This window comes from Sceloporus occidentalis, unplaced genomic scaffold (assembly GCF_023333645.1).
Source record: "Sceloporus occidentalis isolate IW3139 unplaced genomic scaffold, rSceOcc1.0.p SCAF_20, whole genome shotgun sequence".
In the NCBI taxonomy this organism is placed as follows: Eukaryota; Metazoa; Chordata; class Lepidosauria; order Squamata; family Phrynosomatidae; genus Sceloporus; species Sceloporus occidentalis.
Window position 1 is genome coordinate 11,933,339 of NW_028317000.1, and position 141,572 is coordinate 12,074,910.

Below are 141,572 nucleotides of genomic sequence, written 5' to 3' on the forward strand. Positions count from 1 at the left end.
AGCATCGGAAGGAGCGGACCTGTTGAAGTCATCTTGCCCAAGGTAGACCCCACACCCCATATCTACAACTGACACTGGCTATAAGGGTTCTCTTCCAGTGATGTGCTTTAGGTCTATTTAACTCAGTGATGGACAGTGGATGGGCATCTGGCTGTCTTGGGATTGTATTTCCCATCAGGAATAGGTGGCATAACCAGGTGTGAGCAGCAAAGGGAATTAGAGACCAGCGACATCTGAAGCAGTGGTTCTCAACCTTTGGGCCCCCAGATGTTTTGGACTTCAATTCCCAGAAATCTCAGTCAGTATGCTCATTGTTCAGGAATTCTGGGAGTTGAAGTCTCAAAAGTCTAGAGGATCAAAGGTTGAGAACCACTGATCTAAAGGGATAGGGTGTCATAGTGATTTGAGTGTTGACTACAACTCGAGACCCAGATTTGGCCATGAAACCCACTGGGCAAGTCACACACTCTCAGCCTCAGGCGAAGGCAATGGGAAACCTCTAGACAATGTAAAGTCAAAGGCTTTAGTGAATGGTGATGTTTCCTGATTGTAGTGATATGTAATACTTTTTTTTTGTGAACTGGATTTGGGATTAAGGGGCACACAAACTGCATGGAGAGTCGTGGCACTGGAGAAGAGTTCGACGCAAGCTAGACCCAAAGGACTGCTTCAAAGACCATCAAATGGATTGTAGGCCAAATCAAGCCTGAATTCTCACTACAAGTGATGATGACTAAACCGAGGAGGCTGTTGGATTTTGGATCTACCATGAGATGATGTGACATGTTGGAAAAGATAAAAATGTTCTGCAGAGGCAGTAGAAGAAGTGGGCGATCCAACTACAGATGGATTGCTTCCAGCAAGCAAGCCATGGCCCTGACTTTGCAAGGCATCGTCCTTGATTATGGGTTTCTTGGAGGTCTCTCATTCATAGGGTCACCATAAGTCAAAGTCAACTTGATGTCAACAACAAATTTATCACATATTTAGTTGAATTATTTGTCTTGTGTCTTGAAGTTTCACACAACTAAGGACTTGGCAAACTAGCAACTGGGAAACAATTTCGGATGAGGTTTCAGTGAGGGTTGACTTTTTGGTAGCTTTAGTGGGATCTTAAGAGACAGAGTGGTTTAGTAGTTCGAGCGTCAGACTGGGATGCTGGAGACCGGCGTTGGGATCCCTGTTCAGCCATGGAAATCTGTAGACAAGTCAGTCTCTCAGCCTCAGAGGAAAGTAAAGGTAACCACCCTCTGAACAAATCTTGCCAAGAAAACCCCTTGATAGGTTCGCCTTAAGATATCTATAAGTCAGAAATGACATGAATACACAACAACGAAGTGGAATCTTGGGAGCACCTTCTTACGGCTTCTGTTAGAAGAGATGTCTTAATCCCTTTGAAACTATCACTCTCTGGCAAGCTTTGTTTTGAAGTCAACACCGTTTTTTGAGCTTATGGCTTATGCAATTTTGGATTCACCACCCAAATTTCAGACTTGGATCCAGCTGCAGTTTGACCCGTTGCCACACTGCCCTCCCACTATTGCTGGCCAAGATAGCAAAAAACAATTTTAGGAGGATAGCTATGTTTGCTTCTGTTTGCAAACACAACCTTGTGGCATATAAAAGACTAGCAAACAGGTTTATAGAGAATCCCTGATTCTAAAGTGACATGTTTTGGTCCAGTTTGGTTGCTCACGTGTCGCGTCCTAAAAATGCTGAGAAAAGTAGCGATGGGTGGAAGAGTCCTCCTAGAAAAAATCTCTGGGATTTGCAGTCGTTGGGCAAGGATTTCTACTCGAAACTGTGTCACAGGACTGTTGTCGTTGGAGAGAGACATTGCAGTGGTGCAATGGTCTGAGCCTTGCAATAGGCCTCAAAATTACACTTCTGAAATGGAGAAGGCTTGGGGTGTCCAGGTGTGTAGTTCAATGGCCCATTTAGGTCTGTTACTTAAAACAAATTGCTAGGCTCAGATTGTATATGTATACTGTATATACTCATGTATAAGTCTAGACATTTTAGTGAAAATACTGATCCCCAAAACCTGAGTATACTTATCCAGGCTCAATTTAAATACTGTATTTTAACGCTTATCAAAAAAGGAATCGTCCCCTGGTGAAAGTTAAGAGTATAATCTGTCTTGGAAGCACTGATTCGCTTTTATTCTTCCATCCATCTAGTCTTTAACTGTGGTGTAACCCGCCTTGAGACGTGAGGAGAGGTGGGAATAATAATAATAATAATAATAATAATAATAATAATAATAATAATTTGCACAAACAGTTATGCCTTCTGGAATCTTGTAAGGTTTTTTTGTATTGTTTTCTTTGGCTTCCTCTTTTACATCCTTTGCTACTTGCCCCTAAAAGTGTTACCTTCAGCTTCTCCATGGATCATCCCAAAATCCATAATTTTGGCCCCAAAACTTGCCTCGATTTACACATGAGGTTGACTTATAGTCAAGTATATCTGGTACATCTTTTGAATCCGGGGCTGCTTGATGGATCTTAAGATTGTACTAAAAAAAGAAGAAGCACAAAATACTAGAATTTGGAAAAGGTATCTTTCAAGCTCTGCACCAAGAGAGATTCTGCAAGCTTGACCTTTGTCCATCTCTTAAGACCAACCTGTTGTCTTTACCTGCCATTTTGTGAACCTTTTCAATTCTCTTTGATTGGGCAAATCCCTCTGCTGCCTTTATGCCTAGCTCTGCTTCGACTGCATTCCCAGCTAGTTTTTAAAAATTGTGAACAGCCTGGAAATTATCTCAAGGTCTGCAAATCAAAATGGACTTAAAAGAGGATTCTGGCCAGGATGGCCAACAGTGGCATGGTCTTAGTACTGCTTCGGATTTGCCAGATTATCATTATCTTTGAGTATACGGTTGGCCCTCCGTTTCCACAGGTTTTTTATTCATGGATCCAGGCTTTAAAATGTTAAATTCTATAAAGCAAACCTTGGCTTTGCCATTTTATATAAGGGACACCATTTTGCTATGCCATTGAATTTAGTGTGACTTGAGCATCCATGCATTTTGATATCCATGGAGGATCCTGGAACCAAACCCCAGTGGATACCAAAGGACCACTATATAAAGATATGGAGGGATCCCACAAAGGCAGAATCGCAGCCAGACCTGAAAAGGAGCTGGGTGCTGTAAGGCTTCATAGGGCCAGTGAGGTGGAAGCTTCTCCAGGCAAGGACTTATGACTAATAGGATCTCCGATGGTCCATTCTGAACAAGGAATGAGGAATCCCCCACCCAGTTGGAAATTTAGTATGCTTGAATGAGCATAAATAATTTGCATTGTAAATTATGGATGTCCGGCCTCCATTATCAACGTATTTGCAAACTGGAATTTGATCCAGGATAGCATTTTGCTCAAAAGAGCTGAAGGATCATTTGAGTGGCAATTCTGGACAGAAATGAAGAACTAGACGTAATACTTTTAAAGACTTAAATAGCCAAAAGGCTTGCATGGAGACCAATATAATTACCATATATATTCAACTATAAGTCAGCCTCATGTATAAGTAGAGGGCAGGTTTTGGGGGCAATATTATGGATTTTGATATGACCTTTGCATAAGTCGAGGGTAAAACTTAACGGCATGTAACAAAGGATCTAAATGATGAAGGAAAGGAAAATAATGCCAGAGAACCTACAAAATTATGGCAGGTATAACTATTTTGGCTCAGGCTGGATGGAAGAAAGAGTAGAGGGAGGTCAGTGTTTCTAGGACAAATTGCACTCCTGCCTTTCACCAGGGGATGGTCCCATTTTAATACGAGTTAAAGTATAGTATTTACAGTGACCTGTGGATAAGGCAACCTAGGTTTTGGGGGTCAATTTTTCGGCTAAACATTCTAGACTTATACATGAGGATACACAGTACTATTTCAGCTCCTAAAAATATTGTGAATAATGGGGCTATACAGACCGGCACTTTGTGCCGGCCTGTGCCCACGGTGAGGGCTGAGCATCTGCATGCTTCAAGCCCTACCGTCACCTGCAGGGTGCAATTTTGGCATGCGCCCTTTTACACGACACGTACCATGAAACTCTGGTGCAGCACCCAAATGGCACAGGTTTGCTTTATGGAAGGGGCATCCTCATGGCGTGCTGTGGTGCTTATGACCAGTGTTGCCAATTTCTGGGGAATTCCTAGGAATCTGAGGAATTTAATCACTTCCTATTAAATTTCTGTGTTTTCAAAATTTCCGGGAAGTTTCAGATGATTTTGAATAATTTAGGTATTCTAAATTCTCTAACTTTCCTGGGGATTTTGAAATTCCCACCCAAACTTACCTCCCCTATCCCAGAAGTCCTGCTCCTTTGAGGTCTTCCCATACTGCATTGTGGCCCCCCCATCCCGGAAGTCCTGCCCCCTTCCAGGTAATTTGGGGGAATTCCGGGGAATCTGGGGAACCAATCCAGGGATATATCTTCAAGGGTAATTGGCAACAGTGCTTATGAGGCCCCTTCCAGGGAGTCGTTTGGGACGGCTTCTGCAAGGAGTGGATTGGTGCCGTTGCGTGTGGTTGCAGCGGCACTGACCCGGGGCAAAAAGGGGCAGCTGCATGCCGCCCATCTGTATAACCACAATGTTACCAAGACCAGGCATTTAAGGCGGGGAAAAAATCACACAATTTTCAATAATTTTCAAATATTTTTTTTCTAAAAAAAGAAATAAAAGGAAACACAAACGCACACAACAACACAAAACGAATCCAAAGTAGTGCAGGCAACAGGACGTAGAGAGAAAGGGCACATGTTGGGCAACCAGACGGCAGGCGCGAGCAACCGGCAGGCACATTGTTGCCTGCGAAAGACGATGGGCAAGCGTGAACACAGAGTGACACAGCGACACACAAGACCTGACAGTTTGTGGGGAAGGGGACAGGGGCCGCCATGCAAACTGGGGACATGGGATGCACCAATGCCTCCCTTCTATGGGGAGGCCAGGAGAAAAGGGAGCACCGTGCACAGCGGCCACGGCATACGGAGAAAGGAAAGGGAGTCCACATTAAGGGACAGAAAAAAGGGCAGACAACTGAACCGGTGACAGAGTTTCGTGGGGCGGTTTCTCCCCCCCCCCCCCTTTTTAAATAAAAATAAAATAAAAATTTGTGTTCTTCTCGTAAGCAAAATAAATTCAACTAAATAGAGATCTGGGTTCTGTACAGAAAAAAGGGAACTGACCAAGGAGAAGGGAAAGGTCGGGAATGTGGCGGATTGTGCAGTGGGAAGGGAGGAAGACTAGCAGCTATCTTTTCTTTTATTGTTATTATATTCTTCTTTTTTTGCTCTTTCGGATCTTGTGCTGTTCTGGATTTTTGTTTTTGTTTTTCTAAGAGTGCAGATTTTTCGGAGAGGAAGTTGACTGTGCTTGGAACAGAAGAAACTGGCAGGTCAGGCTTCTCCGTCTTCTCACCCCATCTCAGTTTTTCTACCTCTCTCCTCCGGCTGTGATAACATTATTTGGCCAGGAGGAGAACAGGTAGTGCAAAGAACCTCGCCATTGGCACCTAAAAGTATAGGCATGTCACCGGTCCATAAGGGACACTCTTTAGGTGCCTAGCCTTCGGGGTGGAAAGAGCCCTCTGAGAACATGAGGCCAGGGCTGGATGGATATATGGACCTACTGTGACTGAATCAGTCCTGCCTTTGTAAGGATGGAAAGAGCTGCCTGGGATTCGGAGGGCGTCATTGTATTTCTCCCCATGGTCTCAGGCTTACTTGTCCACCCAGATCAACATGGGAAGAAGTAGTCTATGGCCAACTCCATTCTTCCTTGAATCTCTTGCGTTGGGCCCCATAGACCTAGATCTGGATACGACAGGTCCCTAAGAGGCTGATGTTCCTCAAACATGATGGTCTCCCAGGAAGCAAGGAGAGCCTTGTCGATTCGCCAGGAGGAGGCAAGAGACTGGGAGTAAGTCCATTTCTCAAAATGGAAGAGGAAGACTTTCTCCTTGGTCCATTGCAGAGCTAAGATGGACCCCAAGCCTTGAAGGATGAGCCCATTTTTGGTCACCACTGTTGTCAGTACTCAGCCGCGGGGCAGCATTGGGCAAAGTCTTCTCCTAGGAGCAGCAGGAGCGACGGTGCCCCCGTGTTGGAGAGGGACATGGGTTGAGGGGATATCTCCTTTCAAGTCATCCAAGGATGAGTCTCCCAATGTGTGAGCTGGCCTGGCCATGAAGCAGAAGAGCCTCAACTGGGCTCACCCCTTAGAAACCCTTGACGTGGCAGTAGGCCTCCAGCGCTGCCAGGAGGATGTAGATCAGCCAGAGACTAACAAAGAGAAGGGTGGTGAGGATTTTTGGGGTTCGGGGTCCTCCCAGTTCTCCGCCAATTGGAGGCCGGCGCCGGTACATTAGCACGGCAATGCTGACAAAGGCAAAGATGGTAAAGAGGGTGACCGAGAAGGCCAGCGTGCCTGGTTGGACTTTGAATGGCTTGCCCTGGCTGGCCCAGTAGCCGGCCGCAATAGTCCAAGCTACCCCGATGCCCAGGAAGACATTTACGGCATTGCTGCCCGTCACATTTCCAATGGAAGCGTCAGCGTACTGGTCTTGGATGGCAGCAACCTTGCTGGCAAAAGTATCTGTGGAGAAGAGAAGAGGAGATTTCACTGAAGAGGAAACATGGGTAGATTCAGATGATCATGCCTTGCCTTCTACCCTTTTAAAAGCACAGCTGGCCCTCCATATCAACCATAAATGGTTTGGAAATATTCCAGAAAATGCAAATTCCAAAAAGCAAACCTTGATTTTGACATTTTATATATGGGATACCAATTTACAATGCCACTGTAATTAATGGGACGTGAGCACCCACGGATTTGGTATCCACAGAATGAAATCCCAGGGCCCACTGTAGTTACTCTTACCCTCCCAAAGTAGGTACCCTTGTGGATGTGTTTTTAAAGACAACAAAGGTTTACTTTCTGGTCAATGACTTTGAAAACTATAAATTCTACAGTAACATGAAAGGTCCTGTCCTTCTTGTGGTCATCATGACACCCAAGCCAACAGAACAAGAGGTGCCGCATGCGCCAACGCCAGAACCATGTGATATCCCTCCTCCATTTTGATCAGGCCCACAACCTGGCATCTCTAAACGCAACAATACAGTGGCACCACAGGAGTGGATATTATCTCTTCTCAAATTACAAGCACAATGTAACATAACCATGCTTTGGTTATTGTAAAAAATAAAATCAATGGCAAGGAACCAGTTATTTACAACTCAAATCTTTGGAACAGAGGCAAAGTATACATATGCCAATATGCAAAGGGATCTTGCAGTACCTTTGAGACTGGCTGAGAGAAATTGGTAGCATGAGCTTTTGTAGACTTCAGTCTACTCCATCTGAGAAATTAGACTGAAGTCTATGAAAGATCATGCTGCCAACATCTTTCTTTCTTTCAAGTCTACGAGACCTCATGTTACCCAATTCTTTCTTTCGGTTAGCCTCAACGATGCTGCAAGATCCCTTTGCATCCTGATTTTCCAGACTAACACAACCATGATTTGAATGCTATATATGCCAGGTTTAGGATTCCTAGCAACCAAATGTTTACTGAAGATTGGTACAAAAAGGCCTAGCATCTTACTACAGCTCTTCCCACTTAGCTAATTTAGTCCATGTTCTTTACTTGTTGTATTTCTTTCATTGACTCAAGGTGTCCCATCTCCCCCTCACATTGTCCCCAACAACCCTGTGAGGGAGGTCAAGCAAAGGGGTGTGTGTGAATGAATGTCTAGGCCAACGTCATGCAGTGAATTTAGTGGAGTGACGTCTTGACCCTGGATCTCCCAAGTCCAGATCCAACACTGGCCTTCATGCTGAAATGAAAGCCACCAGAACAAAGGTACTTTAGGATGCTGTAATGAAAACAAGCCTCTTGGCCATGCGCACGCGGATGCTTTGTACAGCATCATCCCAAACCCACCAAACAGTGACACCTTTATTGAACCAACCAAAATGTGCATTTATACATGTTGCAAGATTTTAAAGCTTTGCCAGGTTCTTCAGTGTTCTCTGCCTAACAAAAAAAGGCTTATGGCCCAAAACAGATGGAGACAAATCTTTTTTATCTTGCTAGTAGAATTTAAAATGTATTGCCTGGATTGAATCTTCCATTTCTCACATGGAGGGGAAGCATTCCTTCTTTGTTGCACTTGGCTAAGTCACACTCTCTCAGCCTCAGGGAAAGGCAATGGCAAACCTCCTCTGAACAAATCTTGCCAAGGAGACCCCAGGATAGGTTTGCCTTGGGGTTGCCATAAGTCGGAAATGATTTGAAGGCACACAACAACCACAACTATATCTGAACAAGCATATAGAGAAGCTAATGGCATGGAAGAGACTGGGGTATACACACACACATACACACACACACACCACACTCTTCCATGCCAGCATTCTCTGAAGATGCCAGTCACAGATGCTGGCGGAACATCAGGAATAAACTCTTCCAGAACATGGCCACAGAGCCTGAAGAACCCACAAAACTCTATGGCCATGAAAGCCTCTGACTTCACATTTCAACCGACTGTTCCAGATAATGGTGCATGAGCATGTGAAATGTTCAAAGCAAGAAGCGAGAGAGATGAAATCAACATCCTAAGGCGCACATTGTTGGCAGCGCAAGGGTTTTTGAAAATGAACAGCTAGTCCTGCTGTGAAATAAATAAATAGATAAATCAATATTTCAAGGAGGAGGCTGCAACGTATCTGATTCCTCGTTGAGCTTCAGAAACAGTTGTCCCCCTGCCAAAGAGAAAAGAAAGTGTGCACTGCGCTATTGCGCAACCAGACTCCCAATCCTCACCGCAATCCTTTGTTCTGCCCATTGCTGCCCACTCACCCAGCCACCCACGTGGGCATTTATTTAAGCACTTTACAGGGATGGTGTCTTTCGCCCTCACCCTGAGATTTATCCTTATCACCATTTCCCCACCGGGCCATCGAGAAAGCTTTTCTCCGTTTTCTAATCCTCTTCTCCAGACGGTCTGTTAAATGCAGCCCCCTCACTTTCCTGCACAATCCTCCCCGCTACCATTCCCCCACCTGCTTCAACCACTGCCACCGTCTCTGGCTTTGGCAGCCACATATCCATGAAGTTAAATGCGCCGCTTTTTTCATCCGAGTCATTAATACGCACCCAAGGCTGGCCACCAGTGAGCGAATTGCACCTTAAACAGCAAGAGCTGACTTTGGATTTGTTTCAGCTCGAAACGGGGTGTGGGGCACATATAGGCACATAAGGTGTCTATGGGAACATCAATAATAAACATCAGGAATAAACTCTTCCAGTGGGGGTTTAAATCGGGAAAACCCTGCAAAAGTGGGTTGGTTTTCACATAACGTTGTTGTTAAAGTGGTGTTAACCTGATAGAGAAAGTAGACGGAAAGTGGACAAAAGCCCCAAAGTAAAAAGGAGTGGCTTTTGTCTACTTTCCATTCAGGTTAACACCACTTTAACAATGACATGTGCGAAAATCAACCCGTTTTTGCAGGGTTTCCCCAGCTTTTAAATCCCGTTTTTCCACCGTGTGATAAACTCCATGGCCACATAGTCCGAAAAACCCACAAAACACTATGTCTATAGGAGGGTTATTCAGATGGTGAGAATAATCCTAGTAGTATGAGGATTGAATCTTTGTTGTTCACTTGCATTTCAAATGTACCCGAGTAAGTTTTTTGGGGGGAGGACTGCTCAAACCCCCCCCCCCCGACTTAACCTGGGATAACTGATCTCAGTTTTCCCTCCAGAGTTTTTGTACAAGATTTGCATTGTCGGCTATGTGAATAACCAAAGCCAATAAACCCAGGATAAAACTCTGCATCTCTCAAATGTGTTCTGAATACATCTGCATCACTGACTCTATCTTTATTCACAGTGCCGAAACATGTGAGCAACAGAACTCACAGAGATGTGGTTTGGATTTTAAAAATAGTGTGAACAACAAAACCAGAAGGGTGAGATTATTCAGATAGTCGTGCAAAAAACATCTGAATAACCCCTAGGAAGAATAGGTCCCTAGGAGAACATGGAACATGGACACAGCTGGTATATTGACTCTGCTGCGTGGGACACAAGAACCAGAATCCTGTTGCTGATATATGTGCATTTAACTAAACATTATACACATATGAAAATGTGCCTCTTGCCACTACACTGGAAGTTAGCTTTCTGTTTTATGACTGTTGTGTGTCTTCAAGTTGTTTGCAATTTATGGCAACCCTAAGGTGAACCTATGATGGGGTTTTCTTGGCAAGATTTGTTCAGAGGAGGTTTGCCATTGCAGTCCCCGGAGGCTGAGAGAGTGTGACTTCCCCAGTGGAGTTCATGGCCAACCTCTGGTCTTCAAAGTCATGCTCCAACACTCAAACCATTACGCCACGCCTGACTGTTAGCTGATCTCAATAAATGTTGCATACTATGCTTGTGTGCATATGTGTCTGTGTGTATATACAGGTGCATGCATACACATATATAATAATCCCCCAATTTATAAGGGTCAATACAACTGTCTTACTCCTCATACTCTCTTTTGAGGTGTGTCTCTGGGGACTGTCACACCAAATGTTTGCACTTCAAACGTTTACTGCTACATCACTAGTAAAACTATAGGTGGGAAATATTTGGCCCTCAAGACGGTTTGGCTTGCAACTCTCATCAGCCTCACCCAACCTACTCTAGGAGTCCAAGTGGACCACAAGTTGAATATGAGTCAACAGTGCAGCTAACAAGGCCAATGAGATTTTAGGCTGCATCAATAGAAGTATAGTGTCTAGATCAAGGGAAGTAATAGTGCCACTCTATTCTGCTTTGGTCAGGCCGCACCTGGAATATTGTGTCCAGTTCTGGGCACCACAATTCAAAAAGGATGTTGAGAAACTGGAGTGTCTCCAAATGGCGAAAAGTCTGGAAACCATGAAGCCCTATGGGGAATGACTTAGGGAACTGGGGATGCTTAGCCTGGAAAAGAGAAGGTTAAGAGGTGATATGATAGCCCTGTTTAAATATTTGAAGTCATATTGAGGAGGGAGCAAGCTTGTTTTCTGATGCTCCAGAGAATAGGATCCAGAGCAATGGATGCAAGCTGCAGGAAAAGAGATTCCACTCAACATTAGGAGGAACTTCCTGACAGTAAGGGTTGTTCGACAGTGGAACACACTTCTTTGGAGGTTTTGGTGGAGGCTCCTTCCTTGGAGGTCTTTAAGTAGAGGCTGGATGGCCATCGGTCAGGGATGCTTTGATTGAGAGTTCCTGCATGGCAGAATGAGGTTGGATTGGATGACCCTTGTGGTCTCTTCCAACTCTAGAATTCTGATTCTATACTCAGTGATAAGGGATTGTGGGATTTGTCATCTGAAATATCTAGGGAACTGATTTCTGCTTTTGGGTTGCTTACTTCTGTTTTCTGTTTTGACTGGCTCTGATGGCATGATGCCACCTGGCATAAGGAAATTAAGCAGTTGTGTTATTTTTATATCTGGGGTGGCATGGGGGGACAATGGCAGGGAAGGCTTAATTCCTTCCAGCTACAGGAGCTTTGCAGCACATCCACCGACCCGCCTCGCAGTGAGTGCGCTTGATGATGCCCAGCCCCTGCCCTCACTGACCGGGCACGGAGGTACCCAGTGCCACAAAAACCACGGCTGTGACAGAGTCTTTGAGGCCGATGGTGCAGCCAAAGTGGGCAGCCAGGTCTCCGGTGAGGGCAGTGAGCACCCCGATGAGGCAGATGGAGACAAAGAAGCAGGCCCAGCCGCACCAGTACTCCGTGGGCGGCACGAAGGCGAAGAGGACTTTCCAAAAAACCGTCAGGAAGTGCATGATGTAGTCGAAGCAGGAAGGCAGGCGCTCCTCGCCAGAGTCATCATCCTCATCATCACCTGCGGAGGGTAGAAAGGAGGAGGTTCAGGTGTTAATGTAATCTATTTTTCAAATTACACCTCCATTCCATGAACATTTAAGGTGGTTCACAACCATCTTACAAAATGCTGCACTTGCAAATGTTGGGGGTTTTGGACTACGACTCTAACTAGCCACTCTTGGAGTTGTTGAGCAAAAAGTCGTATTTCGAAGCTCTGCCAATGTAATACTAAATAAAAATTTAAAATTTAAAAATTAAAAATTAAATTGTTGTTGTTGTTAATATCATGCCCTTTCCCTAAAACTTAACTCCGCAAAATTAAAAGCCCTGCATCATTAATCATTAACAAAGGAGCAAATTATTATTATTATTATTATTATTATTATTATTATTATATTTATTTGTATCCTGCTCTCAGAGCGGCTTCACAGCATTAAAAACAGTCCAATTAAAAACATAAATAATTAAATTAAAAATAAAATATTAATAATAAAAAGTATATTAAAAAGGAATTAAATTATTACAATATTAAAACAGATAGTTATTAAAAGAATAAAGCATATTTTAAAAAGATAAAACTATATACAGAGAAAATTTAACCTGCCTAGAAAGAGATTTCTACAGAAGGAAATTCCACAATCTCTTATAGAGAATGCTGATGTAGCCTGCATCTGCACTGCAGAAATAATCCAGTTTGACACCACTTGAACTGCCATGGCTATGGAATTCTGGGATTGGTAGTTTTGTGAGACATTTAGCCTTCTCTGTCAGAGTGGTCTGGTGCCACCACAAACTACAATTCCAAGGATGCTGCAGCATTGAGTCATGGCAGTTAAAGCGGTGTCAAATTGGATTACTTTTGCAGTGCCGATGCAGCCGTGGAGATGAGAACTAAGCCCTTCTCCAATATTACCAGGTGTATCCAATATTCTTCACACTTCCTAGCAAAGAAATAGACAAATCTGAATAACAACTCAGTTTTATATTTTGCAAAAAAGAGGGATTATTTCTTCCTTCCAACTGTTTTTGAGAACGGTCCTCCCTGGTGCAAATGTGGAACCATCCCAACACCTGCTAGAGCCAATTTTAAGTATGTCTAACCACTTTCCAAATTGTATCCTAAGTCTGCCTTAAATGCAAAAACTACATCATGACTCAAGCACCAGCCAACTTTTTTCTGCATCTCCCCTTGTTGCTTGGCTTCAGCATCTAGCACAGGAAAGAGGCTGCTGAAAACTTGCACATTTTTGGCTCTAAAAAACTTATATAATAAAATGTTGTGTGTATGTTTTTTCCCCCTTGGTGAAGGAAACACCATGCATAATGATCCACTCAGGCAGTTCCATGTCCTTTTTCACTCAGGCAGCTGCGAAGTCCCCAGGCCAACTAGGGAAGGAGGCAACACAGACCACAAAGAAGTCGCTGGTCTGAGCTGTGAAGGGAAAGGAAACAAGACCAGCTCCATCTTTGACATCTGAGCTGACTCCCTGCTCCCTCTGCTTGACAGCTGCTTGGGATGCGGCTTTGTACAAGAAACCAGCTCCTTGTCCATCTTCCAAAAGGAAAGCATATGCACACACCTAATTTAGAATAACACTGGTTGCCAGTGTCGTCCCACGCCAGGTGTAACCTGGCACAAGGGCGCTGCCAGGGGGAACAACAGCGGGCAAAAGGGTACCTAGTGGCATGCACTTCTCCTGCTCCTTCAGTCCTGGGCTTTCTCCCTTGGAGAGGGCAAGAGGGCTAACCAGGTTAGGGTTAGGTCACCTAGTACGTTCCACACCTCCCACACTTCCTATGACACCACTACCGCTTGGAGTGCTAGCTGTATCACTGGTTCCTAAATTTTGGTCCTCCTGATGTTTTGGACTTCAGCTCCCAGAATTCCTTACCGTTGGCCAAGCTGGCTGGGGCATCTGGGAACTGAAATAAAAAACACCTGGAGGACCAAAGTTTGGGAACCACAGCTTTAGGCGACTGACTACCGTATATACTCAACTATATAATGGATAAGTCGAAGGCAGGTTAAGTCGAGAGTAAAACAATTTAGGGACACGCAACAAAGGATCTGAATGATGAAGCAAAGGAAAACAATGCCAAAGATCCTACAATATTATGGCAGGCATAACTGTTTTCACTCACACGAAAATCTGGATGGAAGAGAGAGTAGAGGGAAATCAGTGCTTCCAGGACAGATTGCACTCTTGTCTTTCACCAGGGGATAGTTCCCTTTTTAATATGAGTTAAAGTATAGTATTTACATTGACCCGTGGATAAATTGACATAGGTTTTTGGGTTCCATTTTTTGACTAAAATTTCTAGACTTACACATGAGTATATACAGTACATAACCCCACCACTTATGCCCAGCAATTCCAATCTTACCGGCACTGACAGTAACAGCGCTGACAAACTGTTCCCTCCAACTGCTGCTGCCGACGACTAGGGCCAAGTTGGTTTTCTTGATCAGTTTGTCCACAGTGCTCTGGAAAAGAGGTGGGGAGAATGGGCCCAAGGAAGAGCTTAAATGGTGTGAGGTGGTAGAAGGCACAGCACCCATCCCAATATTCTCTCCAGATGGATGGACAGGCAGGCAGACATCACCCACTCACCCTGCGCTCACTAGTTGGTACCAGTGACACCATCTAAAGCTTGGCGCTCTTCCTCGTTGCCTGGGCCACTGGGCACCAGTGACCTAAGATGCCATGGAAAATGTCATTGCATCTTTTGGCACATTGCCCTCCACTCCTAACCAGCAACGACAAGAAGGGTACTGGAGCATAAGGTGGTCATAGAATCATAGAATCACAGAGTTGGAAGAGACCACAAGGGCCATTCAGTCCAACCCCATTCTGCCATGCAGGAAATCTCAATCAAAGCATCCCTGACAGATGGCCATCCAGCCTCTGTTTAAAGACCTTTTAAATGTGATCCGGTTTAAAAGGTAGTGGGAATCAGGCCCGAGAAAAGCCCATGCTTGGTATGCCTTAGAGTTGCCATAAGTCAGCAATGACTTGGGGTCATGCAACAATGACAAAGGAATTTTCAGGAGAGAAAAAAGATTGTCTTATTACCTTAAATTCATAAGATTCCTCAATAACAACTTCGAGTTTGGGGTACTCGCCCAGACTAGGGCACCCCATCCTGGCAACGGCCTCCTCTTCGCCTCCTTCGGGGAGCCGGTTCTCGTTGGAATCACCTAGGTCAGAATAGTAAGAAAAAGTTAGCATCCAACATCTCTTCTTGCCTCGGACACTGGATCCCTCTTCCAGACCTTGGAATAATTACTCTTCTGGACTACAACACCCGGGAAAGTCAGTAACTTTTCCAAGCTCTGCTCGTTGCCATTTCAAACCGTCCCGACACCTCCTCCAATTGCCTCTATTTTTTATCCTTCTTTCCTCTGAGCCGCCCTGCTTCAACTCTGCAGCGACTTCCACTTTTCTGCTTATTCAGATTCGGCATTTTTCCAACCACAGCTTGGCAGAAATTCAACAGGAAAAGCTTTTGCTATCACTTTCTCTTGCTGCCACAAAGAAGGACATTGCTGGCTGAATTCCCATATGCCAGTTTAAAAGTTACAGAAACATAGCCAGGGCCAGAGAAATATTGTTTCTCCATTCCCGCCTTATGCGCCATATTCGTTTAATAGGAATAATCATTTAATACACTGGTTCCCAAAGTTTGATACTCCAGATGTTTTGGAGTTCAGCTCCTAGAATTCTTGACTTCTAAGGGAACTGGAGTCCAAAACACCTGGAGGACCAAAGTTTGGGAATCACTGGTTTAATAGGAATAACTGGATAATGTTGCAGAAAGTCCCCCCCCCCCAATATTTGCATCTGGATACAAATATGGGATGGGGGACACTCAACATTTTCTCCTCATCTTAAATCTAAGTCCTCCTCACCTCCCTCTGCCATGTGTCAGGCTGTATCCGCACTGCAGAAATAATTCAAATGGGGATTTGTAGTTTTGTGAGATATTTAGCCTTCTCTGTCAGAGAGCTCTGGTGCCACAACAAATGACAAATCCTATCAATCCTTAGCACTGAGTCATGGTAGTTAAACTGATGCCAAACTGGATTATTTTTGCGGTGTAGCTGCAAGGCTGATCCCATTGCAGTCCTCAAATGTTGTAGACCTTAACTTTTGCAAACCATATTCTCTTGTTTCTTCTCCCTGATCAAACCTGCCTTGCCACTTCTTTGCACTGACCGTGCCGTGGGCCTGTGTCCAGAAGCTCTGGGGGTCCCAGCTCCAAATGGAAGTTCTTGTTTTTCTCGTACTCTTCATCATCAATGATTTTTATTTCAATGTATTTCCTGGGGATGAGAAAAAAAGAAAAGCCCATCTCCCCAGGAGACAGGCAACGAAAACGGTGGTCAGTCGCCCAAAACATTTCTAGTATGTGCTTAATAAAATATCAAACCACCTTCTCCAGATAGCGAACACCTTCTCGTTCCTCCTTTTCCCCTCTTCTGGCAATGCTCCGAGGCTTTAAGGGCAGCCAGGCCAATGGACAAGGAACAGCCAAGGCTTTGCTTGGCACAGAGAGGAAGCAATAGGAGAAGCACAGTCAGCAAGAACGCAATTGAGTCAAATTTTATTCCTGTTAAAGATGCAACATGAAATATACAATACAAGTTGAATCTCCCTTGTCCAGAATTCTGAAATCTGAAATACTCCAAAACACCCCAAACTTGTTTCATGGATATCTGAGCTAGTGACACCTTGGGTTTCTCATGGTTCCATGTACACAAAATTTCGCTTTGTTTCACATTCAGTCATTTTGTTTCATGCACAAAATAACTTAAAATATTGTATAAAACTGCCTTCAGCTTATAGGTATAAGAGCCAGCATGACGTAGTGGTTCGAGTGTTGGACTATGACTCTGGGGACCAGGGTCTGATTCCCAGCTCAGCCATGAAACCCATTCGGTAACCTTGGGCAAGTCACATCCTCTCAGCCTCAAAGGCAAAGGCTCCTCTGAACGAATCTTGCCAACAAAAACATCGTGTCATTGCAGTGCCATAAGTTGGAAAAATTGAAGGCACACAGCAACACATGTGCATAAGGTGTATCTGAATCATAAAACAATTTTGTGTCTATGTTTGGCTCCCATCTCCAAGATACCTTGTATGCAAATACAGGTACTGTATTCCAAAATAAAATAAAATAATCCAGCATCCAAAACGCTTCCGATTCCAAGCATTTCGGATAAAGGAGACTCAATCTGATATCACTACAACACAATGATACCATACTCAGCCTTGCGATTCATAAGCTGGAATCTTGTGGGTGACTTACACGATCATTAGAGCAAGTTACATTGGCACAAGTTGCTTTTTAAAAAAAAAAACAGGGTGCAGCAGCAACATGGCAGTGAAAGGCTCCTTCTTCTTATGCTAACATGGCACTGCTGGCACCACTGTTAGACTTGCAGACAGGAACGTGGCCAGTGGTTCCATTAGATCACCCAGTCGTAAATGCAACTACAGCAGGCATTAGTGGCTGCGCAAAACCTCGCCACTTTTTCCCCGCGACCCAACATTGTTGGGGTAATGTTTGCATCACAAAAATGTGACGGGTCCAAAGACGCGGGAGCAGGGCAGCAAAAAAGCTGGCAGCTCTTTACCCAACAGCACAGACAACACACACACACACAGATGCAGACGCACATTTCATCTCATCTCATAAACAACCTCGCAGCGTCTCCTCAGCCAAACTGGGTGCCCCTGCAGTCACGCTAAGCCAAGCATGGCAGTCTGGGTCTCCTTCGGTGCCATCTGTTTAGTTCCTTAATTATAAACACAAAGGGAGCGCTTTGGTACGAAGGAGATGATGAGAATATAAGGGGTTCGTGGAGGATTTATCTCCCATGGGGCTGGAAGGAGGGTGGGCCCACTGTCCTTTTTTTACTCACGGCTGGCACTGGGGCCTCATCCTTAGCCATGTGTGTCCTAGGCAGGCAGACATACGCCAGACTATGCATGTATTTATCCCAAAAGTGCTGAGGTAAGGCCATCATCTCTTTTTCTGGCGCAGTTCCTGGGCTCTCAGCAGCATCTCAGCACCCAAACAGAAGACAGACAAAGCTTTTCTTGGGAAGGGCAGAAGGCAAAGAAAAGGCAAGAAAAGCTTTCCCTGGTTCATTCCTTTGCGTCAGGCTGCTGCTAAAAGACGCAGGCACTTGCGCCATTTCGGGGGGAAAGGTAATCGAACGCATGACATGCGATTACTTATTTTTAATCTCTGTACATCAACAGCTCTGAAAAATCCCCCCCTCCCCCACTTCATTTCGCTCACAGACACCCTCATTTGTACAAATAGTATCGCACACATTTATACAAATTTGCAGATGAGGCCAAATTAGGAGGGACAGCTAATGCCCAAGAGGACAGGATCTGAATTCAAAATGACCTTCATAGGTTAGAAAGTGAGACCAAAACTAACAAAATGAATTTCGACAGGGAGGGATGTAGGATGCTACACTTGTGCAGTAAAAATGAAATGTACAGATATAGGATGGGGACACCTAGCTGGACAATAATACATGTGAAAGGGATCTAGGAGTTCTAGTAGACCACAAGTTGAATTTGACAGTGTGATACAGCAGCTAAAAAAGCCAATGCAATGCTAAGCTGCATCAATAGACGTATAGTGTCTAGATCAAGGGAAGAAATAGTGCCACTCTATTCTGCTATGGTCAGGCCTTATAATACTGTGTCCAGTTCTGGGCACCACAATTCAAAAGGGATGTGGACAAGCTGGAGCATATCCAGAAGAAGGAGATGGTGAAGGATTTGGAAACCATGCATTTATGAGGAGAGATTTAGGGAGCTGGATATGTTTAGCCTTAGAGAAGAGATGGTTAAGAGGTGATATGAGAGCCCTGTTTAAGTGTTTGAAGAGCTCTCATATTGAGGATGCAGCAAGCTTATTTTCTACTGCTCCAGAAACTAGGACCTACAGCAATGTATTCAAACTGCAGGAAAATAGATTTCATCTCAACATTAGGAGAAACTTCCTGACAGTAAGAGTTTTTTGCCAGTGAAACACGCTTCCTTGGAGAGTGGTGAAGTCTCCTTCTTTGGAGGTCTTTAAACAGAGACTGGATGGCCATCTGTCGGGGATGCTTTGATTGTGAGTACCTGCATGGCAGAATGGGGTTAGACTGCATGGCCCCTTGTGGTCTCTTCCAACTCTATGATTCAATGACACATTTATTCCGCCAGCTTACTGCAGTTCATACTTCTTACACCACACCACATCTCACTCCCGCGCACGCCTTCATGCACGGGCATTTGCCTCTGCTCACGTTGGCACCCTGCCCATTACGCATCTGCTCAGGCCCTGCCAGCCATTCGCTGCCGTGTATTCGCACTCTCTCGCCTGAACTGTTGGCCCAATATGCCACTCTTCTTCCCTCCCCATTCCCAGCACCATCACTGTCACCACCTTCCTCTCTCTTGTGCGATTTAGGTCAGAGCCCGTCACACTGGGAGATGGAGGTTGCCGCAGCACCGTTTCGGCGGGTGAAAGATTAAAATTTCCAAAATTAATTCCATGTGTCTGTTAGAGCCGGAGGGAGGGCAATTGTGGGTGCGTTGGGGGACGAGGATGAAGCGGCCAAGCAGAAAATGAAGAGAGGATTTCTGAGATGGACAGATATCTGAGTGTGTGCACACTCATGTGTCTGTGTCTATCTGTGTGTTTTCAGATTCTCCTGGAACCGAGTTGGCTATGAATTTTTATTGCAAAGAAAAGGTGCCTCTGAAAAGGTCCAGAGCAGTGGTCTAGTGGAACCAATGTTGACAGGGTTGGCGTTGGATAGGGCTGCATCTGCACTGCAGAAATAATGCAGCTTAACATCGCTTCAACTGCCACGGCTCAATGCGTTCCTGCATGGCAGAATGGGGTTGGACTGGATGGCCCTTGTGCTGTCTTCCAACTCTATGATTCTATGAATGCAATCAAATCCTGGGATTTGTAATTTTGTCACCTATTTGGCCTTCTCCATCAGAGAGCTCAGGTGCCACAATGAATTACAAATCCCAGGAATCCATTGCAGTTAAAGTGGTGTCAAACGACATTATTTCTACCGCCTAGGTCTATTCATTTTTTATTAGCAAGGCTGACATTATCTACCCCAACACACACCTCAGACTTCAATGCCAATCTGAATTTAGCAGTTATCCTCCTTATATTGGAAGCTTGTTGTTGTGTGTCTTCAAGTTGTTTCCAACTTATGGCAACCCTAAGGTGAACCTACAATGGGGTATTCTTGGTAAGTTTCTTCGGTGGGGGGCGGTTGATATCTCTTGAAGCTGAGAGAGTGTGACACAGTGGATTTATATGGCTGAGTCACCCAGTGGATTTATATGATCACCCAGTGGATTTATATGGCTGAACCAGGATTCACACCCTGGTCTCTATAGAGTCCAGCACTCAAACCACTCCATCACACTGGCTCTTTATTACTGGTGTGTGTGTGTGTGTGTGTGTGTGTGTATAGTCTTGCGACCCACTTTTATTATAATTCAAAGTATTTTGTACTGGTATTGTCTTAGTTGGGCAATCAAAACCTATTAGCTTTACAAAAGACCTGTTCCTTGCAGAGATAAAGCCTGGTACAACGTTTCTGGGTAGGGGTTATGAATTAATCCAGTCTATTTTCAGTCTCTTTGGTGGGTGGACAGAAGCATGCCCATGGAACCCTGTTTAAATATTTGAAGGGGTGCCATATTGAGGATGGAGCAAGCTTTTTTTCTGCTGCTCCAGAGAACAGGACCCGGAGCAATGGGTGCAAGCTAAAGGGAAAGAGATTCCAGCTCAACATTAGGAGGAATTTCCTGACAGTAAGAGCTGTTCTTCAATGGAATCCACTCCCTTGGAGAGTGGCAGAGTCTCCTTCTTTGGAGATTTTTAAACAGAAGCTGGATGGCTATCTGTCGCATGTGCTTTGATTCGGTGTTCCTGCATGTCAAGGGGTTGGACATGATGGCCTTTGTGGTCTCTCTCAACTTTATGATCCTATAATCCTATTATGAGACCCTGCATGTCAACATTTACCACTATTCCATGGGTACAGAGTGCCTAAAACTGGCATTATCACACCTACCTGCCACCTCCCCATGGACTTTCTCCCATACTTTTATCAGCAGATGTTTGGACACTGAGCACCTTATTCCCATATCAACTCCCCATCAGGTAGTGCTAGCCAGGAAAAACTACATTTCCACTCTTAGGCTAACATCTAAAGGCACAAGAAGACAGGAGACTCCAACTTAATGTGGAGCATCATTTTTAGCAGTAGCATCAGGGCAAGAATTGGGAACTCGTGTCCAGGATCCCACTCAGCAGACTGAACCATGTGCAAACTTTCCGTAAATTTCTCTCCTATTTCCATTTTGTATTTGTTGCTGAATTTTAAAGTTCTTCTGCCATTTGGGATCCTAGACATATATTTAGGTATATGGAATTGCGATGGCTCATAGCTTTTAGCAATAAACCAAGTAAACCCTTGTTTTCTCCAGCTCCTTTTTTGCATTTCTTTCTTTTGGCAATGTGTTAAGTAGTCTGCTATATGCAACACTACTTGTTGTTTATTCCAGGGCTGGGGAGTAGGAGTAAGGAGTAAGGAGTAAAGGAGTAAGAGTTTTTTGTAAGAGTAGGAATGAGGAGTAACAATATATATTTGTTACTCCTTATTCCTGTTATTATATTGTACATGCAAACACCAAAAAACAATTTTATGATACTGCACTGAGGAAGGGACTGGGAGGCAAAGAAAGACAGACATATGAATGCCGGCCTTGCAAAGCAACCAAGGCTTTTCCTCGGGGCTGGGAGTAGGAGTCGGAGTAAGGAGTAAGATGTTTTTCACAGGAGTAGGAGTAATGTTAAGGAAAAAAAAACTTACTCCAGAGTAGGACAAAGAGTAACCCCAAAATCACCACTACTCCCAAACTCTGTTTTATCCATCAATAGTTGGGTAGAATTCTATGATTCTATTTCTATTTAGAATTCTATGATTCTATTATTCTATTTACACAATGTGTACATTGCCTTTTAAATAAGTTTGTTGCAAAACCCAATTATCTTTGCTCCAGCTCTCATTAAATTTCCTTCATTAGCCTGTCTTATTATATACACTGTGGTTTAGGTGGACCATTATACCAGGAACTGAATTACATATAGGATGCTACATGGCTGTGAGTCTCAGACTATCTCCAGTCCTGGATGGGTATTGTTAGTAGAGTCAGCCCTCCATATCCACAGATTCAGGCGTCCGCAGTTTGGAAATATTCCAAAAAGATATACATAAACCTTGGTTTTGCCATTTTATAGAAGGGACACAATTTTGGTATGTCGTTGTATATAATGGGACTTGAGCATCCACCAATTTTGGTATCTACAAAGAGTCCAGGAACCAAACCCCAATGGATACCAAGGACCCATTGTACTATTATTGTCAGGTTACCATGTTGTTGCTTAGCATTATCTATTAAATGTGTAAGGAGCCGCAATAGAGCAAATGCATTCCCCAAACCCCATCCCTCTGAAACCTGCAAACTTTGGTCTTCAACCCTATTTTATTGGTTTGCTTGCTTATTACAGACATTGCTCACCCAGCCGGCGAGCAAATTCCCAGCTTACTACCCTCTTCCCTAATAATCGAAATCAATAAAAAGCAGTTAAAAACCCTACAAACAGCATATTAAGCCAGTAAATTTCCTATGGAACGATAGCCCAATGCCCTAAGCAGAGATAAAAATTTAAATTAAGCAATCGTTAATGCAAGAGAAGGAGGACTATAAAGGCTGTGTCGGGTGCCAAGCTGGTATCAGATGAACAGGTAAACCTCTCCGACAAAATAGTCTGGGTGCCACCTGGGTGTCACCAATTGGCATCCACCAAAGAGGCATGTCTCAGCAAAGATGTTTTGTTGTGCAAAGTCTGTTTACAGACAGACAGCACCCTTCTTTTCCTCCTCAACCCTTGCCTATCTGGAAGCTTTTAAAAGCAGCATTGGCACTGAGAAGATGGCAAAAGATTGCTGGGGAAACACAGATTTTTTTAGGCATTGGAGCATACATATATCAGCAATAATGTAATAAAGCTTACACCAGGAAAAAGCAGGTTTGTGGTCTAGCCAGTCCTACTGTAGCTATATCTGCCCACCTAGATAAGACAAGGTAAAGCAAATATCCTTCCACAATCCTTCATTGAGGTTGCTGGCACACTACACAAATAAAGTGATTTGACACTGCTCAAATTGCCATGGCTCACGGCTATGGAATCCTGGGATGTGTAGAATCATAGAACCATAGAGTTGGAAGAGACCCCAAGGCCCATCCAGTCCAACCCCATTCTGCCATGCAGGAACTCTCAATCAAACCACCTCCGACAGATGGCCATTCAGACTCTGTTTAAAGACCTCTCAGGAAGGAGACTCCACTTGTAGTTTGTTGTGGCACCAGGACAAACAAGGGAGGCTTAAATAGCTCACAAAACTATACATCCCAGAATCCCATCGCATGAGCCGCAGCAGTTAAAGTTGAGTCAAACTGATTTATTTCTGCAAGGTAGCAGCAGCCTTGTGGGCCTCAAAACAGAGAGAGAAATGGAGAGCAGGATCCGGGGCGTATTCTCTGGAACAGCAGAAAACAAGCTTGCTCCCTCCTCAACATAACATCCCTTCAAATACTTAAACAGGGATGTCATATCACCTTTTAACTGTCTCTTCTCCAGGCTAAACATACATACCCAGCTCCTTCCTCATAGGACATGACTTCCAGACCGTTCACCATTTTAGTCACCCTCCTTTGGACACACTCCAGTTTCTCAACATGCTTTTTGAACTGTGGTGCGCAGAACTGGACACAGTATTATTTTAGATGAGGCTTGAATAAAGCAGAATAGAGTGGGACTACTGCTTCCCTTGATCTAGATGCTACACTTCCATTCATGCAGCTTGGAATTGCATTGGCCTTTTTAGCTGCTGCATCACACTCTTGACTCATATTCAACTTGTGGTCTACTAGGACTCCTAGATCCCTTTCATATGCATTATTGTCTGTTGACTCATGTTCGACATGTGGTTTACTAGAGGACCCAAAAATGTAGTCTTGTTAAGCCAGGTGTCCCCCATCAATATCTGTGCATTTTATTTTTACTGCCCAAGTGTAGCATCCTGCATCTCTCTCTGTTGAATTTGATTTTGTTAGTTTTGGTCCCGCTTTCTGACTTATTAAACTCATGAAGGTCCTCAACATGACACCCCTTCAAATATTCAAACAGGTTGATCATACCATCTCTCAGCCTTCTCTTCTCCAGGCTAAATATACCTATACTACATTCAGTTTTGCTCCATACTGAAGGATGGAGACTGAGTCCCACTACCTTTTAAACCGGATCACAAATCGGTTTCAACAGTTTCAAATCACCTTGGTTCCCACTTGAAGCGAGCTAGACCCATTCAACCCATGTCTTTTTGACGCTGACGTTTTCCGCGCCTTTTTGGATAAATCAATTCTGCGCAAGTGTGAACCAGATGCGGATTGGAATCGATTTAAATTTTCCCTTTGGGTAGCTGGAGCGGGTCCATTTTGAATTGATTTGTTTGTGAATGTGAACCACAAGTGGGTTATTTCACAGGGGAAAAATGCGATCGGGGCAAACGTAGTGGGAACCAAGTTCCACTGTCGAATCAAAGCCAGAGATTTGGATCACAAACCTTTTTTTTTTTTTTGGTAAGTGGGAATGAGGCCCAAGATGCCTCCATATTGGGCACAACTCCTATTTTGCTGATATAGTTTGTGCCCATTTTAAGTGCCCTTTCCCTTTGAGCCCAATCCACGCTGCCCACTAGCATAAGAGGACAAAGGACTATACATAAGAAAAGAGCAGGGACACAGAGGTCTTGAGTGCAAGAGCCAAATGTCTATTCAGACCTTCCCTGGATGCCATCTTTACCTCTGCTATTTATGTTACTAATCAGGACTTGGTTCATCCTTGTTGTGTGCCTTCAAGTCATTTCCGACTTATGGCGACCCTAAGGTTCATCATGGAGTTTTCTCAGCAAGGTTCGCTCAGAGGGGCTTTGCCATTGCTTTCCCCTGAGGCTGAGACAGTGTGCCTTGTCCAAGGTTAACTTGGGCAGTGGGTTTCATGGCCAAGCTAGAAATCGAATCCGAGTCTCCAGAATCGTGGTCCAACATGCAAACCGCTATGCCACAAAACCTAATTAATTACCCCTGATTAAATTTGGAAGATGATTTTTTTAGATATGTGGTTTCAATAGCCAATTACTTTGGAGTAAAAATCCATGTTTTTCCAATCTGAAGTCATCTGAAGTTGTTTTTAAAAACTGAGCGAATTAATGGTTCAGCACATTAATTAACACATTAGTTTAATATTTGTTTCATCATATCTTAATACGATCATATAGTTGGCTCCCTGTCTGTTCTCTTTCCACCAGCAGACAGAGACCTTTTCGTTTCGCCTTTGGCTCCTAATGTTTTGTGGCAGAAGGAACTTTCAAAAGGATGTGTTATACTTTCTTTTTCTTTTTTCTTTCCTATTTTTAAGTCACACGTTCTCAGCCTCAGGGCAAAGCAATGACAAACCTCCTCTGAACAAATCTTGTCAAGAAAACCCCATTATAAAAACTTTTAAGGTCACCGTATGTTGGAAACGACTCGGAGGCACGCAACAACCACAATAACAACAAATTGTAATGTGTGAGGTCAAAGTCTTTCATGACCAGCATCCGTAGTTTGTTGTGGGTTTTTTGGGCTCTGTGGCCATATTCTAGAAGAGTTTATTCCTGACGTTTTGCCAGCATCTGTGGCTGGCATCTTCAGAGAATGCTGGCATGGAAGAGCGTGGGGGATATATACTTCCATGCCAGCATCCTCTGAAGATGCCAGGCACAGATGCTGGCGAAACGTCAGGAATAAACTCTTCTAGAACATGGCCACAGAGCCCAAAAAACCCACAACAAACTATAAATTGTAATGTGTTTGGAATTGTTCTAATTTACAGTTTTTAATAAGAGTATTTATGTTAATTATTATGTCAATGGCGCAGTTATTAAATGCCACTACTGCAGCCACAAGGTTGTGAGTTTGATCCCAGAGGGCACCAAGGTTGACTCAGCCCTCCATCCTTTCGTAGGTTGGTCAAATGAGCACCCATCTTGTTGACTGTAAATTGCTCAGTGTAGAAAATATAAATTCTAATGGTAATGCTAATAATAATGTTAATGATAATGTTGATTAATTATTACTTTTTGAAATTTGATGTGAGTTGCCTTGTGCCCCATTCCAGGAGAAAGATCTTGATTAAACCAGGATATTAAATCAACGATAGCAAACAGATCTTCTTTAACAATCTAATATTGCATTAAACTACAGTGGGGCCTTGGTATACGCTGGGGTTTGGTTCCAGGAACCCCCATGAATAACAAAATCCGTGGATGCTCAAGTACCATTAAATACAATGGCATAGCAAAATGGTGTCCCTTATATAAAATGGGAAAATCAAGGTTTGATACTTGGAATTTATACTTTTTAAAAAATATATTTTCAAGCCGTGGATGCTTGAATCAATGTATAAAAAATCTGTGGATAAGGAGGGCCAACTGTATCATCCTCCACAGGTTTCCACACATACCTTCCCCTTTAAACTCCCCAAATGAGCATCCCTCCTCATCCCCATTCTCCCGTCTCTTACATGGTTTCGTCATTCTGAAACTCCACTTTGCCGGCGACCTCCTCATAGTCCTCTCCAGCCTTAGCTGTGCCTTCGATGGTGTGGAAGGGGATGGCCACTCGCCCACGGGCCCCTGAGGTCCTCAGCACCTTGATGCGCACGGCACCAACGCTCTCGCTCACTCGCATGGAGGCGCCCTCAAAGGTGAAGATGCCAGCATGGTCATCGTCAAAGATGGTCACGGTCGCCATCTTGGAAGGCCCAAGGCAAGCTTTGGGGGGAGGCTCAGGTCCCGGTTCAGCCCAGGAAGCCCGCACATTGCTCAGGTGGACATAAAAATACTCATCCTCTTCAAAAATGTCATCGTCAATGATTCCAACTCGCACTTCCTTGTGGGTCTCCCCTGGCTTGAAGAGCAATGTGCCTTCTGCAAATTCATAGTCGGAACCGGCGTTGGCCGTCCCGTCCTCGGTGCGGAAGTCCACCCGCAGCGTGACACGGCCTGGGTCTCCTCCTCGGCGAGCCACGGTCAGCACCACAGAGCCACAGTTCTCAAAGCACTGGTAATGTGACGGCTCAAAGCCGACTTTGGTCACCGACTCGTCTTCTTCCACACGCACTTCTTGCATGCTTATTGCTTTGCGGGCCTGGTCAGCTGCATGTTTCTTGAGGATATTCCCTGCTCCGATCATCATGCGGGTAGCCTGAATGCGGTAGAAGGCTCTGCTCTTCTGCTGCTGAACCAACACATGATAGTTAGCCATCTCAATAAGTTGTTCCATGTCCTTTTCTGGGTGTTTCTGCTTGAGGTCTCTCAAGGTGCGGGCCATGTCTCGACGGGCTTCGTCATCTTGGTCCTTTCCCACATCCACGAGACCTTCAGACCCTTCCTTTAGTGAGTTGTCCATCTCCATATCCAATTTTGGGTAACCAGTATCTCCCTCAGTCTCGATTATGAGGCCTCGAGCCTTATCAGCTCGATATTTTTTCTGGACGTACTTGTAGAAGAGTAGTCTCCGATCCGCCACCCAAGCTTGAACCACGCAGATAGGAAAGAAGAGAAAAGTAAGGAGGCCTTCCCATAATTCGACTACACCAGGAGAGAACCAGGCCAAGATGAGATACAACCAGATGTAGGCAAAGATGCTCCAGGCAGCAGTAACAAAGAAGACCCGCAGGTGTTTGATGCGCCGGATCTCACCCTCGGGGACCACATGGACACAGACGGCAATAATGATGAACATGTTGAAGGCAGCGCTTCCGACGATGGTGCTGGGCCCCATATCTCCAGCGTGGAAGCCGTGGCCCACAATTTCAATGATGGAAAGAAGGATCTCAGGTGCAGAAGAACCCAAAGCCATCAGGGTCAGGTTGGAGACAGTCTCGTTCCAGATGCGGATGGTGGTGGTGGTCGTCTCCCCGTTGGGCTTTTTGATGGTGATCTCTTTTTCCTGGGAGGTGATGACTTCAATAGAGGCCATGAAGCGGTCAGCAATAATGGACATACCCAGGAACATATAGATCAACGCCACAAAGTAGACAATGGCTCTTGCTACTTTATCGCCCACGGAAGGGTTCTGGGGGAGCCACACTGGCAAGATCACCCCTTCCTGGCACTCAGTGGCCTCCAGGCACTTTTTTGTATGGTTGCCACCATCTGGAGAGGCCGCCCCAGTCCCAGGTGGACCCATGTTGCCATCTACTGTTGCCAGCGGTGAGGGCAGGAACAAAGCCAATAGCAATGCTGAAGCCTTCAGACGAGACAGGCGAGACATGGTGGCGAAGATGAAACCTGTAAGTGGGGAAGCATAGTGTTACTGAGGCAATGGCTCACGGCATGCATTCGGACTGTAAAGCACAATATGTGAAATGCCCAAGCAAGTAGCTTACTAAATATGAGCAGCTTTGGGTCTCTAGGTTTCTGGACTGTAGCTTCCATAATCACACATCCATGGCTAGTTTCACCTGTGAGGAGGTGGAGGGCCACATATCTCCATCTCTCTCTACAAGGAGGTTGTTGTGGTCTTGGGATATTCTGCACAGTCCAACACGGATCCTAAAATGAACCCCATTCTCATTTGAACAATGTCACATCACAACACAGTGGAAGGAGAGTGTTAGTCCCAGGGACGCTAAGCACAGATGGTTTTAAAGCCTCCATTCCTAGGTCCTTGTGAAATAGCGAGAGGGTGAGAGACTCAACCAAGAGTATGAATGGAGAATGAGTTCTTGGTCCAAAGGGGATGGTAAGAGGTGTTAATGGAGGTCAGGGGATTGCCATAAAGCACTTCTAATTTTGTGTTTCTCTTTTGTGGGCTAGAAGTGATTTCAAGAATAATGAGTCAGTGGATGGAATGAGCTTTGAAAGAGCCAAAGTAGAACCAAAAAGGGCATGAATAGGGTGAAACAACAGTGGCTGCCAGCCAAAAGTCCTCTTTTGAAGATGTTCAGAAGGACCCAGTTTTCTATTTGAAAAGCTTTCCAGTCAAATTTGGTTTGAAAATTAAGAACCCAAAAAAGTGCTTTTGACTCCCATCAGGAATAATCCAAGCAAGGTGGCCACATGTTCTTCTGTTTGGAGCCAAAGAAGGGCCATCTTCTCTGTACGGGTCCCATTTTTGAGTGGGTGGCCCAGTCTACATCTGGTTTAAAGATGGTTAAAACCCTATAAAGGGTGAGCCTGGGGGGCTTATGTTGCCCACCCAGAGCTAGCATCACCCAGACAGCACACTAAGCAAACAGGTACATGGGACACCTGACAAATCCCAGGATTCCATAGCATGGAGCAAACTGGGCAGTTAAAGTGGTGTCAAATTGCATTCATTCTGCAGTGTGGCAGCAGCCTGCGCCTGGACATTGCCTCCCCCCCCCCCCCATTTTTGAAATTTAATTTAATTACTATATTTTATTTCATTTTATTGATATTCTCTACCTTTGGTACCAAAGGATGGCCTGGGGCACTATGTTGTTTTAATGTATTTTAAGCATGCATTTTAATGTATTTAAACTGTATGGTGTTGTTTAATGTTGTAAGCTGCCCTGAGTCCCAGTCTTGGGAGAAGGATGGGATATAAATAATAATAATAATAATAATAATAATAATAATAATACTCATCATTGGGACTCAAAGGGATTTATTATTCAATGTGAAGTCGAAGGCTTTCATAGCCAGCATCCATAGTCTCTTGTGGGTTTTTTCAGTCTATGTGGCCATGCTCTAGAAGAGTTTATTCCTGGCATTTCACCAACAGAGATCTTCTCTGAAGATGCCAGATGCCACAGATGCTGGCAAAACGTCAGGAATAAACTCTTCTAGAACATGGCCACATAGCCTGAAAAAACCAGACAAACCTATGGATTTATTATTCATTTATGTATTTATCCGATCCCACCTTTCTCCTTGTTTAAAAATCCTAACATTCCTGTTGAATTATGAGCGAACAGCCTTGAAGTTCATGGTGAGCCCTAGGTATATTCTGGGCACATATGCAGCTGACAACCTTCTCCGGTTCCAGTACAAGTAACTGGCAAGCCTTTCTGAACCAGGCTTGGCTGGGTTTGCAGGGGCTACAGGTCCAACTCCTTCCCATCCTTGATATTTGCCTAACAGATACACCAGCTTCCCTCAACCTGGCATCCTCCAGGTATGTTACACTGTTGTTGTCGTGTGCCTTTGTTTCCAGTTTAAGGTGACCTATCATGGGGTTTTTTTTTGGCAAGATTGGTTCAGAGGAGTTTGCCATTGCCTTCCCCTGAAGCTGAGAGTGCCTAAGGTCACCCAGTGGGTTTTCACTGACTGCGCTAGGAATCGAACCCTGGTCTCCGAAGTTATAGTCCAACACTCAAACCACTACACCACACTCTCTCTCTCTCTCTCAACCTTAGAGGAATGTAATGGCCAGCCTCCCCTGAATTAATCTTGCAGAGAAGAACCCACAATGAGGTTGCCATGCGTCGGCAATGACTTGAAGGCATGCAGCAGCAGCGGATGAGAATCCATAACCTTTAAAACATCTTATTTTCTCTAATCGACCCTATATTCTGGTAGACAGCCAATGAAGGGTTTGCAAGCAGGCCAGGAAACCTCTGACTATCAAGAATAAATTCTTCCAGAACATTTATTTTATTTTATAGTCTGAAATACCCACAAAAAGTCTGGGAGGTGTACATCCAACACATCTGGAGGATGACAGGTTAAGAGAAGTTGCTGCTTCCACACACAGAGACACACACAGAAACACACAGCCATTTGCCTGTAAACCTGCTGGAGCCCCAAAGCAATTCTTGGGGTCCGTGCTTTGAGACTGTGTGAAAATCTGACACAGAAACATGTCCAAAAGGAGCTCTTTCTCATCCTGTCTCCCTCCCTCTTTCACGCCTTTTCTGCAAAGAGGAGAAGCTGAAGCATCCTCCCTTTCCCCCTCCTCTCCCACGCCTCTGCCATCAACCGAGGCCGATAAATATATCCCATTTCCCCATCCCTCCCAATCCCAGGAATAGAAAGAGCAGAAGGTATGAGTTGCATCTCCTACACATACACACACATGGTGACACAAAAGCAAGAGCAGACCCTTGTGTCCCCATTCATTAATCCAATATTAATTCAATATTTGCAATCCTTGAGTTGTTCCAAACCCCCATGTTTAGCCAACAACAGCCTTGGCATTTACAGCAGACCCACAGAAATGCACACTAAAAACAAGTTGGGTTTGTGGAAGAGAACCAATGTAGTAAAGCAGTTTGAGCATTAGATGAAGACTTTGAGACACCAGGGTTCAAATCTCAACTCATCCATGGAAACCCACTTGTGTAAATCCCATTTTCTCAACCTTGTGTGTCTTCAAATCTTTTCTGACTTATGGAGACCCTAAGGTGAATTTGCACAAATTCGACCCAGACAGTGAGGAAACAGAAATAGTAAAAGAATCCCCATATCGGGGATCAAACCTTGATCAGAGCAGGGACTGCAGGCAAGAAATCATAAGACGTTTAAGTATAGGGAGGGCGGCTATAAAAGAACTAGAAAATGCCCTATAATGTAAAGATATCCAACGGAGCATGAAAGTTAGAATCATACACCGTATTCCCTATCGCCGCGTACAGATGGGATAGTCGGACAGTTAAGAAAGCGGATAGGAAGAACATTAATTCATTTGAGATGTGGGGCTGGAGAAGAGGGCTGTGTATCCCATGGACAGCCAAGAAGTCAGACAAATGGGTCCTAGAGCAGATCAAACCAGAAATCTCTCTAGAAGCCAAGATGACGAAACTGAGGCTGTTGTACTTCAGCCACATCATGAGAAGGCAAGACTCATTGGAAAGACCAATAATGCTAGGAAAGATTGAGAGAAGCAGAAAGAGAGGAAGGCCGCATGCTAGACGGATGGACTCTATTCAGGAGGTTATTGGTATGGATTTGCAGGACTTGAGCAGACCAGTGGAGGATATGGGGTCTTGCAGATGTCTCATCTACACAACAACAAAGACAAAGATACACTCCTTCCTTAGATCTTTAAACAGAGGCTGGATGGCCATCTGTCGGGGATGCTTTGACTGAGAGTTCCTGCATGGCAAGGAGTTGGACTGGAATCTGGATAGCCCTTGGGATCGCTTCCAACTCTATGATTCTATGGTTTTATTATTCAAATTTATGAGATCTAGGGCAGATGCAAGAAAACCAGGTCTACACACACTGCATGTTGTGGTTTTCAAACATGCGCAAAGAACTCCTTGCAGACAACCTGCGTATAGCTTGGAGTTGTGCCAGGCTTCACAACACAAACATGCACACATACTTATATATAGATATAATTCAAAGCGCATGCATAACTTATATCAGGCTTCGCTCCAGATCAGTAAAGGATTAATAAAATAAAGGTTTTTATTTTTTTTTAAAGCTTTAATATTGAAAGGGAGTCCAGAAGGGCAAAGATCAAGAGGAAGGCTGTGGCTTTAGCTGTGGCTTTACAGAAACATCTGGTCAAGGAGGACCCAGAAGGAAAGAGGATTCTCGATTAGACAAACCTTTCTTTTGGTCCAACACAGCTTTTACCTACTCTGTTGCTTTACTCCATCCTCTTGGGAGAGGTTTGGGAGATTTTGTTTTAGTGAGCGTTGTATATCCAATAAGAAGCTTCTCTCTCAAGTCCGACAAAGTAAAGGGCAGGTCTGCGGTGCCTCTGATGTGCAGACCGTTCAGTGCGTAAGTACACACTGATGAAAAATGCCAGTGCGCTCATTGCCTTCTTCCGTGGGCCCTCCCCATGCTCTCCAAAACCGCAGATTGCAAATCCTGCTGAATGTAATAAATGCGACTTGATCTGCAGTAGGGTTAAGCATCCTATTAAACATTCTTAAAGTGTTGTATTGTTTGGAGTGTGGGTGTTTTTAATGGAAATGATGGCCAGTTTACTATTGCATTCCCTTTCAGAGACCAGCTCAAGAAGAAGAGGCTGCGCAAGGCTCACACTAATATTAGGCAGAGCGAAAGAGCTGAGTTGGGATGTCTCATGAAAGGGATGGTGTGTGTGTGTGTGTGTGTGTGTGTGCGCACGCGCGCGCACACACACACACACATCCCTTTCATGAGACACCCCAGCTCAGCTCTTACTTGGTCTGCCTTACGTTCCAAAACCAGTTTATATTTTAGCAATAGCAACAGTGGTCCCCAAACTCGGGTCCTCCAGGTGTTTTGGACTTCAGCTCCCAGTATTCCTGGCTGTCGGCCATGTTGGTTGGGGATTCTGAGAGCTGAAGTCCAAAACACCTGGAGGACCAAAGTTTGGGAACCATTGCTGGAGATCCTGCATTGAGCTGGGGCTGGATTTGAAGACCTAAAGGACCCCTTGATTCCACGATTCTAATATCTCACAAGTCCCAGTCCAACATTGTTAACCACTATGCCACATTAACATTTAGTTAACATTATTAACAATTAACAAAAATCAATGAACATTAAAAAGCGGCTGGTTTGAGGATACTGGGCACCTTGACTTGAATAGATGAGTGGGGTCAGATGGATGGATGGGTGGCTTTTTGCTGCTTTGCCTTCAGCAACAACATTTCTCAGGTCACAAAGTGAACAATCCCTGTTTCATCTGGAATACACAGTTTGTGAATGCTGCTCATTAGTTATGGAAAGCGGATGAGAGGAATCAAAGCGGCATCGTAAAAACCAAACGCTTCCCAAGTTGCCATAACTCGCCTCGTACTTCTTAAACACAGTTATTGCATAGTGCCAGGTGATAGCATTCTTGACGAATGCTAATATGATATAATATTATGTAATGATCTCAGGAGACCATTCGATGGCTTGGGAAAGGAGTGTGAGAACTCGAAGTAGGATTGGCAAAATAAAAAAGATTCTGAATGTTTTTCCTGGACCAAGGAGTGAGACCTATTCTGTACACTGTTTCTTTACCTTGTACTTTTATTTTCTATACTCTAAAACTCGAACCTTTTTAGAGGGGAGCAGGGAATCTTAGAGAAGGAGATTCCTGCAGTGTTTACAGAAAAATTGCAACCATCATTTTACCTGTCATCTTTATTTTGGTCACAAATTCTATAAGCTTGGTGGCTATATACCCAGCACCAAGGAGGATAGTCCTCTATTGTATAGAGACAATCCCAGTGTTCTAAATTTTGGCCCAGCTCTCTAATCTGTTAAGGTCATTTTGAATTCTGATCCTGTCCTCTGGGGTATTAGCTATTCCTCCAAATTTGATGTCATTTGCAAATTTGATAAACATGCCATCTATTCCTTCATCCAAGGGGCAGTACAGACCACCACGAAACAGCAGTCTGCATTCGCCAGTTTTAACTCCGGAGGGATGGTGCAGCCCCCAAACCGCCGCCGTCCCTCCAGAGTAAAAAGAACCTGGTGCTTCCAGGTTCTTTTTGCGGCGCCGGAGTGACGTTGCAAGTGCGGCACTGTCTCACTCGCGATGTAAGCGACATGCGGCAATGAGTGGATGCTGCGTGCCGCTTACATCAAAATGGCAGCGTCCATATGGACGGGACACCGCCACTACTCTGCCGCCATGCCGTGGTAGGGTTAGGCACCATGGGGTTGGTGTGTGGTCCCTAACCCTAGAATCGGTGGCAGCACGGCACTTAGGGACTGTCTGTTCTGCACCCAAGTCATCGATACATAAGTTGAAAAGCAAACTGGGCCTGGGATAAAACCCTGTGGAGCCCCATTGGTCACTTCTCTCCAGGATGAAGAGGAGCCATTGCTGAGCATCCTTTGGGTTCAGCCAGTCAACCAATTACAAATCCATTTAACAGTTGCATTGTCTAGCCTACATTTTACAACTTGTTTGCAAGACTATCGTGAGGGGACCTTGTCAAAGGCCTTACTGAAATCAAGATATACTATATCCACAGCAGTCCCTTCATCCACCAAGCTTGTAATTCTATTAAAAAAGAGAGAGATAAGATTAATCTGGCCTGACTTGTTTTTGAGAAACCCATCGTGACTTTTAGTGATCATGGCATTCCTTTCTATGTGCTTCCAGGGTGTCCATTTCGTGATCTTCTCTAGAATCTTTCCTGGTTTTCATGTCCAGCTGACTGAGCAGTAATAATTGGGGCCTCCTTTTATCCCTTTTTTTGAAGATGGGGACAACATTTGCCTTCCTCTATTCTGCTGGGACTCCTCCTGTTCTCCAAAGATTATTGCCCACATTTCTGAGATTACTTCTGTCAGTTCTTTTAATACCCTCGGATGCAGTTTATCTGACCCTAGAGACTTGAATTCATTTAGAGTAGCTAGGTGTTCCTGGATTACCTCTATGCTGCATTTCCGCTGCTGCATCATCTGCTCCATTTCCCCCAGGTTGAGCATTGTTTTCCTTTTGGGAGAAGACCGAGGCAAAGACGCTGTTGAATAGTTCTGCCTTTTGATGTCCCCTGTTATCATTTCTCCATCTTCTCCATGCAGCAGCCCTACCTCGTTCTTCCCTTTGCTAGTGACATAACTAAAAAAAGCCCTTTTTATTGTGGTTAACGTCTCTAGCAAGCCTGTGCTTTAGCTTACCTGGCTTAGGTACTGGCAATAAAAGGTTTGAGATAAAACATGCTGGCATATTTGGCCCCAGTCCTTTTTAGTCCCGTCCATTACCGAGATACGGCCTCCAAATCTTATCTGAAATTGAATTTGGCCCTCAAGTTCCCATCTTTCTAAGTTTGCAATTATAGGATATAAATTGGTAAATGCAAAGGGTTTTTTTAAGCAAAGCATCAGTGGCCATCTTTCTTACGCTGCAGGGAACCCTCTGTTCAGAGTCCTCATAGCAGACGGTCATGACATGAGAAGGGATATGAGGAACCCTCCAGATGTCAATAGACTATAACTCCCAATTGCTGTATAGGGGAGGGTCAAGGAAAGTTGCGGTTCAGCCGCACCTGCAGGACCACACACTCCTTCATGAAATGAGAGGGCTTCCATTCCAAGTCCTGCAGGCAGGTAGGACTTTCCCGACCCCTGTGAGTCCATGGCTGCATCTGCATTGCAGAAATAATCCGGTTTGACACCACTTGAACTGCCATGACTCAATAGTGTGGAATCATGAGAATTGCAGTTAGCCAGCCGTAGCACCAGAGAAATCCAAATATCTCACAAGACTACATATCCCAGAATGCCATGGCACTGAGCCACGGCAGTTGAAGAGGTGTCAAACTGGATTATTTCCGCAGTGAGGATGCAGCCTGTGTGTGTGTTGTGCGGAAGCTGCTTCACTGAACCAAAATTCTCCCCCCCCCCCTCCCCCAGAAAGGAATGTAATGTCATGGTTTTGTATTGACAGAGATTGCTTGAGCCTTTCTCTCTATATCTGTGGCTGTGCTGGGAAAATTAAAAATACAACGGGGCAGATTTTTAATAGTAATATATAATCAATAGCACCATGTTTCATCTGTTTCACATTTATTTATTTAGAGTGTTTATACCCGGCTCTTAAGCCACAGAGGCTCTCCGAGCGGCTTACAGATTGCAAATTTGACAATTCCCTGACCTCAGGTATATCAACTTTCTTCCAACACGATGTCCTTCCGATGGGTTGAACTATAAATCCCAGTCTCCTTCAACCAGTACAAAGTCAGGGTAGCCTACTGTATGCCATCACAGCCATCTAACAAGGTAGTCACATCCAATTGTCTCTATTCTCCAAACTATTGGAGGAGAAGTCGAAGGCTTTCATGGCCAGCCTCCATAGTTTTTTGTGGTTTTTTCAGACTATCTGGCCATGTTCTAGTAGTTTATTCCTGACGTTTTGCCAGCATCTGTGGCTGGCATCTTCAGAGAACGCTGGCATGGAATGTATTCACTCTCTTCCATGCCAGCCTTCTCTGAAGATGCCAGCCACAGATGCTGGCGAAACGTAAGGAATAAACGCTTCTAGAACATGGCCACATAGCTTGAAAAACCCACAAAAAACTATTGGAGGGGAGGCTGAAAGAATTCATTTAGTAAATTCATTTCTCTATTTAGAATAAATACATAATGAAACTTGAAGTGGGATCTCCTTGTCCCACAGTTCCCTTTCCCCCCCCATCAGTGGGTTTGGGAGATGGTTCAACGGGGGAAAAGAGAAGGCTACCATGCGGAAGAAAATAAATTTGGGGACATTTTTTAAGGCAGTGTACCAGACATAAGCCCAAAGCAGGCTGGAGAAGCCCTGGTCCCCTTTCTCCATGCCACCTTCTCCTGCCTCCTTCCTTCCTTCCCAACACGTCTCTGTCCTAAATCGGCCCTTGCGTCCATTTGTCCAGGCAATCTGGCGTATTGTAATCCCTGCTAGTAATCCCACGGCTGCTTGTCCTGGGCTGCGGAGGAAGAAGGAGTGATCCCCCTATTATTCTCCTTCTCTTTGCCTTCCTCCTGAGAGGTCACTTAGCTAGCCATTCCTCCTTCCCTGAAAAATAAAATAAAAATATTTGGCGATGTGAAAAGTGGCATGGATTTCTGCCCTGGCCCCGGAGGGTAGACACATACAACCCCATTAGTGCAGGAAGGCAGTTCCGAATCTGGATTTAATGGTTTTTAGGGTGAGGCTGGCAAGTTAGGGAGAATGCACTGGTATTGATTCTGTTCATTTGAAATGTGGGGAGAGATTTTCCTGCTTTGCTTTCTGTTGTCTAGGCCGGGCCCCTGATTTTTCCATCCATTCTCCTGGCTTGAGGTATTCTTGCAAAAAAAGGGGGGGGGAACCAAACCCCTCCACTTTTAAGGTAAAAAACAAAGATGCTGTTTGCCGCTCTCGCACAGGGTGGGCATGATGTTTTGGGGGGAACTTCGGTTTTGATTTCATGGCCTGCTCTTCCCTTGGAAGAAATAAGAACAGTGGAAATGCCTCCCCTGGGAACCTTCAAGAGCAGCGATTCGCCTCTAAAATAGGTTGCAATTTGCAAAGCATCCGTGCGCTGTTTAATATTAAACAGAAAAAGCAACCTAAACATCTTTCCCCCCCAAAAAACCCAGGAGTGTTGGCATCTCTTTGGAGGGCTCTTTGGCACCATCCGGGAACATCCCAGAGGCAGAAATGTGCCCCGTCCGTTCACTGCGTTGCCGCCGCCCTCCTTTGACATCTGGCTCGAAAACATCCTTCTTGTGCTTCCATCCATTTACCATGGTGGATCTGTTGCAAAAAGGCGCTCAGGGTTTCTCACCAAGCATGCAGCAAACACCCATGTGGCGCCTGTTTATTTGCAGTGGGTAGGCACAGCTAGTCAGATCTGTCTCAGCTACCCGGCTAGTGTGAAGTGGCCAACTCCAGGGAGAAAAGAGACACACTTCATTCATTGGGAGGATTTGTAGGTTCGCCATAGGGTCACCCTAAGTCTCGGAAAGGTCTTGAAGGTGCAGGACCGCAAAAGGAAGAAAGAAGTGCAGGTTTTAGGGAGCAAGTATGCAAAGGGAATGTCTTAAGGCAAGCAAAGCACACAGACAGCAGACCTAGGATTTGTGAGAGTGTCTTGACTAGGACTATTGAGGAAACATTTATGTGTTGGAAAGGCTCGCCCTTTCAGCCCTCATGAGCCTGCAATAAATTAGCTCTCCAAAGCCGGTGGTTCAGGATCCCATGGATAATGGGCATAGAAAAGGGAAAGGCAACCGAAACACAGCTAACAAGCTGACATATCAAATGCGTGGCTGGGAAAGGCCAACCGTGTGCATCCATGCACAAGTAACCCTCGGCCACAGCGAGGATGTTTTTCTGTCTATAAAAATGCATGGACGTGAGAGATCTGAGCAGGAGCAAGATGCAGCAACTGACCCAGGAGGACCACAGGCTTTGTTTCTTGAATGGAAAAGCGTGCCATTCAATTCAATAACTAGTCAACAACAACAACAACAACCCTGGTATAGCAATAGTCTGAAACTCGCAGTTAGGTAGCAAGTTAAGGCTATTCTGTAATCATATTACTAGTAGGATAGTCAGTATGAACTACAGTGGGACCTTGTTATCCGCTGGGGTTTGGTTCCAGGATCCTCCGTGGATAACAAAATCCGTGGATGCTCAAGTCCCATTAAATATAATGGCAGAGCCAAATGTTGTCCCTTATATAAAATGGAAAATCAAGGTTTGCTATTTGGAATTTATACTTTTTTAAAAATATTTTCAAGCTGTAGATGCTTGAATCCATGGATAAGCAGGGCTGACTGTACAATTCTTTATAATAAGACATCCCAGTAATAGAGATGTAATAAGACATGTGGAAAAGATATAAGTTTTATAATCGTGCTGGCCAATTGGCCGTAATAAAGTTATTATAAGTTTTATAACAAACCTATGTACAAATAGCGTTAGCACCCAACTGACAATTAATATGAAATGTGCATAATACAGTCTAATACGTTCCTCACTTAAGCTTGTAATAGAATATGCTCCTCTTCTATTCAAATAAAGCCTATCTAAAAGCCACACTTTGGGATCTGAAAGCACTTTCCTCCCCGTCCAACAAATAAAAGGCCTTCTGGGACAATGCTGGGCAAGAACTTTGCACATGCTCCAGAGCACTCTTTTGTAATGCACTTGCAGTGAGCCCTAATGTTGAAAACACAAGATATGGTCCTGTGGAATAAGGGACCAAAGGGGTACATGTGGCAACCAATTGAGACATTGTTATTGTGAAGATGGCTTGTGCTGCATCTATACACACATAAACACACAACAAAACATGCCTGCAACATATCAAACTGAGTAGCCTTTTGATCGCTTCTAGTTGTACCCTTCTGTTTGCATAATATGTGTGTGTTGTATACCTTCAAGTCATTTCCAACTTATGGCAACCCTAAGATGAACCTATTGTGGGGTTTTCTTGACAGGTTTCTTCAGACGGGTGTTGCCCTTGCCATTCTCTGAGAGAATGTGACTTGCCTGGGATCACCCAACGGGTTTCCATGGCTGAGCCGAGGTTCAAATCCTGGTCACCAGAATCCTAGTCCTCAAAGCACTGCATTCTGCTGGCTCTCTTAATACGTGTATAATTGTCCTCTTCACCCAAAATGGACTGAAGCCGTACTGGTTCTTGTCCAAGAATGGAGCCACTGGCTGTGTCAGCAGCCTCTGCCAAGGGGGCTTGAGCAGAAAATCCCATGCCAGGCTCTGGCGTTCTGAGAAGTCTTCCGGACAGGGGTGAAGGAAGTGACATATGCCCAGGACCCTTGGCAGCACAGGGATGCCTTGGCAAGGAAGCGACTGGCTGGGACACGGCCAGTAATGTTGCATCCATCCAGCCCCAGGCCACGTGGGGCCAGCCGGCCCTGAAGCACCAGGCACAGGCAAGATCACTGGCACCATTCTTTCCATGCCCTGGTAAACCGTTCCAGCCTTCTGGATAGAGGGATTTTTTTGCATGCAGCCCTTTAAGAATTCAGACGATGATGGGGTCTCTCCCATCCCCTTTGCCTTCTTGTCTGAAGCTATGTCTCCCCAAGACATTATGCATAGTTTGGGCCTAACTCATTACCCCACAACACATGGGGTTCAGATCAGAAAGCCAACATGAGCATGTCTTGAGGAGGGCAACCAAAATGGCGAAGAGTATGGAAACCATAAAGCCCTCTGAAGAGAGACATAGGGAGCTGGGTATGTTTATCTGGAGAAGAGAAGGTTAGGAGGTGATAGGATAGCTCTGTTTAAGCATTTGAAGGGATGCCATATTGAGGATGGAGCAAGCTTGTTTTCTGCAGCACCAGAGACTAAGATACGGAGCACTGGATTCAGGTTACAGGAAAAGAGATTCAACCTCAACAGTAGGAGGAACTCCCTGACAGTAAGAGATGTTTGACAGTGGAAGATGCTACCTTGGAGAGTGGTAGAGTCCCCTTTTTAGTGGTTTTTAAACAGAGGCTGGATGGCCACCTCTCAGGGATGCTTTGACTGTGAATTCCTGCATGGCAGAATGGATTGGACTGGATGACCCTTGGGGTTTCTTCCAACGACTCTGTTTTTCACACTGGGGCTGATTTCAACATTAAAGAGAGATTAAAGTGTATTTAAAGCATCCCGCAAATGAAGCGAAAATGGCGAGTAATTGCATGAGTGATTATCACACGCTATTGCATAAATAAAGTGATATCAGAAATGCATTGTTGCTGAAATCTTGAAAGGAAAAAAGATGTGCATTAATGCTTCTTTGTGACCGCTTTGCTGGCAGGTTTTGTGCGACGTTGTGTGGAATCGTTACGCACCATTACGTGATTTCCCCGGGATATTCATGGGATAGATTCCCGATCTCCTTCGAGTGATAAACTCCTGTGAGCGGCCATGCCTGTGTGTGTGGATGCACAAATGCCAACGTGCCATGCTTAGTATGCTGCCAGCACCACGTCGGCACTCGCAACCGATCCGCAGTGCCAGGGGCACATGCTGGAAAGCAAAAAAAGAAGCTGCTTACAAAAACAAGCAAGCCTTCACACAAGCAGGGTGTCCGTGTTGTGTGAACAAGCCTCTGTCTTCGAGTGTGCCCCCCGCATAGTCCAGTGCCAGGCTCTTTGGGCAGCCATGGCACAAGGCAGTGCGAGCGTGTCCTGTCTGGCTCCTGGCTCCCCTTGTGTGCCAGGCAGTGTGCCCACGTGCCCCATCTTCCCTCCTCACCCCTCCTGCCATGGTGCAGTTTCCCTAAACACTATGGCTTTCATCCTAGAGGTTGGGGGGGCAGAAGAGGAACCTTCCAGAGATGGGGGAAAGAGAATCCCCCAGATGCACAAACCTTGGTACCCAAAGATCCAGCCAAGGTGTCAAGGTCCCATTACCTTTGGTTGTCATGTTCCTAGACAGCGGAGGGGGGCTTTGTAGGGGGAACTAGGAAGAGGGCAATGCTAAGAGACCTGCAATGTATGAATGAGAGAGGAATCAATGGATGAATGAGAGAGACATAAATAAAGTGACTGGATCCTCAGCTCTCTTCCAAAGAAATCTCTTCCAAAAATAATCTCAAGAGGGGGACCAAATCTGAGAGAGCATCTTGCCTCTTGCTCAAAATGATTCCCCATTGCCCCCCATCTTTGGGTCCCTGCATTTCTTCCCATGCCTCCTCTGCCCATCCTAGTGATCCCTGCAGCCACCTTGCCTTCAAAACCAGACCCTCTCTCTGGTTTTCTTTTTTTTGGGGAGGGGATCCTTTTCCCCAGCCTCTTCCTCCCCCTCTAAGATCCCCATTCCTGGACCCTCATCTGATCTGAGAACTTTGTTCTCCAGATCCCTAGAGGAAAGAAAAGCCATCTCTGTGCCAACCTAAGGCACCCCAAACCACCCCATTGCCTCTCCTTACCTGGTGGCCAGAAGATCGTTGGTGGTGATGGTGGTGGTGGGTGTCCAGGGGATGCTTTGGGGTCTTCCCCCCTTCAGGCCCTGGCAGAGAAGGGGGGCCACCAGCTGCCCCTTGGCATCACAACTTCCAGAGCCCCCCTTGCCCCCTCCCCAGCCTTGAGCTTGCCCAGCATGAAGGGGGTCTATGGGATCAAGAGGCAGGGGGGCAGAGAAGGGGTCCTGGGGGGGTCCAGGGAAAGAGATCTCATCCCCCCAGCCAAGGCAGAGGCACCGCGGAGAAGATGCTCAGCAGCTCCTGCTCCCCTCCGCTTGCCTTGCTCCACCCTGGAGGGAAGGAGGGAAGGAGGAAAGGAGGGAGGGAAGGAGAGCTTCTGCAATGGAGCTCGGGGGGGGGGAGGAGAGAGACGAGGCTGCTCTTCCAACTCCCTCCTTCCAAGATCATCCTCCTCTTCCTCGCCCCAGGAAAGGCATCCCTCATCCCCCCCCCCCCCATAAACTCATTTCTATGCCCCACAAGCAGGGCATCCTGGCACCTTCATCCCTGCCACATCCCTCTTCTAGGAGGGGCACTGGGGATGCCCACCCCAAGGCTTGCTTTCCTCTTGGGACAGTGATGCCCAGTGGGGCAGGGGGCCAATGAAAGACCCCAAGGAAGGCAAGCCCTGGGGTGTTTCTGCCAGCTGGCAACCCAAGGTCTTCCTTGCAGGGGATGGAGAGGACTGGAGACCCCCCTCTTCCCTCCATGATCTCTCTCCCACCCTTCTGATGGCCACCCAGCATCCCCAGCCAACTCTCCCGATTCAGGCAGCAGGCTCCAGACAGTGTGCCAAATGGCTTGTGATGGAGCTGGTGACTGCTCTCTGTTTTGGGTGCCTTTCTGCCTGGCTTTCCAGGCAAACTTCAGCTGCTTGGGGAAGGGAAGGAAGGGCCCGTAAAGCAAAGGGAAGAAGGGTCAGGGGAACTCCCTGCCACTGCCACGCTTCGCTGCCACCGCCAGGCGGCGCCCCTCCTCCTCTCCCGGCCACAGCAGCCTGGAGCTGGGCTGGGGTTTTCCCTCCCCTTCGAGGGAGAGAGAGGGGCTCTGTATGCCAGGCACGCAACCTCAGCTCCCCCGGTGCCAGGCCTGGCTCCTCTGCCTTTCCAGGCCAAGCAGAACGGGGGGGGGGGGGCATGGCTCTCTGGGCTGATTCCTTCTGTCCCCCTCCCTCCCTCTCTTCCTTCCTTCCTTCCTTCCTTCCTTCCTTCCTCCCTTCTTCCTTCCCTCCTTCCTTTCTTCCTCCTTTCCTCTCCCTCCCTCCCTCCTGTCCTGCCTTACCCTCCCCCTCCCTCTCTCTATCCTTCCTTCCTTCCTTCCCTTCCTTTGCTCCCACCTTCCTTCCTTTCATCTGTTCTTCCTTCCCTCACTTCCTCCCTCCCCTCCCTCCCTATTCTTCCTTCCTTCCCTTCTTCCCATCTTCATTCCTTTCATCTATTCTTTCTTCCCTCCCTCCCTTCTGTCCTTCCTTCTCTCTCTTCCTCCATCCATCCATTCTTCCTTCCATCTTTCCCTCTGTTCTTCCTTCCTTCACTCCCTCTCTCCTTCTTTTCATCCATTCTTCCTTTTCCCTCTCTCCTTCCTTCCTTCCTTCCTTCCTTTCTTTTTCTCCTTCTCTCCCTCCCTCCTTCACCCCCCTCCCTCCTTCTTTTCATCTATTCTTCCTCCCTTCCTTCTGTCCTTCCTTCTCTCCCTCCCTCCCTCCTTCTATTCTTCCATCCATCCATCTTCTTTGGAGAGTCGGGATATAAATAAAAAATATTATTATTATTATTATTATTATTATTATCTTCCCTTCCTTCCTTCTTCACCCCTTTGGCCTGTTTTGCCAAGCTGTAAACCAAGGCGCACTATGCGGTTTTCTCTTTCTGTATCAGTGGATGGATGGTACAGAGAGACCATAAACTATCTTGGCTTTAATAAGACAAAGCCAGGAGGTTCTGTAGCAGAGCCCAGTGTTTGTGGGTAGCAAGCCATTGCCCGGCTTCATGCACTGAATTTTTGCAAAGGGTGCTGGGGGCATCCAGACCACCTTCCACTTATGACCCAACATATCCAGGACTAGCCATGTTGGCCATGTAGCAATGTACAATAACATCCCAAATCCACAAAACAGGGTTACCTTTATGGGACCAATCCAAACACACAAAATCCATGTTGCAAGCTTTCGGAGCTCCACTGGCTTCTTCCTTGGGCAAAGCCACCTCTTGACAAAATGCAGGCTTGTGACCAACATCGTATTTTGTTTCCTCTCCTGTATGCTTTCTAACCCCTTTGCCTGACGAAGAAGCCAGTGGAGCTTCGAAAGCTCACAACATACATTCTGCGCATTTTGCAAAACCCACAAAACAGGGATGCCTTTCTTGGGCCAGCCAAAGAGGGAGAAATGCTGCAGGCTTTCAAAGCTTCACTGGCTTCTTCCTCAGTAAAGCTTGGAAAGCGTGTCTTTTATTTTTGCATGTGGGACCGATAAAGGTATCCTGTTTTGTGGATTTTGGAGGTTATTGTACTTTGCTATATGGCCGACACAGCTATCTTCCTCCCCATAACCAAGTTTTTTAAGCCTGAAAAGTGGATTGTGGTGCACTCTGCTGGCTATTTATCGACACTGTTGGCAACCTGGCTCTTCGATTTGGTGCCCTTCCCTCACCAGCATCCCTAGCAATCTTCTTTCTTGGCAGAAAAGGGAAATAATAATATAATAATAATAAAAAAGGAAGCCTTGCCAAAAGTATTCAACTTATGCAATCTCGCCCGGTACCTGTCAAATCCATATCAGATGGTGTTTTATTGGAAGGACAACTTCGCTTGACGGTGCCAAGTCCTTCGGCTGGAACGGTAATTTTGTTAAAGCGAAATAATGGGAAGAATTACATTAGAAGGAACAGAGGAGACAACTGGCGAAGAGCTTTCAATGAGCCTGGGCTGGTATTCTAAGAAAGATCTCGAAGGAATATATGGATTTGGGCAAAAGTCTTATCTAGTTTCCAAAGAGGAGGCGATTCTCACCCACAGATTTCCCTGCCAGCGTTGAGAGTTCCTGCATGGCAGAATGGGGTTGGACTGGATGGCCCTTGCGGTCTCTTCCAACTCTATGGTTCTATGATTCTATCCCTCCCTTTCATCTCAACAGTGGGATTAAAGTGCCAATGGAAGTGTATCTGAAACAGGCCCACCCCAAAATAAAAAAGGTACCGTATACTGGGCCCTTGGTATCTGCTGAAGTTTGGTTCCAGGACCCCCATGGATACCAAAAATCCAAGGATGCTCAAGTCCCATTAAATATAAAAGCATGGTAAAATGGTGTCCCTTATATAAAATGGGTTTGCTTTTCGGATTTTATATATAGTTCTGGGAATATTCTCAAGACGTGGGTGCTTGAATCTGTGGGAAAAGAATCCGTGGGTACGGAAGACCGACTGTATTTCCATGCTTGGGAGAGGGCTAGAATATTGAGATTTGCAGAATTGGGGGGGGGGGGGGCTTTAAAAGAATATTTTAAGGGGTATAGCAATAGCAAATACATTTCTATATGCTGAAGATGCCAGATGCCACAGATGCTGGTGAAACGTCAGGAAGAAACTCTTCTAGAACATGGCCACATAGTCCGAAAAACCCACAAAAACCTATGGATGCCAGCCATGAAAGCCTTCGACTTCACATTTCTATACTGCTCATCAGTGTACTTAAACACTTGCAGTGTACTTACTACTAAACACTTAGTGTAAAAACACTAAGTGGTTTTACAATGTGTAAGCCAATTGCCCTCCAACAAGCCTAGTATGTACAGCGCTGTGTAAATCTACAGCACTATATAAATAAATAAATAAATAAATAAATAATACTCATTTTAGCAACCTATGGAAGGATGCAATGCTGAGTTGACCCTGAGCCCCTGGCTGGAACTGAATTCACAACCTTGTGGCTTGCGAGTGAATGGCTGCAATACAGGCATTGAACCACTGTGTTGTTGTGTGCCTTCAAGTCATTTTGGACATAGGGCAACCCTAAGGCTACCTATCACAGAGTTTTCTTGGTAAGATTTGTTCAGAGGAGGTTTGCCTTTGCCTTCCTTTGAGGTTACAAGAGTGTGACTGAAGGTCACCAATGGGTTTCCATGACTGAGCAGTGATTTGAACCGTGGTCCCCAGAATCTGAGGCCAATGCTCAAGCCAGCATAACATAACTGCCATAAGCCATTCAGTACTGACTCTGGAGACCAGGCAGACTTCATAGACATAGCCGTGTTAGTCTGTGGAAACAGTGGAATCAGTATGAAGAGAGATCTTGTAGCACCTTTGAGACTCACTGAAAGGAAGAAGTTGGCAGCATGAGCTTTCGTAGACTTAGGTCTACTTCCTCAAATAATATTTAATATACTGTGTATACAGTAGTATAATGTAATATACTGTATTATATTTAGATATAGCCGTGTTAGTCTGTAGAATCAGTATATAGAGAGATCTTGTAGCACCTTTCAGACTCACTGAAAGAAAGACGTTGGCAGCATGAGCTTTCCAAGACTTCAGTCTACTTCCTCAGATGCATTTAGTGGAGGGGGACCCAGGGACAGACATATATATGCCATTGGTATGTCAATTCAGATTAAAAATCCGTTGTGTATGGAAATGAAGTAGCAATTCCTGACTCGGCCATGTAAACCCACTGGGTGACTTTGGGGAAGTCACACTCTCTCAGCCTTTGAGGATGGCAATGGCAACCCTGCCTCTGAAGGAACTTGCCAAGAAAAACCCATAACGCCTTAGGATCGCCATAAGTCCAAAATGACTTGAAGGTACACAACAACAACTGAACATGCTCAGCATTGGCAGAATGTTGGTTGTCACTTGAAAAAGAATAACAGTGGGAAGGGAATGGAGTGGGATGTCTTCTATGGTATGGACTCCTGGGACCTATAGTTTGTTGTGGCACCAGAGTTTTCTGACAGAGAAGCCTAAGCATCTCACAAGACTATGAATCCCAGAACTCCAGAGTATCGGGTCACAACAGTTAAAGCAGTGCCAAACGGCATGATTTCTGCAGTGCAGATGCAGCCTCAGGCCCAGCCAGGAATTCATCTAAGAATCGAGGCTCAACTCAAAGAGTTGCTGCCATGCTCCACTGTTCAGTAACTGAGCATGGAATGTAATCACAGAATGTTGTGCCCCAGTGTGCCAGGACTGAACGCAAGCCAGGGGATTTTATTTGTCGGTTCCACCAGCCAACAAATAGGAGAATTTACAGAAATATTACACAAGGTGATGGCGTTAAGAGACATCTGTCTTCCAGGCAGGTAGAAGGCCTCTTTCTGTAAAAGAATGGTGTATACAGAGAGAGGCAGTGTGGTGCAGTGGTTAGAGTGTTAAACTCTAGGGATGTCATATCGAGGATGGAGCAAGCTTGTTTGCTGCTGCTCCAGAGAATAGGAGCCGGAGCAATGGATGCAAGCTACAGGAAAAGAGATTCCAGCTCAACATTAGGAAGAACTTGAAAGTAAGAGCTGTTCGACAATGGAAAATGCTTCCTCAAAGGATGGTGAAATCTCCCTCTTTGGAGGTTTTTAAACAGACGCTGGATGCCCATCTGTTGGAGGTGCTTAGATTGTGATTCCTGGATGACCCTTGGGGATCTCTTCCAACTCTATGATGCTATGATTATAGACAGAGACTTTCATAAAACTCATTGTTTTGGCAGAAGCTGGCAGGAAATTCCCTTCTCCATCTTTTCCAGGTCTGAGACACCTCGATCCCAAAAGGAGTTACGTTACTCCTGCTATTGATGTTTCAACCTAGATAATGAGGAAATTGAAATAAATAAATAAATAAATAAATAAATAATGTTTATCCCACTTCTACAAACAGATCAAAGCAGCTAACAATAAAAGCATCAGTAAAATATAATATCATCATTGTATCCCAGACCCTCCCAAACCCTCGCATACCTTGGATCAAACACTGATCAGAATGGAGTCTGCAAAGAAATCGGAAGAAGACTAAAAGTGTGAAAGGCAGTTATGAAGGAACTAGAGAAGATATATAACTAGAGTAAAGATATATAATTAAAGTTAGAATTGTTCAGTCCGTTGTATTCTCCATCACCATCTATGGGTTTTTCAGGCTGGACATGAAGAAAACAGACAGGACGAAAAAAAGAACATACAGTAATATCAAGAAACTTATCATATTAAATTATATCATTTATTTAAATCATATTGATTTGTGTTGCAGTTTCACATAAAGATACTATAAAGAATGAATCTAAAAAGAAAGAAATTTATGTTAAAAAGAAGGATTATATGGTCCACTGTAGAGCACTGTATATACATATAAATTACTGTATAAGCAACTCGTTTTATAACGTACTCTGTAAGAAATACTAATGAATATATGAGGACTCCGGTTTATTGAGTTTGAATAAGATTAAATTTTATTTCACACACAGTTACATTTAATAAGAAAGCGAATGTTAAAATAGGAGGTGGAAGGCAATTAGAACGAATAAAAGGGGAATATATTAATAATGCACATTATCACATTCATCAATGAAGAATTCAGAAGAAGAGTTGGGTGGAGGGATGAAATGAATGAATGAATGAATGAATTTATTACGGCACATGGCCAGCACCAGAAATTAATTTATATGTTTTCAGATATTTATCGATGTTATAATTATGTTTGTACTGTTTTAATCTATGTATATTATAAAAAGTGTCAATTAAAAAAAGAATAGCAATTAATATGAGATGCGGTGCTGGAGAAGCATGCTGAGAATACTATAGATGGCCAAAAAGACAAACAATTGGGTCCTAGAGCCGAATGAGCCTGAAATCTCCTTGGAAGCCAAATGACAAAACGGAGGCTGTCATACTTGGGCCACATCCTGAAAAGGCACAGAAAAGACATTGGAAAAGACAATATTGATAGGAAACGTAGAAAGTAGCAGAAAGAGCAGAAGACTAAGTGGATGGACCTCTCTTAGGGAGGTCTTGGGTCTGAATCTCCAAGACTTAGGCAAAACAGTGGAGGACAGAAGGTCTTGGAGATGTTTCATAGAATCATAGAATCACAGAGTTGGAAGAGACCGCAAGGGCCATCCAGTCCAACCCCATTCTGCCATGCAGGAAATCCAAATCAAAGCATCCCCAACAGATGGCCATCCAGCCTCTGCTTGAAGACCTCCAAGGAAGGAGACTCCACCACACTCCAAGGGAGTTTGTTCCACTGTCGAACAGACCTTACTGTCAGGAAGTTCCTCCTAATGTTGAGGTGGAATCTCTTTTCCTGTAGCTTGCATCCATTGTTCCGGGTCCTGTTCTCTGGAGCAGCAGAAAACAAGCTTGCTCCCTCTTCAATATGACATCCTTTCAAATATTTAAACAGGGCTATCATATCACCTCTTAACCTTCTCTTCTCCAGGCTAAACATCCCCAGCTCCCTAAGTCGTTCCTCATAAGGCAAGGTTTCCAGACCTTTCACCATTTTAGTCGCCCTCCTCTGGACATGCTCCAGTTTCTCAATGTCCTTTTTGAATTGTGGTGCCCAGAACTGGACACAATATTCCAGGTGGGGCCTGTCCAAAGCAGGGTAAAATGGCACAATTACTTCTCTTGATCTAGACACTATACTTTTATTGATGCAGCCTAAAATTGCATTGGCCTTTTTAGCTGCCGCATCGCACCATGTGTCTCCCATCCTATATCTGTGTATTTCATTTTTCCGCCCTAAGTGCAGTACCTTTCATTTCTCTGTGTTGGATTTCATTTTGTTAGCTTTGGCCCAGCTTTCTAGTCTATTCAGATCATTTTGTATCTTGATCCTGTCCTCTGGAGTATTAGCTATTCCTCCTAATTTGGTGTCATCTGCAAATTTGATACGTATGCTCTTAATGCTGTCATCCAGGTCATTGATAAAGATGTTGAATAGCACTGGGCCCAGAACAGAGCCCTGTGGGACCCCACTGGTCACTTCTCTCCAGGCTGAAAAAGAGCCATTGTTGAGCACCCTTTGGGTTCGGCCGATCAACCAATTACAGATCCATTTAACAGTTACTTTGTTTCATCCACATGGTCACCTTGAATTGGGTTCGAATCAAGGGCAGTTGGCAACAATTTGGGAGTTTAAAATCTCACTATGTCTTGATGCCCTCTGCGTATATTGGGAGTGCCTCCAAACCAACTAAAGGAGGAAGTGCCCTCTCTGCCTATATTGAGATGCCTCCAAACCAACTAAACAACAGAAAGAGCATCTAATACAAAATGTAGGGGTCTAACATTATCACTTTTCTTCTCCTGTATGGAGTTTATCATATGAAGGAGATTGGGAGTTTATCCCGTGAATATCCCAGAAAAATCACATAATTACGCGAAACGATTTCACATGATGTCACACAAATCCCACCATTAAAGTGGTCCCAAAGAAGCATTAATGTGCATAGTTTTCTGTGGGTTTTTTGGGCTATGTGGCCATGTTCTATAAGAGTTTATTTCTGATGTTTCGCCAGCATTTGAGCCACAGATGTTTGCGAAACATCAGGAATAAACTCTTCTACAACATGGCCACATAGCCCGAAAAATGTGCATCTTTTTACTTTCAGCATTTCAGCAACAATGCATTTCCAATATCATTTGTGCAATTGCGTGCGATAACCATTTGCACAATTACTCGCCATTTTTGCTTTATTTGCGGGATGCTTTAAATGCGCTTTAATCTATCTTTGATACCCCAGTCAGCCCCAGTGTATTTTAAAATCAATATTTTTTGCCTGAGGCTTTGAAAGCCTGTACGATGCATTTGATTGACCAATAAATGTACATGCTCTAATAAAGGTGTTGCTTGTTTGTGGATTTTAAAGTTTATTTTCCCTTGATCTGAATTAGAGATATAATTTAGGTCTAGAGGGGAAATACAGAGGGGAAATACAAGGGTTAATGGAAAATTTGGGGGAAAGTGGGTTATAGAATATTTTCTTCTCCAATTGATATATTCTAACTGTAATTCTAAAATGTTTAAGACAGTGTGTTCATATATTTAGTCCCTCACACATACATTATTCTCAGAACTATATAGCTGGTAGACTTATGTAACACTGCATACATAATTGTAAGTCTGGGTCTTAGTTTTTCCCTTTTTCAGTTGATTTTAATGGGAAGGAGTGTTTCAAACAACAGAGGACTAGAGGAGGCAAAATAAATGTCTTTGTTTTATTCATGTTAATAGCCTTATCCCATTTTTTATTGATGACTTTTCCGCCGGCTCCTCGCAAAATTTGCAAAAGCAAGGCGATTCAAATGTTCCTTACACTTCAGCCCTTGTAGCTCCATTTAAATAAATTCAATCTGTAATTAACTTCTCAGTTAAGTTGTACCTTTAATATATATCAAACATGACAGACACCTTTATGCCAAGCCAAGTTATCCAAGATGCATCTCATGTTCCTAAAACTAACAAAATAAGTCAAAGGCTTTCGTGGCCAGAATCCATAGTATCTTTAGAGAAATTTATCTGAAGATGCCAAATGCCACAGATGCTGGCGAAATGTCAGGAATAGACTCTTCTAGAACATGGCCACAGAGCCCAAAAAACCCACAAAAAGGTTATGGATGCCGGCCATGAAAGCCTTCGACTTATTCTGTTAGTTTTAGGAACCTGAGATGCATCATGTAAAGGTGTCTGTCATGTTTGATATATTAAAGGTGCAACTTAATTCAGAAATTGATCACACTCTTGAGAGGGACAGGCACCTGAAATGACTACAGAAAGATTGGGCAGTTTAATGATTACAGCATAGCATGGCCATGCAATCTAAACTAGAGATAGAGAGGAACAATGGGGATTGTGAAAGATTAACCAGAACTGTGGAAACTTGCCAGGAAGGCAGGAAGACAGGAATGAACCAATGAACTGGTTCTGGGGAATTATTAAGAAATGTTAAAAGGTAACTTGAAGAAGATGTTGCTTAAGCTATGCTTGCATTTTTGAAAGGTTTGAAGAAAGACAAATGGGTGTGACAGTCTTGGAATTGCCATCTAGGTGGCTGTCACCCCGTACGGAAAATAAAGGTGTGCTTATTTTGGATCACCGTTCGGACTCTTGACTCTCTTTCTTGCTGGGTGCTCCAAGGACCCTTCCGGCAAAGGTTGGGAGGGCTTGCTACCCTCCCCCTTCACTTTGAATTTAACTTTCAACTTGTGAAGGGGGCTAATATTGCATATCCTCCGCACCAATTTCCCCCCTTATTTTTCTTTTGGGACATAGAAAGCAAATTTATTATCTTGAGGCTGATTTTCTTATGCAATATTCAAAAATGTCTGAGTCCTACGGCTCTTTTCTTGGCAAGTTTCTTCAAAGCTGTGTGTTTGTGTGTGTGTGTGTGTGTGTCTCCCGTACATGACACTAAACGGGAGTCCTTTCCCACTCCCAGAACTCCAACTCCCAGCAAGAAAAGCGGGAAAAGAGCCCCCACGTGACACCAAAGGGAGTCCTTTCCCACTCCCAGAACTCCAACTCCCAGCAAGAAAAGCGGGAAAAGCGCCCCCACGTGACACCAAAGGGAGTCCTTTCCCACTCCCAGAACTGCAACTCCCAGCATGCAAAGCGGGAAAAGCGCCCCCACGTGACACCAAAGGGAGTCCTTTCCCACTCCCAGAACTGCAACTCCCAGCATGCAAAGCGGGAAAAGCGCCCCCACGTGACACCAAAGGGAGTCCTTTCCCACTCCCAGAACTGCAACTCCCAGCATGCAAAGCGGGAAAAGCGCCCCCACGTGACACTAAACGGGAGTCCTTTCCCACTCCCAGAACTGCAACTCCCAGCATGCAAAGCGGGAAAAGCGCCCCCACGTGACACTAAACGGGAGTCCTTTCCCACTCCCAGAACTCCAACTCCCAGCATGCAAAGCGGGAAAAGCGCCCCCACGTGACACTAAACGGGAGTCCTTTCCCACTCCCAGAACTCCAACTCCCAGCATGCAAAGCGGGAAAAGCGCCCCCACGTGACACTAAACGGGAGTCCTTTCCCACTCCCAGAACTCCAACTCCCAGCATGCAAAGCGGGAAAAGCGCCCCCACGTGACACCAAAGGGAGTCCTTTCCCACTCCCAGAACTCCAACTCCAAGCATGCAAAGCGGGAAAAGCGCCTCCCACGTGACACCAAAGGGAGTCCTTTCCCACTCCCAGAACTCCAACTCCCAGCATGCAAAGCGGGAAAAGAGCCCCCAAGTGACACCAAAGGGAGTCCTTTCCCACTCCCAGAACTCCAACTCCCAGCATGCAAAGCGGTAAAAGCGCCCCACGTGACACTAAACGGGAGTCCTGTCCCACTCCCAGAACTGCAACTCCCAGCATGCAAAGCGGGAAAAGCGCCCCCCACGTGACACCAAAGGGAGTCCTTTCCCACTCCCAGAACTCCAACTCCCAGCATGCAAAGCGGGAAAAGAGCCCCCCACGTGACACCAAACAGGAGTCCTGTCCCACTCCCAGAACTGCAACTCCCAGCATGCAAAGCGGGAAAAGCGCCCCCACGTGACACCAAAGGGAGTCCTTTCCCACTCCCAGAACTCCAACTCCCAGCATGCAAAGCGCGAAAAGCGCCCCCACGTGACACTAAATGGGAGTCCTTTCCCACTCCCAGAACGGCAACTCCCAGCATGCAAAGCGGGAAAAGCGCCCCCACGTGACACCAAAAGGAGTCCTTTCCCATTCCCAGAACTCCAACTCCCAGCATGTAATGCGGGAAAAGATCCCCCAAGTGACACCAAAGGGAGTCCTTTCCCATTCCCAGAACTCCAACTCCCAGCATGTAATGCGGGAAAAGATCCCCCAAGTGACACCAAAGGGAGTCCTTTCCCACTCCCAGAACTCCAACTCCCAGAATGCAAAGCGGGAAAAGAGCCCCCAAGTGACACCAAAGGGAGTCCTTTCCCACTCCCAGAACTCCAACTCCCAGCATGCAAAGCGGGAAAAGCGCCACACGTGACACTAAACGGGAGTCCTTTCCCCACTCCCAGAACTCCAACTCCCAGCATGCAAAGCGGAAAAAGCGCCCCCCACGTGACACCAAAGGGAGTCCTTTCCCACTCCCAGAACTCCAACTCCCAGCATGCAAAGCGGGAAAAGAGCCCCCAAGTGACACCAAAGGGAGTCCTTTCCCACTCCCAGAACTCCAACTCCCAGCATGCAAAGCGGAAAAAGCGCCCCCACGTGACACCAAAGGGAGTCCTTTCCCACTCCCAGAACTCCAACTCCCAGCATGCAAAGCGGGAAAAGAGCCCCCAAGTGACACCAAAGGGAGTCCTTTCCCATTCCCAGAACTCCAACTCCCAGCATGCAAAGCGGGAAAAGCGCCCCCCACGTGACACCAAAGGGAGTCCTTTCCCACTCCCAGAACTCCAACTCCCAGCATGCAAAGCGGGAAAAGAGCCCCCAAGTGACACCAAAGGGAGTCCTTTCCCATTCCCAGAACTCCAACTCCCAGCATGCAAAGCGGGAAAAGCGCCCCCCACGTGACACCAAAGGGACTCCTTTCCCACTCCCAGAACTCCAACTCCCAGCATGCAAAGCGGGAAAAGCGCCCCCAAGTGACACCAAAGGGAGTCCTGTCCCACTCCAAGAACTGCAACTCCCAGCATGCAAAGCGGGAAAAGCGCCCCCACGTGACACTAAACAGAAGTGCTTTAACACTCCCAGAACTCCAATTCCCAGCATGCAAAGCGGGAAAAGTGCCCCACGTGACAATAAACGGGAGTCCTGTCGCACTCCCAGAACTCCAATTCCCAGCATGCAAAGCAGGAAAAGCGCCCCACGTGACTCTAAACGGGCGTCCTGTCGCACTCCAAGAACTGCAACTCCCAGGATGCAAAGCGGAAAAAGCGCCCCCACGTGACACCAAAGGGAGTCCTTTCCCACTCCCAGAACTCCAACTCCCAGCATGCAAAGCGGGAAAAGAGCCCCCAAGTGACACCAAAGGGAGTCCTTTCCCACTCCCAGAACTCCAACTCCCAGCATGCAAAGCGGGAAAAGCGCCCCCACGTGACACCAAAGGGAGTCCTTTCCCACTCCGAGAACTGCAACTCCCAGCAAGAAAAGCGGGAAAAGAGCCCCCACGTGACACCAAAGGGAGTCCTTTCCCACTCCCAGAACTCCAACTCCCAGCAAGAAAAGCGGGAAAAGAGCCCCCACGTGACACCAAAGGGAGTCCTTTCCCACTCCGAGAACTGCAACTCCCAGCATGCAAAGCGGGAAAAGCGCCCCCCACGTGACACCAAAGGGAGTCCTTTCCCACTCCCAGAACTCCAACTCCCAGCATGCAAAGCGGGAAAAGCGCCCCACGTGACACTAAACGGGAGTCCTTTCCCACTCCCAGAACTGCAACTCCCAGTATGCAAAGCGGGAAAAGCGCCCCCACGTGACACCAAAGGGAGTCCTTTCCCACTCCCAGAACTCCAACTCCCAGCATGTAATGCGGGAAAAGATCCCCCACGTGACACCAAAGGGAGTTCTTTCCCACTCCCAGAACTCCAACTCCCAGCATGCAAAGCGGGAAAAGCGCCCCCCACGTGACACCAAAGGGAGTCCTTTCCCACTCCCAGAACTCCAACTCCCAGCATGCAAAGCGGGAAAAGCGCCCCACGTGACACTAAACGGGAGTCCTTTCCCACTCCCAGAACTGCAACTCCCAGTATGCAAAGCGGGAAAAGCGCCCCCACGTGACACCAAAAGGAGTCCTTTCCCATTCCCAGAACTCCAACTCCCAGCATGTAATGCGGGAAAAGATCCCCCAAGTGACACCAAAGGGAGTCCTTTCCCATTCCCAGAACTCCAACTCCCAGCATGTAATGCGGGAAAAGATCCCCCAAGTGACACCAAAGGGAGTCCTTTCCCACTCCCAGAACTCCAACTCCCAGAATGCAAAGCGGGAAAAGAGCCCCCAAGTGACACCAAAGGGAGTCCTTTCCCACTCCCAGAACTCCAACTCCCAGCATGTAATGCGGGAAAAGATCCCCCACGTGACACCAAAGGGAGTTCTTTCCCACTCCCAGAACTCCAACTCCCAGCATGCAAAGCGGGAAAAGCGCCCCACGTGACACCAAAGGGAGTCCTGTCCCACTCCCAGAACTCCAACTCCCAGCATGCAAAGCGGGAAAAGCGCCCCCACGTGACACTAAACGGGAGTCCTTTCCCACTCCCAGAACTCCAACTCCCAGCATGCAAAGCGGGAAAAGCGCCCCCACGTGACACTAAACGGGAGTCCTTTCCCACTCCCAGAACTCCAACTCCCAGCATGCAAAGCGGGAAAAGCGCCCCCACGTGACACCAAAGGGAGTCCTTTCCCACTCCCAGAACTCCAACTCCCAGCATGCAAAGCGGGAAAAGCGCCCCCACGTGACACCAAAGGGAGTCCTTTCCCACTCCCAGAACTCCAACTCCCAGCATGTAATGCGGGAAAAGATCCCCCACGTGACACCAAAGGGAGTTCTTTCCCACTCCCAGAACTGCAATTCCCAGCATGCAAAGCGGGAAAAGAGCCCCCACGTGACACTAAACGGGAGTCCTTTCCCACTCCCAGAACTCCAACTCCCAGCATGCAAAGCGGGAAAAGCGCCCCACGTGACACTAAACGGGAGTGCTTTAATACTCCCAGAACTCCAACTCCCAGCATGCAAAGCGGGAAAAGCACCCCCACATGACACTAAAAGGTAGTCCACTCCCACTCCCAGAACTCCAACTCCCAGCATGCAAAGCGGGAAAAGCGCCCCATGTGACACCAAAGGGAGTCCTTTCCCACTCCCAGAACTCCAACTCCAAGCATGCAAAGCGGGAAAAGCGCCTCCCACGTGACACCAAAGGGAGTCCTTTCCCACTCCCAGAACTCCAACTCCCAGCATGCAAAGCGGGAAAAGAGCCCCCAAGTGACACCAAAGGGAGTCCTTTCCCACTCCCAGAACTCCAACTCCCAGCATGCAAAGCGGTAAAAGCGCCCCACGTGACACTAAACGGGAGTTCTTTCCCACTCCCAGAACTGCAACTCCCAGCATGCAAAGCGGGAAAAGCGCCCCCCACGTGACACCAAAGGGAGTCCTTTCCCACTCCCAGAACTCCAACTCCCAGCATGCAAAGCGGGAAAAGAGCCCCCCACGTGACACCAAACAGGAGTCCTGTCCCACTCCCAGAACTGCAACTCCCAGCATGCAAAGCGGGAAAAGCGCCCCCCACGTGACACCAAAGGGAGTCCTTTCCCACTCCCAGAACTCCAACTCCCAGCATGCAAAGCGCGAAAAGCGCCCCCACGTGACACTAAATGGGAGTCCTTTCCCACTCCCAGAACGGCAACTCCCAGCATGCAAAGCGGGAAAAGCGCCCCCACGTGACACCAAAAGGAGTCCTTTCCCATTCCCAGAACTCCAACTCCCAGCATGTAATGCGGGAAAAGATCCCCCAAGTGACACCAAAGGGAGTCCTTTCCCACTCCCAGAACTCCAACTCCCAGCATGCAAAGCGGGAAAAGCGCCCCCCCACGTGACACCAAAGGGAGTCCTTTCCCACTCCCAGAACTCCAACTCCCAGCATGCAAAGCGGGAAAAGCGCCCCCAAGTGACACCAAAGGGAGTCCTGTCCCACTCCAAGAACTGCAACTCCCAGCATGCAAAGCGGGAAAAGCGCCCCCACGTGACACTAAACAGAAGTGCTTTAACACTCCCAGAACTCCAATTCCCAGCATGCAAAGCGGGAAAAGTGCCCCACGTGACAATAAACGGGAGTCCTGTCGCACTCCCAGAACTCCAATTCCCAGCATGCAAAGCAGGAAAAGCGCCCCACGTGACTCTAAACGGGCGTCCTGTCGCACTCCAAGAACTGCAACTCCCAGGATGCAAAGCGGAAAAAGCGCCCCCACGTGACACCAAAGGGAGTCCTTTCCCACTCCCAGAACTCCAACTCCCAGCATGCAAAGCGGGAAAAGAGCCCCCAAGTGACACCAAAGGGAGTCCTTTCCCACTCCCAGAACTCCAACTCCCAGCATGCAAAGCGGGAAAAGAGCCCCCAAGTGACACCAAAGGGAGTCCTTTCCCACTCCCAGAACTGCAACTCCCAGCATGCAAAGCGGAAAAAGCGCCCCCATGTGACACCAAAGGGAGTCCTTTCCCACTCCCAGAACTCCAACTCCCAGCATGCAAAGCGGGAAAAGCGCCCCCACGTGACACGAAAGGGAGTCCTTTCCCACTCCCAGAACTCCAACTCCCAGCAAGAAAAGCGGGAAAAGAGCCCCCACGTGACACCAAAGGGAGTCCTTTCCCACTCCGAGAACTGCAACTCCCAGCATGCAAAGCGGGAAAAGCGCCCCCCACGTGACACCAAAGGGAGTCCTTTCCCACTCCCAGAACTCCAACTCCCAGCATGCAAAGCGGGAAAAGCGCCCCACGTGACACTAAACGGGAGTCCTTTCCCACTCCCAGAACTCCAACTCCCAGCATGCAAAGCGGGAAAAGCGCCCCCCACGTGACACCAAAGGGAGTCCTTTCCCACTCCCAGAACTCCAACTCCCAGCATGCAAAGCGAGAAAAGCGCCCCCACGTGACACCAAAGGGAGTCCTTTCCCACTCCCAGAACTCCAACTCCCAGCATGTAATGCGGGAAAAGATCCCCCACGTGACACCAAAGGGAGTTCTTTCCCACTCCCAGAACTGCAATTCCCAGCATGCAAAGCGGGAAAAGAGCCCCCACGTGACACTAAACGGGAGTCCTTTCCCACTCCCAGAACTCCAACTCCCAGCATGCAAAGCGGGAAAAGCGCCCCACGTGACACTAAACGGGAGTGCTTTAATACTCCCAGAACTCCAACTCCCAGCATGCAAAGCGGGAAAAGCACCCCCACATGACACTAAAAGGTAGTCCACTCCCACTCCCAGAACTCCAACTCCCAGCATGCAAAGCGGGAAAAGCGCCCCATGTGACACCAAAGGAAGTCCTTTCCCACTCCCAGAACTGCAACTCCCAGCATGCAAAGCGGGAACAGCGCCCCCCACGTGACACCAAAGGGAGTCCTTTCCCACTCCCAGAACTCCAACTCCCAGCATGCAAAGCGGGAAAAGAGACCCCACGTGACACCAAAGGGAGTCCTTTTCCACTCCCAGAACTGCAACTCCCAGCATGCAAAGCGGGAAATGCGCCCCCACGTGACACTAAACGGGAGTTCTTTCCCACTCCCAGAACTCCAACTCCCAGCATGCAAAGCGGAAACAGCGCCCCCCACCTGACACCAAAGGGAGTTCTTTCCCACTCCCAGAACTGCAACTCCCAGCATGCAAAGCGGAAAAAACTCCCCCCACGTGACACTAAACGGGAGTCCTTTCCCACTCCCAGAACTCCAACTCCCAGCATGCCAAGCGGGAAATGCGCCCCCCACGTGACACCAAAGGGAGTCCTTACCCACTCCCAGAACTGCAACTCCCAGCATGCAAAGCGGGAAAAGCGCCCCCATGTGACACTAAATGGGAGTCCTTTCCCACTCCCAGAACGCCAACTCCCAGCATGCAAAGCGGGAAAAGAGCCCCCACGTGACACCAAAAGGGAGTCCTTTCCCACTCCCAGAACTCCAACTCCCAGCATGCAAAGCGGGTTAAGCGCCCCCCACGTGACACAAAAGGGAGTCCTTTCCCACTCCCAGAACTCCAACTCCCAGCATGCAAAGCGGGAAAAGCGCCCCCACGTGACACTAAACGGGAGTCCCTTCCTACTCCCAGAACTCCATCTCCCAGCATGCAAAGCGGGAAAAGCGCCCCCCACGTGACACGAAAAGGGAGTCCTTTTCCCGCTTTGCATGCTGGGAGTTGCAGTTCTGGGAGTGGGAAAGGACTCCCTTTGGTGTCACGTGGGGCCGCTTTTCCCGCTTTGCATGCTGGGAGTTGGAGTTCTGGGAGTGGGAAAGGACTCCCTTTGGTGTCACGTGGGGGGCGCTTTTCCCGCTTTGCATGCTGGGAGTTGGAGTTCTGGGAGTGGGAAAGGACTCCCTTTGGTGTCACGTGGGGGCGCTTTTTCCGCTTTGCATCCTGGGAGTTGCAGTTCTTGGAGTGCGACAGGACGCCCGTTTAGAGTCACGTGGGGCACTTTTCCCGCTTTGCATGCTGGGAATTGGAGTTCTGGGAGTATTAAAGCACTTCTGTTTAGTGTCACGTGGGGGCGCTTTTCCCGCTTTGCATGCTGGGAGTTGGAGTTCTGGGAGTGGGAAAGGACTCCCTTTGGTGTCACGTGGGGGGCGCTTTTCCCGCTTTGCATGCTGGGAGTTGGAGTTCTGGGAGTGGGAAAGGAGTCCCTTTGGTGTCACGTGGGGGTGCTTTTTCCGCTTTGCATGCTGGGAGTTGCAGTTCTGGGAGTGGGAAAGGACTCCCTTTGGTGTCACTTGGGGGCTCTTTTCCCGCTTTGCATGCTGGGAGTTGCAGTTCTGGGAGTGGGAAAGGACTCCCTTTGGTGTCACGTGGGGGGCGCTTTTTCCGCTTTGCATGCTGGGAGTTGCAGTTCTGGGAGTGGGAAAGGACTCCCGTTTAGTGTCACGTGGGGCGCTTTTCTTGCTTTGCATGCTGGGAGTTGGAGTTCTGGGAGTGGGAAAGGACTCCCGTTTACTGTCACGTGGGGGCGCTTTTCCCGCTTTGCATGCTGGGAGTTGGAGTTCTGGGAGTGGGAAAAGACTCCCGTTTAGTGTCACGTGGGGGCGCTTTTCCCGCCTTGCATGCTGGGAGTTGGAGTTCTGGGAGTGGGAAAGGACTCCCGTTTAGTGTCACGTGGGGGCGCTTTTCCCGCTTTGCATGCTGGGAGTTGCAGTTCTGGGAGTGGGAAAGGACTCCCGTTTAGTGTCACGTGGGGGGCGCTTTTCCCGCTTTGCATGCTGGGAGTTGGAGTTCTGGGAGTGGGAAAGGACTCCCGTTTAGTGTCACGTGGGGGGAGCTTTTTCCGCTTTGCATGCTGGGAGTTGCAGTTCTGGGAGTGGGAAAGGACTCCCGTTTAGTGTCACGTGGGGGCGCTTTTCCCGCTTTGCATGCTGGGAGTTGTAGTTCTGGGAGTGGGAAAGGACTCCCTTTGGAGTCACGTGGGGGCGCTTTTCCCGCTTTGCATGCTGGGAGTTGCAGTTCTGGGAGTGGGAAAGAACTCCCTTTGGTGTCACGTGGGGGATCTTTTCCCGCATTACATGCTGGGAGTTGGAGTTCTGGGAGTGGGAAAGGACTCCCGTTTAGTGTCACGTGGGGGCGCTTTTCCCGCTTTGCATGCTGGGAGTTGGAGTTCTGGGAGTGGGAAAAGACTCTCGTTTAGTGTCACGTGGGGGCGCTTTTCCCGCTTTGCATGCTGGGAGTTGTAGTTCTGGGAGTGGGAATGGACTCCCGTTTAGTGTCACGTGGGGCGCTTTTCCTGCTTTGCATGCTGGGAGTTGTAGTTCTGGGAGTGGGAAAGGACTCCCGTTTAGTGTCACGTGGGGGGCGCTTTTCCCGCTTTGCATGCTGGGAGTTGGAGTTCTGGGAGTGGGAAAGGACTCCCTTTGGTGTCACGTGGGGGGCGCTTTTTCCGCTTTGCATGCTGGGAGTTGCAGTTCTGGGAGTGGGAAAGGACTCCCGTTTAGTGTCACGTGGGGCGCTTTTCCCGCTTTGCATGCTGGGAGTTGTAGTTCTGGGAGTGGGAAAGGACTCCCGTTTAGTGTCACGTGGGGGCGCTTTTCCCGCTTTGCATGCTGGGAGTTGGAGTTCTGGGAGTGGGAAAAGACTCCCGTTTAGTGTCACGTGGGGGCGCTTTTCCCGCTTTCCATGCTGGGAGTTGTAGTTCTGGGAGTGGGAATGGACTCCCGTTTAGTGTCACGTGGGGGCGCTTTTCTTGCTTTGCATGCTGGGAGTTGGAGTTCTGGGAGTGGGTAAGGACTCCCTTTGGTGTCACGTGGGGGGCGCATTTCCCGCTTGGCATGCTGGGAGTTGGAGTTCTGGGAGTGGGAAAGGACTCCCGTTTAGTGTCACGTGGGGGGAGTTTTTTCCGCTTTGCATGCTGGGAGTTGCAGTTCTGGGAGTGGGAAAGAACTCCCTTTGGTGTCAGGTGGGGGGCGCTGTTTCCGCTTTGCATGCTGGGAGTTGGAGTTCTGGGAGTGGGAAAGAACTCCCGTTTAGTGTCACGTGGGGGCGCATTTCCCGCTTTGCATGCTGGGAGTTGCAGTTCTGGGAGTGGAAAAGGACTCCCTTTGGTGTCACGTGGGGTCTCTTTTCCCGCTTTGCATGCTGGGAGTTGGAGTTCTGGGAGTGGGAAAGGACTCCCTTTGGTATCACGTGGGGGGCGCTGTTCCCGCTTTGCATGCTGGGAGTTGCAGTTCTGGGAGTGGGAAAGGACTCCCTTTGGTGTCACATGGGGCGCTTTTCCCGCTTTGCATGCTGGGAGTTGGAGTTCTGGGAGTGGGAAAGAACTCCCGTTTAGTGTCACGTGGGGACTCTTTTCCCGCTTTGCATGCTGGGAGTTGCAGTTCTGGGAGTGAGAAAGGACTCCCGTTTAGTGTCACGTGGGGGCGCATTTCCCGCTTTGCATGCTGGGAGTTGCAGTTCTGGGAGTGGGAAAGGACTCCCTTTGGTGTCACGTGGGGTCTCTTTTCCCACTTTGCATGCTGGGAGTTGCAGTTCTGGGAGTGGGAAAGGACTCCCTTTGGTGTCACGTGTGGGGCGCTGTTCCCGCTTTGCATGCTGGGAGTTGGAGTTCTGGGAGTGGGAAAGGACTCCCTTTGGTGTCACGTGGGGGCGCTTTTCCCGCTTTGCATGCTGGGAGTTGGAGTTCTGGGAGTGGGAAAGGACTCCCTTTGGTGTCACGTGGGGGCGCTTTTCCCGCTTTGCATGCTGGGAGTTGCAGTTCTGGGAGTGGGAAAGGACTCCCTTTGGTGTCACGTGGGGGCGCTTTTCCCGCTTTGCATGCTGGGAGTTGGCGTTCTGGGAGTGGGAAAGGACTCCCGTTTAGTGTCACGTGGGGGCGCTTTTCTTGCTTTGCATGCTGGGAGTTGGAGTTCTGGGAGTGGGAAAGGACTCCCGTTTAGTGTCACGTGGGGGCGCTTTTCCCGCTTTGCATGCTGGGAGTTGTAGTTCTGGGAGTGGGAATGGACTCCCGTTTAGTGTCACGTGGGGGCGCTTTTCCCGCTTTGCATGCTGGGAGTTGTAGTTCTGGGAGTGGGAAAGGAATCCCGTTTAGTGTCACGTGGGGGGCGCTTTTCCCGCTTTGCATGCTGGGAGTTGGAGTTCTGGGAGTGGGAAAGGACTCCCTTTGGTGTCACGTGGGGGGCGCTTTTTCCGCTTTGCATGCTGGGAGTTGGAGTTCTGGGAGTGGGAAAGGACTCCCGTTTAGTGTCACGTGGGGCGCTTTTCTTGCTTTGCATGCTGGGAGTTGGAGTTCTGGGAGTGGGAAAGGACTCCCGTTTAGTGTCACGTGGGGGCGCTTTTCCCGCTTTGCATGCTGGGAGTTGGAGTTCTGGGAGTGGGAAAAGACTCCCGTTTAGTGTCAAGTGGGGGCGCTTTTCCCGCTTTGCATGCTGGGAGTTGTAGTTCTGGGAGTGGGAATGGACTCCCGTTTAGTGTCACGTGGGGGCGCTTTTCTTGCTTTGCATGCTGGGAGTTGGAGTTCTGGGAGTGGGAAAGGACTCCCGTTTAGTGTCACGTGGGGGCGCTTTTCCCGCTTTGCATGCTGGGAGTTGCAGTTCTGGGAGTGGGAAAGGACTCCCGTTTAGTGTCACGTGGGGGCGCTTTTCCCGCTTTGCATGCTGGGAGTTGGAGTTCTGGGAGTGGGAAAGGACTCCCGTTTAGTGTCACGTGGGGGGAGCTTTTTCCGCTTTGCATGCTGGGAGTTGCAGTTCTGGGAGTGGGAAAGAACTCCCTTTGGTGTCAGGTGGGGGGGGCGCTGTTTCCGCTTTGCATGCTGGGAGTTGGAGTTCTGGGAGTGGGAAAGAACTCCCGTTTAGTGTCACGTGGGGACTCTTTTCCCGCTTTGCATGCTGGGAGTTGCAGTTCTGGGAGTGAGAAAGGACTCCCGTTTAGTGTCACGTGGGGGCGCATTTCCCGCTTTGCATGCTGGGAGTTGCAGTTCTGGGAGTGGGAAAGGACTCCCTTTGGTGTCACGTGGGGTCTCTTTTCCCGCTTTGCATGCTGGGAGTTGCAGTTCTGGAAGTGGGAAAGGACTCCCTTTGGTGTCACGTGGGGGCGCTTTTCCCGCTTTGCATGCTGGGAGTTGGAGTTCTGGGAGTCGGAAAGGACTCCCATTTAGTGTCACGTGGGGGCTCTTTTCCCGCTTTGCATGCTGGGAGTTGGAGTTCCGGGAGTGGGAAAGGACTCCCGTTTAGTGTCACGTGGTTGCGCTTTTCCCGCTTTGCATGCTGGGAGTTGGAGTTCTGGGAGTGGGAAAGGACTCCCTTTGGAGTCACGTGGGGCGCTTTTCCCGCTTTGCATGCTGGGAGTTGCAGTTCTGGGAGTGGGAAAGAACTCCCTTTGGTGTCACGTGGGGGATCTTTTCCCGCATTACATGCTGGGAGTTGGAGTTCTGGGAGTGGGAAAGGACTCCCTTTGGTGTCACGTGGGGGCGCTTTTCCCGCTTTGCATGCTGGGAGTTGGAGTTCTGGGAGTGGGAAAGGACTCCCTTTGGTGTCATGTGGGGGCGCTTTTCCCGCTTTGCATGCTGGGAGTTGCAGTTCTGGGAGTGGGAAAGGACTCCCTTTGGTGTCACGTGGGGGCGCTTTTCCCGCTTTGCATGCTGGGAGTTGGCGTTCTGGGAGTGGGAAAGGACTCCCGTTTAGTGTCACGTGGGGGCGCTTTTCTTGCTTTGCATGCTGGGAGTTGGAGTTCTGGGAGTGGGAAAGGACTCCCGTTTAGTGTCACGTGGGGGTGCTTTTCCCGCTTTGCATGCTGGGAGTTGGAGTTCTGGGAGTGGGAAAGGACTCCCGTTTAGTGTCACGTGGGGGCGCTTTTCCCGCTTTGCATGCTGGGAGTTGTAGTTCTGGGAGTGGGAATGGACTCCCGTTTAGTGTCACGTGGGGGCGCTTTTCCCGCTTTGCATGCTGGGAGTTGTAGTTCTGGGAGTGGGAAAGGACTCCCGTTTAGTGTCACGTGGGGGCGCTTTTCCCGCCTTGCATGCTGGGAGTTGGAGTTCTGGGAGTGGGAAAGGACTCCCGTTTAGTGTCACGTGGGGGCGCTTTTCCCGCTTTGCATGCTGGGAGTTGCAGTTCTGGGAGTGGGAAAGGACTCCCTTTGGTGTCACGTGGGGGCTCTTTTCCCGCTTTTCTTGCTGGGAGTTGGAGTTCTGGGAGTGGGAAAGGACTCTCGTTTAGTGTCACGTGGGGCGCTTTTCCCGCTTTGCATGCTGGGAGTTGGAGTTCTAAGAGTGGGAAAGGACTCCCGTTTAGTGTCACGTGGGGGCGCATTTCCCGCTTTCCATGCTGGGAGTTGGAGTTCTGCGCCCCTTTGCCATGGCCATCCTCTGAGGCTGAGAGAGTGTGACCTGGGCAATTTTAATCCTCAAAATTGATCTCCAGGGCCGTAGTGCAACGCTCTGACCACTACCCCAGGCTGCCGAAGCAATAACATGCGCCATTATTGTGCTACAGGCAAAAAAATAAATAAATTTTTATCTCCTCAGGAAGGAAGGAACAGTGCGCATGCGTAGTCTGACCTCTTTCTTGACTGCCTCTTATAGCTTGTGATGGAGGCAGCCCCTGCGCATGCGGACTCCGACCTTTTTCTTAACCGGCTTTTTTTTTTGGCTTGAGAGGGAGATAGCTTGTGCGCGTGCGCATTCCGAACTCTTTCTTGAAACTGACTACAGTACAGTATTTAGCTTGAGAGGCCGGCAGATTCTGCGCTTGCGCACTCTGACCTTTTTCTTGGCCGGCTTTTTATTAACTTGAGCGGGGAGGCAGCTTCTGCGCGTGCGCACTCCGACCTCTTTCTTGATACTGGCTTTTAGCTGGAGCGGGGAGGCAGCTTTTGCGCATGCGCCTGACTCACCATGGAGCCCTCCAAAGGGAAACTTCCTAATTCTTGGTAAGAAGCCTTGGATCTTTATTTGCGACAGATATTTTGTTTAAAGTGGTCTGAATGTGTGGCCCTCTCCTTCCCCGGCCCCTGATTCCTGCCAATGCTGCATCTGCAGGAAATAACCCAGTTTTACAGCAGTCTAGCTGTGCTGTGGAATTCTGGGAGTTGTAGTTTCTTGATCAGAGATCTATCAATTTGACCAGCAAGATGGTCAAGATCATAAGAAAAGTGGAGGCTGGTGAATGAATAATCCTAGGATGTATTTTGAAAGAAGACTTTTTAAAAAAGCATTCTCTAAGGAGGGGTCAAAATGTTTTTGTTTTCTTAAATTTATAATAATAATAATAATAATAGTAATAAATAAAGACAAAACGTAACCTGTCCTGGTTGTTTCATTTCATATGTGTGCATATTTATTGATGTGTTTTGTATGTGTTTTATTGGTTTGTAATCCTGCCTCGATCCATCTGGAAGAGGCGGGAAAATATAAATTATTATTGTTATTGTTATTGTTATTATTATTATTATTATATTGTTAGTTCTGAATAAAAGGGTCTCCCTGAAACATATTGGAATTGCTCTTCTTCTTTTTTCTGGCGCAGGAATCTATCCTTCTTCTTTCCATTTTGTTCCTGCCTCCAGGACCAAATTTTCTTTTTCCCAAAAGGCAGTAATACCCAAAATCATATCTACTGCACTTTGTATAAACTGAGGCATACCTGCACCCAGAAAAAAAGTGAGTACTATATACTCCTATTACAGCTTTTGTAGTAGGATCAGGAAGATGTAAAGCCCTAGGAGGAGTAGCTAATACCCCAGAGGACAGGATCAAACTTCAGAATGACCTGAATAGACTAGAAAGCTGGGCCAAAGCTAACAAAATGAAATTCAACACGGAGAAATGTAAGGTATTGCACTCAGGGCGGAACAATGAAATGCACAGATATAGGATTATGGGGGACACATGGCTGAATGAAACTATGTGAGAAAGGAATCTAAGAGTCCAAGTAGACCACAAGTTGAACCTGAGTCAACAGTGCGATGCGGCAGCTAAAAAGACCAATGCAATTTTAGGCTGCATCAATTGAAGTATAGTATCTAGGTCAAGGGAAGTAATAGTGCCTCTCTATTCTGCTCTGGTCAGGCCCCACCTGGAATATTGTGTCCAGTTCTGGGCACCACGATTCAAAAAGGACATTGAGAAATTGGAGTGTGTCCAAAGGAGAAGGGCCAAAATGGTGAAGACTCTAGAAACCATGAAGCCTTATGAGGAGAGACTTAGGGAGCTGGGGATGTTTAGCCTGGAGAAGAGAAGGTTAAGAAGTGATTTGATAGCCCTGTTTAAATATTTGAAGGGATGTCATATTGAGGAGGGAGCAAGCTTGTTTTCTGCTGCCCCAGAGAATAGGAGCAATGGATGCAAGCTACAGGAAAAGAGATTCCACCTCAACATTAGGAGGAACTTCCTGACAGTAAAGTACTGTAAGGTCCACTTCTTGTGACTCTGTCTCCAGTCAGACCTTGCAAGAAAAGGAAACCAAAGAGGCTGCTGCCACTTCTTCTACTTGGAGCCACATCTGTCCCCTTTTAGTTGCACTGCAACTCTGATCATCCCTAACCAATGGTGAGAGATGATGGCAGTTATGGTCCAACAACATTTGAAGGGCCCAACTTTCCGTAGCCCTTTCCTAAACTTTGCTAGGTACCAACAGCAGTTTAGAAAAAGGGCTTGGGGCAGGAGAGTCTGATGGCCTTTCTGCATTTATTTAATGTATATCTCACCTTTTCCCAACCTGGGACTGAAGGAGGCTTACAGTATGCAGTCAGCCCTGTGCATCCATGGATTTTTATCCACCGATTCCAAGCATCCACGGCTTGGAAATAATTTTAAAAAGTATAAATTCCAAATAGCAATTCTCGACACTGCCATTTTACTTAAAGGCTATCATTTTACTATGCCATTGTATTTAATGGGACTTGAGTACCCTTGGAGTTTGGTATCCACAGATGTTTCTGGAACCAGCAGATAAGAAGGGCCCACTGCATCTGCAACATGCATGCTTCTGTTACCATTAAATAATTTGGTGCTGGGTTTAGTGGTTGGATGTGGCCCACTTGAGGAGGGCAGAACATTAATGCACCGTACCTTTTGTCCCCAACCAGGGTGACAGAGCAAACAATATGGCTGAATACTGGAGCGCCAATGCCACTTCTGGGTCTGGGTACCTTCCATCTGCGGGACGAGGAGGCCGTGCGTCTCAGCCTGGATGCTGCTCTGGAGAATGGCTACCGTCTGGTGGATACAGCTGCCGTCTATGGCAATGAGGCCACCATAGGCCGCACACTGAGTGAGTTGCTGCCTCGCCATGGCCTCACCCGGGCAGATATCTTTCTTACCAGCAAGCTGAGCCCGAGGGACCATGGAGAAGAGCTGGCTGAAGCAGCCTGCTTAAGGAGCTTGAAGAAACTGGGCTGTGACTACCTGGACCTCTACCTCATCCACTGGCCGGGTACCCAAGGCCGGCCCCAGGAAGATGCAGGGAACAGAGAGCGAAGGCGGCAGAGTTGGAGGGCCCTGGAGAGACTGCATGAAGCTGGGAAGCTCCGGGCTATTGGGGTCTCCAATTACACCATCCAACACCTCAAGGAACTGTTGGCAGAATGCCGGGTGCCTCCAGCTGTTCTCCAAGTCGAGTTCCACCCAGAACTGCCTCAGTTGGCACTGCTGGACTTCTGTCACCAGAAGGGGATCCATCTGCAGGCATATTCTTCACTGGGGGCAGGACACCTTGTGGGGCAGCCAGAGGTGGCACAAGTCGCCAAGCGCCAAAGGCGCCAGCCCGCTCAAGTCTTGTTGCGCTGGGCTCTGCAGCAAGGCGTAAGTGTGATCCCCAAGTCAGCCTCCCCGAGGCGCGTGGCTGAAAATGGCCAGCTCTGGACTTGGGAGTTGAGCCAGACTGATATGGAGGAACTGAGCACCATGGATTGTGGCAAACGTTACTGCTGGGATCCCAGTGGTGTGGCTTAGCAGCATGGGGGAGGCTTGGAAGTGTTTTGTGGGAGAGTGGCATGAATATGAGAATGGTGGGGGAAACTTTGTTCAGAAAGAAATATTAAAATCTAGCCAGTCCTCCAGATCTGAAGCTTGTCTTTTTCAAAGAGCCGCTTCCTTGTTGTTGTGTGCCTTCAAGTCATTTCCAGTTTATGGTGACCCTATCCTGGGGTTTTCTTGGCAAGGTTTGTTCAGAGGTTTGCCATTGCCATCCTCTGAGGCTGAGAGCATGCAACTTGTCCAGGGTCATCAAGCAGGTTTTGTACTTGAGCGGGGAATCGAACTTTGGTCTCCTGAATCGTAGTTCAATATTCAAACCACTATACCCCTAAGGTTTTAATTTGGGGAAAAGACCTCCAAGCCACAGATGAGGAGACTCACCATTCTATATGCTACTAGGATCCAGGGGGGAAAAGCCATGGGATGGGGATAGGAATCAAGCAGTCTAAGGAACAGAAGTAACAATATTTCATTTTAATTAAAGTTCATACAAATTTCTCCATAGGAAAAAAAAATTAAACAATTCAGGACTTTGACAACAAAACTTAATACAGTGTGTTTTCTTTCATTTTCTTTTAAAAGGGTATTCTAGACAAAAGGAAGGGCATGGTCCTCCCCAAAAGAGACCTACAGGACGCTAAGGGTGGGGAGAAAGGGTGGGGGGGGGGAAGATAAAGCATGTGATCCTGTGTAAATGGGGAAAGTATATAAAATTCTACACATGATGTACTACAGTGTGAGGCAGCCTTTGTCAACCTGGTGCCTTCCAGAGGTGTTGGAATGAAAGAACACTCCAGGAAGGCACCAGTTTGGTGTGGAATCTAGGGCAACGGTTTTAGGGGAGCAAGTACAGAAGTGATGTAGAATGAACCCACTATTCCACATTCCTTGGAACACCTTAAAAAGAAGAAAATGTGCCATTTGGACCATATAGATTTACCCTCTTGGAACCCAGGTGAAACAGACAGCAGCAAAAAACACAGTCATGAGGGACTTTTGGGGGGGCAATTTCCCACTGAACTTCGGCGCCACCAAGACTGCAGTGTCTCCTTCCAGCCTGATGTTCGGTGCATTTGGGAAGCTGTCCCTGCGCTCTTTGGGCGTGGTAGCTTCTGAGAGAGAGGAAAATGCAGTATTTAATTCTTTGACACATTTGTCCATTACCTCTCAGTGTATTCTAACGTAATGCAATAGTGGATGGAAACATTTCTAAAAACATTTTAGAACAGACCAGACCAATTCTTTGAAAAGAGTTATCGGTGATGGCTGCATCCCTATCCCAGGGCACATATCATTTGGTGGCTTCCCACTTTTTAAGAACAGAAATGCATCTCCTAAGGCTTTGATATGGGCAGTGAGAGCAAGAAGCTAGTGTGTGTGCATGCGTGCGCGCATGCACTACTGGAATGCAGCATCTACTTGCTTGAAAATGAATTCAGCTTTTGGGCTAAAAGGCATTTGCCGCTATTGCTGTATAACCTCAGATAACATGCTTTTAAAACAAATTACATCTCAGGCTTTAGCTCTTGGGTTCTTATTGTAGAGCAACAAACTTTTGGGGCCGCAATATTGGGACAGATTATAAACAAAGTGTCTTAATCCCATTCACCTCTGTGTGCATGTGTGTAAGCATTACTGTTCTCAAAGCCCATATTGTATTATTATTATTTTTCGGTGAAGTTAATTTATTTTTGCATGATTTCTGGTATGTTATGTCTTCGTCTCATGAGTCTAATTCCCTGTTTATTGCCCATGATTTAAGTAAATCTTTTTACTGGATATTTCCATTTGCACCTCATACAGCAAACACTGTAAATGCAATATACCAATGATCATTAGCAAGCATTAATTTAGACCACTGGTGATGATAGTGAGGTGAACTGTATTGGCTTTACAATCAATAGTATGTGCATGCATTTTCTTCCTAGTAACAGGCCATCAAAAAGTACAGTATATATAATAGGGAAATCCACCATCCTGGGAAATGCATGGCTGTCCAGCCTCACCTGCAGTGCGCCGTGGAATTCGTCGCTCATCCTGCGCAACTCCCGTCCATATCGCTGCGCAGCCCACAAGATGGGAGGGGCGGAGCGAGAGCGTGCCCGGAAAGTGCCCACCTCATCTGGGGTCTCTGGGTCTGGCAAAGGGGGATCTGATCCTATACGGCGTCTCAGCTCTGGTGTGAGAAAAACATTTTAACCCAAATTTACAGACATTAAAGCACACTCACAAAAGCTGCCTGCCCCTGGCACCAACTGATGTGAAGTTGTTCTTGGCACAGAAAGTTACTGAGGCATACTGCAAACAAAGAGCCTTCCCCAACTTGTTGCCCTCCAGATGCACCGCTTGTACAATAGCTGGGGATGATGAGGGTTACAGTGCAACATATCTGGAGGGCACCAGATTAAGGAAGGTTGGGATGGAGATGTATATATGGATGGGGTAGAGTCCTATCTGAATCCCAAAGCATCTCAGATAAGCAGCCATGTTCCAGTCTCCCTGTTGCGGCAATATAAAAAAGGTTATGCATTCCCACAAACTCCTTGGAGTAAAAGTGGACTAACAACAAAGGCTATGACAAAGTTTAACTGTCGGAGCTTTAGGGCACATGTTTGCTTACTTGAAAGTACGTCTCAATGCAGGGACATTACGAATGGAAACTGCTGGACTTTCATGTATCAAGAAGTTTGACTGCATTCATTTAGGACTTACGTGAGATCTATCGTTATAGCTTTGCGATACAGTAGCAATAGCAGAATACTTGAAGGAATATATAAACAGCAGGAGAACCTTATTCGTTCAAATATTTGGTTAACACTACAGTATAGCAAAGCTAGAATGATTGCATTATTACCAATTACTTTTGCAAATGCCCACTGTGCTTGCTTTGTATATATTTCAGTTTTGTAATATTTCTTGCCACCGTGGTTATCCGGTTTTGGGAGAAAGGTGAGATATAAATCTAATTAAGTTTAGTCCTGTAGTTTAGTTTATTTTTTCCTATAATTATTTATGCATCTGGCAACTGAAAAAAGCACGTGAGGCATCTGCAAAAGTGGGATCTTGTCCACAAAAGCTGAAAATATCAGGAAACAGCTAAACTGAGGCTACAGAAGCTATAGTGCTATAATGAAGTCCACACTCAAAATACATGTAAAAGACCAGACTACATCTTGCCTGGTTAACTTCTATAAGCAGAGTTGGTCAGAATATGGATCTGCTGACAGATCTGAGGCTGAACTGGAGCGGATCAGCAAGAAACTCTGAGTCTCACTTATGTAACAATGACAGCAATAAAATCCCCTCCCCTGAAAATTTGGTTAGCTCCATACAGATGAATGAGCTCTGCCCCAAATTTTGAAAAGTTTGGAGATCTGGAGTTCAGAAAAGTTACCTTTTTGTACCAGAGTTCTCAGAAACGCCCCAGCTAGTATGGCCTGTGGGATTGTGGAAGGTACAGTAAAACCAAGTACAGTGGGCCCTTGGCATCCGCTGGGGCTTGGCTCCAGGAACCCCCCTGTGGATGACAAAATCCGTGGATGCTCAAGTCCCATCGAACGCACTGGCGCATTAAATGGTGTCCCTTATATAAAATGGCAAAATCAAGGTTTGCTTTTTGGAATTTATATTTTTTCAAATATTTTCAAGCAGCTGATGCAATCTGCGGATACGGAGTACGGCCGACTGCAACTTTTTCAAGCTTTCAAGCTTAGACCCCTCTAAGCAGTCGTGTAGAAACACCCTATTTTTCATTTTAAGCAAGTGCCACTTGGATCAAGTCAGCTGATCCTGGGGTTCTGCTATAATACAGTCAGCCCTCCTTATCCATGTATTTTTTTTATCCATGGGTTCAAGCATCTACGGTTTGAAAATATTTTAAAAATACAGACACTCCAAAAAGGAAACCATGATTTTGCCATTTTATATAAGGCACATCATTCTACTGTGCCACTGTATATAATGGGACTTGAACATCCACGGATTTTGGTCCTAGAACCAAACCCCAGCGGATACCAAAGGCCCAGTATATTCAGTAGATGCAGTGGTGTCACTAAAGGGGTGCGGACCCACGAGGTGACAACCTAAAATGGGGTGACACCACTTCTGCTCAAATACCTGTATTATGGCAGAAACATTGTAGCATTTGCCTATATCTTCTTAAAATGTTTTAAGAGATGGTGGGAGTGAGGTGAACCTCAGCGGGAGAAGAAAGGAGGGCCCCCAGAATTTTTTAAAATTAAAATTTCAAATTTTTAATTTTTTAAAATAAATTTTGATTTTTTTAAAAAATAGTCTTTTTAAATTTTCTTTAAAAACATTACATTTGAACCAAATTTTCTCTGTGTATAAGCAAATGCATTTAGATTATGCGTACGATACTGTAATTTGAAGGCATCATTTTAATTTTGCTTGTTGTTTATGTCACGACTATTAGCATTACATCGTTTTTTGTGGGAGTTTTGGGCTATGGGGCCATGTTCTAGAAGAGTTGGTTCCTGACGCTTCGCCAGCATCTGTTGCTTGCATCTTCAGAGAAAGAAGGTGCCAGCCACAGATGCTGGTGAAACATCAAGAATAAACTCTATGTCAGGGGGTTGGACTGGATGACCCTTGCGGTCTCTTCCAACTCTATGATTCTATGATTTATAACATGGCCATGTAGCCCTAAACACCAACAAAAAACTATGGATGCCGGCCATGAAAGCCTTCGACTTCATATTAGCATTATGTTCAGTGGTATATGAGAATTATGATTTACGAATAGCATTAATGCCAATTTTGTTTTACTAAGGATTCTTTATGTTGTGAAATGGGAGGTCAATGAGGGGGGTAATGCCATGACTGACCACACCAGGTGACACTAAACCTAGGGACACCACTGAATAGATGCCGGAGTCCCACCTGGATTCTCGCTGCTGGCTGGACTGCCTGGCACCTTGGTGCCTCCCGCGGGTCCCCACCAGCTCAGCTTGGGATCTTGTGGCTCCTTCTCGGCTGTCGGGAAAGCGTCGTCATCATGGTACTCCGAAATCTGGAACATTGTCAGGGGGCTGGCATGGCCCCCGCTCTGTAACCCACCGTTCTCCAGGGGTATGCAGGGTCCTTGGCTTGACTGCGGAAGAGAAGGAAGTATGGAAATGGTGAAAACAAGAGACTAGCTCTGAGAGCTACGGCAGTGACTAACTAAGGGGTTGAGTCACAAACCAGGAAGCGCATGGTTCAAATTTCGCTCCCACTACCAACTTGTCAGGGCAAGCACTTCTCTTAGTCATACCTCTCCAGCAGGAAGCGGAGAATACCATTCTAGCCAGCACTGAGGATTCCTGAAATACCTATACAAAATTGCTGCCGTTATCTAATCAATATACAGTACTATTCAATATTCAGTACACTTGTCCCTCTACATTCACTAGGTTTAGGGGCACAAGACCTCCATGAATGTGGAAAAACCACAAATAACAGAAACACCATGTTTTTACCTGAGAGGACACCTCTCTAGGAATCTCTAGGACCTCCGGCGCAACTCTGTGGTCAACATCCGACAGTCACTGACCATAGAGCTGCAATGGAGGAGCTACAAAGGCCTAGTAGAGGATTCTCTCTAGGAATCTCTAGGACCTCCGGCGCAACTCTGTGGTCAACATCCGACAGTCACTGACCATAGAGCTGCAATGGAGGAGCTACAAAGGCCTAGTAGAGGATTCTCTCTAGGAATCTCTAGGTCTTTCAGTGCAACTTTTAGTTAAATTTGCCCATAGAGTTGCACTGAAGGACCTAGCTATTCCTAGAGCAAACATATTAATCAAATCCGTGAATAATCAAAGCCACACAAATCAAAGCTGCAAATATGGAGGGATGGGTGTACTTACTGTATATCAATATTCACTATATCTATTCAATATTCAATTGATTTATAATTGATAAATATTAACCAAAAAAGAGGAGAGAGAGTGTAATACTTGAACCACATCAGAAATGTAATAACAGACAGGATTAGTGGAGATTTGCATGTGTTAAATCTTAGAGTATTATTTTTCTCGAATATAACTTCCTTAATGAGAACAGATGCATATAGACTTCAGTTAACAACGAATGAACAAAGTCTAAAGATTTAACAAGATGCTGTTAAGTACTAATCAAATGTTGTCTTTATTATGTAATATGGTTTAATTGGATAAAAGATAAAAACTGCAGCTCTTGCGTGCCTTCAAGTTGTTTCTGATTTATGGTGAACCTATCGCAGGGTTTTCCGAGGCTGAGAGAGTGCGTCTCGCTCACAGATTTGAACCCTGGTCTCTAGAGTCACGGACTTCATCCGCCCTGTAGAAATAATCCGGTTTGACACCACGTTTTAACTGCCACGGCTCAGTGCTCTCACATCCATACATGGGGATGATGGGGAATACAATGCCCTGGACGGTTCTGACTTTAGTGCTCAGTCTTTGCTCTTCAGTATCTTTTCATAGCTGCCCTTCCCATTCCTAGCCTTCTTCTTCTTTCTTGACCGCAGTCTCCATTCTGGTCAATGTCTGATCCTAGCTATGGGGATTCCTGAACTATTTTTTAATTTCCTCGTTGTCTAGATTGAATTTGTGCATTTCTTCTGTGGCCACTCTTTTTGTTTTCTTTATGTTCAGCATCAGACCTGCCTTTGCACTTTCATCTTTGACTTCCCTTATTCACTGTCCCAGTTCCTGAACATCTTTTGCTAATATTATGGAGCCATCTGCATATCTTATGTTGTCAATGTTAAAGCAGTCTCAAACTGGATTATTGGAAACGAAATACACTTACATAAGAACAGCTCAAGTGGATCAGACCAATCGTTCATCAATGTGGAAAGACTCAGAGCCTTGTTTTTCCCAGAATCCTCCAGCCAGCTTTTTCAAACGTCCCATGTACAAATCCCCCCAAAGAGTTTTGCAACCTTTAAAGATGGAGGATCCACACAACTTCTCAACCAGTGTGGCCTAGTGGTTTATGCGTTGGACTAGGGACCAGGGTTCGAATCCCCACTCTGCCATGAAACCCAATGGAGTGGGCCTGGGCCAAGTCACACTCTCTCAGCCTCAGAGGATGTCCATGGGGAACCCCTTCTGAAGAAAGCCATGGCAGATCCCGCTTAGGGATGTTTGTAAAGTGGGAAACAGAGGCCCACAACAACAACTTCTTGCAATGTGTGTAAAGGACTGGAATGGGACGCTGTTTCATTGTAAAGGAGCAGTCCCCAAACTGTGCTCTTTAAGGGAATTTTGGGCTTCAGCTCCCAGAATCCCAGGCTATTGGCCAACATGGCTGAGGCTTCTGGGAGATGTAGTCCACAAGGCTTTTAAAGGGCACAGTTTGGGGGCCACTGGTGTAAAGTGTTTATACAGTTTTACCTTTATTTTAACATTGTTATAATTTAATTCCTTTTTAATGCACCACTGTCCTATGTTTTCAATTGGAGAACTACTAAAACAAAGGACAGTACTTGCCCATAGGGAAACATTGGGGATTATTGGCCCATAGGGAAATATAGGGATTTCTTGCCCATAGGGAAACAATAGGAAAACCTGCCTATAGGAAAACATGGGGATTACTTGATTCTCTATGGGCAAGTAATCCACTATGGCCAAATAATCCCCATGAATCTCTATGGGCAAATAATCCCCAATGATTCCCTATGGGCAAATAATCCCCAATGTTCTCCTATGGTCAAATAATCCCCAATGTTCCCCTATGGTCAAATAATCCCCAATGTTCCCCTATGGTCAAATAATCCCCAATGTTCCCCTATGGTCAAATAATCCCCAATGTTCCCCTATGGTCAAATAATCCCCAATGTTCCCCTATGGTCAAATAATCCCCAATGTTCCCCTATGGTCAAATAATCCCCAATGTTCCCCTATGGGCAAATAATCCCCAATGTTCCCCTATGGTCAAATAATCCCCAATGTTCCCCTATGGTCAAATAATCCCCAATGTTCCCCTATGGTCAAATAATCCCCAATGTTCCCCTATGGGCAAATAATCCCCAATGTTCCCCTATGGGCAAATAATCCCCAATGTTCCCCTATGGGCAAATAATCCCCAATGTTCCCCTATGGGCAAATAATCCCCAATGTTCCCCTATGGTCAAATAATCCCCAATGTTCCCCTATGGTCAAATAATCCCCAATGTTCCCCTATGGTCAAATAATCCCCAATGTTCCCCTATGGTCAAATAATCCCCAATGTTCCCCAATGGGCAAATAATCCCCAATGTTCCCCAATGGGCAAATAATCCCCAATGTTCCCCTATGGTCAAATAATCCCCAATGTTCCCCTATGGTCAAATAATCCCCAATGTTCCCCTATGGTCAAATAATCCCCAATGTTCCCCTATGGTCAAATAATCCCCAATGTTCCCCAATGGGCAAATAATCCCCAATGTTCCCCTATGGGCAAATAATCCCCAATGTTCCCCTATGGGCAAATAATCCCCAATGTTCCCCTATGGGCAAATAATCCCCAATGTTCCCCTATGGGGAAGTAATCCCCAATGTTCCCCTATGGGCAAATAATCCCCAATGTTCCCCTATGGGCAAATAATCCCCAATGTTCCCCTATGGGCAAATAATCCCCAATGTTCCCCTATGGGCAAATAATCCCCAATGTTCCCCTATGGGCAAATAATCCCCAATGTTCCCCTATGGGCAAATAATCCCCAATGTTCCCCTATGGGGAAGTAATCCCCAATGTTCCCCTATGGGCAAATAATCCCCAATGTTCCCCTATGGGCAAATAATCCCCAATCTTCCCCTATGGGCAAATAATCCCCAATCTTCCCCTATGGGCAAATAATCCCCAATCTTCCCCTATGGGGAAGTAATCCCTGAATTCCATAGCCTTGAGCCAGTTAAAGCGTTCTGAAACCGGGTTATTTCCCCAGTGTGGACCCAGCCTTCAGAGCCTCCCTTTCCCCTCAGTCTCTGGCCCCTCACCGGAACCTGGCTCCTTCTCCGTCCCGCTCTTTCTCTCCGATGCCTGTTTACAGACAGCAAAAACCCCCACCGCTGTCGCCGGGGCGATGGAGAACTGCCATCGCTCTTGTCCAATCAAGATCGAGAACGTCACCGGGAAGTGGGCGTGGCTACAGGAGCTCCGCCCTGCGGTTTCTCTGTTCCTCCATCCGCCATGTCGCCCCGCCCCTTTTTAGAGGAGGGGGCGGGGCTCCACCCTGCGGCATCCCTGTTCTGCGTTAGTCACGTCGCCCCGCCCCCTTTCAGCTACAGGGGGCGGGGCTCCGCCCTGCGGCGTCTCTGTTTCTGCGTCAGCCACATAGCCCTGCCCCCTTTTAGTTGGAGGGCGGGGCTTATTTGGTTTCTTTTCTTCACTTCACTCTTAGCCTCAAGGAGGCCTCCTGCAACTTACATCCGGGTATTTTATTCAGGGACAGCCATATTGGCCATACTGTTGTCCCCAAATTGCGCTCTTTAAGGGGTTTTGGACTTCAGCTCCCAGAGTCCCAGGCCATTGGCCAACATGGCTGAGGCTTCTGGGAGCTGAAGTCCAAAATTCTCTTAAAGGGCACAGTTGGGGAACCCTAAGGCTACCAAAGTCCAAAACACACTGCAGAATTAATCCAGTTTGAGACCTCTTTAACAGTCCCTGGCTCAGTGCTAGGGGACTCTGGGAACTAATTTTGTGAGAGACATGGAGCCTTCTCTGTCAGACTGAGTGCTCTGGTGCCACAAGAAACTACAGTTTCCAGGATTCCAATTTAGTGAGGTGCAACGAGGCTGTCCACACTGCAGAAATAATCCAGTTTGACACCACTTTAACCACCATGCCTCAGTGCTATGGAATCCTGGGAAATGTCGTTTAGTGAGGTGTAATGAAGCCATCCACGATACAGAAACAATCCAGTTTGACACCACTTTAATCGCCATGGGATTCTGGGACTATATTTATATACAGTACTGTATAATATAATATACTGCCCCCCAATAAACTACAAATCCCAGGATTCCATAGCCTTGAGCCAGGGCAGTCAAAGCAGTGTCAAACTGGATCACTTCTGCAGTAAAAATGTGGTCCCTAAACCCAATCCTGGAGATATGTGGGAGAGGCGGCATATACAATATATATATATATATGTATATGTATATATAATATTATTAGATAGCATATAAATAAAATTTACTGATTATATATATATATATATATAATAGTATATATTTTTATCTAATATTATTATTAGGTAGCATATAAATAAAATTTATTGATTATATATATTATTATATTATATATTATTATCTAATATTATTAGGTAGCATATAAATAAAATTTACTGATTTATATATATATATATATGTATGTATAATATTATTATTATATTATATATTATTATCTAATATTATTATTAGAGAGCATACAAATAAAATTTATTGATTATATATATAAAATATTATATTATTATTATATTATATATTATTATCTAATATTATTAGATAGCATATAAAGAAAATTTACTGATTATATATATATATATATATATATATATAATATTATTATATTATATATTAATATCTAATACTATTAGGTAGCATATAAATAAATTTTACTGATTGTATATATATATATATATATATATGAATATATATATATTATATTAGCATATAAATAAAAGTTATATTATTATATTATATATTATAATCTAATATTATTAGATAGCATATATATTTTTTTTATATATAAAAAATATTAGATAGCATTCTCAAGGTAGAGCCTGACAGGAAGAGAGCAACATTTTGCCCTCACTTAAGATGGCGGCCGGGGAGACGCTCTAGCCAAGGACAGGCTCCGCCTTCTATGGCATTCACGAAGGGTATTTACGCGCTTGGCGCGACGGAGGGCGCGGGCTGCTCCAGGAGGCGGCGCCCGCGTCACGCAAAGCCGGTAAAAAGGGAGGGGGCGGAGCTTACGCACTTTGCGCAGCGGCTGGGGAAGTAATAGTAGTAATTCAGCCAGGGTTAGGCCTGGGAGGGAGAAGGCAGGGAAAGGGGGCAGCAGCAAGCATTGGCTACTAGGGAAGAAGACCTGGATCTGGGGGACTGAGTGGGGGGCTTCAGGGGGGGAAGGGTCCAAGGTTCAAGTGCGGGGAGGCTGGGCATTTGGGGAGAGGAGTGTGTGGGGAGCCAAGGGACCCATGGACCAGGGGAGCCTGATGTCTTGAGCCCCATAGAAAATGGACCCTGGGGTCCTTGTGGGGGCAGGAATGAGGGCTATCTGAGGATCCTTTGGGGGCAAAGGAAGTGGGGCAGGGGCTCAGTCTGCTGAGGGAAGAGTCTGGAGACCCTCAAGGGCAAAGCTAGGGCCTAGGGACCCAAAGTAGTGGGCATTTGGGGGGCATTGACAAGTACAGGAAAGGAGGCCTCTTTCTCCAGGTGGGGCTGACTTTTGCCTCTATGCCCCCATAGCAGAGAGGTTTTGGTGTGGGGATGCCAATGGGTATTCGGTGAAGGGATTCGGTGAGGTGACACCAACAGGAATTCAGTGCGGGTATGCCAGTGTGTATTTGGTAAGGGGATGCCAATGGGTATTGGGTAAGGAGATGGATATTTGATAAGGGGATGCCAACAGGAATTTGGTGAGGGGGTGTCAATTGGCATTCGGTGGGATGTCAGTTGGCATTCAGTGAAGGAACACCAACAGGAATTCAATGAGAGGATGCCAATGGTTATTTGGTGAGGGGATGCCAATAGGTATTTGGTGAGGGGGCACCAACCGGAATTTAGTGAAGGGATGTCAATTGGCATTTGGTGAAGGAACACCAATTCGGTGAGGGGATGCCAATGGGCATTCAGTGACACCCCATCCGCATCCCCCCCCCGACATCTCTCCTCCATCCTTCTCATGGAACTGGCACATTGCCTTTGGGAGGGGGTTGGCGCCTTGCGACCCCGAAGGATGTTACCCGTCCCCTAATTTGGAGGGGGGTATCTCTGCCATCTTAAAGAGAGTTGGGGGTTGTGGCGGCGGCCTCCCTCGGCGCCAGCGTTGGGAGCGCGATGCCCTCCTAGCTGAACCGGACCCCCTTCTCGCCATGTTCAAGATGGAGAAGGCCCTCGGCAACCTCAGCGTGGTGGTGCCAGCGTCGCGCCTCACGCCAGCCTTCCCGCCGGCGGTCAAGGTCGGACTCACGGCGCTGTACACGGCCCTCTACGCCTTGCTCTTCCTCTCGGTCTACGCCCAGCTCTGGCTGGTCCTCTTCTACCGCCACAAGAAGTTCAGCTACCAGACGGTCTTCCTTTTCCTCTGCCTCTTCTGGGCCGCCCTACGGACCACCCTCTTCTCCTTCTACTTCAGGAACACCCTCAAGGCCAACCACCTGAGCCCCTTCTTCTTCTGGCTTCTCTACTGCTGCCCCGTCTGCCTCCAGTTCTTCACCTTGACCCTCATGAACCTCTACTTTGCCCAGGTAAATGTTAAAATGGCTGCGCTCACCCAGGTGCCTTGTGAGCAAGGATGCTCCTTTGGACTCTTTGGCGCCGGCTGGGAGCACTGAAAGGGCTTTCGGTACATTTGGTGGTTATATTTTCACATCCGCCCTCAGCACTATTGCACTATCCTTGGTTTCAGTGTCTGCTATCCTCCAGGCATACAGGGTGATTCAAAAAGAACGGTGCGAAACCAAAGAAGAACAGTATGTAGAGAGATCTTGTAGCACCTTTGAGACTAGCTGAAAGAAAGATGTTGGCAGCATGAGCTTTCCAAGACTTTGGTCTACTTGCATCTGAGGAAGTAGACTGAAAGAAAGAAAGCCAGTGGGCAAGTGAGGCACCAGGGTTTGCATGCGCTCGCTCTTCTTTCCCATGTGCCTTGGCCAGCTGAAGCAAGCTAGCCAAAGCACTGGGAAAGGCAGGAAGGGTGCATGCGTGTGCGTGTGCACCTCTCCTTACCCATTGCCTTGGCTTGCTGGGCCCAGAGCACCAGGGTAGTGGGGAAGGAGGGGGGCAAGCCCTTGCCTCTTTTTCTCTGCTTCTCTTGGCAGAGAATTGGGGGACCTACACACATACACATACCATGGCGAGGGAAAGAACCAACCGTGTGTCACCCCTCCTATGTGGTGTCACCCAATGTGGTTTGCACCCCTCCCGCAGTGATGCCACTGGTGGGCTATACTGCCAAAGTAAATTGCAGACTGCCTACCTGGCAGAAACAAGAACCCTGATTCTAGTTGCAATAGCCTAGAGTTTTGGGGTGCATCAATAAAAAGCCATTTTGAAAACAATACAGTTCAATCAATTTTCCCACCCACTTCAAATTTAGAGAGTGCAGGACTTGGGGCATGAAAATGGGCCGAGGGCTGCAGGTAGACTTGAGGTAGGCTGCATGGACTACAGTTTTCCCACCTCTGGTCTAGATGTTGGTGTCCATGGTTGAAATATATTACTGCTAGTATTATGTCAGGGATGTGCTCACTTTGGATTCATACACCAGGGGTTCCTTGCAACTGTATGATTTTATGATTCTGTGTTGTTCTTAAAACAGTGATTTCAGGACACTGCGATTTGGAGTTGTTAATGATTTATGAGTCTTCCTAGTATTAAGTAGACAGAGTAAATTGCAAACAAGGGGAGGAAATAATAATACATTAAAAATAAACATTTGAATTAAAAGCCACAGAATTACCGAAGGAACCACAAAGGTGCAGTTTAGAAATAATTAAAATTGGCAGCAGAATGAATTATAAAGAGACCATTATGCACTCCTCCATTGGAATCAGTCACATGGAACACACTGGGGCTTGGGTCTGGTTAGACATGCATAGGATTGCACTATGAACATGTTTCTAGTTTATGCCTGAAAGACAACTGGGGGCACAGCCAGATAGTTTCACAGAGACAATGCTCCACAATTTCAACATCATAGAGAAGGCCCTGTTTCTGGTGTTCACTTGCTTGACCTCTAGTGGCCATGGCTCAGTGGGCTGGCCCTCCAAAACAAACCTTAAAACCCAGTGAGGTTGGTACAGGAACAGACATGTTCCTGAGTAGCAGAGACCCAGTTTATAGGGCAGATTTTATTACTATTGTTTTTTCTTTAAATTTAATAACCGAGTTATAATTTGGTTGGCCTCAAATTGCAGCTGTGAACCAGGAAGTCCTTGGACATTCAAATCTCACCTTGCTCTGTACTCACACCACACCACCTCTGCAGTACAGAGATAATCTTCCCCTAGCTGAGGTATGAGGAACCTGTCCCACAGGCTCATGTGAACCGAAATCCAGCAACATGTGGAGATCCATGTGTTCCCCAGCCCTGTCCTAGGTTGAGCAGGTGTCAAAATCACTGAGATATATTTGTCAGCTATTTAGAATCCATACACTTGAAAACCACCACATTTCTTGACGTTTTGGACAGGCTCTGACAGCTAAATACTGCAGAAATGGAGGTGATCTGGTTAGGCTTTTACTGTGGCCACACAGACCTGCGTAGTTCTTCCCGGTCTCTCCCATACCCCCTTGTGTCAACTGTCTACATATATCACGCTGTGGCTCCAAAGGTCTCTTTAGTTTGTTGGCTACTGATTTACTTTCCTGGAATAAGTCACTTGGGGTAGCAGCAGCATTTCCCAACTGTAGTGGGTCTTTTGCCACTAAGCAATATATATATATACATACACACACACACACACACACACACACACACACACACACACATACTGGACCTTGGAACATGGATGGTTGTGGGGCAAACATGTCCCTTTTGTGAGCAGGACATACAGCTCAGAAGTGAGTGCTGTTCTTTGCTACCAAGCTGTTGAGCTTCAGACTCTGTGGTGGCGAGTGGAAAGATCGATGTTGCCCCAAACTGACCTCTTTTTTCTTCCATCTAACAGTTCCTCCCTCTAGTAGCAAACTTATTGGTGAATGCTAAAATGAGACTACCAAGAAATAAGAGGGAGGTATCAGCACACTTGTGAGAATGTGGTGTGCAAAATAATCATGCCCATCATAATCATAAACACTGAGAGAGCAAAAGCCAATGAGTTTTTTGATGCATCTTGAGCATGCTTAGAAAAATGACATTTTGGTGTCATTTAACAAAAGAGGAAGGTCTTGAAAGAGTGGGTTGCCCCACTGAGAGAGCGTGTCTGGCTAGAATATTCTTTAAGGTCATTCCTGTTAAGAGGTGAGGGTATGCTGCAACATATTGTGTGGCACACACTCCCTTTTCCCTTGCAAATGCTAATCTCTGCCTCTTTCCTATCTGCTCCAGGTGGTTTTCAAGGCCAAAGCAAAATACCGCCCTGAACTGACCAAAGGCCTGTGAGTATCTGCGTGCGTCTGTGGATGATATTGTAATATCATTAAGCTTAACTCCAGCCTCCAGATGTGTGTTGGACTACAACTGCTGCTACCACAACCAGCATGTGAAGTGGCCATGCTGATAGACCACTCTCTCTTTGGGATATGGGAGAGATATGGAGATACCTTAGTGGAAGAGTGGTCAGAATAAAGAACCCAGTACAGCCCATCTAGAGGCCACCATCTTAGGAAGCCGGACTGGCACATCCTCATTTCCCACACATTCCTCCTTGTGGGGAAGTAGCTGTTTTTAAAAAGGTTAATTTTATTTTTCAGACCTTCTTTCTTTTAACAAATGAAACAAATTCCAAAGCAGTTCTTGACATGAGATCTTCAATATAACGGGCAAAATAAATCCAGGATGTGAAATTATAAATAGGGAAATAATCGCAATAGACTAAATATATACTCCTGCAGCAGCACTACATAGCCGCATCTTCTAGTAGAACTGTAGAAACTGTAGCTATGAAACCATTTCATCCTAAAGCTTTCTTGGGGTGGGCTTGAGCTGAACATGTAGAGGATAATAGAATCATATGGGCTTAGGGAGCTGGATATGTTTAGCCTGGGGAAGAGGAAGCTAAGAGGTGACATGATAGCCATGTTTAAATATTTGAAAGGGTGTCATGTTGAGGATGGAGCAAGTTTGTTTTCTGCTGCTCCGGAGACTAGGAGGCAGAGCAATGGATTCAAGCTACAGGAAAAAAGATTCCACTTAAACATTAGGAAGCACTTCCTGATGGTGAAAGCTGTTGAACAGTGGAATATGCAGCCTTAGAGAGTGGTAGAGTCTCCTTTGGAGGTTTTAAAGCAGAGTCTGGATGGGGGTGCTTTGATGGTGTCTTCCTGCATGGCAGAGGGCTGGACTGGATGGTCCCTGTGGTCTCTTCCAGCTCTAGGATTCTATGATCGTATCTTAGTGAACCTCTGTGGAAGGGGACTTCTAGAGGTTCAGTGCTGGGACTAAAGAAAAGCCCGCCCTCTTCCTGACAGCAGCCTGGCAGCTACATTTAGGAACACTGACCAAGGCCTTAAATGCTAAAGGGAGCATACTAAGAGTCACACACAGAAGATGTGCCCAGTTATTGAAATATAGCAGAACATGTGGCCTTCCAAATGTTGTTGGACTGCAGCTCCTACGTTGCTCACCATTGGCTGATGGAGATTACAGTACCAACAGCATCCAGTTTGCTTATCTCTGGAATGTAGGCAGGAGTTTTCTTCTGTTTTACAGCCAAACATTTCTCTCCTTGTCTCCTGTACCCAGATGGATGCACCCAGAGTTTCAGGTGGAAAACACTAGCTTCAACCAATACACAGGAGATCGCTCTTTCCATATGTTTCTGTTCTGATAGCAGAATAGAACATACCATTTTGGGGAGCAGTCAACCTTGTGAACAACAGCTGCTGGTGACAAGAAACCCAGAAGTACTGTTGGCTGAGTTTGAAGATAAAGCGAGCTTGTTTTCTGCTGCTCTGTAGGGTAGACCCCAAATCAGTAGATTCAAATGACAAGAAAGACAATTCTGACTTAAGCATTCAGAAGGGTTTCCTGACAGTAAAAGCTGTTTAATAGTAGACTAGACTAATAGAGGAGGTAGTGGGCACTCCTTTGTTAAAGAGAGGTTGCCTGTCTGCCTCTCAGGGGTACTTTGGTGATGAGTTCCTGCACTGGCAGAGGTTGGAGTAGATGGAAGCCTCCTACCTCAGTGATTGTATTATTCATTATTTTTAAAGTTTTCTGCAGTACCCAACATCTCTTTTTTCCCTTTCCTTAGGTTGGTGGTGCGAGGGGCATGCCTGGGTGCCAGCATCGTCTTCTTGGCTGTGAATGTGGCATGTGCTGTGCTGGTACGGGCACGCCGGGCTGAGCCCTGGGCAGTGGTCCTGGCACGAGTACTCATCAGCGATTCACTCTTTGTGCTCGGGGCTGTCTCTCTTGCCCTGTGCCTCTGCCTCGTGGCCCGTGGCTCTCCTTCAACCCGCATCTATCTAGAAGCTAAGGTGCGTTATTTCTCTGAGGAAGGTGGGGCCTGTTATTTCTCATTTCTAATAGGCTAGTAAATTGCACACTGCTGAAAAAGGCCATTCTAAGTGGAGATGTCAGAGTCTGAACCTGGGGCTTTCTGCATGGGTGACCAAAATGGTGAAACGTCTGGAAACCATGCCCTATGAGGAATGACTTAGGGAGCTGGATACAGTATGTTTAGCTGGGAGAATAAAAGGTTAAGACATGATATGATAGCTCTGTTTAAAAATTTGAAGGGATGTCACATTGAAGATGGAGCAACTTTATTTTCTGCAGCTCTAGAGAATAGGACCTGGAGAAATAGGACCTGGAGAAATGGATTCAAACAGCAGGAAAAGATATTTCCACCTCAACGTTAGGAAGAATTTCCTGACAAGAAGAACTGTTTGACAGTGGAACACATTCCATCGGAGTTTGATGGAGTCTCCTTCTTTGGAGCTTTTTAAACACTGTCTGTCGGTGGTATTTTGATGTGTATTCCTGCATGAAGAGGGTTGGACTGGATGTCCATTGAGGTCTCATTCAATTCTATGATTCTATATCATTTGTGCTCAAGCAGCCTCTACTTGACACCTTTCTTTTTCCTTGGACAGTATCATTTTGGACTACAAATGCCAGAATCCCCTAGCCAGCATGTCAGGTTTTGCTGGAGAATTCTGGCAGTCAGAGTCCCAAAAGGTGTTTCTGAATGTTGCTGTGTACCTAGAGGAATACGGACCTCCAAACGAAGGTGATTTATTCGGTTACTTAGCACAGTGAACTATACTCTGCAAATGTTGTGCCTTTAGAAATAAGACAAGACTTGGTTTGGAGTTCTCCTTAACAGGTTATGTCTACTTTTTCCTTTTTTTTGTAACAGGGCACCACGCTGTGCCAAACTGCTGCCATGGGTGGCACCATCGTCTTGCTGTATGCCAGCCGAGCTTGCTACAACCTGGTGGCCTTGGCACTTTCCTCCCGCACGCGCCTCGATTCCTTTGATTACGACTGGTACAATGTATCTGACCAGGTGAGTGAGACAAGAGTAAAGTTCAACCACACCTCAGTGCTCCATTTCCAAGTACTGTACTAAGACAGCCTCCTCCAATTTTGTACTTAATAGATGTTGTGCTTAATAGAATAGGGGGCTGTGGTCTGATATAACCAGAAGGTGTCGTTTTGATGAAAGCTGCATTATGGACTCAAAAGGATGAACATAAAGGAGACAGAAGTTAGAATGGGGTGCACTGATAGACCTCTGGGTTGTCAGCCATAGATCTCCAAGGGATTGTATCTTCCAGTAGTTTAAATATTAGAAGTGCAAAAACAACAACAACTCAACCCCCAAACCCAAATTACTTGCCGTAACTACCCTCGTATGGGAATCATCTAGTTGTCTTTGCCCATGTCTTTGTGAAGTTGTGCTGTGCAATCTTAGTCTGGTATTAAAATCCCAAATAAGTTACGACTCACATCTAGGTTTCTGCTTGTATATGCAAGCTCCAGGTGATGGTGGTGGTAGCTTGCAGTAGACAGTTGGTTCTCCCTGCCCCAGTCTCTAGTTGCTACTAAATACTTGGGCTCTCTTGAGAAAAATAAATTGCCCACAAGCCTGATGTCTGTCCATCCGCAGTCTTAAGGAAGGAGTAGACATGAGATAACCAAATCTCAACCATTTTAGAGCAGTAACCAGCAATCTGTGACACTCTGGATGGTGTTGGGCTGCAGTTCCCATGTGGCTTGGCCTTGGCTTATGTTGGTTGGGGCTGATCAGTGCTGCAATCCAAGAACATCTAGAGGGTCACTCCAGGAGGAACTGCCACATTCCCATCCCATACAAATTGGGGGTTGGGAGAGAGAGAGATGGGATGGGGCTGAAAGTTTGACTGTTGTGATCAGACTGCTAACCACCACCAATGGTGATTCCACCTCAGATCATGACACTCTTCCTAAGGGTATCCTCAGTGGATCCTCTTCCACTAAAGCAGTTGTGGATTTTAGCTTTAACTCTGAGCATATTGACCAGGTCTTTATTAATATCCTAACTTTAATTGTATGGATGCCACCTCTCATTTCTCTTATTATTCTACAACACATAAACACTTGTCATTATAGTTTTCCTTTTTTTAAACCCGCTACGGACCAAGCAGACTTAACACAGTCTCTATCTTTCTGTCGCTCTTTCTTCAAAGCATAGACTCACTCCCTCTCCTAATGCCTTCATCCAAACCCTCATCCTACCTGCTCTTACCTTCAATGTCACATCCTTCCAGCAGCCTCTCCCACTGTCTCTTTCCACTCTATACAAATTACAAGAAAAGAAAGTCCCCTTGAACATTAGGAAGAACGTTCCTATAAGAACTGTTTGACAATGAAATATACTGCCTTGTAGGATGGTGTGCTCTCCTTCTTTGGAGGTCTCTAAACAGAAGTTAGATCAGCATCTTTCTGGAGGGCCATGGTTGTTTAGGTGGCCCTTCTGGAACCTGCCAACTCTAAGATTCTATGATTTAAAATGCACTACAGTGAACAACTTACACCTGTTGTGTGGTCTACACAGTCTTATCCATACTTACTATATAATATCACCACACTAGAGCATAAGCTATGATATGACTTATGTAATATCACAAGTTGGCCTTTAATGTTTGGTTTGGCTTAGTTACTTGGGATGGCATGTGTTGGGCATCATACAGGCAACATGCAGTTGTGCCTCTCAAATCCCTGCATTGAGCAGGTGTGAGGGGGGAGGTTGAACCTGACAGCTCCTGGGACACCCCTATAATTCTATGATTCTATACATATTTTTATTCTTTGGTGGTAGAGGACAAAAGAAGAATTGCCAAAAGGATTAAAAGGAAAGGTGAAGGTTTTCATGGTTGGGATCCATAATTTTTGTGGCATTTTTGGGCTATGTGGCTGTGTTCTGGAAAAGTTTATTCCTGACGTTTCACCAGCCACAGATGCTGGCAAAATATCAGGAATAAACTCTTCCAGAACACAGCCGCATAGCCCGAAAATGCCACAAAAAACAAAAAAACAAAAAGAAATTTGCCACTCTTAGAAGCCCCCAGGAGCAGCTGTTCTTTCTTCCGAGAAGGCATTCATCTTGCTTTGTTCCCAAAAGGGGTTTTAGGAAATTGGAAGTGGACTTTTGACCACTTCGAGTTGGGGTTTTGAAGAGCTGCATGGGTCCCAATGGAAGGAGGTGGTCTCTTGCAGCCATTATGCCATTATCATTTTTCAAGAACATAATTGGGGTGTGGGAATTGGGCTGTAGATATGGAGGTCTGGTCCCCCACTTCTGAGGTGTCTCCCTGCTCTATCCACTTCCAGGCAGATCTGATTACAGACCTAGGCGATCAAGGCTATGTTGTCTTTGGCCTCATTCTCTTTGTTTGGGAATTGTTGCCCACGACATTATTAGTTGGCTTCTTCCGGGTACACCGGCCAGCTCAAGATATGGTGAGTGTGATGACTGTTTAGGAATGAACTCCCGTAAAGTTTTGATAGGAGACCAGAAACAGAGGGAGCTGGGTGTGTGAGAATGGCTGTTATTTATTGGATCTTTCCAATAGCTGTAAGCATGTCACACAATACAGGATCCCACTTCAGGCCTAGGTGGCTTCTGAAGTATCTCAGGCTTCTGCACTGTGTAATTCCTTCTAAAAGGTGCAAGATGCTAGTTCTTGTAATGTGGAAAGCACAAAGAACCAGTGATTTTAGGAAGGAGGCATTATTATTCCAACTGTATTCTCCCAACCTCTCTGCCAAGGGCACAATCCTCCAGCTGTGTCCTGTTTAAAGAAAGTGACACTATCCAGGAAGAGAACTTCATCCTGCCAACCTTGAAGGACAGGGTAGGGATAGGTAGTTTGAAGGAGGCCTTCATAGTAATGACTTCTTTCTTTCTGTAGAGTGCCAGTCGTGTCTTCAACCGGCAGCTTGGAGTCTCTCGTTCTTATTTCTTTGATCACCTGGGACAGCGTGATAGTGAAGGACTCACTAGCAGGTAACTACTCTTTGTCACATAGACACTATACAAGCCTTTTACTTCAGGATTTTAGGAACATAGCCTTACCAGAATCAGATACAGTAGAGCCTCGGGTTACGAAATTAATTCGTTCCGCGGCCGCTTTCGTAACCCGAACGGCTTTCGCAAGCCGAATCCCCATAGCCGCTAATGGGGAAAAGCCGCGATTTGGTGTAAAATCGCGCCGAAAAGCACCAAAAGTTTTTTCGGGACCCGAAAAAACTTTCGTAACCCGGATCAATAATTTCCTATGGGTTTTTTTCGGGTCCCGAAAAATTCGTAACCCGGGTATTTCGTATCCCGAGGTTCCACTGTAATTGATCTGGCCAGCTTACAGAAGGGTGGCACACAGGTCTTTCTTAGCCCAACCAGCAAGCTACAAAGCCCAAAGGGATCTTTCGCAATGCCAGCTCTACCTGGAGATGCTAGGGCTGAAAACTGAAATCTTTTATATGCAAAGCACAGGTTTTGCTAGCAAGCTTACAGTCTTCCTTCTAAAAATACAACAAGGTTCAAGTTCTGGTTGTTCTGGTTTCAGCAGAAATGTAAGACGGTGCCAGAGCAGACCTTTATTCCATGTAGATGAGCAATGTCTACATTGACCAGCTGCAGCTCCAGAGGGTTTCTGACAAGGATCACTATTAGGTGTGCCTGAAGATACCAGGGAATGCAATATAGTATTTTCTCCGTGTGCAGAACAAAGACACTACCACTGAGTTGTGTTCCTTCTCTTGAAAAATGTTGTGACATTTCAGACCTTATGGTTCTGAATCAAGGGCTGCTTTAAACAGAAAACTAAGAAGCTGATTTATACAATATTTTATAGCTAGGTACTGTCCATGCTGACTGACATTAGTTCTCCATGATTTCAGACAGAGAGACTTCTTCCCCACTATTGATATCTGAAAATGCCAGGGATTGGGTCTAGAGCCTTTTGGACATAAAGCAGATGCTCTACCAACCTTGATGTGGATGTGACCATCTTTTTCAAAAGGCAGATACCAGTTACTCACTCTAATATTCAGACTTACCTTGCCTCAGTCAGCATTGCCCTATTCCTGAGTAGTAGATGCTAGGCATTGGTTCCACTGCCTGACCAAGGATTGATGGGAGTTCACCCATTTAGAAACCAAATTAAAAACAAGAGTCTCACCTAGCTTGAACGATAAATGTTAAGTTGAAAGCTGTGATTCTGTCTGTGAACACTGGGTGGTGTGTCTCTGTCCCTTTGCATCTCCCTGGTAATAGATCTGTACAGCTTTCTTGTACCGGAAATGTCAGGGACGCATTGGGAAACGTGTGGTCCTCCAGATGTTATTAGACTGCTGCTCCCATCATCCTTAGTTAGTAATGCCAATGGTGATGGAAGATGAGACTTGTAGTCTTAATGCTATGTGGAAGAGCAGACATTCTGTGTTCTTTTGGTGGATATCAGCTCATTTTAATACTGAGAAAGACTAGTGTTGGTAAGGACCACCCTCCCAATAAATCTTGGATTTTCAAAAGGTGGTTTTTCTCAGATCACAGAGTAAGGGAAGAGGTATCCACAGTAAGGAAGGGACATATAAGTGGAAGCTACCAGAGAAAGAGAATTCTTCTCAGAGGCAGGAAGTGTGCAACTTCAACAATGATCTTTAATATATATTTTTTTCATTCTTTTCCTTCCCCCACCTGACTTGCTTCCTCCACCCGAATCCTTTTCAGCCTGACTGGACGACTGGCCAGCGGCAGCTGGTACGGTTCAATTAACCGCAGCGGGGATCAGGACTGGTTTGGGGGCCACCCTCCCACGGCTCCCCTTCTCTTCTCGCAGGCAGCCGCTCCTGGTGGCCATCACCACAGCCTCTATTCCACCCCACAGAACTGAGGAATGTAGGAGGGTTTGCAGCTGGCAGCCCAAGAAATCACTACTGATGCAGGAATGTGTGCGTATAAAATGGGGAAGGAAGGAATCCACACTTTATAACCACCGCCACCACCCATTCTGCAAACTCTTTAGCCCAGAAAACCCAGCTCATTTCATTAGCTGTAGAGCTGGTGAGCTGTTTTGCTGGCTTCTTGGTCTCAATGCTTGAAACCACACCTTCCCTAAATACCTCTTTGTTCCTCTCCCAAGTATTTAACCCATCGTATCCTGAGAACTCTGGCACTTTAAAATCAGGAGAGGGTCAGATTGATCTGTGCTGTCCTTATTCCAATGAATTCTGATCAGAATGGGCTGAGGGGAGGCACTCTCTTTTCTCGCAAACCGCTGTGAGCCGGTAGCCGCCATGTTTTGGAGTAGCGTTTTCTGTCCTACGCTAGACATGCTGCAGTTTTGGTGCTGTTCAAATTGCGCCCCTCTCCTCACACTCTACAATAAAGTCAACTTTGTGTTAGTGACGCCGTGTGCAGTGGTGCTTTTGTGGCGGCACTACGGGGCAGCGTTGGTGGGGCAAAGATTTTAAGCACAGCGTTCTGTAAGGAGATGGGAAAGCAGAAAAGATTTGGTGCATTTAGTGTATTGTTAGTAAGCTAAAAATCTTATTTAAATATCTTTACATTAGAATAGGATTTAAAAACAATTAAGGGCCTGTACAGACAGGCCAAATAAAGCTGCTTTGAGTCACTTTGGAGGTATGCTGTTTAAACGATGCATGTGTTAAGAGTCCAGAAGTTGCGCCAAAGCCACGCTGCAGTTCTAAGGACTGGAGCATGGCTTTGGTGTGGCTTCTGGCCTCTTAGGACGCAGGCATCGTTTAAACAGCATACCTCCAAAGTGAACCAAAGCAGCGTTATTTTGGCCTGTCTGTATGGGCCCTAAGTTTATATCAAATTGTCATTTAGGTTAAGTGGCAGCACTAAAAATTGCCTTGCCAGAATGAAGCTGAAAAATACTGCCCTCCAGCAATCTAGTCACTGTTAAGAAATGTGGAGAGAAGAAAACAAGTATGAATTTTTCAAGGCCCCATTTTTTATTCATTCCAGCAAAACCCATATTTTGCTTTTCCCTTCTTCTTCGCTTATACTCTAATCTCTTTACTCCCATCCATTTTCCTTACTGATTTTAAATTGGATCCCTGCAAAAGTCCCAAAACTAAGAGTGTCAGTATTCAGTTTCCTGGGACAGATGAGGAATCTCTCTGCGGCGCATAATGTTGAACGCAGGAGGATCATCTGGATGCAGAGATCACCTGCCTTTGCTGCTGCTTGGATTAAAATCTTTTAATGTTGGAGCCAGCTAAATGATGATACTTTCATTATGGACCAAAGCAAGCAGTTTGGCCCTTGTGAGTTACAAGAAGTCATTTTCAAAACAACCCAAGCCTTTAATAAAGCGCCAACCATGTAAAAATTGTCAGCTCCTTTGTACTTTCTTATTTAAAAAGAATAATTCTGGGAGTCTGTTCAAGGTTGGGTTAACGCTAAAATTCCGATTTAAATTAAATCAAACCGTTCAATTGAAAAAATAACAATAAAATGACTTTATGTTAGAATCTATCTTAATAACTCATTGACTTTAACTAGCTGGGTTCTTTTTTTATTTGGCTGAACTCTGGAAGCAAAGGCTTTATTGTTTTTAATCTGAGAAAGCTTTGTTGATATTCAGACATGATGAGGTCTCCAGAAAATGTTTCCTCAGCTGTTTCCCTTCTTAAATGAACACAACAGCGATTGACTGCTTCTGCATTAACTTTCAACATCTCCATAAACTCAAAAGTGATGAGTCTGGCTTCCCTCTTTGGCTGTAGTTTGATAGTCATTGTGGGAATAATTTGAAATTAAAGATTCAAATATCACATTTGAGTCTACTGTTTTTAAACAGATCTCCCCAACTGCATGCCCTCCAGATGAGTTGGGACTTCGTTTCCCATTATCCCTAGATAGCGATAGTTTAAAACCAGCACATCTGGAGGGCCCCATGTTAGAAAAGTCTGTTTATATATATAGGTTGAGTAGCCCTTGTCCAAAATGTTTGGATGGTGGTGTTTTGGATTTTGGAATATTTGCATATGTATTATCTTGCAAATGGGATTCAAGTCTAAATATGAAGTTTGTGTATGTTTCCTGGACACTTACACACATAGCCTGAAGGTAGGTTTATACACAATATTTTTAATTTTGTTCATGAAGCAAAGTATATACACTGAACCATCAAAAAAACAAACATGTCACTATCTCAGCCGTCCATGTTGACAACGTTGGAGTACTGTATTTTGGAATTCTGTATAAGGGATACTTAACCCTTAATTTATTATTATTTTATTTTCTTATACTGTATAATAACAATAGGATTTATTTATATGCCACCCAAACACTGGGAATCCTGCCATTCTCCCAGCATAATACAGTGGTTCCCAAACTTTGATCCTCCAGATGTTTTGGACCTCAACCCCCAGAATTCCAGATAGTTGGCTGGGACCTCTGGGAGCTGCGGTCCAAAACATCTGGAGGACCAAAATCTGGGGTCCGCTGCTGTAATGAATGGCCAGTTATTTGAACATCGACAATGACTTCCGATATCTCTGCAATTCCTGTGGTTTTCAGGACAGAAAATGGCATCATTTATTATGGAATGACAAATTCCAGTTGGTCCTGTTCCTTCTCTAGATCAGGATCCACCTTTTTGCCATTCTTGGGGGCTCCAATATTTAAAATCAAAAATGCTGGACCTATCCAGCCGTTTGTAATAAGGAGATTCATGGCAGTGATTTTACAGTGAAAAGGTGCGGTGCATGTTAGCTGATAAAAGATTAATTCTGAATGTCAGTCAGTGTAAGGAATAATGTAAGGAAGGTGTTCCTTGTCAAATTAACTTATTAATAAACATATATATATTTTTTGTGATCATTGGCCAGTACAGACAACTACTGTAAATTTCTGAATCCTCTAAAGATATCTATCCCAACCCACCCTCACCACAGGACAACAACACGCATGTCTTCCAAACTCTGGCAGGTACAAGGCTGTATCCGCACTGCAGAAATAATCCAGTTTGATGCCGCTTTAATTGCTATGGTTCAATGCTACGTATTGTATTCTGGAAATTAGTTTTGTGAGAGATTTAGGGCCTGAACGGACAGGCCAAAATAAAGCTGCTTGGAGATATGCTGTTTAAATGAAACATGCATCTAAAGAGGCCGGATGCTGCACCAAAGCTGTGCTGTAGTACTTAGGACTGGAGCATGGCTTTGGCACAGCTTCCAGCCTCTTAGGATGCATGCAGCATTTAAACAGCATACCTCTAAAGTGACCTTTATTTTGGCCTGTCTGTTAGGTCCCTATCTCAGAGACCTCTGGTGCCACAACAAACGGCAGTTCCAAGAATTCCATAACATTGAGCCATGGCAGTTCAAGGGGTGTCAAACTGGATTATTCCTGCAGTGCGGATGCAGCCCAAGAATGGAAGAAGCAAAGGCTTCTCTGCTCAGAATTCCTGTTGAAGAACATGGAGCCCAAATATCCTCTAGCAGATGAAGGAGGACAAGGTTAAACTCAAAGATATTGCCAAACAATTTCAGAGGTGACAGTGACAGGCTGCATCCACGCTGCAGAAATAATCCAGGTTGACACTGCTTTAACTGTCATGGCTCAATGCCATGGAATTTATACTTTGCTGTGGCACCAGAGCGCTCTGATAGAGAAGGCAAAATGTCTCATGAAACTACAAATCCCAGAAATTTCATAGCCTTGAGCCATGGCAGTTAAAGCGGTGTCAAATCTGGGTTATTTTTGCAGTGCAGATGCAGCCACAATGATTCTTGGGGTAGACGCTGCTTCTGTTCAGAAGCTCTGCCTTGATAGACAAGGAGTAGGGCCTGCTGCAACTTTACGATTCAAATTTGGGCCTTATTTCTTTTCTTAATGGAAGAAAAGTCTGGGCCTTCTGAGTGTATGCTAATTCCCATCGGTTTAAAAAATAAGTTACTTGGTGCCTTCACTTACTAGTTTGAGATTTCATTCTCTGAAAAATGGCCAACTTTACCTAAGAATGCACTGTGCTTGAGAATGCAAGAAGAAACTGAACAGACAACGAACAGCCATGTATGTCAGTTTGCAATACATTTGCAACACGAACCCTAGATCTCCAGATTTTAAGGTGTCACAAAAACATTACAGATACAGTTGGCCCTCCGTATCCAAGGATTCAAGCACCCGCGGTTTGCAAATATTCCAAAAATACCTAAGTTTCTAAAATGCAAGCTGATTTTGCCATTTTAAATAGGGGAGTTCATTTTGCAGTGCCATTGTATTTGATGGGATTTGGCCATCCAGGGATTTTTGGATCCTGGAACCAAACCCTAGCAGATACCAAGAACCCACTGTATAGTCCCAAGAGCAAACCTTGATTTTACCACTTTATAGAGGGACGCCATTTTACTATGCCATTGTATTTAATGGGACTTGAACATGCATGGATTTTGGTATCCATGGGAGGAACCAAACTCCAGTGGAGACCAAGGGCCCACAGTACAAGGCATTAAAAGATGGAAAGGTGTGTGGGAAAATGTGCTTTGGTCTGGGTTCTAATTCTGTCTAATGATTTTTAACAAGGGTTCAAAGTTTAGCCAAAGTTTAGCCTCCTTCCCCTAAAATCTAGAAATCCTTAGGCAGACCAAGAAGTGTGGCAATGTGATGTTATGGCTCTTTTGGTGCCGGTCGGCCGACCCATTGCTAACCCCATCTGCCGCTTCCGTGGGACGGAAGGATCCTAGCAGATCTGCCGTGTGACGCCACTATAAACCCTGGCTGCCTTTTTAATCCCAGCAATCTGTCCTTGGAGGCTGGAGGGGAGTGAAGAGGAAAAGGCCTTTCTGCACCCAGCCGGTCTGGTTCAACCAAAGGTCCAGCCGGGTCCCCCTTGACCGGCAGCATGAGTTGGCCAGGTGAGGAATGGAAGGTGGGCTTGCCGGCCCAAGCCTTGAGGGCCATTGCCGAAGTGGAGCACAGGCTGGAGCGCTTGCAAAAGGAACGCCAACAGAAGCAGGTGCAACTGGACACGCTGGAGGCTGTGATGCACAAGCAGCGGCTGAAGGTAATGGCGGCAGAGGGAGATGGGAATCATGGCTCAGGCTCAGGGTGGCCAAGTGTCCTCTTTGGCATGTCAAGCTTCTGACCAGGAGGATCCCACAATGTCCTCCGTTTTGAGCATAGAATCATAAAATCAAAGCATCCTACAGCTGGAAGAGACCCTCAAGGGCTATCCAGGCCAACCCCATTCTGCCATGCAGGAACTCTCTGTCAAAGCATCCCCTGTGACAGATGGCCATCCAAACTCTGCTTAAAGACCTCCAAAAAAGAGACTAGAATTATAGAAACATAGAGTTGGAAGAGACCCCAAGGGCCATCCAGTCCAACCCCTGCCATGCAGGAACTCACAATCGAAGCACCCCCAGCCTCTGTTTAAAGGCCTCCAAAGAAGGAGACTCTACCACTCTCCAATGGAGTGTTTTCTACTGTCAAACAGCCCTTACTCTCAGGAAGTTCTTTCCTCCTAATGTTGAGCTGGAATCTCTTTTCCTGTATGTTGCATCCATTGCTCTGGATTCTGTTCTGTGGAGCAGCAGAAAACAAGCTTGCTTTCTCCTCAATGTGACATCCTTTCAAATTGTTAAACAGGGCTATCATGTCAACCTCTTGACCATCTCTTCTGCTGGCTAAACATACCCAGCTCCCTAAGTCTCTCCTCATAGGGCTTCATGGTTTCCAGACCTTTCACTATTTTAGTCATCCTCCTCTGGACACATTCCAGCTTTTCATCATCCTTTTTGAATTGTGGTGCCCAGAACTGGACACAGGATTATTCCAAGTGAGGCCTGACCAAAGCAAAACAGAGTGGCACTATTACTTCCCTTGATCTAGACACTATACTTCTATTTATGCAGCCTAGAATTGCATTGGCCTTTTTAGTTGCCGCACCACAGAGTTGACTCCTTTTCAACTTGTGGTCTACTAGGACTCCTAGATCCCTTTCACATGTTGCCTCCTTAAGCCGGGTGTCCCCCATCCTATCTATATTTGGGTACCCAACGATAACTGTAATTAAAATAATTTTAAAACTACATTTCCAAGCTCTCGGCATCAAGGGCTACAAGTAGGACCAAAGCTGAATACAGTGGCACTATTACTTCCCTTGATCTAGACACTATAGTGTCCCACCTTCTGTCCAAGAGGACTCCAAAATGTCCTCCATTTGAGCATGTTTAAGGGACAGTGGCGTCACAAGGGTGCGGTAACTCATGGTGTCACTCATGGTGTCACCATTGGTCTCCCATACCACACCATATAGAATCCGTAGCAATGTTGTTGTTTTTGCACTAACGCAATTCGTAATTCCCGTGTGTCACTGAACGCAATAGCAAGAGTTGTAACACCACCAACAAGCAAAATTGAAATTACTGTATACCTTTCCATTGCAATATCATGCGCACAGCCTTAAAGTATTTATGTAAACATAGTTCCGTGTGGTTAAAGTGGTGAAGATTTGGTCAAACGTCATGTTCTTGAAAATTTTAAAAGAATTTTTATACATTTAAATTTTTAAAAAATTAAACATTTTGAAATGCGAAATTTTAATTAAAAAAAACAATCGTTGGGCCTCTTTTTTCTCCTCCTGAATTACAATAATTAATAACTGAGTAAATAGATCATAATGTTTTAGAAATGCACTGTAATCCTGACCCAAGCGCCAGCAAAATAACCAGGCAGTTTAGTCTATATTTATTCATTGCATATGCAATATAAATATGTATTATGTACTCAGTTATGTTTTATTTCTGATGAACATCACTTTGTTAAAATGCCTTGTTGACTTGCAATATACTTGTAAAACTCTGAGCAAGATGAAAGCTTAAAACTGGACTGAATCTACATTTAAATTATTCCTTTAGTTTGTCCAGTGTGCTAAAAACAACAACTACTAAGGGGAGCATCTTTTTAACAATTGTGTTGGGTCCTCAAGCAGCCAATTGCCAAACATTAATAATAATAATAATAATAATAATAATAATAATAATAATAAAGAACTTGAGAAAGATCCATCCTCTCTGCCTATTTGCAACAAGGACAGGCTGCCAAGTAGAAGCATTTCTCGAAGGGGAACAGTGAATGTGTTATTCAGTGCACTTCTTCATCATGCTCAAAATGGAGGAGATTATGGAATTCTTCCTGCAGAGAAGATTGAAATGTAGGGCAGGTTCTGGAAAAGGAGGACACCAGGTCACCCTGGTTTGTCGGGACATCTGGGTGTTGGATTTCATGTTTTATGGACACATGATATTTGGATGCTAGTACTGTCCCTTTTCAGGCCATGCAACAATAGTTGGCCCTCTACATTTGCGGATTCGGTTATTTGCGGTTTCGATGAATATGTCCTCTCTAGGAATCTCTAGGCCCTCCAGCACAACTCTGCCAGAGATTGACCATAGAGTTATGTTGGCAAAGTTCATAGGGAAAACACTTCTCTAGGCATTTGTAGGTCCTCCAGCGTGATTCTAGCATCAACGCCTGGCAGATGTTGGCCGTAGATTTGCACCAGAGAACCTGGAGATTCCTAGAAAGGTGTGCGCTTAGGTAATAAGAACAGTGCTTTTTAAAATTTGCATTTTCCTTCCACATCTATGGGATTCTTTGCCCCTAACCCCATTGAATGTGGAGGGGGCCCTGTACTTCATTTCCAAGGAGTTCTTCTTCTGTTGTCCCTTGCAGCATGAGGAGGAGAAGGCTTCGTGGGCGCTTCTCTCCCAAGAGAATCGTAGTTTGGCGGAGACTTGTGAGCAGATGGAGCGTGTGCGCCAACGCTTGGCGCAGGAGCTGCAAGCCAAAGATGCCCAACTGAGTTGCCTGGAGGCTCAGCTCGCTCAAGCAACGCGATGCCAAGCGGAAGTTGAAGAAGAGTTGCGCAGGTTGGAGATATCTCCATGAAATGCACAGATATAGGGAATGGGGATACCTGGCGTCAAAACAGTCCATGTGAAAGGGATCTAGGAGACCTATAGTAGACCACAAGTTGAACATGAGTCAACAGTGTCATGCGGCAGCTAAAAAGGCCAATGCAGTTCTAGGCTGCATCAATGGAAGTATAGTGTCTAGATGGAGGGAAGACATAGTGCCACTCTATTCTGCTTTGGTCAGGCTTCACTTGGAATAATATTGTGTCCTGTTCTGGGCACCACAGTTTCAAGAAGGATGTTGAGAAACTGGCTGTCCAGAGGAGGGTGACCAAAATGGTGGAGGGTCTGGAAACCATAATTCTTTATTAGGAGTTTATCACATTGTGGTTAATTTCAGCATTAAAGAGAGATTTAAGTGCATTTAATGCATCCTGCAAAACGAAACAGAAATGGTGAGTAATTGCGCGAATGATTATCACACACAATTGTGCAAATAAAGTGCTGTCGGAAATGCATTGTCGCCGAAATCTTGAAAGTACGCGTCAATGCTTCTCAACGACCGATTTGATGGCGGGTTTTGGGCGACATCGTGTGAAATCGTTTTGCGTAATGATGCCATTTTCCCAGGATATTCATGGGATAAACTCCTGAACTCCTTCATGTGATAAAACAGCAGTTCAAAAATAGTTGGGAACCATAAAGCCCTATGAGGAGAGACTTAGGGAACTGGATATGTTTAGCATGGAGAAGAGAAGTTTAAAAGGTGATAGGACAGACCTCTTTAAATATTTGAAAGGACGGTGTATTGAGGATGGAGCAAGCATGCTCCAGAGAATAGGACTCGGAGCAATGGATTCCAACCACAGGATATTTATTTATTTATTTATTTATTTATTTATTTATTTATAGCCCACCTCTCCCCAAAGGATCGAGGCGGGTAACAGTCATAAAATACAGCCAGCCCTCCTTATCCACGGATTTGTTATCCACGGATTCAAGCATCCACGGCTTGAAAATATTTCAAAAAGGTATAAATTCCAAATAGCAAACCTTGATTTTCCATTTTATATAAGGGACACCATTTGGATCTGCCGTTATATTTAATGGGATTTGCCCATCCACGGATTTGGTTATCCACGGGGGATCCTGGAACCAAACCCCAGTGGATAACAAGGTCCCATTGTATCACAATAACATTGATTAAACATAATCCCCTAACCCCGAATTATAAAACAACAAAACATCATCAAATTCAGTTAAACTGCTAAGATCAATCTAAAATTAACCCTCAGTAAAATGAGGCATTGTAGGATGAATAAGGCAACCATTGTTATCAATCTGGGAATGCCGTCCGGAAGAGATCTGTCTTCACAGCTTTCTTGAAGGTATCAAGAGTTGTAATATGACATCTGTGACTGGTATTGGGGATTCTGGGAATTCAGGGTGACACTAAAACCACCTATGTGGCATCTCTGGCTCCTGGGCTTTCTCCTGCATTATTCCTTCCTGCCTTACAGGTGCCAGGTAGAACTGGAAAAGCTGCAATCCCGATCCAATTTGGTCCTATTGCCTCCCCGCTGGGGTTTCCCCGCACCCTGGGCTGAAGGTAAGGACCCCAAAGAATAGGCCGACCATATTGTCTTGGGACGAAAACGAGACATTGGGACGGCAAAAACGGGACGGGGTTGTGTCGTATTCCATCATTACGAAAAAGCAAGATGATGGCCCAAGTTTTATTACGTGAACATATATTGATCTCACCATGACTGAATGCATCTAAGGAAGTAGTGCCAACTTCTTCATTTCACTTAGAGTTTTATCACACTAGGCAAGATCCCACAGGAAAACGGGACTTAAACATGATTTAAAGTACAGCGGATCCTTGTTATCCGCTGGGGTTTGGTTCCAAGATTCCCCCATCCGTGGATAACAAAATCCATGGATGCTCAAGTCCCATTAAACATAATGACATCGCAAAATGGTGTCCCTTATAAGAAATGGAAAATCAAGGTTTGATATTTGAAATGTATACTTTTTATGGAACATTTTCAAACCGTGGATGCTTGAATCTGTGTATAAAAAATCGGTGTATAAGAAGGGCCGACTGTACATTCGAATTTAAACCAAACTTTTAAATCCGGTTCGTTTATCAGACTAGGGGAACTGCCCAAGAGAAATAACGCGACGTTAATCCGAACGCAAAGCAGAGAAAACCGGCAGCTTTTCCACATTCAGATCATTCCAAAAGTAAAAAGCTGCCAGTTTTCTCTGCTTTGCGTTCGGATTAACTTTGCATTGTTTCCCATTAACTGCTACATCTTGTGATAAACTTTGAGCGTTTCCAGGTTTTCTTTGGGTTAAATCTAGTTTAAATGCCATTTTCGTGTGGAATCTTGCTAGCGACTCCTAAAAGTCTCAAAGGGCTACAAGATCTCTCTGCACATTCTTCAGTGACAGAACTCCTACAAAAGTGTAGGTAGATCAGGGGCTGGATTTTACCACGGCCGTGCCATAAATATTTCTCCGACGAAGGAACCTTACGCCGCAAATTTCGGTTTTTCAACACCTGATCCTACAGCTTCTCACAGTCCATGACACAATTACACTCAGCCCTCCATATCCATGGGTCTTTTATCCATGGATTCAAGCATCCACGGCTTGAATGTATTTTAAACATATATCAATTCCAAAATGCAAACCTTGATTTTGCCATTTTGTATGAGGGGCACCGTTTGACTATGCCACTGTATTTAATCGGACTTGAGCATCCATAGATTTTGGTATCCAAGGGGGGGGGGGGGAACAATGACTATTTCAAATAGGGATCATCAAATCATTTTTGCAATCATTTTTTCTCTCTCTTGAAAACGGGACAAAGTTGACATTTATATTAAAACGGGACGGTCTGGAAATATGGGGGAAGGTACTGTCCTGTTTAAAACATTACGCACAGTCAGCCTACCAAAAAGGAAACCAGAGAGGTTTTCTTAGGCCATGGTTAGCAAGAGCAGCTCCTTCAACGCCTGGCTCCGGGGATTAGACACGCTTAGCCAGATGGAGGTGGAATTAGTAGCCTAAGTGCCACAGGGGCGGAAAGATTGCCAGGGCACCGTGGCTTTGGGAGTCAGACGCAGTGCCCACTTTGTGCCCTTGATGCCCAGAGCTTGGGAATGCAGTTTTAAAAAGTAACCTCATTGCATTAGTTTCACAGAGATCGCTGTATGCAAAGAGATCCTGTAGCATCTTTGAGACTCACTCCGCAGCATGAGCTTTCATAGACTCCAGTCTACTTCTTCAGATGCATTAAGCACATGCTGCCAGTTTCTTTCTTTCAGTGAGTCTCAAAGGTGCTACAAGATCTATCTACGTACTGATTCTACAGACTAACACAGCTATGTCTTTAATTTTATTACAAGTTATAGTTCTAGGGTACCAAACTACAGGGTGGAGGTCACCCCACTTAACAAGTCTATGTGTGAAAGGGATTCCTGGTAGACCACAAGTTGAAAATGAGACAACAGTGTGATGCAGATGCTAAAAAGGCCAATGCAATTCTAGGCTGCATCAATAGAAGTATAGTGTCTAGATCAAGGGAAGTAAGGAGGGCAACTAAAATGGTGAAGGATCTAGAAACCATAAAGTTCCTTATATCATATAGAGGGGTAGACGTGTTTACATCTTTAAGATGTAAATGGTCATTTCCTTTTCTGTTGCTCCGTTTATATAGAAACTCGTGCTTTATACATATTTCCACTATTGCAACATCTGCCCAGTGAAATTTTATATAGACTACCTTCTTTCAGGCTGCAAGGAACAGGTAACTGTTAAAGTTGCCAAATTCTTTGCCATTGCAATTACCTGTCGTAAAATTTTCTTTAAAACAGATGCAGTAATGCTTATGTAATAATGCCATTGAGACTGGCTAACATGGGTCATCATCTTATTGTTTTCTACCAAATACCAAAGCAGAGACATCCTATGTAAACTATTATATCATTTTTTTTGGAGATATTCGCAAGCAGACTCTGATCGCGCTAAAGCTTTTATAATGCTAATCCTTTTGAGATGGTTATTAGGTGTAAGGTTTGGGTTTTTTTAGCTACACACACACACACACACACACACACACACACACACCAGTGATGGTGAACCTTTCAGCGGCCGAGTGCCCAAACTGCAACCCAAAACCCACTTATTTATTGCAAATAATAATAATAATATTCAAAGTGCCGTGCCCCTCTGGCTTTCTAGTAACAAACTTTGGCAAACTCTGTGCTGGGACGACGGCACATGTGCCCACAGAGAGGGCTCTGAGTGCCACCTCTGGCACACGTGCCATAGGTTCACCATCACTGATACACACACACAGTCGGCCCTTCTTACACACTGATTTTTTACACACGGATTCAAGCATCCACAGTTTGAAATTGTTAAAAAAAAAGTACAAATTTCAAATATCAAACCTTTATTTTCCATTTTTTCTAAGGGACGACATTTTGCATTTTATCATTATATTTCATGGGACTTGAGCATCCATGGATTTTGTTATCCATGGGGATCTTGGAACCAAACCCCAGCGGATAACAAGGGTCCACTGTATGTATGTATGTATATATATGTGCATGTGTGTGTATGTATAGATAGATAGATAGATAGATAGATAGATAGATAGATAGATAATGTTAGAATATAATGCATCTATTTTGATATTTTGTCATTTGTGTAATCGTTCTATTTTTCTTCTTTTATGCAGGCCATGTGCCATAATACATTATTATTATTATTATTATTATTGCTCACATCTTTAAGAAATTTTAAAGGAGTCTTCTAGGACTCCTTATACCATACAGGGGGATATAGATGTTCCTTATACCATACAGGGGGATATGGATGTTCCTTATACAATACAGGGGGATATAGATGTTCCTTATACCATACAGGGGGATATGGATGTTCCTTATACAATACAGGGGGATATGGATGTTCCTTATACCATACAGGGGGATATGGATGTTCCTTATACAATACAGGGGGATATAGCTGTTCCTTATACAATACAGGGGGATATGGATGTTCCTTATACCATACAGGGGGATATGGATGTTTAGATCTTTAAAGCTCCTGCCCCTTAAACATGGGAAGACATCACATGGACAAAGAATAAATCAGAGATGGGCTCATGTGACTCTAAGGCTTAATGCACACTATGGCCAATATTAAAATCTATCCCAGGGATGATGATGCTGGAGTGCTGCTCCCAGCATTCCTCACCATTGGCTAGGATGTTTAGGACTGCTGGAATTTGCAATCCCAACAACATCCGGCCGTCTTCATGGTTCCCACCTGTGAGAAGCCCTATAGCTAATCTCTCTTTGCCCTTCAGGTGGTGCTGATACCAAAGCAGAGCCATGCAAAGGCCTTGAATCCGGGTCCCAAGTAAGTACTAGAACTCCCCATCACCTTGGGCTTTATTTTATTTAATTGAACAAGTTATTAAACATTTTTATATCACTATGGGTTTAAAAAAAAAACCCAAACTCATAGCAAAATAAATAAACAAATCCCAAAATGCAATTTAAAAATTACCCAAATTACAAGATTACAAAAAACTTAACTTTCAGATCAACGCTCTAAATTTTGACCATAACTGATTATCTGTCTCATTCTGTATTTTGTGTTTGCATGCATAGCTCTTATTTTTCCTTTTTGCAGTTTACTGTTGTATTTTCCGATTGCATTTTTAGTACTGCCCTTTAAAATTGCATTCTGGTATTATACTTTAGTAATTTACATCGAAGCCGTTATAATTGTTTTTTTCTCTTGTAAGACGCCACATACATCAATGGCGCTGTATAAATAAACAGTAATAATAATGATGATGATAAAACAATTAAAAGAATGACATGTTGTATCTACTCGACTATAAGTCATCCTCATGTATAAGTCGAGGGCAAGTTTTGGGGCCAGAATTATGGATTTTGTTATGACATGTGGATAAGTAAAACTTGGGGGCATATAGCAAAGGATCTAAAAGACAAAGCAAAGCAAAACAATGTAATAGATTTAGAAAATTCCAGCAGACATAACTCTTAGTGCTTACTATTAAGGCTGGATGGATGAGAGAGTAGAGGGATCAGTGCTTCCAGGACAGATACTCTTGCTTTTCACCAGGAGATGGTTCCTGCTTATACATAAGAGTTAAGATGCAACACTTACATTGACCCATGGATAAGTCGACTCATGTTTTTTGTGTCAATTTATTGTTATTATTATTATTATTATTATACTTTATTTATATAGCGCTGTAGATTTACACAGTGCTGTACATCCAATCAATAAAATAGACCTAAATTTCTAGACTTATACATGAGTATATACAGTAAGTCATTAAAAACGGAAACACTGGCCTTGGAAACATGCTTATCTTCCTTTCTAGAAGACCCAGGGCAACAGTGCCCCACTTGGGGGTCCTTGTGGAAAGGAGGCCTGGCAGAAGGATGCTGCTTGGGGTGCCACAGAGAATGGGCAAGAAGGCCAGTCATTGCCATCAGAACTGGCATCTGAGGCAGAGAGCCTGAAGATGGACAACCAAGGTATTGGAGCCTTTAACCTGTGTGGATTGGCTTGCTTCTTCGAGTTGCCTACAGGGTGCCCTTTCCTATGCTGCGCTTGCTGTTTTTTCATTGGCCTTTTTAACTGTGTGATGCGGCAGCTAAAAAGGCTAATGCCATTTTAGGCTGCATCAATAGAGGTATAGTGTCTAGATCAAGAGAAGTCATAGTGCCACTATATTCTGCTCTGGTCAGGCCCCACCTGGAATATTGTGTCCAGTTCTGGGCTCCACAATGCAAAAAGGATGTTGAAAAACTGGATCATGTCCAAAGGAGGGCAACTAAAATGGTGAAGAGCCTGGAAACCCTGCCCTATGAGGAACGTCTTAAGGAGCTGGGGATGTTTAGCCTGGAGAAGAGAAGGAGGTGATATGACAGCCCTGTTTAAATATTTGGAGGGATGTCACATTGAGGAGGGAGCAAGTTTGTTTTCTGCTGCTCCAGAGAACAGGACCTGGAGGAATGGATGCAAGCTCCAGGAAAAGAGATTCCAGCTCAACATTAGGAAGAACTTCCTGACAGTAAGGGCTGTTCGACAGTGGAATACATTGCCTTGGAGTATAGTGTAGTCTCCTTCTTTGGAGGTCTTTAAACAGAGTCTGGATGGCCATCTGTCGGGGATGCTTGATTGAGAGTTCCTGCATGGCAGAATGGGGTTGGACTGGATGGCCCTTGGGGTCTCTTCCAACTCTACGATTCTATGATTCTATGATTCATAACTTGCTCAGTGATCTTCTTCCCTTTCCTCCCACTCTTCAGAGTTGAGGCTCGCTCTTGCCAAAGCCGAGGCCCGGGTACAAGAGAAGGAAAAGGAGTTGTGGAATATGCAAGTGCAGCTGGAGTTGATCCGAGCGGAGCTGGCTCAATGGAAGAAGCAACATGGAGACCAGGCAGAGGTGAGTAAGCCAGAGGTCTGAGCGTTCGATTCTTCGTTTGCTGCTCCATGCAAATGAATGTCTTTATTAATGTCACTGACCGGTGTAGGTCCATACAGCTTGGGGGCTATTCAGACGTTGCAGTTTTTTTTTTAGCACAAATAATCTCACTCGTGCATTTCGGTTTTGTGGTTCACACCATGGGACCGCATTTCTGCGAATGCGGTTGCTCGCATGTGCCAGCACTTGAATAAAGACGGAGCCAATGAAACAAATGTATCCGAAGTATGTTCAAGGCACGCAGAGTTTGATCCCAGTTTATCCTGGCTCTATTTGCACCAGTTATTTGCACGGCTGACAGTGCAAATCTTTTGGAAAAACGTGGGGAAATACCCAAGATCAATTATGCAGGGTTAAGTGGGGTTTTTGGCATACCCACCCATAACTTTCTCAGATGCATTTGAAATACATGTGAACAGCAAAGATTCAACCCAGATTCTACCTGGATTATTTTTGCTGTCTGAATAATCTGTAGTGATCTACATGATCCTAGCCTCTTTGACTTGTAAAATTGGGCTGGCAGCCAAACTAAATGTTTATGAAAGCCCTGGCATGCTGCCCAGGGTAACAAGCAACAGGGAAAAGAGAGAGATGGGATACCAAAATCCACGGGATCTCAAGTCCCATTATCCCTAATGGCGATACAAGCGCCCGCCACCATTGGGGACAATGGGGTCTCGTGATCCATGGATGCTTAAATCCGCAGATGACAAGTATGTAGATACCGAGGTCCCACTGTATCTAATAATAATAATATAAAATAATAAAATGTATTTATACCCCGCCTGTCCAATAAGATCGAGGCAGCTAACAACATTAAAACATGTAAATGCAATAAAATACAGTGTCCCAAAAAACCCACCCACCCACCATAACCAATAAATCATAATTATAAACACTATCAATGATACAATACCATTCAAATTATTAAAATTGGTATTTATTTTAGTTTCCAGTGGCCATGCTAGGCTAGTTAGTTTCTAGTGGCCACACTTGCTTGGGGATTTTACGGAACCGTAGTCCATATCCTCCAACTGCCTAGATTAATCCTCTGTCATCCCACTTTTTCAGATGCTTCACAAATGTCCCAGATTTTCTCTCTTCCCTCCCTTTTCCTCCTTTGTCCTCAGTTTACTTCAATTGCTGCAAACTGAGTTCAAAGTCAAAAGTAATTTGCACTCCATTAACTCAGCAGGTAGGAAAGAAGGAGGAGGATGGCGTCTTGCTCTTCCCAGTAGTCTCAGGCAAAAGCAAACTGTTGCAGCCTCTCCTTACCTTGGGCAGTTTTCCTTATTAATAATGTTTTGCCAGCTTGGGCACAACTCTACGGTTCTCCCATTTTTCATCTGTGAAAGACTGGAAGGGCGGGGAGTTCAAAGAAATATATTTTCAAAACTCCAGAGATGGAGAGCCAAGTCAGTCGCCTTGGTCCTACACTGGACTTAAGCTGCTTCGATGACTTGACTTGAGATCGACTTGGCAAAAATGACACACTGACTTGTCTTGACTTGAGACTTGTATATTTTGAATGAATGACTTGCTGGTGCCATTCACTTCGAGCAGCAGGCAAGACCTGCTTCCAAAGTGCAGGACATATTTCTTGAAAGGGAACAGCAATGGGCTTGCAGTGGAAGGATCCTTCTAAAACTTTCCAAAAGCGTTAGAAGGCTCAGACCTCAACCCCCACCTCAAGCCCATTGCCTAAAACACTTCCTTCCAAGAAATGCACCCCACCTCCTTTTCTTCTGTTAAAAGTTGGCTCCCAGACTTTAGACTTGATTTGAAAGCAACTTGCAAGGACTTGAGACTCGACTTGCGACTTCAAGGTAGAAACTTGAGACTTGACTTGAGACTTGGACTAGAAGACTTGGAATACATCACTGCAAAACTCTGCTTTAGGGAGGGGGGGGGAGCTTGAAACTATAAAGATAACCTATAGGCTTTCTAAGCTATAGGCCCCATACAGACAGGCCAAAATAAAGTTGCTTTGGGTCACTTTGGAGGTATGCTGTTTAAATGACATATGTGTCCTAAAATTCCAGAAACCGCACCAAAGCCACACTCCTGTCCTTAGGACTAGAGCATGGCTTTGGCACTGTTTCCGGATTCTTAGGACGCATATATCATTTAAACAGCATACCTCCAAAGTGGCCGAAGCAGCTTTATTTTGGCCTGTCTGTATGGTGCCATAGTCCCTATGGGAAAGGATCATCTCATAAAGTAGCCCCTGCCTTGTGAATACCACACTCTTGAGCGCAGCCCCTTTGCTGCTGTCTCAAGTCCAGTGACAAAGCAACTTCTACTTCTCTTGCCTGACATCTTCACAAGGCCTCAAGTTCTCCTTCCTTGGCCAAGCTGGGGACAATGTTATTAGTCCCATTAATTATCTCCTGGATTTATTTGCAAGAGGCACCACGAAGGGCGGCTGCCAAATATTTGTCACCACCCTCCTTTTTGCCCAGCCCTGCGGCCAGAAAAATTTAACAAGGCTGCACCTCATCTGCAGAGTGCACTTTTACAAGCGCCTTCTCTCGGGAAGAGTTCGAGTCTCTCTTGGCCGCAGTGGCGATTTCATAAGAGATTCTGCTTTCATAGCAGCCCTATCTAGTGGAGTAGTCTCGATCTGTAGTATCTAGATTGAGGGAGGTAACAGTACCACGCTAGTTCTACTTTGGGTCAAGCCTTACCTGCAATAAAGTATCCAGTTCTGGGCACCACAATTCAAAAAGGATGTTGAGAAGCTGGAGCATGTTCAGAGGAGGGCCACCAAAATGGTGGAAGGTCTGGAAACCATAATTCCCTATGAGGAGAGACTTAGGGAGCTGGCTAGGTTTAGCCTGGAGAAGAGCAAGTCAAGGGGTGAGATGATAGCCCTGTTTAAATATTTAAAGGGGTCTCATATTGGGGATGGAGCAAGCTACAGGGAAAGAGATCCCACCTCAACTTAGGAAGAACATCATAACAGTAAGAGCTGTTTGATAGTGGAAGATGTTGCTTGGAGAGTGGCAAAGTCCCCCTCTTTAGAGGATTTTAAAAGAGGCTGGATGTCCATCTGTCGGGGTTGCTTTGATTTTGAGTTCCTGCATGGCAGGGGATGTCCCTTGGGATATGTTCCATGGTCTGGATCAGACCATGGAAAACCAAAGAGTTGGCTCAGTGTGATGCTGTGATGCTGGGAAACTTTACACTGGCATAAAGTGTGAGCTTGACATTCCCACCTTCTCAGAGTTTGGGGACCTTTGGCCCTCCAGATGTTTTAGATGACAGCTTCCACAGTTTCTGCATTGAGTTGCAGTCCAATGGCTGTGCTGGATGGCATTTCTGGGAGTTGCATTCCAAAACACCTGGGAAGCCAAAAGTTATCAACCACTGATCAATAAGGCAATGGTCCTCTTTTGGACTCCATCTTCCATCGTGAGCATAGCCAGTGGGCAGGCTGGCTGGTGGGGAACAGTTCTGGAGGTTGCTGCCTAAGAACATAGCTTTTATGAGCAGAGTCAGTACTATTTCATATGAGAATGTCTAGGCAGGTTGAGCCAGCATGGTGCAGTGGTACATGAATTGAACTATCACTACGACTCTGGAGATCAGAGTTCAGTTCCCTGCATGGCAATGGAAACTCACTGGGTTGGAGGTCTTTAAACAGAGGCTGGATGGCCATCTGTCAATGGGAATGCTTTGATTGAGAGTTCCTGCATTTCAGAATGGGGTTGGACTGGATGGCCCTTGGGGTCTCTTCCAACTCTAGGATTCTATGAGTCTATGAACTTGGGGTGAGTCACATACTCTCAGGCCCAGAAATCCCACTATAGTTTCACATTAGGGTCACCATAAGTCGGAAACGAAGGCACAAAGCAACAACAAATCTAAAAGTTTTTTGGGATGTAACAATACAGAGATTTCTTGTGAAATTCAGCAGTGTATTTTGCTTAGGAAAAGGCCTGTTAGCCTTGCACAGAACAGAGCTAGCCTGGATTTCAATGGAAGTTACTTTGCTGCTGTTAATGTATTTGACATTTTATTGCCTGTCATTTACTCTCCTTTAACCCTATCCCTATTGGCCAAAAAACATGGAGTGGCCTCTGCCTGCATTGAGATCCCTCCGGACCATTTTAACTAACAACAGACAAAACATAGAATCATAGAGTTGGAAGAGATCCCAAGAAGGGCCATCCAGTCCAACTCCATTCTGCCATGCAGGAACTTTCAGTCAAAGCATACTTGACAGATGGTCATCCAACCTCTGTTGAAAGACCTCCAAGGAGGGAGACTCCACCACATTCCGAGCGACATCTGAGACAAAATGTAGGCCTGTGTTCTTTTCCTGTATGATTTTTTAAAAACATCCTTGCGTGATGAAGAAGCCACTGAAGCTCTGAAAGCTTGCATGATGCATTTTCTGCCGTTTGGTTGGCCAATGAAGGTATCGCTCTTTTGTGGATTTTGGGTTTTGTTGTACGTGGCTCTGCAAGAGCTTCATTGCTTGCCCGAGATGAGTTTCAAGTTGTGGTGTGAGTTTTGGCACTTATTGTATTGGCCTTGTAACCAGTTTTATTGTTTTGTTACAGGCCGTTTCCCTGGGATGCAAAGGAAGGCGGCTGTCAGAGGATGTGGGAAACCAGCGACGAAGCAGGGAACAACAGAAGGTGAGTGTTAGGTCTCTTCAATATTCAACACTGGATGTGAGCAGCCATTTCATCCTGTTGTGGGACTCAGTCCCTTGGAAGGAAAGACAAAACGTAAGTGAACCAACACTTTTTTGCTGTCTCTGCCACCTTGCCTCTCTTTTTCTACCCACATAGTATAAGATTACTGTGACTCTGGAGACTAGAGATCGAATCCTGATTCAGCCATGTAAACTCACTGGGTGACATAATAGGGTTTTTAATGGGGTTTTTGGGCTATGTGGCTGTGTCCTAGAAGAGTTTATTCCTGACGTTTTGCCGGCAGCATCCGTGGCTGGCATCTTCAGAGAAATATTTGACCTGTGTGATCTTGGGCAAGTCACACATTTTCAGCTTCAGAGGATGGCAATGGCAACCCCCCCCCCCCCCCCCCGTGAAGAAACTTGCCAAGAAAACCCCACAATAGGGTCACCTCCTTAGGTTCTCCATAAATCGGAAGCTACTTGAAAGCACACCACAACAAGCAACAAGAGTTAGTCGGAGGGCCACACAATGTGACGCTAAGGGCCATAATCCCCATATGTTCCAAGACTTTAAAAACTCTTAAGTGGTATGTTGATATTAACTTGGACGATCTGGTTCAACCACCATCATAAGTTGGGCTCTCTGGTGAACAAATGTTGATGGTGGTGACCCGAAACAGAATCCAGAATTAGCCGACAAGTGGCAAGGACCCTCGGTCCAAGAGATGGAGCGGGGAACGTAATATCGTTGCTTGTTCTGTTGCTGATGGCAAGGCCTATGTACCCAACTCTCTTCCATGCCAGCATTCTCTGAAGATGCAAGCCACAGATGCTGGTGAAACATCAGGAATAAACTCTTCTAGAACATAGCCACATGGCCGGAAAAACGCACAAAAAACCTTAGATGTTTTAATAGCCTGGATCTCATTGTGACAAGATGGGCAACCTTTTTGCTGTGCCTCACTTTTCCTCTTTCCAAAACAGAGCTTTGTGGGGAGAGAGTTGGCTCCTTCCAGTGGCAGCCACCGAAGCGTCAGCTCTTCTCGCTTGGAACAGCTGTCTGAGAAACGAGGAACCACCATCAAACAGAAAGGTGAGAGGTGTTGTGTATGTGTGTGTTTGGAATTACACTAGTCTTCATGTGTTATCTATTTTATGTTGCGATAGTTATTTTGCAAAAAAGGTCAGGTTTGTTTTTGCTCTTCTATTTTACTTTGGCTGGCGTGTTTTTAAAACTTTCCAAAAAATTTACCTATGAAGGAGGGAGGAAGAAATAAAATGTGTGAAGATGAGAAACAAGATCTCATACTTTGTGCCTGTTGTGCAAAAGAAAGTTTGGACTGTAATTCCCAGAATCATCCAGCCATCGCAGCCATAGTCTAGAAACTGGTTTGAAAAAGTATTTTTTCTTTTTTTCCCTTTAATATTTTAATTGTTATTATATTTACATTAAAAGATAAACAAATAATCAAACAAATAATCAAACCTTAAACATTCAGTCATATTTTTCCTATTTTAAAAAATCTATCTTGGCATTAAATCCACTTTACTTGTTTACAATTCTTCTAATACCAAATTTCCCCGCTTCTGTTCATAACTGCAAAGTCATTTACTTTAGCTTTCCATCCCTCTATAGAGGGTATTATACTAGTTTTCCAATATTTAGTATATATCATGCACACCGACGTTATCATATGAAAAAGTATTTTTTCCCAAGTTGTGATTGTGCACAAGTTTTTAAATAATTCCACAAGGAAAGAAGGACCGAATATGGGATTAAGGCCAGATGAAAGCTGCCTTGGGTTCCATACTGGGGGGTTATAAATTAAAATGGACCAATAAATTAAATATTCAGACTGATTGCTTTTTGATATCTCCTGATATCATTGCCTGTGTCTTTTCAGGATCTGTGACTCCCCGGGGCCAGAGTACTGAGAGAGGCCGAGAGGAACTACAAGCCCTCAAAACCGAGGTCTTGACCCTTCGCCGACGCCTGGATGCTTCTGAGTGCCAACGCAAGACCCTTCTAGAGACCTGCTGGCAGCAACAGAGGACTCGAACCTGGGCCCTGGAGAGGCAGGCACCACTCTTGGGACTGAGAGCTGTTTCCTGGCAAAAGAAAAGGGATAACCAGGACAACCAAGTTGGGGGCAAAGTACCGGCCTTGGATGGAAAACAGGTGGCAAAGAAGGTTGAGTCAGAGACTGAGAAGGAAGAGGTGACCTCAGCAAAAGAAGAATCAGCTCTAGAAGTTCCAGAGGAGGAGAGAGAAACAAATGTCCCAGCTGTAGATGGCAAAACACCACCCTTAGCTGAAGGAGAGGACCTCACCAAGGACCAGTCTTTGGACCAAGGAGAGACTGAGGGAAACGTGGAGGCATTGCGTGAGGATCTCCGTGCCTTAGCTGCCAGGAAGGCTGAAGCAGAAGCCCAAGCCAGCCTGGTCCAGTCGAAACTTCAAAACCTTCAGGCCACGCTGGGGAGGCAGACGGAAAGGTTGGCGCAAGCCATGGAGACGCAGAGTCACCACGTTGAGGAACTGCTGGCAGATGCTGAAGAGAAGGAGTGCCTTATGAAAAGCCTACGCCAGGAGCTGGAAGACACCAAGAAGGCCTTGGATATGGCTAATGCTGAGGGCCAGAGGCTACGGGCATTGCTGGAGCAGAGGGAGAAGGAATCACCCAGAGCCAACCCCACATATGCCATGGAACTAGGCATGGGAGATGGCGCAAAGCCACCGTCCCTGTCGCAGGAAGGCAAAGCAGGCGTTGGGGCCAATGACCTGGAAGAAGGACACTCTCTGGACGCGAAATTGACTGAGGCACAAGTAAGATTTCCCATGCACAGGACCCAGGGAATGTTAACACTATTTCCAGAAAGAGAAAGTATCTCTGGCCCTCGTGATGGTAGAGTTATTTGGCACAGAAGGTGTGAGAACATTTTTATACACGCAATAAATAAATATACATGTCCACTTTTAATTTGCAGAGTGCATCCTAGTCTTGAATCTGCTTGCTTGCCAACTAAGGGGTCAGTTGTTCCCATTTTGAGGCTGAGCACGGGGTCAATTTTTGAGATAGACACATTAAATTTTAAAAGCTGTGAGTTGATTGACGGAAGGGTTGCACGCCGCAGTTTTAACAAAAAGAAATGTGGGTTTTTAAAATGCAAAGACTCAGTGTTTGCCATCCGCATTTTTATGCCTTTTGTACCTTATCTCTGGAAAGACAGGGAAAGAATGCCTCTTCTAAGGTAATGCCAGCGATTAAGAGCTGTGTAAAGTGACCGGCCATGCTGGTGGAGAAGATCCACAAAAGTGGATCTTGAAGATGCCAGCCACAGATGCTGGCGAAACATCAGGAATAAACTCTTCTAGAACATGGCCACATAGCCTGAAAAACCCACAAATATCTATGGAGGCCAGCCATGAAAGCCTTCGATTTCACATTAAAATAAAATAACCCACTTGTGGTTCACATTGACAAACAAATCTATTCAAAATGGACCCGCTCCAGCCAGCCAAAGGTCACATTTAAATTGATTCCAATCTGCATCTGGTTCACACTTGCGCAGAATCGATTTATTCCAAAAGATGTGGGGGATAATCCGTGTTAAAAAGACGCAGGTTCAATGGGTCTAGCACATGCCCCCCCTCTCCGAATCACTTCATTGTGAACCAGGGTAATTTAAACCGCTTCAAACTTATTTGTGAACTGGTTTAAAGTGTAGTGGGAATGAGGCCCTGTTCTCTTTTGCCCCAGAGGGTAGACCCGGGGGGGGGGGGTTGATTGTACATTAGAAGGAACATCTTGAGAATAAGAGAATTTTCAATGGAACCAATTGCCTAGTGGGGTCTCCTTCTCTGGATGTTTTCAGAAAGAAGCTGGAGATGGTTTAACTGGAGATCTTGCACTGAATGAGGTTTGAAATTGATGGCCCATGAGGCCTCTTCCAACTCTGTGATTCCATGAGTATGTAGTTTGTGAAGCTGAGCCCCATCTTGATCCTTTTCTAACATCACTGGCCTGGTCTCCGGACCAAAAGGATCTCACACCCCTGTCTTAACTGACTCAACAGGGATGATAGTCAGATTATGCTTTTGCTCTTTGTTTACAGCTGAAGGCTTCGCTCGCTCAACTTATGCAGGAAAACCAGGCCCTGCAGAACGAACTGGCATGTTGGAAGGCAAGGAGCATGGAAAGTGGAGATGATGGCACCCCCATTAATCCCAGACCAGTTTGTTCAGGAAACGACAGAGAAACAGAGGATGCAGATGGTGAGGAAAGGAGAGATGCAGAAATATATGAAGGAATAAAAAAAACGGCAGAGGGAGGAGAGAAGAGGAATATGTTGTTTTATGCAACAACAACCACATGCTTGTCATATGCTGCTCTTGAAGTGTTTGGAGCACTGCACTGTTCATAACCTATAACAGTCTTTACAACAACCTATAACACTCCTTACAACAACATTACAAGGAAAACCGGTCTTATTCCCATCTTCCAGATGGAGAAGCTGAGGCTGAACTAATAGTGCTTTGTGTTTCTGATTGAAGTGAAACCTTTGGTAGCTGTTGCTCTAAAATAATACCTGCTCCTAAATCAGGATACTTAGATTCGGGATACTTTAAACCTTTAAGCCATGTATTAAACTTTGAAACTATGTATTTTAAACTATCCATGTAAATTGGGATAAACTTTTAAACTACTCTATATAGTCATGTATAAGTCTAGAAATTTTAGTCAAAAAAATTGACCCCCAAAAACTTATCCTTGGGTCAGTGTAAGTACTGTACTTTAACTCATATATACCATCCTTTACATCCTTTGTTGCATGCCCCTAAATTTTACCCTCGACTTATCCATGGGTCATATCAAAATCCATAATTTTGGCCCTCAAACCTGCCCTTGACTTATACATGAGCTCGACTTATAGTCGAGTATATACGGTATGTATTTCATTGCATTGTTAAGCACTTAGGATATATTTTAGAAAGGAGAACAGCATTAAATAAATGGAGTAAAAAAAGTAGTGGACTATGAGCTCCTTCCCGAAGGCAGCACATGATTCCCCTCTACTTCCATCATTTCTGTCTTCTTATGGGGTTCTTTGTCTTGCAGTTCAAAAAGTTGCCAAGAAGAAGGAGTGGAAAAATGTCCAGACCCAGACGGAGGGACCCGAGGATGCCCACCGGCGACGGGAGCGTGTTTCGGTGGCCTTTGATGACACCCAGTATGAACCATATGGGCTTCCCGAGGTGGTCATGAAGGGTAAGTGAGGAAAATGGAGAGGGAGTTACCATCACTCTGTCTAGTAGGAACAATATTCAACCATCTTCTAGGGAGATATGAGATTCTCCCTTGTTCTGGGCAAAGCTTGAAAATGTGTTCTTTTTTTGGATGAATACTCCCAGAACAGTGGACAGCCTGGCTAGGTGGGAGGTATACGCCAACAAAACAACTTTTCCAAAAGCTATGTGTGTGAAACTCTGTGCCATTTGTTGAGCTGCCAGTGGCTTGTTGAATTGTTGGGTTTGATACATGGCTGAACAGCCATACCCCTGTAAATCCCAAAGGTGATATTTTAGCATGGTTTCAGTGTTGGGCTGTGACTCTGGAGACCAGGGTTCGATTGTCCTCTTGGCCATGAAACCCACTGGGTTCTAGTTTTTTGTGGGTTTTTTGGACTATGTGGCCATGTTCTAGAAGAGTTTTTTTCCTGACGTTTCGCCTGCATCTGTGGCATCTGGCATCCTCAGAGAATCTTGGCATAGAAGAGAGTTGGATATGTATATATACTATGTGACCCTAGGTTTCAGAGAAGATGCTAGCCACAGATGCTGGCAAAATGTCAGGAATAAATCTTCTAGAACATGGCCACATAGCCTGAAAAAAACCACAAAAAACTATGAATGCCGGCCTTGAAAGCCTTCGATTCCCACTTGGGTTATCTTTGGTGAGTGACATGCTCTCAGCTTCAAGGGTAGTTAATGGCAAACCTCCTCTGAACAAATCTTGTCAAGAAAACCCCATGATAGGTTGGCCTTAGGGACGCCATAAGTTGGAAAGGACTTCTAGGCAAACAACAACAACAGCAAACCTGGATTAAGTTTGGTAGGCTACAAACTATGTAGTTTAGCTTCAGATTTAGAACGTTCCCTGCAATGCTATAGACAGGTAGGACAATGTTGTTGTTGTTGTTGTTGTTGTTGTTGTTGTGTGCCTTCAAGTCATTTCCAACTTATGGTGACCCCAAGGCCATATTATGGGGGTGTTCTTGACCACATTTGTTTGTTTGTCTTCCTCTGAGGCTGAGAGAGTGTGACTTGTTGCAGGTCACCCAGTGGCTTTCCATGGCCAAGCAAGGAATCAAACCCTGGTCTTCATAGTCCAATAGTCCAATGCTCAAACCACTACGTTGCATTGTAGGAACACACTTAACAGAAATCAAAGGCATGGCCATGTTCAGCTGTTTCAGCATAAAAGGATATAAAGGAACTGTGTAGCAGTTAAGAGCAACTGAGAAAAAGACCTTTCTAGCACAAGCTTTTGTGGTCTTTAGTCCATTTCATCACATGCATGACCAGAGTCCATGAAGGCTTATTGTAGAAATGTCATTTTCTTGGTCAGTCTCAAAAGTGCTACACAGTTCCTTCATCTCTACCCATCAGGAACTAATGCCACCATTCAGTTTCAACCTTTCTTCTCTTAACAGGTTTTGCCGACATCCCGTCTGGCCCTTCCTGCCCTTACGTCCTCCGTCGAGGCATTTTGGGAAGTGCCCCCATTGCTCAGCTGGCACCAAGAGCAGAACCAGAAGAAGATTCCTTAGAGGCAGAGGAAGGGACCGGTGTCTAAAACACATCTCACTTGGTGAGGAATCCTGGAGTAAAACAGCCCTACCACCACAGATTCAGCTACACTGGGGAGCTAAACAAGGGATTTCTGCTTCAAACAATTACTTTTCTAAGGCTGCCTCTGCACTACAGAAATAATCCGGTTTGACACTGCTTTAATTGCCATGACACAATGTCATGGAATTCTGGGCATCATGGTTTGTTGTGGCACCAGATAATCCATTTTGGCATCCCTTTAACTGCCATGGCCCAATGCTGTGGATTCCTGGGCACTGCAGTTTGTTGGGGTATCAGATAATCTGGTTTGACACCGCTTTAACTGCCATGGTTCGGTGCTATGGACTTCTGGACTTATACTTTGCTGTGACACCAGAGCAAAGCTTTGCAATGTCCAGAATTCCATAGCATTGAGTCATGGCTATTACAGTGGTATCAAACCAGATTATTTCTACAGTGCAGAGACTGCCTATGAAAAAACAAGGGAGGGAAAGGAGTCCTGGGGAGAAAACTGTAGCTCAGGGCTCAGTTTTTGGCATCTGCAGTTTTAAGGGGAACAAGGAGGAGGGATGTGGATTGACCACTGTCTGCCTGCGACTTCAGAAGTAGACTGTCCTAGGTTAGATAGACAAACATTTGTCCATTGTAAAACTATTGTGCTCCTGTTTCCAGACATCTTCATGTACCAGGCTGGCATAACAGCATCCTTCTCTTTAAGAATGAGAAATAACCTCTGTCTGCTTTTCTCTTTATCAACACTTTCTCCGTGCAAGCTGTCCTTGCGATGCTGTTGGCTCTGCGTTGCACTATGGCAGTACCTGGGATGTTTCAGGTTTTGCTGATATTTTTGCACCAACCGCTGGAAGGATGAGCAGCGATAACAAATCATGCACAAGCTCACACTCCCTCGCTGCCAGACCTCCTCAGAAGGGAGTTGGTATATTTCTCCAGTTAATTCCCTAAGGTGCATATTAGATCTCTCTTTTACTTCTCTGGGAAGATGTGGAAGTTTGTGGAAGGTGAGGGATGCTGCAGGACAGAAGCACTCCAAGCTGGAGAAAATGCTCCAGTCATCAATGTTCATCTTGTTGCTCCAATTCCCAAAGAGTCTTCCCCCCCCTCAATTTAGGGGGGTATTTGAGAAGCATCACTTGGAAAGGACTGGAAGGAAGAGGGATGAAGGGGATCGACCTTTCCTGGGGTTTGCCACCCCTTGCCCATTATTGGACGACAACATCTTTCCATAGTGACCATTGCTTTTTGGCATCCAATCATGGACCCAGTAGTTCTGGTATGCTTTTCCAAAGAAGCCAATGGCTAAAAGGACTGAACACATGGCTGGGGATTGGGGCCCTCCCCTTCCTCACTCCATCTTTCTTCCCATAATAAACAACAGGAGGACTCTGTTGCTTTGTATTGCATTACTTTGTCTAGGACACACACACACACACACACATGCATACATGCAGGCACAATTTAAAAGGTGGCAAAAACTACGCAGGGTGATAGGAAATGATGTGATGCTTAAGCGCATGTGGGAATGCACATTATATGCAGAAAGCACACATGGTGGTAACATGAGACAGCATGCACGGTGTTTATTTGCTTATTCATTCGATTTATTCGTTTGTATGCATGCTACCTTTCTCCCAGAAGGGACCCAAGGCGGCTCATGGATCAAAACTATTTCAAAAGCATTGCAATAAATGTTCAAAACAGTAAAATCCTCACAGATAGAAACATGACAATAAAATTTAAAGCAGTTAAAATCCTTTAAAAACAGTACTGTATTTGTTATTGTCATTGTGTGCCTTCAAGTCATTTCTGACTTACAGCGACCTTAATCATGGGTTTTTTCCTGGCAAGAGTTGTTCAGACGAGGTTTGCCATTGCTTTCCCCTGAGGCTGAGAGAGTGTGACTTGCCCAAGAGCATCCAATGGGTTTCACGGCTGAGCCGGGAATTGAACCTTGGTCTCAGGAGTCGTTGTCCAGTGCTCAAACCGCTATGCCACACTGGGTCTCTAGGAGAGAAAGAAGTGGGATATGATGCTTTTAGACCAAGGTTTCCCTGCAGCTATTTTGGATTTTATATCTCGAGATAGGTTGGGAAGCATGGCCAATGGGCAGAGATTATGGGAGATGAAATCCAAGGGAGACAGACAGTCAAAGGCTGAGAAACACAGTACAGGAAAGGGGCCAAGGAGTAGCTTCGAGTTCTTCTAGGATCAGACGCAACATATATCTATTACTATCATATTATATGCTTAGCCTGGAGAAGAGACAATATGAGAACCCTGTTTTCTGCTGCTCCAGAGAACAGGACAGAATGGAGCAATGGATGCAAGCTCCAGGAAAAGAGATTCCACCTCAACATTAGGAGGAACTTCCTGAGAGTAAGTAAGGGCTGTTCGACAGTGGAACACACTCCTTCCTCAGAGATTTGGTGTTTAAAGACCTTCCTTGGAGGTCTTTAAACAGAGGCTGGATGGCCATCTGTCAGGGATGCTTTGAATGAGAGTTCCTGCTTGGCAGAATGGGGTTGGGCTGGATGGCCCTTGGAGTCTCTTCCAACTCTTATGAGTCTATGAATATATTTCCTTTGAATAACGGCCTATAGGCAAAACCAGACAAGTCAACCCCCCCCCTCCTCCAGCCTCTCTACATCTGAGTTCTCTGCCCAATTTCTCCCTTGTCATCACCCCTCCTCTTCCTTTCCCTTCCCTTCCTTCAAAGGGTTAACCCACCCCTCCATCCCACCTGGGTCCACACACAGTCTGGTTGCCAGGCTGGCAGAGCTGGGCAAGGAGGCTGGGGTGGGGGCAAAGGTGGGGCAGCCTTGAACAGAGCTGGAGTCAATGGGCAAAGCATCACCTGCTGGGGGGCCTGGCAGCATCCTCAGCATCCTTAGCAACATAGCATCCTTAGCAACAGCATCCTTGAGCAGCATCCCTTAGCTGCATCCTTCTCAGCATCCTCAGCATCAATAGCAGCAGCAAGGGAGGAGCCGCTGCAGAGGAGGAGAGTGAGTAACTGCAAGGATGCTCGGGCGGCTCCCTGGTGCCACCTCCAGACCCCCTTCCATATGTACCCTCCAATGGGCATCACTGCCCCCTACCACCATCTTTGCTTCCTTGGAAAGTGGGGCATGGCACGGCATGGCATGGCATAGCATGGGGCAGGAGGGTGGTCTTGTTGTCTGGGGTGTGAAAGAATGAAAGGGGGGAAGATGTGGGGCCACAAGCCCAAGGGGAAGATCTGGGGAGCTGTCTGGGAAACAAAGAGGAGGGTAAGACAGCATTAAAGGGTGTAAGAGAGAGGGAGGAATCCATAGAAAAGAGGTGCAGAACATGTTGTTTACTAAGGAGCAATTCCCCAGGATTTTAACTTTGAGATGGATACCTTTGTGGGGAGAACCACCAGGTGCCTGGGTGCCTCTGTTGTGGAAAAGCTGTGATCTGTGTGCATGTGTTGTGTCTGTGTGTGTGAGAGAGAGAGATGTGCAAAAACTAAGAGTAGCAGCATAAGGCAAACCTAAGCTGAGAATGCATACCTGTGAGCAGACTGGTGTGCAAGTGGAGCAGGGAGATAGGAATGGCACAGACCTGGCTGTGTCTCTTTGTGTATGTGTGTGTGTTTTATGCCGGCCTGATTTTGAAGATGCCAGGCAAAACTGTTGGCGTTATGTGGCAGACAGGTAGAACAAATGTGTGTGTGTGTGTGTGTGTGTGTGTGTGTGTGTGTGTGTGTGTGTGTGTGTAACAGAACAGGGACCTCACAAGTGTGCATTTTGAATTCAAGACTGATCTCATGGATGTGAGGCAGAAGGGTGCTTGTGTCAAAGGCTGGATAATGTTGCTGTTGTGTTCACTTCAATTTCTTGCTTATGACTGAACATATGGTGTTTTCTTGGCAAGATTTGTTCAGTGGAAGTTTGCCCTTGCCTTCTCCTGAGGCTGAGAGAGTGTGACTTCTTGCCCAAGGTTACCCACTAGGCTTCATGGCTGAGTGGTGATTTGAACCTTGGTCTCTAGAGTCCTAGTGCAACACTCAAATCACTACACCATGCAAGTGTGTATTGTGTGTGAGAGAGAGAGTGTGTCTCTCTCACACACACGCATGTTTGCATAGACATGCGTTCACACTTCACTTACTCACAGTCTTTTCAAAAACATGACAAAAATGATGGCAAAGGTGTGTGTGTGTGTGTGTGCATAGGAGTGAGAAACGTGTGTGTACATGCATGTGAGAATGTGTGTGTGGATTTTGTTTTTAAGGTGATGCCATAAATCTGAAGATAAAACCATATTTAGACATAGGGAAAGCGCAGGAGTGTGCATCTGTAAGAGAGAGATGGACATCGGAAACCAAAATAAGGCCTTAATGCATGTTTTTCTGTATGTATTTGTGTGTGTGCGCATGCACATATATGCATGTATGAAACACAAACACAAAGCAAAAACTGAAGTGAATATGTGCCTTTTAAAACTGAGCGTGTGTGTCTGACAAAGCAAATGTGCAAAAGAGAAACAGGGTGGAATTTAAGAAAGGAGGGGGAGACAAAGATGGAGCCAACACAAGAGTCCAGGGACATTTTGTTTTCTTTTGGTGTAGGGAGATAATATCCCAAATATTTTATCACACAGTTGCACCTGATGCATGGCCACAATTTTCCTTGTTACTGACTACTAAGCTATCCCAAGAGAGTTTTTATTTGTCCCCCATATCAGATCTTTTGTACATGGGTGCGAGAGAGTATTTGTGTGAACATATTTGCTTGGGATGGGATGAAATGAAGGACTGTGTATGTGTGTGACAGAGAGAAGAAGGAAGGAAGGAAGGAAGGAAGGAAGGAAGGAAGGAAGGAAGGAAGGAAGGTGCATGTCTCAGGTGTATGTATCCTAAGAGTGTGAGATGATGCATATCCATAACTGTGTGTGATACAAGGGTGTGTATATGGGATATATATACACTCTCACCCACAGACACTTGTATGTGCAAAACGTCAACAATGGGTGTTAGAAATGCGGTGGGATTGGATACAGTACACACAATCCTCAGGATTTATGAACTGTAATTGCACCAAAAATGAACAAAGCACAGCAAGCTTTCATATTGCACAGAATGCTTCTTCAAGAGTTGCACCGCGTCATATCATTTCAAAAGTACGATCCAGGCTTTTTGCATGGGATTGAAGGAGAACTCTGCATGGCGCTGAAACTTGCTACATTGAAAACAGGTGAAGTTGTCTTCGATTTTGGTTATTATCATCTCTTTTCTTAGATTTCCACCTGCTGGCATATTCCAGGCTCGGCCCTGGTTTAAATTCCTTCCCTAAAGTTTTCCATGCTGGGATTGGCAGAGCTTGGAAACAGAGAGGTGGCCAGGATCAAGATGTGGCGGGTGTCTCTGACAAACCAGAAGAGCACTTTGCCTCCTCTTGTGGTTGCCAGAAGAGTTGGTCTTGGAGAGCAGGTAGCCTTGAATTGAATTGCCTTCCGTTCATTGGAGTCATCTTTGGTTTTTGGGATTGGCAGGGAGCCCACTGTGCCGCAGGGCTTTCCCCCATTCCCTAGCCAGTACAGCCCTGGAAAGGCCGGCCGCTTGCATATTACATCTCAAAACCATCCCAGCTCTGCCACAAAATCTGTGTATTGAATGTGTCCATATTTCCAATCCAGCCCAGCCTTGGAGGTGAGTATATAATGCAGGGAGGGTACCGGGATGAATTGGGAAGAGAGTTCATAGGTTTCCACTTTTCTTCTAATCATTTCCCTTCATCCTGAAAGTGATGTCTAAAGGCTAAATCATTCTTTTTCTTCCCACTCACCATTATCAGAGAGCGATGTTTCCAAGGTTCAGTTTGACCCTTTCAGGGATGCTGTGTTTGCAGACAGAAACATCGACCGTTCTGTCTTATTCCAGGTCTGCCTTTTCCAGTTTTGCCATTTTTACTTTGAGCCCGGTTGGATGGGAGCAGAAGAGAGGTGGTGGGCATATAGGGGTGGGCAATGCCAGGCCGTGGGGTGCCAGCCCTACAGTTAGAAAAGCTGTACAAATGTGAGCAGCTGGCACCAGCAGAATAGAGAGCATGCACTTCTTTTAGATTTTGTGCACATTTTGTTCTGAATGTATGTGCATTTGTTTTAAGCGGTCTTGAAATGGAAGTTCCACATGTTGTGTAAGACTGTGAAATATTAACAACCGTACGATGCACACTTACTCAGAAATGCATCCATTTGAATCTAGCAATGCTTATTCTCTGGTAAATGGCTATATGATTGCAGCATGAACCCTTTAAGAGAGGTAAAAACTCTGTAATATAACCTTTCAAAATAATGTGAAAGCCAGTTTTGGTGTCCTGCAGTCAATATTGGGTCCATCACTTTCCCCCCAATACAGTGGACCCTTGGCATCTTCTGGGTTTGGTTCCAGGACCCTCTGTGGATCCCAAAATCCGGGGATGCTCAAGTCCCATTAAACTTGGTGGCATATTAAACTGGTGTCCCTTTTATAAGGGTCTGTACAGACAGGCCAATATAAAGCTGCTTTGGGTTACTTTGGAGGTATGCTGTTTAAATGATGCATGCGTCCTAAGAGTCCGGAAGCCATGCCAAAGCCATGCTCCAGTCCTTAGGACTGGGCTCTGGACTGGACACTTGGCAACCCAATTGGAAGGGAATTGCCCAGTTACCCAGCTGGAAGGGAGTAACAATTATTTACTCTGGACTGTCAGCCATGGAGAAGAGCATCATTTTAATCAGTTCTGCTCATTTGCAGTTGGCTTCAACGGGTGCCTCTTAACATCCGTCTTCAAGTTACAGTAAGGAGTGGTAATTGAGTGGTATGGCAAGGAAGGCTGGACAGCTACCCGTTGGACCCAGTGACCCTTGGGGACCCTTCCAATTCTATTCTTCTGTTTTTGTGTCCTCCTGCAGTGAATTATCCACCACCACCTCTGCCTCCAGCCATCTGCCCTCCGGACCACCATGGTTCCATGCCAGTAGTGTGCTACCCATCCAAGGAATCGATCCTGAGCCCACGGCCTCCCGAACGCTCCGCTGTGATGCGCCGCACCACCGTCTTGGCCCTCTTCTCTGTGGTCTTGGTTTACCTGGTGACGGGGGCCTTTGTCTTCCGCCAGCTGGAACAGCCCTATGAGCGCCACCAAAAGGTGAAGGTCCAAGCCCACCTGGAGCACTTCTTGAGGCTGCACCAATGCGTTGCTGCTGAAGAACTGGAAGACCTCATCCAGGTGAAAGAGGGAAGCTAGAGGGGAAAGGGGTGGGCAGGGATTTCTGGGGCAGAATGAGGGAATGTTCCCTTTTTGGTTGGCAGCTATCAGCATTCCTCAGCTGTGGGGTTTGCCATTTGGGGATGGAAAGTGAAGTCCAGCATATCTGGTGGGAGAAAGGATACCTGTTGAAAGCATGCATGTAGATACAGTGTGGGTAGGTGTGCTTCAAGGTTTTTAAGATGTCATGCGCATAAATCTGGTTGCACTTCTTCCAGGGTCTCATAGCAAAAGGAAGGGAAGGGAGGCAAATCTGCCAGCTCTAAGCACCCAGTTATTTCACTCCTTGCCTTCCTTCACAGACATTGTGCCTTTTTCCTACTACAGATGCCTCCTACAGATGCCTACATAGTTACACAGGCATTGTGCGCCATCCATCAATATTTTACCTGCACAGACAGGGGCATTCTTGTACAAATCTCAGTTCATACACAGAGGGCTTCTTTTTTCCATGGCCAGACCCCTAATAACTGTTGCCACAGGTTCAGCTGTCTTTTCTCTCTTCTGCATTTATTTGTTCTATAGTGCCACTCTTGCCACTGATCTAAAAGCCCTTTTGGCTGAAGGCACACTAGAAAAATCCAATACTGGAGGTTATTGGAAGTTCAAGGCATCATTCCACTGTTACACATGGGACCCGCAGGCTTATGCTCTTGTATGATGGTTTATTGCAGCCGTATAAATAAAACAAAAATCATGGGGGAAAGGCACTGGAAAAGTCAACCTCGCCTGGGTATTTCTCTTTGGGGTGCTTGGTGAGTCCTCTCCAAATCTGTCTTAATTTTTCTCCTTGCCCTTCTTCCTAGCAAGTAAGCGAGGCTATGGGAGCTGGAGTGGACCCTGTCATCAACAGCACAAATGTTAACAGCTCACACTGGGATATGGGCAGCGCGTTTTTCTTCGCTGGCACAGTTATCACCACAATCGGTACCCAGGGATGGATTCTGACAACGTGGGTGGGAAGGGTATGGGGGTGGTAGAGATTGTGGAGGCTGGATGCGGGGTGGCGACAAACATTCAGACGCCAATTAGTTTGACATTTAGAATCATAGAATCATAGAGTTGGAAGATAGCTCAAGGGCCATCCAGTCCAACCCCATTCTGCCATGCAGGAATGCACAGTCAAAGCATCCTTGACATATAGCCATCCAGCCTCCCTTTAAAAACCTCCAAAGAAGGAGATTCCATCACTCTCCGAGGCAGAATATTCCACTGTCAAACAGCTCTTACTGTCAGGAGGTTCCTCCTAATGTTGAGGTGGAATCTCTTTTCCTGGCATTTGAATCCATTGCTCCGTGTTCTGTCTAGTCTCTGGAGCAGCAGAAAACAAGCTTGCTCCATCCTCAGTATGACACCCCTTCAAATACTTAAACAGGGTTATCATAACAAAGGCTCATCTCACATGGCTCTTGTAAGGATTACAACACGATTAGGGAATGTTTGGCACTCCAAATGCTTTGGATTTCAACTCCCATTAGCCTCACTCAGTTTGTCAGTACTAAGGGGTTATGAGGTATGAAGTTCAAAATCTTTGAGGGACCAAAAATTATCCACCCTCAATTATTTTTAAAAAATGTGTAAATATCTGGAAGATTGAAGATGATAGTAGACTTGTCCCTTCACATTTGTTGTTTGGGCAGATCTGATTATTTGCAGTTTCAAGTAATATGTTCTCTCTAGGAACCTCCTTTCTCATGTTAATTGATTAAAAAAAAACCAACAAAACAGTTTCTATCTCTTATTGCTTTAACTAATTTCTTGGCCAATTTTAAGAATTTTAGATTTTAAGAGAATGCAATGTTGTAGCAAATATAAAATAGATTAATTTATGGAATTCGTTTTCACTGCAGAATTAATGCAGCTTGACACTGTCGTGTTTTTGGTGTCTTACACCCTGGAGTTTATCAGACAAGGGGAATTGGAAGTACTGTATAATCCAAGGGCAATCTGAATGCAATCATGGGGTTTAACGTTACTGCGTGATAACCCACTACACACAAATTTGGGCAATGGGAAGTCAGTCCAAACACAATCATGTGGTTTCATGTTATTGCGTGATAGACTGCCACATGCAAATTCAGGCAATGGCATGCTATTTTCAGGCAATGGGAAGTCAGTTGGAACGCAATGCTCATTCACGTAATTGCGCTAAACTAGCGACTTTAAGTGAATGCGTTCTGGCCCCACTTTCTTTTCATTCGAATTTAAGAGAAATTCCTCCTATTTGATAAACTCATCAGTATTGTGTCCGTCACTCCCCCCCCCCCCCTTTTGGGGTTTACTGGGGTTTGGTTCCAGGAAATATCAAAATTAGTACTCATACTTTCCAACATTTTACAAAGTGGGATGCGTTCAAGATTATTCCAGTCTTCCCCATTCCAATGCCTTCAAAATGTGTTGGGACTACAACCCCAATGGTCTTGCTGGCTGGGGATGATGAGAGTTGTCATCTTCCACATCTGGAAGGCATCCCACTGGAGTAGACTGAGCGAGATCATTAAACTAGGCAAGATCTGTACTGAGGAGGACTTACATTTTTGCTGACCCAAAGTCTTTCTCTTTGCTGTTCCTGCCTGACAGGATTTGGGAATATCTCCCCCAAGACTGAGGCTGGCCGGCTCTTCTGTATCTTCTACGCTCTTGTGGGAATTCCTCTTTTTGGGATGCTGCTTGCAGGAGTTGGCGACCATTTGGGATCCTCTCTCCGGAAAGCTATTGGCAAAGTGGAAGACATTTTTTTGGTGAGCAAAATTTCCTCTCCGCTTCGCCTCTATTCTTGCATTTCTTGTCTTGTGTTCAAAATAGCTGGAGTTTTGTTCCAAGAGTTGGTCTAGTGCTCTAATGTAATAGTTGTTGTTGCTATTATTATTATTATTATTATTATTATTATTATTATTATTATTTCCCGTCTTTCTCCCAAGATTGGGACTCAATGGGACCAGTTTCCCAACATAGCACTGGCTGCCTACTTATCTTGTTTATTGACAGCTTCAGTTTGGAACTTATAATTCTCATATAGAATTCATTTCTACAAAGATGTTGATGGTGATGATAGCCTTAAGAGAAAGATACTTGGAAAAGAAGTCTGGCATACAATGTAGATGATAGCCGTGATATTTAAATAGAACATCTCTGTGTGGGAGCAATGTATTTGTTTAAAAGATATTGGAGACATAAGAAGGTGCATTTATACTGAATCATATTATAGGTCCATCAGCTCAATCTCCATAGGCTGCATGGACTATCTGAAGCTTTCCAGGCTTTTAGACTTCTTTCTGAATTTTAGCCAGAAATGCTGGGGAGTGAACCAGGGAGGTTCTGCATGTGAATCAGGTGCTCTTCCACTGGATTAAAGTCCTTGCTCATCTGTAGAGGACTGCTGTTTACATGCCCTTCCTGAAAATGTCCCAGACAGGGTTACCAGACACCTTTCTTTTCCAAGAAATATCCTACATTTCAGCCTTTTGTTTAGGAGGAATTCCAAAATGTCCTTCAATCTGAGCAGGACTAAGAAGCACAAGTTTATATTTCTAGTTGTGTTTTCAGCTTTTGTTTGGTAACATCCTACATTTTTCTTTTTATGGTCCTCCTTTGCAATTATGACATCCGGTCACCTTGGTCCCAGAACATTTTACCTGTCCATTATCAGAAGGAGAAAGTTGGGTGGGATGGAAAGGTGCTTGACATATAGACGTTGACTTGTTTTTGGAGAGGCAGCGGGTTTTTCGAACACTGACTCCCGTTGCACTTTCTCACCTCCTTTTCCCCAACTCCAGAAGTGGCAGGTCAGCGCTACCGTCGTGAGGGTCCTCTCGGCCCTTCTCTTCATACTCTTTGGCTGCCTCCTCTTCGTCTCTTTGCCGACCATCATCTTCCAGCGAGTGGAAGGCTGGACCCTCCTGGAGAGCGTCTACTTTGTGGTCATCACACTGACCACCATTGGGTTTGGTGACTACGTAGCAGGTGGGTCCCTGAGAATGAAATGCAGCGCATTGTTTTCACACATATCATTTCACATACAATCATAGAATCATCGAGTTGGAAGAGACCCCAAGGGCCATCCAGTCCAACCTCCTAAGATGCTGATTATATCCACCTCTGTTTAGCTTCAGCAAGGCTGCTTCTCCCCTGCCATCTCCCTTTAAGAGTTTTAAGCATTGGGATGTTGGAAAAATGTAAAGTGTAAAGTGTCCATCTCCTTTTAGGTGACACGAAAAGTGATGAACACATATGGTACCAACCACTGGTGGTGGTCTGGATTTTACTCGGCTTGGCGTATTTTGCCTCTATTCTCACCATGATTGGCAACTGGCTGCGAGTGTTATCCCGGCGCACAAGAGCGGAGGTAATGATAAACCATATCTAAACCCTACAAGCAATCGTATCTCTCCCTGCACTCCCCATTATTGTTATCCATTTCACTTTACCCTACATCTCCCTATGTTACAGTTGTGCGACAGAACACTATATAATTCCACTTTAACTGTCATGGCTGCATCCTTCGGGCTCTGAGGATTTATGGTTTGGTGAGACCCAAGACCAGTGGCTCCTAATCTTTGTTAGAATCATAGAATGTTCCTCTATATGTCTTAGATTTCCCTTCATATGGCCAAGGAGCTAAAGTCCAAAATCCATAATTTTGACCCCGAAACCTGTCCTTGATTTATTGACTTATAGTTGACTATACAGTGGTCCCTCCACGTTCGCTGGGGTTCACTGTGAATGTGGAAAAACCACAAATAAAAAAAACACTATTCTTTTTACCTGAGAGAACACCTCTCTAGAAATCTCCAGGTCCTAGATGTGGTCAACATCTGCCAGAAGCTGATCATAAAATCATGCCGGAGGACCCACAGATACCTGGAGAAGTGGTTCTCCAGCACAACTCTATGGTCAACCTCTGGCAGAGCTGCACTGGAGTTGCACTAGAGATTCCTAGAGAGAGTGTATGAATCCAAACCACAAATAATCAAATCCGCAAAAGTCAAAGCTGCAAATGTGGAAGGTCAACTCCATATACATACATACATATGCACACATACACATGCATGCACGTGCGCGCACACACACACACACACACGGTATATATGAGTATGCTGGAAACCCAGGAGGAGGGCATTTTCCTGCTTCTCCCAGCTGCAGCAATGATGCTTCCTGGGCATTCATGGACCATGGGGGTACACTCTGGCATTGAAAAGTTCAATTGTGTTGGAGCAGAAGGGGAGGGAAGGACAGAGGCTTGTTGACTGATGTAGGGCCTTGATCTTCCTCTCTAGGGTCCAATAGTCAAGCCAGCTGTTCTAACTGGGTCTTCTACAGGAGGTCTCAGCAAGATGGGGCTAGAAGGGTGATGGGGAGCAACCAGAGCTTTGGCTGTCTTCTTAATGCTTTCTCTTTCATCTGCAGATGGGAGATTTGACTGCACATGCCGCCTCCTGGACAGGCAATGTGGCATCCCAGCTGCGTGTACCAAACATGGCGTTTCCAGAAAAGCTGCACAGAGTGGGCACCTTGAAAGGGAAGCCACTGTCACCTTCGGCCCTCATGCAGCAGGGGGAAAGCCAGGAGCCGGTGATGTTGCCGCCAGAAGAACAGTTGCCATCACCACCTCCAGCTTTGCCACCACCACCACTGCCTCCACTGCCATGCCCAAGCCCATCTCCCGGGACCACACAGCGTGTGGCACAGCTGAATGCCCGCAATGCCACCCCACTACGGCCTATAGACTACTCAGGTGAAAACCTGGCATTCATCGATGAGAGTTCAGATGCACTGAGCGACGGGGGACCACCTTCAGCGAGGCCACCCCGTCGCATGCGTCCTCGGGCTCGGCACCGTGCCAACATTGGCGAACCACCAGGACTGCCCATGATTCTCCTGAGCCGGACCCGAGACAAAGGCGAGTCTGTTTGAGGACAGGACTAGGATGACACCTGGTTTGGAGCCCTTTCTCAACACGTCGTGCAGTTCCCTTCACTCCTTTCTGTACCCAGCAAAGTGAAACTCAAAGATGTCTTAGCTATTCGTTCCACGAGGTACCAAATGGAGCATGCCCTTACACTACAAAACCTGTCCCACTCTTTTACTTCCAGGTAGATGCCTTTCTTTCCAATTGGCCCGAGGAACATTACCCTGTGAAGTCGGAGGCTTTCATGGCCGGCAATGCCAGCCACAGATGCTGGCGATACGTCAGGAATAAACTCTTCTAGAACATGGCCACATAGCCTGAAAAACCCACAAAAAACTATGAACCTTACCCTCTATTTGCAGTGCCAATGGAATTCCTTGCTTTGGGTGGGGGGGGGGGGGGTGAACTTTGGCATCACAGTCCTCCTTTCCTTCTGCATGAGTCTCCCAGCACTGGTTCCTCCCACACTAGGATCCCTTTCTGCACCCCAAGTGCAAGTGAGAGCCTCGTCTCCATGTGTGGGTCTATTATATTTGTCTGTCCTCCTTGATTCTTCCCAAACTGCATTGGTTGGAGGGCCAGCGACACTTCCGTCCTTCCCAGCTCCAAGTGACAGGCCTGCCTCCTCTTGCATGCCCTCCACAACACAACACCATCACGCACACAACCCTTCCTCCTTTATGAGTCAGCTTACAAGCATATCTACCCAACAGGTTTGAGCAACTGTCCTACCTGCTGTTCCGTTCCTCATGGAAGAGGGGGCACAGTATCTTGGTGGAAGCTGCCGTCCATTAGCATTAAGCAAGGCTGGGATGCTCAAGGATGAATTTTCAGCACCTTCGTCAAGCTATTATTTCCAGGATCCTTTGCAGGAAGCCGTAATGGTCCTGTACCATTCTGTTCCAGCTTCACAGGGAACCCAGGCCCATTGCTTTCCCCATCTAGGTGTCTGGGGAAAGGGAGTGATTTCTTTTTCTCAGAAAGGCAGTGAAAGAGGATGGAACCCTGTCACTGAGACAGGTGCACATAAGATCTCTCTTTATGGAAATAGTATCAGGTACTCCTCATTAGCTCCTCATCCAGCCTTCTCCCCAAGTCAAATCCCAAGTTTGCTACTACTGTGTTTCCCTGAAAATAAGACACTGTCTTATATTCATTTTTCCTCCAGAAGACACACTATGGCTTATTTTCGGGGCTGTCTTATTTTTCTTAAGCATGGTACAACAATCTACATTTATTGAAATATAGAGCCCGTACAGACAGGCCAAAATAAAGCTGCTTCGGGTCACTTTGGAGGTATGCTGTTTAAATGATGCATGCGTCCTAAGAGGCCAGAAGCCATACTAAAGCCATGCTCCACTCCTGAGGACCAGAGCACAGCTTTGGCACAGCTTCTGGCCACTTCAGATGCGTGTTTCATTTAAACAGCATACCTCCAAAGTGACCTGAAGCAGCTTTATTTTGGCCTGTCTGTACGGGCCCATAGTTAAGTCGTCTTCTTCTGGAACATGGCCATAACTCTCCAAACCTGGAATTCCATCCTGAATTTCTTGCGACTCCATTTTCTTTAGAACCATTGGCCCCAATCTTTCTGCTCTCTATAAGACAGCTTTCCATTTTGCGCCGGATCTATCACTATGTCTTATTTTCAGGGTATGGCTTATATTGCACAAATGCTTAGAAATCCTGCTACAGCTTATTTTATGCGTATGTCTTATTTTCGGGGAAACAGGGTACATCCATTCTTTTCCTGGGTGGGGGGGCAAAGGGAGTGGGAAGCAGCCAGGTAGCAACCGTTCCAGCACAGTTTGCAGTTCAGAATAACTGGAGATCCATTTCTCTTTTCTCAGCACCGACCAGTTGCACCCCACTCCCTCCCTCTCACCAGTAAATGGCTGTGATAGCATCCCAGCCCTTGACAGCTGCCTTGGGGAAGGAGAAGCATGGATCTGTGCATGGGGGCCATTATGTTCCACAAGCTTTGTTCTCAGCTTGTGTGTGTCACGTTGTCTAACAAGAAGGGCCACTGTTTCCCCCGACGGAGACCCCACCATCACCACCCATAATGACGGAGAGGAAATTAAAAATGGAAATGCTCTGTCTTTGCTGGGTTTCCTCCAGGTGCGGTTGGGTCATATGTGAGCACTGCTCTTCAACTGGGCAAGGCTGAGGAGAGCCAGGTGTGGGCGAAGGGGAGGAGGGTACCCATCTTTTCCTGTCACCCATCCTTCACTTCACAGACGTGCCTGTTCTTGACTCTCTATATTGGAAGCATTTGTTTTGTTTTGGATGGGGGGGGGGTCTTGTATTCCGGAAATTAAAACCAAAACAACACGAGAATGGCTCCTGTCTCTATGCTTGCCTCAGCCCCCAAGGCACATCCGTGTCCATGTATGTAAATACATTAATTCAGGCAGAGCTGAATCAAGACATTGCAAAGAACAAGTGGGTGGTAGGCAAAGACTTTCCCAGGCCCTGAGATTTTGGAGGCAAAATCTGAGTCCTAGGGGTGACTTTATGATGGCCCAAGAGGTAGGATCTGGAGATGGTCCAAGATGGATGGTCCAAGGGACAGCTCCAGCCAAAGGTACACAGAGTATGCCATTGAAGTTAAAGACCTAAATCCTATTGTTAATCCTGACTAAAGTAAAAAGCAATTGAATCAATTGGATTGATTCTTGGCCAGAGGCTGGACTTGGTGTCCCTTGAGGTCTCTTCCAACTCTATGATTCTATGAATTGATTCAACAGGTCTTCTTTAGCTGGGACAAACCAACAGGATTCCAGCCCAAGTTTACCAAAATGGAGAAAAAGTATTTATACACATTTTTCAAGGCAGGATCTTGTCTTGAGATTCTCCCCCGATCCCTGAGGACTGGAGGAAAAGGACCAGAGACCAACATTTTGGATCACTATGTGTCTCTGATTCCATGTACAAAAATGGACTGAACTGGATCTTAGCATCCATGGGAAAGCATCCTCCATTAGGCCTATATGGGTTCCCTTCTATATATTGTTATTGATTATTTATTTAATGGATTTATATCCTGCCTCTTACTCCCAAATGGGATTCAAAGTGGCTATGTTCTATGACTTGACAAGAAAATCATTAGGCAGGGGAAAAAAGCAAAGTTTCCAAACTCTGGTTTTGAATTTAAGGAGCTTGAGGGATGTGGTGGCTTAGTGGTTAAGATGCCAGTTCTGATGATTGGAAGATTGGAAAGTTGGCAGTTCAAGGCCTGAGTGCCGCATGATGGTGTGAGCTCCTGTCACTAGTCCCAGCTTCTGCCAAACTAGCAGCTCAAAAGCATGCAAATGCAAGTAGATAAATAGGTACCACTTTGGTGGGAAGATAACAGCATTTGGTGGAGTCATGCTAGCCACTTGACCATCATAGTCCTCGGACATCACTGGCTCTTTGGCTTAGTAACTGAGCTGAGTACCACACCCTACAGTCGGTTACGACTAGACATTCATGTCAAGGGACTACCTTTACCTTTTATCTTAAGGAGCTTTCAGGGATAATGTGATTTACTTCACATAGTCCTGATGGTCTTACAGAGATTGCCTTCTTAAATGTTGTGTATTCCTTCAAGACGTACTAAGACAAGCCAGGCAGCCTCTGGGGGAGATCCTCCTGTTTGCTCTTGTTGAATGAGACCTTGCTTTTTAAAGAAGCATCCAAAGCTTCATACTGTTGTATTCTTTGTTGTTTCCACTTCTATCCTACCTCCCTTCCAATGAACTCAGTGCAGTTTGGCTGTCCCCAACTTCACCCTCACAACAATGACCCTGCGAGGCAGGTCAATCTGATGGCCTACAGAGTTACTTGGATGAGTAGAAACCTGAGCCTAGATTTCCCAATCCTAGTCCAAGAATCTAACCACAAGAGTGCACTGGCTCTTAATGGCAGATCATGATTGAAACAAAGATTACATTACACAAAACCCACAACATTTAATAAAATTTGTTATTGATGTGGGAGAGCGAGAATGAGCATGCACTATTTGAAATCAAGCTGCAATAAAATAGGCCACCAGTTGGATTTCTGCCTGCGGTTCAGCTGTTACAAGGCAATCAAATCCAGCTGCTTCTCTGGATCTGGAACTTAGACATCACACATCTCTCTCCATGCATTCATGGACTTTGTTAATGTGGGAAGAAGGCCATAGCACAGTAGTAGAGTCACAGAAGCAGAGGAACACAGAATCATAGTATCATAGACTCATAGAGTTGGAAGAGACCCCAAGGGCCATCCAGTCCAACTCCCTGCCATGCAGAAACTCACAATCAAAGCATCTCTGACAGATGGCCACCCAGCCTCTGCTTAAAGACCTCCAAAGAAGGAGACTCCACAACTCTCTGAGGCAGAATATTCCACTGTCGAACAGCCCTTACTGTCAGGACTGTTGAGGTGGAATCTCTTTTCCTGCAGCTTGCATCCATTGCTCCAGGTCCTTTTTTCTGGAGCAGCAGAAAACAAGCTTGCTCCCTCCTCAATATGACATCCCTTCAAATATTTAAACAAGGCTGTCATATCACCTCTTAAGCTTCTCTTCTCCAAGCTGAACATTTCAGTTCCCTAAGTCGTTCCTTGTTGGGCTTCATGGTTTCCAGACCTTTCATAATTGTAGTTGCCCTCTCTGGACACTATCCAGTTTGTCCTTTTTGAATTGTGCTGCCCAGAACTGGTATCTAGTTAGTGGTGCGTGTGTGTATGCACACACACAGAGTTGATGGGCACAAACCTTTAAATTGCAGTCAGGCTTCCAACGAAAGGCAAAAGTGCCACTTTTTGTTGTTTTTGTTGTGACATGTATGTTGGATTGGAGAGAGGAGGCAGGGAGTTCAATCGCTCACCACATGAGCGCCATCTCCATCCTTTGGCCATTGGAGTCCCAAGAGGAAACGTTCGCTTGACATGCAGAAGTGAGGTCCATGGTATCTCCTCAACACTTTCAGAGGAAAACGGCTGTAAGGGCCAGGAAATTAAAACTGCTGATGGAGAGGCTGTTCAAACAGGCTGGAAATTTATTTATTTATTTATGAGCATAAACTAAAATATAAAATATGTTAAGTGCATTAGGATTATTAATCACTCTGAGAACAGAACTGATGATGATGACGGTTGTGGAAAATGAAAAAGCAAGAGAGACTTTGAGAAGAGTGATCTTGGGGAGGAGGCTGTACTTAGAAATAGCTTTACCAGCTTCTTTGGTGTAGCTACACTTTTCTAAAGCTGGGTTTTAAAACTCTTCTCCTTCCTCTGAGGAAATGTTGTTCTCTTAGATCAATATTTCCTCATGCAATCTGAAGTGTCAGTGTGTTTTGCGTGCCTTCAAGTTACCTGTTGACTTACGGTGACTCCATTAATTTAATAGTCAAGGAATGCTCAGAGCTGGTTTTGCCAGTCCCTTCCTCTGAAATATAGCTACTATACCATTCATTGGAGTATTCCATCCAAGTACTAACCACAGCTGACCCTGCTTAACTTCCAAGATCAGAGGGGATCTGATGTGTCAGACAGCCAATATTTTTAGCCTTTGTGCCAGGACCCAGCATCATATTTGTGCTTACAATTCTTCCTTCCTTTCCAGGAAACCTTCCAGGAGCAGCAACCAATGGTTCATAATGGCAGAGTCCATGGATTCCCATCTCAAGTGGCACAGCCTTAGAGCAGGGTTTTGTTTTGTTAACGTTTCCGCCATGGAGCTCAAAAAGTTACGCATGGTCCTCTAATCTCTTTTGTTCACACTTTCCCCCCTGGCTGCTCAAGGTTTTCTTGTCAGTTTTTCAGCAACAGAAATATGTTGTTCTTCTTGTTGTGTGCCTTCATGTTGTTTCTGACTTGTGGCATCCCTAAGGCAACCCAATCACAGAGTTTTCATGGCGAGAGTTTTGGCAAGTGGAGGTTTGCTATCGCCTTCCCCTGAGGCTGAGAGAGTGTGACTTGCCCAAGGTCTCCCAGTGGGTTTCCTGATCGATGTGGGGAATCATACCCCGGTCTCCAGAGTCCTAGTCCAACACTCAAACCACTGTGCCTTCCTTATTCACATGGCCTGAAGGCAACTTTACACATAATATTTTAAACAATTTTTATGCATGAAACAAAGTTTGTGTACATGGAACCATCAGAAAGCAAAGGTGTCACTGTCACAGCCACTCAGGCGGACAATTGGAGAGGATCTTATCTTTTGGGATTCTGGATAAGAGAGACTCGGCCTGTAGCTCATGTTCTTATCACTACCTTGTTGTTGTCAAGATTTGGAAAGAGGCTGCGAAGCAGCAGAACTTGGGTAGGGACTTGTGCAGCCTTCCAGAAGATGTTAGATTACAATCCCAGAAGCCCAACTAGCATAGCAAATGATGGGAAATGCTGGGTGTTGGAGTTTTTCTTTGTTAATTGTAATTTTAACTGTATGCTATACTGTTGTAATCCGCTTTGATTCCTTGAGAAAAAGCAGAATATAAACTATTATTATTATTATTATCATCATCATCATCATCATCATCATCTCTGCTCAGGCGTTGGCTTCTAAGGAAAAGCAGAAGGAGTGGTGGTATATTTTGTGTGAAAGCCAGTCCTTTTATAACTTGATTCAATCTGTTTTGCAGAGGTTAAGAGGTGGTTTGAGTATCACTAGCAGCCGCAGGCCAAGTAAACGGAAGATCTCCATTTGCCCTTTTGGCTACCGTTCCAGGTGAGAATTTCTCTAGGTCTGTTCAGCTACATCCTTAGGGCTATAAGAAGATTAAGGGGTGATATGATAACCCTGTTTAAATACTGTATTTGAAGGGATGTCATGTTGAGGAGGGAGCAAGCTTGTTTTCTGCTGCTCCAGAGAACAGGACCCAGAACAATGGATGCAAGCTACAGGAAAAGAGATTCCACCTCAATATTAGGAGGAACTTCCTGACAGTAAGGGCTGTTCAACAGTGGAACACACTCCCCTGGAGTGTAGTGGAGTCTCCTTCCTTGGAGGTCCTTAAGCAGAGGCTGGATGGCCATCTGTCGGGTATGCTTGATTGGGATTTCCTGCATGGCAGGGGGTTGGACTGGATGGCCTTTGTGGTCTCTTCCAACTCTACGATTCTATGATTCTATAGTGTGTCTCAACCATTTCTCTGTCCTACCCTCCATAAATCCAAACCCCATCAGGTCACCACCACCTGTACCCCTTCCTTGCCAGGTCCATTGGGCAGCTCATAGCTACACAGCTACAGAAACTTCTCCAAAGTCTCTGGCTCCCCTGCCCTGGCTCCAGTTGGCACCTAGTTTCCTGGAACAAAAATTAATGATTCCATGGAAGCCGCCAGATCAGTTTTCACCACTAGAAACCTTAGAAACCTTTTAGCTGGTCAGTGCTAATACAATTTTCGGAGGTAATTCTCCACCTGCAGAGAGCATTGTGCACAGAGCGTCCTCAACCAGATCAATAGATCTCACCCACTTTCCATACTCTGAGCAGTTTAGAGAATCTCAAGATGGAGCTCCTTCTGGGGCATGTGGCTGGTCGCCTGAATAGGCTGAGGCTCCTTCTTCCAAGGCTGGGCTGAAGTGAAGGACATGATGGCACAGCTCTTCCCATGCTCCACATGCAGAGGATGACTGGCTATGGAGCAGACACCCCCCACCACACTAAAGGACAGTAGGCCAGTTTACTGGAGAGAATGGGATGATTGGTGTGGCTAGTTGATCATGGCCCCTTCAGTGCAGGCATTCCAGCAATGCCAATTCAGCATGGCAAGTTTAGCACAGCTAGATGATCACAGCCATCTTGGCGTGGCCGATATTTAAATATTTAAAGGACTGTCATCTTAAGGGTGGAGCAAGCTTGTTTTCTGCTCCTCCAGAGACCAGGACCTGAAGCAATGGATGAAAACTACAGGAAAAGAGATTCCATCTCAATATTTGGAAGATCTTCCTGGTAGTAACAGCTGTTTGCCAGTGGAAGACACTCTGTCGGAGGGTGGTGGAGTCTCCTTCCTTGGAGGTTTTTAAGCAGAGGCTGGATGACCATCTATTGGGAGTGCTTTGGTTATGCATTCCTGCATGTCAGGGGCTTGGACTGTATGACCGTTGGGATCTCTTCCAAATCTATGGTTCTTTGATTCTATGATAGAGCACAGCGGATGATTCAGTGCCATTCTTTCAGCATGGTGGCCATTTCAGAGCCGATCAGAGCAGACAATTCAACATTGTCTTCCCCACTCACCACCTTTTGTTTGGCCATCTTTCCCCCTTGTCCCCATCATCTGATCTCTTTCCCCACTCATCCCACTTCATCTGATCGTCTTTGGCTACTCCAATGCCTGTGGTGAAATGGTCTTGGCAGTGGAGCAGAGCAGAAACAGCTTCGCTGAAAGAACAGCGTTGAAACGTCTGCTCCAGTAAGTGCTGAAAGAGCTGCTCTCAGCTGACCATGCTACAATCCATTGGCCATGCTAAACCAGCACTAATGTGGTCACACTGAAGCAGCCATGATGAACTAGGTGTGAAGTATCATTGTAGGCCCTAAAATGGTGAAGGGTCTGGAAACCATGAAGCCCTATGAGGAAAGATTTAGGGAGTGGGGA

At 45.7% G+C, this 141,572-nt stretch overlaps 6 protein-coding genes across 14 annotated transcripts; 4 read left to right on the forward strand and 2 right to left on the reverse strand.

Annotated features, from left to right (window-relative positions):
• Positions 1 to 4,425: 4,425 nt before the first annotated feature.
• LOC149302024 (sodium/calcium exchanger 1-like) lies at positions 4,426 to 42,666 on the reverse strand. The gene is made up of 7 exons (XM_089482997.1): positions 42,398 to 42,666; positions 26,642 to 28,412; positions 16,117 to 16,223; positions 14,974 to 15,098; positions 14,285 to 14,384; positions 11,646 to 11,918; positions 4,426 to 6,611 (listed from the first exon to the last, which is right to left on the reverse strand). Exons 2-7 carry the CDS (start codon positions 28,393 to 28,395, stop codon positions 6,235 to 6,237), a joined length of 2,736 nt encoding a protein of 911 aa, XP_089339123.1. The 5' UTR covers positions 28,396 to 28,412; positions 42,398 to 42,666; the 3' UTR covers positions 4,426 to 6,234.
• Positions 42,667 to 66,346: 23,680 nt separating this feature from the next.
• LOC149302025 (uncharacterized) lies at positions 66,347 to 69,964 on the forward strand. Of its 2 annotated transcripts, XM_089483268.1 has the most exons (3): positions 66,393 to 66,452; positions 67,049 to 67,182; positions 68,610 to 69,964. In XM_089483268.1, exon 3 carries the CDS (start codon positions 68,650 to 68,652, stop codon positions 69,472 to 69,474), a length of 825 nt encoding a protein of 274 aa, XP_089339394.1. In that variant the 5' UTR covers positions 66,393 to 66,452; positions 67,049 to 67,182; positions 68,610 to 68,649; the 3' UTR covers positions 69,475 to 69,964. The 2 variants fall into 2 exon arrangements, with proteins under 2 accessions (XP_089339393.1, XP_089339394.1); XM_089483267.1 differs by lacking the exon at positions 67,049 to 67,182 and having other exon boundaries at positions 66,347 to 66,452.
• BAD (BCL2 associated agonist of cell death) lies at positions 69,958 to 78,592 on the reverse strand. Of its 3 annotated transcripts, none has more exons than XM_089483272.1 (4): positions 78,465 to 78,592; positions 74,401 to 74,611; positions 71,505 to 71,674; positions 69,958 to 70,607 (listed from the first exon to the last, which is right to left on the reverse strand). In XM_089483272.1, the coding sequence occupies exons 2-4, from the start codon at positions 74,537 to 74,539 to the stop codon at positions 70,482 to 70,484; spliced, it is 435 nt and encodes a 144-aa protein (XP_089339398.1). In that variant the 5' UTR covers positions 74,540 to 74,611; positions 78,465 to 78,592; the 3' UTR covers positions 69,958 to 70,481. The 3 variants fall into 3 exon arrangements, with proteins under 3 accessions (XP_089339398.1, XP_089339396.1, XP_089339397.1); XM_089483270.1 differs by having other exon boundaries at positions 69,958 to 70,610; positions 78,465 to 78,590; XM_089483271.1 differs by lacking the exon at positions 78,465 to 78,592 and adding an exon at positions 76,294 to 76,745 and having other exon boundaries at positions 69,958 to 70,610.
• Positions 78,593 to 80,617: 2,025 nt separating this feature from the next.
• On the forward strand, positions 80,618 to 93,259 carry GPR137 (G protein-coupled receptor 137). 2 transcript variants are annotated; one of them, XM_089483101.1, is made up of 7 exons: positions 80,618 to 81,943; positions 84,748 to 84,797; positions 86,615 to 86,840; positions 87,725 to 87,874; positions 90,181 to 90,309; positions 90,762 to 90,856; positions 92,582 to 93,259. In XM_089483101.1, exons 1-7 carry the CDS (start codon positions 81,569 to 81,571, stop codon positions 92,742 to 92,744), a joined length of 1,188 nt encoding a protein of 395 aa, XP_089339227.1. In that variant the 5' UTR covers positions 80,618 to 81,568; the 3' UTR covers positions 92,745 to 93,259. The 2 variants fall into 2 exon arrangements, with proteins under 2 accessions (XP_089339227.1, XP_089339228.1); XM_089483102.1 differs by lacking the exon at positions 90,181 to 90,309.
• A 4,142-nt stretch (positions 93,260 to 97,401) lies between these two features.
• LOC149302028 (uncharacterized) lies at positions 97,402 to 121,555 on the forward strand. Of its 3 annotated transcripts, none has more exons than XM_089482878.1 (13): positions 97,402 to 97,892; positions 100,565 to 100,761; positions 102,267 to 102,355; positions 106,133 to 106,185; positions 107,186 to 107,342; positions 108,120 to 108,256; positions 112,864 to 112,941; positions 113,928 to 114,036; positions 114,848 to 115,770; positions 117,060 to 117,219; positions 118,064 to 118,213; positions 119,658 to 119,815; positions 120,469 to 121,555. In XM_089482878.1, exons 1-12 carry the CDS (start codon positions 97,731 to 97,733, stop codon positions 119,798 to 119,800), a joined length of 2,358 nt encoding a protein of 785 aa, XP_089339004.1. In that variant the 5' UTR covers positions 97,402 to 97,730; the 3' UTR covers positions 119,801 to 119,815; positions 120,469 to 121,555. The 3 variants fall into 3 exon arrangements, with proteins under 3 accessions (XP_089339004.1, XP_089339005.1, XP_089339003.1); XM_089482879.1 differs by having other exon boundaries at positions 120,570 to 121,555; XM_089482877.1 differs by having other exon boundaries at positions 119,658 to 121,555.
• A 1,066-nt stretch (positions 121,556 to 122,621) lies between these two features.
• On the forward strand, positions 122,622 to 134,284 carry KCNK4 (potassium two pore domain channel subfamily K member 4). 3 transcript variants are annotated; one of them, XM_089482881.1, is made up of 7 exons: positions 122,622 to 122,819; positions 126,733 to 127,049; positions 127,895 to 128,015; positions 129,669 to 129,829; positions 130,865 to 131,051; positions 131,294 to 131,433; positions 132,495 to 134,284. In XM_089482881.1, coding segments are annotated over exons 1-7 (1,434 nt in total). In that variant the 5' UTR covers positions 122,622 to 122,818; the 3' UTR covers positions 133,002 to 134,284. The 3 variants fall into 3 exon arrangements, with proteins under 3 accessions (XP_089339007.1, XP_089339006.1, XP_089339008.1); XM_089482880.1 differs by lacking the exon at positions 122,622 to 122,819 and adding an exon at positions 124,189 to 125,033; XM_089482882.1 differs by lacking the exon at positions 122,622 to 122,819 and adding an exon at positions 125,431 to 125,488.
• The last annotated feature ends 7,288 nt before the right edge of the window (positions 134,285 to 141,572 follow it).

Bases quoted from the DNA above. Each gene is read 5' to 3' on its own strand.
- GPR137 (XM_089483101.1), top strand. From the start codon at position 81,569: ATGTTCAAGATGGAGAAGGCCCTCGGCAACCTCAGCGTGGTGGTGCCA. The intron at 81,944-84,747 runs GTAAATGTTAAA...TATCTGCTCCAG, and splicing joins TGAACCTCTACTTTGCCCAG to GTGGTTTTCAAGGCCAAAGC. The intron at 86,841-87,724 runs GTGCGTTATTTC...TTTTTGTAACAG, and splicing joins GCATCTATCTAGAAGCTAAG to GGCACCACGCTGTGCCAAAC.
- BAD (XM_089483270.1), bottom strand. From the start codon at position 74,539: ATGTTCCAGATTTCGGAGTACCATGATGACGACGCTTTCCCGACAGCC. The intron at 71,675-74,400 runs GTGGGACTCCGG...TTCTCACACCAG, and splicing joins AGCCAGCAGCGAGAATCCAG to AGCTGAGACGCCGTATAGGA. The intron at 70,611-71,504 runs GTGAGGCTGGAC...CCTCTCTCTCAG, and splicing joins AATTCCACGGCGCACTGCAG to AAGCTACCACGCCCAAAGAG.
- LOC149302025 (XM_089483267.1), top strand. From the start codon at position 66,418: ATGGAGCCCTCCAAAGGGAAACTTCCTAATTCTTG. The intron at 66,453-68,609 runs GTAAGAAGCCTT...GTCCCCAACCAG, and splicing joins GGGAAACTTCCTAATTCTTG to GGTGACAGAGCAAACAATAT.
- LOC149302028 (XM_089482877.1), top strand. From the start codon at position 97,731: ATGAGTTGGCCAGGTGAGGAATGGAAGGTGGGCTTGCCGGCCCAAGCC. The intron at 97,893-100,564 runs GTAATGGCGGCA...TGTCCCTTGCAG, and splicing joins TGCACAAGCAGCGGCTGAAG to CATGAGGAGGAGAAGGCTTC. The intron at 102,356-106,132 runs GTAAGGACCCCA...TTTGCCCTTCAG, and splicing joins CCCCGCACCCTGGGCTGAAG to GTGGTGCTGATACCAAAGCA.
- KCNK4 (XM_089482880.1), top strand. From the start codon at position 124,883: ATGAACAAAGCACAGCAAGCTTTCATATTGCACAGAATGCTTCTTCAA. The intron at 127,050-127,894 runs GTGAAAGAGGGA...CCTTCTTCCTAG, and splicing joins AACTGGAAGACCTCATCCAG to CAAGTAAGCGAGGCTATGGG. The intron at 131,052-131,293 runs GTGGGTCCCTGA...ATCTCCTTTTAG, and splicing joins GTTTGGTGACTACGTAGCAG to GTGACACGAAAAGTGATGAA.
- LOC149302024 (XM_089482997.1), bottom strand. From the start codon at position 28,395: ATGTCTCGCCTGTCTCGTCTGAAGGCTTCAGCATTGCTATTGGCTTTG. The intron at 15,099-16,116 runs GTCAGTGCAAAG...ATTCTGACCTAG, and splicing joins GGACACAGGCCCACGGCACG to GTGATTCCAACGAGAACCGG. The intron at 6,612-11,645 runs GTCAGTGAGGGC...TCTTCTCCACAG, and splicing joins ACTGGGTACCTCCGTGCCCG to ATACTTTTGCCAGCAAGGTT.